The sequence below is a fragment of the Zootoca vivipara genome, chromosome 6, assembly GCF_963506605.1.
Source record: "Zootoca vivipara chromosome 6, rZooViv1.1, whole genome shotgun sequence".
NCBI classification, from domain to species: domain Eukaryota; kingdom Metazoa; phylum Chordata; class Lepidosauria; order Squamata; family Lacertidae; genus Zootoca; species Zootoca vivipara.
This window is the reverse complement of record NC_083281.1, coordinates 72,243,620-72,383,662: the sequence shown is the minus strand read 5'-3', so window position 1 is coordinate 72,383,662 and position 140,043 is coordinate 72,243,620. Positions and strand designations below refer to the sequence as shown.

The 140,043-nt window shown below is 48.0% G+C and overlaps 5 protein-coding genes across 11 annotated transcripts in view; 3 read left to right on the top strand and 2 right to left on the bottom strand.

The window, feature by feature from the left end:
- The window catches only part of DFFB (DNA fragmentation factor subunit beta), an 8,407-nt gene extending 2,001 nt beyond the window's left edge, over positions 1–6,406 (bottom strand). Inside the window, exons 1-7 of the mRNA XM_035119967.2 lie at positions 6,061–6,406; positions 5,343–5,469; positions 4,595–4,783; positions 3,970–4,049; positions 3,400–3,570; positions 832–932; positions 1–500 (exon numbers count right to left, since the gene is read on the bottom strand). The exon at positions 1–500 is cut by the window's left edge and continues 2,001 nt beyond it. Coding sequence (XP_034975858.1) covers positions 281–500; positions 832–932; positions 3,400–3,570; positions 3,970–4,049; positions 4,595–4,783; positions 5,343–5,469; positions 6,061–6,168 — 996 coding nt within the window. The 5' untranslated portion in view covers positions 6,169–6,406 and the 3' untranslated portion in view covers positions 1–280. The remainder of the gene's footprint in view (positions 501–831; positions 933–3,399; positions 3,571–3,969; positions 4,050–4,594; positions 4,784–5,342; positions 5,470–6,060) is intronic.
- A 1,447-nt stretch (positions 6,407–7,853) lies between these two features.
- CEP104 (centrosomal protein 104) lies at positions 7,854–32,223 on the top strand. 2 transcript variants are annotated; one of them, XM_035119801.2, is made up of 22 exons: positions 7,854–7,917; positions 11,328–11,458; positions 11,719–11,892; positions 12,424–12,562; positions 14,031–14,093; positions 14,564–14,640; positions 15,155–15,323; positions 16,091–16,249; positions 16,580–16,813; positions 17,559–17,765; positions 18,519–18,686; positions 18,916–19,089; positions 19,469–19,645; positions 19,999–20,205; positions 20,837–20,953; positions 22,219–22,255; positions 23,128–23,209; positions 24,639–24,747; positions 26,087–26,225; positions 26,388–26,455; positions 27,269–27,365; positions 27,636–32,223. In XM_035119801.2, the coding sequence occupies exons 2-22, from the start codon at positions 11,346–11,348 to the stop codon at positions 27,770–27,772; spliced, it is 2,847 nt and encodes a 948-aa protein (XP_034975692.2). In that variant the 5' UTR covers positions 7,854–7,917; positions 11,328–11,345; the 3' UTR covers positions 27,773–32,223. The 2 variants fall into 2 exon arrangements, with proteins under 2 accessions (XP_034975692.2, XP_034975693.2); XM_035119802.2 differs by having other exon boundaries at positions 7,854–7,921.
- Positions 32,224–34,195: 1,972 nt separating this feature from the next.
- On the top strand, positions 34,196–41,248 carry LRRC47 (leucine rich repeat containing 47). The gene is made up of 7 exons (XM_035118801.2): positions 34,196–34,927; positions 35,565–36,020; positions 36,887–37,003; positions 37,581–37,696; positions 38,546–38,648; positions 39,504–39,593; positions 40,083–41,248. Exons 1-7 carry the CDS (start codon positions 34,229–34,231, stop codon positions 40,317–40,319), a joined length of 1,818 nt encoding a protein of 605 aa, XP_034974692.1. The 5' UTR covers positions 34,196–34,228; the 3' UTR covers positions 40,320–41,248.
- Positions 41,249–53,779: 12,531 nt separating this feature from the next.
- ZNF362 (zinc finger protein 362) lies at positions 53,780–82,130 on the top strand. 5 transcript variants are annotated; one of them, XM_035117455.2, is made up of 9 exons: positions 53,780–54,408; positions 65,973–66,207; positions 73,237–73,300; positions 74,139–74,385; positions 75,448–75,769; positions 76,914–77,138; positions 77,768–77,846; positions 78,894–79,052; positions 79,610–82,130. In XM_035117455.2, the coding sequence occupies exons 3-9, from the start codon at positions 73,238–73,240 to the stop codon at positions 79,724–79,726; spliced, it is 1,212 nt and encodes a 403-aa protein (XP_034973346.1). In that variant the 5' UTR covers positions 53,780–54,408; positions 65,973–66,207; position 73,237; the 3' UTR covers positions 79,727–82,130. The 5 variants fall into 5 exon arrangements, with proteins under 5 accessions (XP_034973346.1, XP_034973348.1, XP_034973347.1 ...); XM_035117456.2 differs by lacking the exon at positions 53,780–54,408 and adding an exon at positions 54,710–54,981; XM_035117457.2 differs by lacking the exon at positions 65,973–66,207.
- Positions 82,131–82,814: 684 nt separating this feature from the next.
- PHC2 (polyhomeotic homolog 2) lies at positions 82,815–139,472 on the bottom strand. Of its 2 annotated transcripts, XM_060276117.1 has the most exons (16): positions 139,382–139,472; positions 122,786–123,008; positions 112,656–112,814; positions 111,078–111,155; positions 110,740–110,904; positions 108,073–108,156; positions 107,473–107,803; positions 105,659–106,080; positions 104,523–104,700; positions 90,245–90,453; positions 89,283–89,438; positions 89,023–89,158; positions 88,297–88,411; positions 87,326–87,467; positions 85,748–86,039; positions 82,815–85,174 (listed from the first exon to the last, which is right to left on the bottom strand). In XM_060276117.1, the coding sequence occupies exons 1-16, from the start codon at positions 139,396–139,398 to the stop codon at positions 85,020–85,022; spliced, it is 2,862 nt and encodes a 953-aa protein (XP_060132100.1). In that variant the 5' UTR covers positions 139,399–139,472; the 3' UTR covers positions 82,815–85,019. The 2 variants fall into 2 exon arrangements, with proteins under 2 accessions (XP_060132100.1, XP_034973343.2); XM_035117452.2 differs by lacking the exon at positions 89,283–89,438.
- Positions 139,473–140,043: the final 571 nt, after the last annotated feature.

Here is a 140,043-nt window from a genome sequence, read left to right as displayed (position 1 = left end):
GGTGACGGCATGGGCCCTGGACAATAGGCACCCACATCAGGGAAATCAATGGAGTCGCCAGCATTAGGGAGTTCAAAAACGTGTGCCCTTCCTCCTGATGGAGACAGGCACGTGGAACTGATGCAGAATGTGGAGGAAGTTCGGAGGTCAAGGGCCAAGAAGGCATTGGGACTCCACAAAATAAAGGCTCGTCAGCCAGACCACCCACCCAAGTGCTCAGGAAAAAGTTACATCAGCCCACAACTTAGAAGTCAGTCCCTTGGCAAATGGGGGGCGGGTGTCACTTCCAGATCTTGAAGGCCCCTTTCCGTTTTCGGTAGATCTTGGTTTTGTCACAGCTGAGGTTGTGGTAGGCTTTCTTGTGGCAGGCAATGTGCACCAGTTTCAGATTATGGACGGTAAACAGCAGCTGGTAGAAGTATTCCCAGTTCACTTCCCTGCTGTCTCGGCCCTTTACAGCTTCTGCTAACGTCGGGAGGACCGTCCGCTTCTTCTCGATTCTGAAATGGAAAGCAAGCCCTAGGGATGTTAATGTCTAGAGCCCTTTTCAGAATTTGGCAACAAGCAAATGTTTCCTGGGGACCCAAGGCAGTGCACATTCTGTGCAAACCCAGGGGAAATGGCAGAATTCTGAGTCCTGAATCTCAGGGCTGTTGCTTTTCAAGTTCGTTTTAAAGTCACATCCATTGCCCCACCCAGCATTGTAATGTGGCCCCCAGAAGGCTGCCTGCTTAGCAACCCAAACTCAGAAGAAATCAGGCTGCCTTCCGGTGCCTTTTGCCTTTCCAAAATGGCAGGAAATGCCCGTTCAGATATTGCACCTGTACCTACACGTGGTCGAGGTTCCAGGTGCTAAAGAGGACTCTGCTCTCTTTGTTCCCATACGGATTGATGGAGTGTTGGCTAGGGCAGTTTTCTGCATCAAAAGGGCCCTACAGAAAGACGACAGCATGAAATTATTATTATTATTATTATTATTATTATTATTATTATTATTATTTATACCCTGCCCATCTGGCTGGGTTTCCCCAGCCATTCTGGGCAGCTTACAGCATATTTTAAAACATCAAACCAAATAAAAACCAAAGCGGGGATACATAAATTTACATAAAAATAAGTAAGTTTAAATAAATCTCTGCAAGGGAACAGGGTGTCATGGAATGAGGATCATCACAGCTCCCTCCTGTGCCCTTGTGAAGCAGGTTTGGCTGAGAGGCAGCAACTCTCAGCAAGCTTTGAGGCCAAGTGGAGGAATCTGAACCCTGGTCTCCCGAGTCCTAAACCCTAAGGGAGTGGTTTTCAATCAGTGTGCCGTGGCACCCTGGGATGCCTTGAATGATGCTCAGGGGTGCCACAGGTTTATATTAAACAATATCTCCTCACCCACATTCCTGAACATTCCCACACAGGTAACACTGGCCTCTGACCCTCCCTCCTGATGCCCTCTCACATCTCTGCCTCCCAAAGGCTTCCATAGCTGCTTGCTGCAGCCCTGGCTGCAAGCTCCACAGGTGAGTGGTGCCTCTGGGGCTGGCCTGGGGCCTTGGAGTAAGCAAGCAAGCAAGCAGGTGAGGGAGCCCAGCCAGCCAATCCGCCATCCTTTGCTGTTGGGAATGGGCAGACAAGTCCCAGGCCCCTGTGGGGCAATGTGAGGAGGTACCTCTCTTTGAGGGGACAGCTAAGAGACCAGGTACAGTGGCAGCAACTGCCCGGAGGACTCTCAAGAAGAGGGGAGAGGAAAGGAGGCTGAGGGGACACTCCACAAGGGAGGGTGTTTGAAAAAGCATGAGAGGCTGCCAGCTCTGCAGGCAAGAGGTGACATAGCCGGGCTTCTGAGCCCTACAGGGGTGCCACACAAAGAATGGAGTTGGTCCATGGAGACGTGAACTCAAAAAAGTTTAAAACCTCTGCCCTAAGGAATGCAACCAAGAACTAAGCCAGTTGGGACGCTGCAAGGGCCTATCCAGCTCTGCCCAGCCCTACAAAGGGAAGCTTGGAGGCCAGGTTTCAGTCAGAGGCTGAAGAGAGAATCCTGCCAAGGGTAGTGCCTGCTCTGTCTCCATCTCTGTCCCACTCACGCTGCTGCCATCGGAGGTTCACCTCTTGCCCGCTGTGGATTCCGTTCCCACTCTTCTGAACTGTTTCAGTTGCTGCTTCTGAAACACAATCCTTGCCTGTCCCTGCGTTGGACCCCAAAGAACTAGGACAGGCATCCCCAAACTTCGGCCCTCCAGATGTTTTGGACTACAATTCCCATCATCCCTGACCACTGGTCCTGTTAGCTAGGGATCATGGGAGTTGTAGGCCAAAACATCTGGAGGGCCACAGTTTGGGGATGCCTGAACTAGGACCTCATTTCCCCCAGACATGGGGGTCTGAAGCCCATCAGAACCTGTTAAAAGGGGTCCTTAAGGGTATGGCTTGAACATGCGGGTGAATCTGCTGACCTCATCTGACTGTTGGTGGCCAGTCTTTTTCTTGGTTGTTTTGGAACTCTATATTGGACTGGAGAACATGTGGCCCTCCAAGCCTCTCCATCTGGCCCCCTGATTTCTGCTCAGACAACACCCCTCTTGAGTCCTGCTCTGCACCCTCCTTGAGCATTTTTGTCTGGCTGAACTGCGTCCTTGAACTATGATAAGGCCTCTTGCTTGCCTGGATGGAGGGGGAAGGGGGAAGTCTGGCCTACTAGTATACGGCCTCCCGAACGTAACTTAGGAGGGAATGTGGCCCTCTGCCTGGAAAATGTTCCCCATCATAGAATCTTAGAGTTGGAAGAGACCACAAGGGCCATCCAGTCCAACCCCCTGCCAAGCAGGAAACACCATCAAAGCATTGCTCCAAAGAAGGAGACTCCACCACACCCCTTGGTAGCAAATTCCACTGCCGAACAGCTCTTACTGTCAGGATGTTCTTCCTAATGTTCTTTCCTGTAGTTTGAATCCATTGCTCCGTGTCTGCTTCTCTGGAGTAGCAGAAAACAACCTTTCTCCCTCCTCTATATGACATCATTTTATATATATGAACAGGCTATAATATCACCCCTTAACCTTCTCCAGGCTAAACATACCCAGCTCCCTAAGCCGTTCCTCATAAGGCATTGTTTCCAGGCCTTGGACCATTTTGGTTGCCCTCTTCTGGACACGTTCCAGCTTGCCAGTATCCTTCTTGAACTGTGGTGCCCAGAACTGGACACAGTACTCCAGGTGAGGTCTGACCAGAGCAGAATACAGTGGCACTATTACTTCCCTTGATCTAGATGCTATACGCCTATTGATGCAGCACAGAATTGCATTGGCTTTTTTAGCTGCTGCCCTATATCTGTTAGAACTCTTTTTCTGAAGACAACCAGGTATGGACACAAAGTTTTGCAACGCCAGAAACTTGTTTGAAACTTACTTGACAAGAGAACCAGCCTTCTGGCGTGCAAAGGCAGACCTTCTTGTCTTCTCTCCTGTCAAAATAACAGCCATTGTACCTCTCTGACTTTAATTTCAACAGCATCTCTTCTGCAATCTCTTTGAATTTGGCTTGGACGGCCGGGTGGAGTGCGGAAGCGTAGTTGCCGACCTTTATTTAAAACGATACAAACAAAGCTGTGGCTTATTCATGTATTTGAGGATTCCTACCCTATGTTTTGGCTCAATGGGTCTTCAAGGTGGCTCACAAATGCATTGGATGGTATTCAACTAAGTTTTACTCAGAGGTGACCCATTGAAATGAATGGGTCCAGTTTAGTCATGTTCATTCACTACACTTGTGGTTTTAAAATTTTGTGTGTGTAATCAGACAGTCCTGTGTCCAGTAGGGTCCCCTACTATGTAACTCCCCAGGAACTTCCCATTTTTAATCATTATAATACTGTTTAAATATGACCTTTAAAACTTATTAGCTGCTTCCATATGGCCCTCACTGTGATAACTGATGCATCTAAAAGGTGTCCTATGGGCTGCATCAAACATGCATTACCTCTTTCATGTAACCTCGGATCCTGCTCTCGCAGCTGTAGCGCATATAACTGGACTTCGTCTTAAAGCGAGATTCAACCCCTAGGAGAGAGGGAGAAAACCCCATTAACCTCCTACAAGCTTGTATAAAATAGGCCCTTCTTCTGAAAGCAGTTCTGAAGCTCTGAAGTCTTTTTAATACCCAAGGTGTGAGGCGAAGAACCCCTATTTGATCTTACTCCTGTACAGGCAGTGTGGTGTAGTGGTTAGAATCTCAGACTATGTATTTCAGGCCTTTGGCTCAAGATCATGTCGCTATCTCAACATGAGCTGAGATTGGGAGATGTGCAGGAATCAATGCTTTGTGTTGGGCTTCCTCTTCCGAGGGGCTTTGGACACACCCAAAGTGGAACAGACTCCCTTCAAGGTAGGGGAATCTCCTTCCTTGGAGGTTTCTAAAGAGGTTGGGTGGCCATCTGTCAGGGATTCTTTAGCTGTAATTCTTGCAATGCAGGGGGTTGAACTAGATGACCCTTCGGGGTGCCGCTCAACTCTGTGATTATATGAAAAGTGTAATGTTTAGCAAAGAATAAGAAGAAAAATACAACCCTCCTTAAGGGGCATGTCAGCACTGAGGCAGATCTCACCTTCGAACCATTTCCAGTCTTCCTCTCTGCTTTCCCCTGAAATATTTTCACTGAGAGTCTGAATGAGGTCAGCCAGCAGCTTCCGTCTCTTGGGGGCTTCCTCGTCAGAGAGCAGCCCCTGAGCTGCGCGAATAACATCGTCCGTTCGGCTGGAAAAAGCATCAAGAAACCGCTGGATCTCGCTCACATCTGCAAGGTTGTTAGAGTGGGGGGAGGGTGCGTGCAAAATTATTCAGGGTTGCCCGTTCTTGCTTTAATCAAGATAATATTTTACATTATTATTAATGGGAGTGAAAATAATCAGTAATGAGTATTAATTTTTAATCAGTATTCACAGCAATAATGAAACACTTAACATTTGCAAGAAGCTCTCAAGCATTCAAAGCATTTCACTTGCAATATCTGACTGTAATCTGCATGCATCAAACCTGGATTTATCTGAGTCAATGCGGTTATATTTGTGTTGCAACCAATTACAGTAATTCATGAAAGGAAGGGAAGAAAGAGAAAAAAATATCCTTCATACAAAAGTCTCTCAGCGAGTTTGACGTGACCCTTAAAAATGTGCATGCTCACCAACAACGGAAATTTCCCAGTTAACAACATTATTTTATAATTTACTTATTTCATAAAACGCATACAATTTTGCGATATCTGTTGACTGGGTTATGTGCGCACATTCAAAATGCATGAGGACGGTAGATGTTTTCAGGCGGCAGAATAGAACAAAACTCCCTGTCCTACTCACAGCCATGCCAGCTCTCTCCTGGGGGTAGCAAGATGAGTTCTGAATGGTCTGGAACATGCTGAAAATAACCTTCCGTCACCTCTGTGCCATCCTCATATAAGCACAGCCGGCAGTCAGTGTAAGGGAGCTGTTGGGAAGGTGACACAAGGCACATGAAGTCAGGGCAGCTGTCACAAAACAGAGGAAGATTCCCCCGCCAGCCCTCTCCGCAGACCAACTTTTATTCTTTTCTTATACTTATGTCTTGCCTTTCTTCCGCCATAGAACCCAAGGTGGTGTGTAAGTTGTCTCCCATCCAGTCCTCAGTCCCCAACCTGCTTAGCTTCGGCAAGGAGGTGGCCTCATCCTAGCCAGAGCACTGGGGTTCTGTTCAGATGCCACCCTAAACCATGGGTAAGAGAGTTCACTTGCTCTAAACTAGTGCTTCCCAAACGTGGGTCCCCAGCTATTTTGGACTACAATTCCAATCATCCCTGACCAGAGGTCCTGCTAGCTAGGGATGGTGGGAGTTGTAGACCAAAAACTGTGGAGACCCAAGTTTGGGGAGCACTACCCCACTTCACTGGATTAAAGCAGGGGGTTGGACTACATGACCCTCGGATTCCCTTCCAACTCCAGTTCTGTGATTCTATTGACAAGCAACTTCGGCACCTGCAGTTCCACTTGATTTCCGCGGCGGTCCTAAAGCCCGCTGTATACCCAACCACCTCAACTGCACCTGCAGGAAGGCGCAGGCCTTGGAGAGCAACTCCTTCAGGCTCCTTGCCGCCACTCCGAATTTCCGATCGCTGCCGAGGCTACGGATTTTGAACGCTTTGGGTGCCATCGCGCCGCAGACGGGGCTCGAACCCACAGGTCCTGCCTTCCGGGTCTCGGCCCCGAAAGGAGCAGGGCTCTGATTAGTCGACAGAAGGGCTTGTCAAGCGTTAGGACCCGCCTCTGTCCTCCTTAAAGGAATAGGACGTTATTTGTATTGGTCAAAATCGATCCGCGACCGGTAAGAAAAGGTTTAAGGAAATTATTCCTTGGCTCCTTTGAAGACAAGGCTTCCTTAGCAACAAATACAGTACTTCTTTACTTAAGCTGGCAAGTCTGTTTTATTCGTTTTCTTTAAGCCGCATGCGCAAAAGGGCGTTTCCCACCTCAATAAAAACGGCCGGGCTTGGCCATTCCCAATGCGCATGTTCACTCCTTTGCCGCAAGCTTTCGCCATGTTAGCTTAGGGAGTGGTGCAGCCCTTCAACGCATGCGTGGAAATGTATTTTGGGCATGATCAAAGGCTCCGCCCCCAGCTGGTCATAGAGATAGAATTGTGGAGTCGTACTGCCAAGTACACTTTCTCGGACCTTTTAAATGCAATGCGCGGGCTGAGTTATGGATGCTCCTTATGAATTGCTTCATCCCAAAGTCAGAAAATATTTATTGTAGGTCCCCCATTATCACTATATATATTTTTTGTTCACACAACAACCCCGTGAGGTAGATCAGCCTGAGAAGTAATGCCTTGACTGTTCAGTGTATGAGTATCATTCATAACTAAGTGGGAATCTTTCCCGTCCCACCATCCCTGGAGGGCAAAGGGGGAGGGAGGCTGGTGTAAAGGTCAAGTGTAAACATAAGATTAGATCTGGCCCCTGTGAGGACAAGTACTGGACAAGAGGGGCCACTGGCCTGATCCACCAGGCTCTTTTTTTCTTTCTATGTTGACAACGAGCACCCATAGCAAAGCGCTGGAGCATATGCTTTGCACTTCAAATGTCCCAAAGAATATCATTGCTTCTGCTTGAGAAACATGTAAAAAATTGAGGTGGTTTAAGAGCAGACAGCTAATAACTCAGATCCCTATTAATTTGATATCGATACGGCAGTTGGTTTCTATTTAAATTTGCTGCCACTGAAAATGTTACTTTCCTTACGTAGTATCTGGGGCTTGATTTCTCCCCGTTCCTTCCCCTCCAGCAAAAGGTGGTGGTGTGGGGAATAATCAGGCGGACTTCTGCTAGATTAGTATTGTTATAAGCAGTATTTATTTATTTTAGCCTGAGTCCGGTGTACATGCCTAAAGCTCTGAAGCAAGGATTGTCTCCAAACTGAAGCCTTTCGTGTATGTGTGAATGTGTGCATGTGTTGATCGTTAGACTGTGTACACCCTTAGAAATTTGACTAAAAAATAAATAAATAGCGGGAAATAAATGGTTCTTAATAAATAAAATGAGTACATTACCATAACTGAATTATTATTATTATTATTATTATTATTATTATTATTATTATTATTTCTATGTTCCCGCAGCACCTTCCTCTACCTAACAGCGCAGGGGTGGAAAGGGTGCGAAGCAGTAGAGAGGCGAAAGGGCAGAGTGCCGCCGCGCGAAAGAGAGCGAGGGGGAGCTTGCTGACGAGCCCAATGGCCGCTTGCCATTGTTTTTCACCGGAACTTCCGTTCGGCGCGTCGGCATCCCCGATAGCCTTGATCTCTTTTTAGTCTCCGCCCTGCCGCGCCGCTCGCGCCTGCGCAGTAGCGTCCAAGTGGTTGCTAGGAGATCAGTGGCCCTAGTGATGGAGCCGGAATAAAGTAGGTAGGAAGAATGGAAGAGAGAGAGAAAGAAAGAGACAAAGCGAAGAGGGGCGGGGAGGGAAGGCCGCGCCTCCTACTCCCCTTAGGAGCCCCTCCCTTTTTGGGAGGGGGAGGAAGGTGTCGGCCCCTCCCTCATCCTTAGGTGGGGGTGGGAGGCGACCATAATAGAGGGTTGGGGGTGAAATGTGGGTGGGCATTTATATACTTATTTCATTGCGTTTATATCCCACATTTTTCCCTCCAAGGAGCTCAAGGTCCCCCCCCCTCCTCATTTAGTCCCCACAACAACCCTGCGATGTAGGCTAGGCTGAGAGGCAGTGGCTAAGTGCCCAGGGCGCTTCATGCACAGCCAATGAATGAGTGGGGATTTGAACCCGGGTTTATGGGTCTGCTTTCCCCCATGCTATCCCCACAACAGCCTTCTGAGGTGGGTTAGGCTGAGAGGCAGCAACTGCCTCCTCCCTCACCAACGTTACCCTGGGAGCTTCATGGCCAAGTGTGGAGATTTGAATCCTGGTCTCTCCCAGGTCCTAGTCCGACACTCTGACCACTACGCCACACTGCCTCATGGTTTATGCCTTCCTGGCATGTTTCAACCTTATTATTTGCCTGCCCAAAATGCACAATGTCTTCTGTCCTGCTCCAATATTATGTTTGCAGTATTCTTATTTACGGGTATATATAGCCCACTTTCCCCCCAGGCTGGGACTCAAGGCAGCATACACAAATTGAAACAACACAGATAAAATACAAACAGCTAAAAACATTTTAAAAAGAGAATCAATTATCATTTATTTATTTGATGCCGTTACATACCTTCTTTTTCTCATAGGAACTCAGAGTGACGTATGTAATTCTTTTCCTCCCCATTTTATCCTCATAGTAACCTAATGAGGTAGGTTAGGGTGAGAGAGGCAATGACTGGCCCAAGGTCACCCAGCGAGCTTCATGGCTGAGCAGAGGGATTTGTAACCTGGTCTCTCAAGGTCCTAGAATTCAGCATTCCTGCCACCAATGCACCACTGGCTCACAGGTGCAACAGCGATTAAGAACTTATGATACTCATATACTGGATGGGCAAGTCATATGTGGCTCCCCAGATGCTGTTGGACTCCCAGCAGTCAACATGACCAAAGTGATGGAACAATATCTGGGGGAGGCCACAGATGTTTATCATCTGTGCCCCATGGCAAGTTTTCCCCAATCAATCTGGAAATCCAGAAGCCACATTTTTTACCCCTGAGGAACTTTTTCTTTTAAAACATATTCAAGTTTTACATTGTTAGCCTATGGAGCCTATGTTAGCCTATGTCTACTCACAAGATCTGGCTTTGAGGGTCAGTTGACTATGGTTTATCCTCTATTAATTTATCTAAACATTCATAAGAATGGAGGATGAACCTTGCCGAGTCAGACCAAAGGCTCATCTAACTCAGCATCCCACTGCCCAAATTGGCTAGCCTGATGCTTCCTGATAGCCTGCAAGCAGAGCTTGAAGACATTAGCCCACTTATGCTGTTTGCAGCTCCTCCCCCAACTGGTCTTGAGTGACATTTAGCCATTATGGCTAAAAACCATTTGTAGACCTTCTCCATGAATTTGTCCAAACATTTTTGAAACCATCAGTAAGCCAGCTGCCATTGTCACCTCTTGTAGCAGCAAATGCCATCCATTAATACATAGGCTGTCAGGCTTTCTCATGCCTTGATGTTTCTCTCTCTTTTTAGCTTTAAGGTAGGGGTCATTTAGTAATTTTATCTTTTATTTGCTATATCCAGTGCTTTTTTTCCCTGGGGGGGACGCAGGGGGATGCATACCCCTAAACATTTTGTGAATCTAAGTTTGACCTCATTGAGGGGCAGTTTTTCAATATGAGTAGGAAAATGAGAGTACCCCTAAAAAAAATTAAGAAAAAGAGCACTGGCTACATCTATATTCCAGTTGTGGTAAATTAGGGTGGCTTTAACAACCATGCAATAAACCTCAACAAAAAGATGATGAGACCTCAAAATCCAGAGAAAGAAGAAGCAGATTTAATTTTTTTTAAAAAAATATCTATATTGATAGCTGGACTTGAAAGAATGATAATTGAATGAAACTTCCACATCCAGCGGCAGTGTATCTTTGAGTATCAGGTGCTGGGGTTAAGTAGCAGGCAAAGACTAAGACTTTAAGTTCTTTCTGAGTTTCTCTGGGGCTCACAATTGATGGACACAGAACACTGCCCTATATGAATCTTGATCATTGTTCTCCTTCTTGTTTAATGGCATAGCAGAGAGAGAACAGAGGGTCTTGTTCTGTCCCAGTGGCTAGAGAGCTGGGCTGGGACTGCGGTGTGAGTATCCTGAGTTTGAACACCTACCTTTTTCAACATTATGTTCTGTGGCCTTCATCAAGTGGCTGCCTCTCAGCTGTAGTTCCCTTGTTTTCAAAATGAATATGGAAACAGAGCAGTGTACTGAAGATGGATCCCCAAACATATGGGGTTGTACTCAACTAATATTTACTAAGAGTAGAACCACTTGAAGCTAATTACAGTGACTAAGGCCCATTAACTTTGGTGGCTCTACTCTGAGTAAAAGTGAGTCAAATACAACCTATGGTGCTGACTCCTGAAAGATATTGGAACGTGACATGTTTGACAGCCCAGCTTGATGAAACTAGTTCATAATGTCTTCTGTGGGTGTACAGTGTTGCAAGATGCAGGTAATTTTAATATTATCAGTTAGATATAATAATTTGCCTTGTGCTGCTGGGATTCTGAGAGGCAACTGGTTGACCAAAGTGCTTGACCATGTGGACCTTTGGTCTCATCTGGCAGTGGTGCTCTTGCATTCTTAACTTGCAGAATATAATCTCAAACTTCAATTGTTAAAAATCCATAATTTTGCATGCCTTACCCTAAAAGAATGTTGAATTGTTTTTAAGAAAATAAGAAGAGCCTGCTGGATCAGGCCAGTGGCACATCTAGTCCAGCATCCTGATCTCACAGAGGCCTGGAAGAAACCTGCAAGCAGGAGCAAGCACAAGAGCACTCTCCTGTGGTTTCTAGCAGCTAGGGTTCAGAGGCATGGTGCCTCTGACAGGGACAGCAAAGCATAGCCCTAATGGCTAGTAGCCATTCATAATCTTTCGTAGACTTATCCTCTGTACGTTTTATCTTATATTTTAAATCCACCCAAGTCGGTTCCTATCTCTGCCTCCTGTGGAAGTGAGTTCCAGAGTTTGTAACTACGCGATGCTTGAATAACGTTTCTTTTATGTGACCTGAATTTTCCAGCATTCAGCTTCATTGGATGCTCATGAGTTCTAGTGTTACGGGAGAAAGGGGGGGGGGTGTCTCTAACCACGTTCTCCATGCCATGCAAAAAAACCTTATAATTATAAAGCATCTTTCTTTTTTCCAGTTAGTTCAAGAGGGCAGGATGCCGCACAAGATTGGGTTTATTGTTGTAAGTTCATCAGGGCACGAGGATGGCTTCAGTGCGAAAGAACTGATGGTCCATGCCCCAACCATCAATGGCTGGAGGTCACCAAGGTACTGTAAGTGACAGAAATTTTAGGAAGCACTTTGCCAGGTTTAGTGTTGTCAGGCTTGTGGGTGGCATGCGGTTTCCCTGGCACCTCTGGGTGGGGTTTTGCTAGAATCCTGAGGCCCTCGCTTTTGATTTTAAGAGCATAGTTTCTGTCCGTCACAGTTGAACTACATGGGGGGAAGGGAATGATTACTTAGGAGCCAGGAACATAAGAACTTTGGCTTGGGGTGCTGAAGCACTTGGGACGTTTCTTTCATTCCAGGCTCTGCCAGTATCCCCAAGAAGTCGTCCTTCAGATGGTGGAGCGATGTAGGATTCGAAAACTGCAGTTGCTGGCTCACCAGTACATGATTTCTAGCAAGATTGAATTCTTCATCAGCGAGAACCTGCCTGAATATTTTGCACCATACAAATCAGAGAGGTTCCGAAGGCTAGGGTAAGTCTCCTCTCGGCAAGATGAGCCAGGGCTCAGTTCCTCATTTGCTTGGGGCAAGCAAGTTGTTTCTTAAGGTAGAGGAGTTGGTGAGCTTCTACTGGGCAGAAGCAGCAGGGACACTGCGTGGATTCTTACAGGGTTTTCTAATAAGCCATATCCATCCAGGGGATCAATGTTTCTGGCACAGCCCAAGTAACCCTGTGGAAGCACACACAAGCTCACACATTAGTTCCATTTTCTTCACTCTTGATTTAGGGTTCTGATCACAGGGCAGGTGTCAGTGGGGACCACCTGGATTCAGGATAAGAAGCCTTTCTAGAAGGGCTGTACCATACGGAGCAAGTTTGTTTTCTGCTGCTGTTAATTTCAGGCACGCCTTTTTTTGGAGAATAAAGTCTTGGACTCGCCGCGTTTTGATTTTGGGACGCACAATGCACATGTCAATACCAGGATGTCTGTCCATGATGCTTTAAATGCGACCACTGTGATCACGTATAATATTGTCTTTTTTTCTCCACCCACCCCTTGCAGTTACGTGTCTCTCTCAAATAATGAGAAAACTGGCTACAAGGCGCGAGAACTGAAATCCGTCTACGTGGATGCCGTCGGCCAATACCTAAAGCTGACGTTCCACAAAAACTATGTCAATAGGTACAACCTGTACAGTCAGGTAAAATGAACCAAAAGGCCGAGGGGGTACTTCATGTTTTACTCGTCTTTCCGAAAAATGAATCTCCACCCAAGGAAGGCACAGCTATTGAAGTAGCTGTGAGGTTTCTATTTCTCTGTATGGGGGACAGTTGCTGTTTTGAAGAAGTGTGCATGCACACGAAAGCTCATACCAATAACAAACTTAGTTGGTCTCTAAGGTGCTACTGGAAGGAATTTTTTTAAGTTCCTGTTTTGCTTGCAGATCCCAGCTTTTCTGCACCGCTCTTGTGGCTAATGCTTGCCCTCATGCAAGTCCTCCACCTAACCTCTTTTCAGCAAGACATGCTTGACCCATTGAGTTTGTCTGACTAAAAGTGCACCGCCTTGCACACTTACCTGGAAGTAAACCCCACTGAATGCAGTGGGGTTTATTTTTGAGTAAACATCCGCAGGATTGCATGGGAAACCCCACCTGCCTGTTGCCCACTCCAGAATCTGTAATGCGGTCTTCAGTGTGGAGGATCTCATGAGGTCACAACACCTGAGATGGCAACTTTTGCAGGACTAGTTTTTAAAATACTGGCAGCCAGACTTTCAAAGGACTCAGGACTTGTATTCAGATTTTAGGAGTTCAGTGTCTTCATTATGAAAAAGCATGATGTTGCTATTTCGCTATTCAAATCCATGGCAATAAATAAAACACACAATAGCACTCAGCCTCCCTTTTGTCTAGATTATCTCTCACCAGCGGGTGTATTCTTTTATTCTATTGTTTTATTCAATTCTATTGTTGACGGCCTTGGATGTAAGTTTTGCAAAAAGATGAGAGAGGAACTGTAATAACATCAAGTCAATACACTGGAGAATGCTTTGGGGGAGAAAGCAACGCCTTTTAGCCAACGGGGAACAAAAATTGAAAATGCTTTAGGAATTCTGATAGTACAAGGAAGAATGAAAGAAGGCATTTCTACCTCTCCAGCACCCTTGCTTCTCAGAATCAAGGGTGCTGGAAATGCAGTGTACTCGATCCAGAGATTCTGAGGTTGCGGCCAGTTAATTATTATCCAGCAACATCTGTCAGGCCACAGGTTCCCCAGCCCTGTCCTAAAGGAATCTTAGGACCCAGGGGTTGGATGAATAAGTTTTCAAGAGGTTTGGGGTGGAGATGGCACTGTAGCTCAGCGGTGGAGCATCTGCTTTCCATGCAGAAGATCCCAGTTTCAATTCACCAATATTTCCAGGTAGGGCTAGCAAAGCCTGTGTAGGTAGAGCTGAACCATATAAACCAGATTGCTATCTTCTAGGGGCAGGGCTCTTTGCCCTATTGCAAAACCAGACAAAAATGTGCAAAATAGGTAAAAATAGCAGGAATAGGCCCAATTTGCATTGATTATTTATGTCGCAGCGCTGAGCTTTCCCTGCTGCAGAATTTCACTTCTTTTAAAAGAAGGAAGCCTGCCCATTTTTCCTTTTCCTTTCTCTTTTAGGTTGCTCTTGTAGCAATAAATATCATTGGAGAGCCTGCAGATGCCAGCAATGACACTAATCATGTAAGTGTATGAAGTAATGAGCTGAGGAAAACCCTGGAACACCTTTACCTCCGTTTAGAGGGGTGGTTCAGTCGTAATTCCAAGCCGGGGTTTGGTTTCCAGTCCTGGTTTTTAGAGGGCGGGTGCAAGCTGCAGTCTGCTGGTTCAGACAAAGAGCAAAACCGTGGCAAACCTCAGATCAGGATTGGTTGCTGGGAATCACAACCTGATAGGTTCCTCCTCTCGTTATTCATGTAATGAAAGCAAAGTCGAGAGAGCCTATGCACAGGATTCAAGGCAGCTTACAGCTGAAGTAGAAACAGCTAAAAACATAGGGAAAAAGCAATAATTTAAAAAGTAAAGATTAATAGAATATATGTATATAGGATCTATTATATCATACATATCATTAGAAGGGTACCACTTGCCATTCCTGGATGTAGGCTTGATCGTGATTTGTGGGGTGCCCCCTGACTTTTATCTTTCTGAAGTCTTCTAGAGAGAAGCTGATCGACCATTACCTTGGGAACAACCCAGATGACTCAGCCTTGGATGGAACATACACCGGGTAAGGATGAGGAAGAGCCACAGCTCAGTAGTACAGCAGGAGGTCCCAAGTTTAAGTTTAAAGCTTTTCTATTCCGCCAGGCCTCTTCAGGCAGAAAAGAGTTCATCATTCCGCAATGGTTTATTGATGCTCGTTGTTTAAAAACTTATTTTTGCTTTTAAGTTGTTCTTAGCTTTTTAAAATGCTTTTATTGTTTGGTTTTAATCTTTTTAATGTTTTAAACCACTTTGATTTTTTAAAATGATTTAACGGTACATAAATACATTTTAAAATATATAAATAATAATTATACAGGTGGGGCTGGAAGAAACTTATTGCCTGAATCCTGGGAGAGCCTCTGTCAGTCAGTGAAGGACCAGTGGTCTGACTCGGAAACATAGGAAGCTGCCTTACACTGTGTCCTAGCTGTCAGCCAGAGTTTCATTTCCCCCATCCCCTTGCGAATAAAAAATTAAAATAAAATCCTGTGTCTTAAACAGCTTCCTTAAGTCCCTGTTATCCCTCTCCTTCCCAGGAAGCCAGATTTGATTTCACCACTGGATGACCTGGCTTTTGACATGTACCAAGATCCAGAGGTGGCGCAGATAATCCGCAAGCTGGATGAGAAAAAGCACGAAGCGGTGCGCCAGGAGCATTACGACCATGCCAAGAAACTCAAGCAAGCTATTGCAGACCTGCAGAAGGTAGGGCCAGAGCACGGTAGGGAAGGGCCACACACAGCCAACTGATTTTATTTGCAGCAGAGGTTTTTGCGGAGTGGTAGCGGTTACTCATAATCACGCACATTTCCCTGCTCGCTGAGGATTGCACACCCTGCGCCTGATGAGGAGCACCAGTGGCCCTACAGATGTTGTTGCGCAACTCCCGTCCTTAACCCTGACCACTGGCCATGCTGACCAGGGCTGATGGCTGTTGGAGCCCAACAACCTCTGGAGGAACCAAAGGTTCCCCACCTCTGCCAAAAAAAATAGATCAGTTGGTTCCACTGGGCTCTTTGCCCTCCTTGTTTAGGCGCAGCACCCATAAACTAATAAATGAACAGCCAAACAAGAGCCCTTTTCCCCTCAAGCCCTCCACATTCATTTCTTCCTCTTTAAAAAAGTTTTTTCCTTCACCTCCGGAAGGATATTCAAGATGGGGACCTTTCCTGCTTTTCTCTCTAAAGATCTAAAATATGAAATCTAGGAGAGAAGGAGATTGTTTCTATTTAGGGAAGGGAGCTGACTCTTTTTTCAAGCCTGGAGGGGCCAAGAAGATGTATCTTAAGGAAACTACAAAAAGAGCCCACCAACTCTCTCTTAACACCAGCATGACAGTAAGAGAAGAAGGTTCTGCAACTTGCTTGTCTCTTCTCCGCTTTGGGATAAGCTGTGTCCACTGCAGAGAATGCACAAGCCCATTGTTCCGTTCCAGGCTCCAGCAGTGACCTCTGAGATCCCCCTTCTTCCAGGTCGGCGAGCGGCTGGGCCGCTACGAAGTGGAGAAGCGCTGCGCCGTTGAGCGGGAGGACTATGACCTTGCCAAGCAGAAGAAGCAGCAGATGGAGGAGTACCGCCTCAAAGTGTACCAGCAGCTGGAGCTGCACAATCTCCTCGACCCAGACCTGTTGGTGAGCAATGTCCCTGGCAGGACGAGACAGGGACGGGATTGACCTTGCCCAGCTCTTCCTGCCATGCAGTTCAAAAGTATTGAGGGAGGTTTGGGATTAGGGTATGGAGGAGCCGTCACTGAAGTCCGCTCCCATTGCAGCAAAGCTTTATTGTATGTTGGGAAGCAGTATAACAGGGATGGCCCCAGATACTGTTGGACTCCCAGCTCCCATGACCAGTGGCCAGGAAGGATGGGGTGAGTTGTCATCCCAGGATATCTGGAAGTGGCTCCCACAATTGCTGCATGGCAAAATCTTGATGCACTTTGCTTCTCCCTCTCGTTCTCTCAGATCCGGCGGCCTCCCGACTTGCCTCTAGAGCCTGTGGCTTATCCCACCACTTCTCCCCAGCAGAAAAGGCCTCTGCTTTCGCCCCGGTGGGACAAAACCGAAGCGGAGAGTCCTGAGCTGCCGCCTCCTGAAAAGCCACCAGAAGCTCCTTCTCCAGAGCCCATTGCAGCTCAGGCCATCTCTCCTCCCGCCGCCCAGGCCCCCATCTCCACCGAGGCTTTTCCAAAGATCAACGTAAGCCTAGTTTTCCATGTCCTGCAGATTAACGCCCTTCTGCACACAGCTGACACTGGATATTTCTGTGGCCTCTTTTTTATCTTCCTGCTTTGTTCTGAGGGCGGAGAGCAATTGTGCCTGCTTTCAGTTCAGCTGGGCTCACTGGTTGCAGTTTCTGTAAACCATCTAAGGCTGGGGATCCCTTTGGGCTGCTGACTGCTTCCCAGCTGAGGTGCAGCGATGCCTTCAGAGTCAGAAAAATAACAAATGAATAGGTCTAGGTGACTTCTCGTCTTGAGAGAACAGGGTGAGGAGGAAGTTGCAAAACAGGAAGCAACCTAAGATGTATGAGTTCAAATAACAAAGCAATAGAGAAGTCAGCATAGAGATGAAGGTACAGGGAAAGTCTTGGAAGCTGGAGGTCCCTCACTCTATCTGTCTCAACCCCATGTGAACCCCTTATTCTGTTTCCTGAATTGGACCAAATTTTCCAACATTTCTTTGCAAGGGGGATGTTGGAGCAGATCACCATTTTTGTACTAGTGCTGTGCTCCCATGGTTAGTGAAGCAAGGGAAGGGCTACAGCTGAGTGACAGAACATCTGCTTTGCATGCAGAAAGCCCCAGGTTCAGTCCTCAATGGCATCAAGTAGGGCTTGGAATGTCCCCTGCCTGAAAGACTGGAGAGCTGCTGCCAGTCGGGGTATACAGTACTGACCTAGTACTTTTTTAAAAAAACAGTGTCTTCTCTCTCTCTCTGCTAGGTTGAATTCTTGCCTTACGATGAGAGGCCCCTCCCGACTATTCGTAAGCAGCAGCAGGAGGAAGGCTTTCCCTACTTGGACCCTGAGATGAACGAGGAGGACCCTGGGGACACCCCGAGAAGTGGTGTCGTCGGGGAGCCGGAGCCACTGACCGAGAAAGCACTGAGGGAGGCCAGCTCAGCCATTGAAGTGTTTGGGGAAGGCCTGGTAAAGACCTTGTAAACGTAGCTTAGTAATGGCAGGGGGAGGCCATTACTTTCATGTACAAAGAGTCCCCTTGCACATTGCAGGATGGAGCCCTGGATGAGTGGTGCAGATTGTACAAAGAAAATTGAATTGAAAATTGTTCCTATTTGAGCCAAAATCAGCTACCTAGGCCTCTTGGTCTGGCCTCTGGGGCTCTTTCCAGCCCCATACAGGTAACCTGGGGGTTGGCACTGAGAGTCAACCCTGCTCCTAGCTGCATAAACTCAGCCTGAGTTTTATTCCTCAGCCATGCCAGCGTGTGATATTTATTTATTTATTTATTTATTTATTTATTTATTTATTTATATGCTGCCTTTCGGCTGAGAAAGACATCCCAAGGGAGCTCACAAGCAATATAAATGCAAATGCAAACCTACCAGTCAAAATATAGTGCAATACCATAGAAAATCAAAGTAAATCGTAACATTTCAGAAGTGTTAACAAGCGTTCATTTTCCTGCCATAAAGGCAACAGAGTAATTAAAAAAAAACATTAGTAGAGAGCAAGAATAAGAACTTAAACAGAGGCTCCTCCTTTAAAGGGTTCTAGGCAGGGGAGTGGGGCAAGGCAGGTGGAATCACTTGCCCCTGGTGGCTCCAGCCATCTCTCCCCTGCAGCAGTACTGGCCAGGCTCTTCCTGATGAAAGAATGACAGGTGTCGGCTTTCGTGCAGATCTGGGCTGTTCCAGCTCCTGAACATTCTCCTTTTGCCAGGTTGCAGGGGCCTATTCCAAGACATGGTCCTACCGCGAAGACTCGTTGCTCGCCATATACAAAAAGATGACGGAAGTATCCACAAACACGCCAAAGGATGACCTGAAGAACCTCCTTCGGGGCGCCATCTTCCTCATAGTGAGAGCCATAAAAGACATAGTCTCCTCGGTGAGCGATATCGGGGGGGTGGGGGGGGAGGGTCTAACAGCCCTGTGAATGCCCTCTTCTATATCTCCTAAATGTGATTGTGTGGGAACTCAGTGACGGGATCCAGTGACTCCCAGTTTCAGATGGTTTTAAAGGTTTCCACACGCAGCAGCCCCGTGCAATTTCGAAATTTTTCTCTCTCTTGACCACAGTTCCTATTTTAACCACCTTGATGGTTTCCTTCTGGTAGGTTTTTCAAGCTTCCTTAAAGCTCCTAAAGATGATCATCACGCAGTACATCCCCAAGCATAAACTTGGAAAGCAAGAGACCACTTACTGCGTGGAAAGGACCTTCCCCAACCTTCTCTCCAGGACGGGGGACTCCTCTGCCCGCCTTCGTGTAGCGGCTGCCAACTTCATCCAGGTCAGTCTAGTCAATACACAAAGACTTGCAGCTGCATGCAAGTGTTTGCCTGAACACATGACGTTCAAGGTTCATGCATTGATCACTTCAGCAATGTGATCTCTGGGGGGCTTCACTTGTGCACGATCTGGAAGCTGCAAGTTAGTGCAGAATGCTGTGGCATGATTGCTGACAAGTATGGAACAACTGCGTGTATCTATGTCACTGCAAAATACTCCTCTTCTTTGTGTAGGTCTGAAGTAAAACCTGTAAGGCTCAAACCACAACTGAATCTTGCAGGGCTTGGGAGGGCAGTTCTCAGTTTTGCTGAGTTGTACCTTTGTGGGCCGCACATGAACCGCTGACCCGAGCGTGCCCTGTCTTCTCCATCTCCCCCCAGGAAATGGCCCTCTGTAATGAAGTGAAGCCTCTTCAGATTATACCTGCTCACCTGGTGCAGCCTGTGAAGCCAAATTCCCCTACACATCTTGCAATGAGCCAGGTGGAATTAGTGGAACGCTTGCTGAAAGAGCTGGGGACGGATAACACCGGTTTTACTGTCGATAACGTCATGCGGGTAGGGAGCTGAGCTTCCAGTGGTTTCTGAATCTGTCTAAGACGGCTTCCTACATTCCTAATGAAGCCGCTTGCTCTAGGTGCAGCTCAAACTGTGCAATTGTGCTTATACATTCATACCCCACTCTCCTTCCTTCTCAGTAAAATCACTTTTAAAAACTTCTTTGAAGGTGGGAGGTATGCTGTTGATGTTGCAGGCATTAGCCACTAGCACCCTGCACAGCCAGCTTTTTTCTAACACACTGGAAACCTGTAGAACCCATTTTCCCCCGTTTGTTTTTCAGGACATTGAATGTACGCTTCAACCACCTCCATGAGACTCACAAAATGATTGCATGTTTTCTTCACCCTTAGTTTGCAACAGGAGCTCTGGAGCATCGAGTATATGAGGTCCGGGAAACAGCCCTCCGGATCATCCTGGATATGTATCGGCAGCACCGAGCCGTCATCCTGGATTACCTTCCTCCTGACGATGCCAACACACGCAAGAACATTCTGTACAAGACACTTTTCGATGGGTTTGCTAAAATAGACGGCAAGCTCACAGAAACTGAAATAAGGGTAAGAAATGCAACTTTTTTCAGGTCTTGTTGTTTTCATAGGGGCTGTGCTGACTGAGGCAGGAAAACCTCTTGCTTGCCAGTTTCCTACAGGTTGGCCCATGTGAGAACAGGATGTTGGACTAGATGGGCCATTGGCCTGATCCAGCAAGCTGTTACGTTCTTCTGTGTGTCAGGCTCAGCCCATCAGGAAGGCGAAGTGACCCTTGCTGGATCAGACCAAAATGCCATCTGGTTCAGCATCCACAGTGACCAACCAGATGTCTCCAGGCCTCCCACTCCCACTGTTTGTCGGCGATGCCAGGTATACTGCCTCTTGGAGCTAAATAACCTGTTCTCCATGAATTTGTCAAATCCCTCTTGGAAAGCAGCCTTGAAGGCAGCAGCTTTCATCTTGTGGCCGTTTCACCATTGGCTTCTGCCTCTGCTCTCTGAGTAAATTCTGCAGGTTGGTAGACAGGTGCATTCAGACATTGTCCCTGTCTTTGCTCAGTGTTCCTCCTTTTCTTTTCTTTTTGATGCTGTGTAAGATGAGAACTCGCAGAATCTTAGTTCCAGAAGACAATCAGGCCAGTGTTGTTGGTGACTCGGGCCCCAAACCCAGCAACCTTCAACTGTGTGTGTTTTGACAGGCACAGAGAAAGACGGCTACTGACGAAGCTGAAAAGCAAAAGAAAGACGAGATCAAAGTGTTGCAAGGTCAGCTGGCAGCTCTGAAGGACATGCAGACGGAAGCTCAGGCTGTAAAGGTATCTGATGGCCACCAAGGGTCTTAAAATGCTCTCCCATTGCTTTATCCTTATAGATAGAAGGAAGTCACAGAACGTTTCTTTCATTCTCTCTCCCTGCCTTTTGAAATAGTATAACTCTTCCACCATTGCAGACTGAATGTGCATGCGCACCACTGTCCCTCCTAGTCAGGCTGTTTTTGTGGTGCCTCAGGTACTACCGGAAGCTGGTTGGTGGCATACAACATATATAAAAACACAACAAAACATCAAACATTTAAATACGGAATATCCTACCACTGCAAATGCAAAAATATAACAACCTCTCTCCTCCAGAATTGTTGCGTCATTGAGAACTTTGGAAGCCTCAAATGAGCAACATCATGCTTCCTTAAACAGAGCCAGACGAGGCCAGCCCAAAACTTTCTTATCCAGTGGTTTCCATTCTTTAACTTTGGGGAAGAACCGAAGCCCAAGTGAATTGCATGCAGAAGGTCATTCCTCAATATGCCCAAGTAGGGCTGGGAAAGACCCCCGTCTCAAACCCTGGAGAGCCATTGTCAGTTGGTATAGACGTGGGGTGGGGAACCTTTTTGACTCCACAGGCCACCATCCTTATCAGGATCAGCCTTGTGGGCAAAAAAAAAAAATGACTCTTGGGCAGGGCCACGCACCTCCCAATCGCCCAACATCCCAAGAAGGTCAAGTGCAAAGTGCTGTGGAAACAAAGGTTTTTCCTCTGTTTTAGCGAAGGGTTCCATGCAAACCCATTCCTGAATCAAACTCTGCCTCACAACAGCAATAGCTCTTTGTGAGATTTGTTATTTAATATCTTTTGTGGCTGGAAAGGGCAGGGACTGAGCCTGTGGCTTTCTGCATTTAGGAACATGTCTTTTACCAGATATGCCAACTGTCAAACATTGGGTTTCTGCTATGGCTTCAGCCACTTCCTTCTCCTTCCTTTTAATTCATTGTTATTAACCCGATTTCTTCTTCAATTCCTCGGTTACTGAACAAAGAAAATGATTTTGGTTGGAGAGAGGGGACTGATTTGTGATGCTCCAGATGTTTCTGGAGTCCAACTCCCATCATGCCTGGCCATGCTGGCTGAGATTGATGGGAGGCGGAGTCCCAACAGCATCGAGGTTCCCTGCTGCATAAGCACTTACCTGGGAGCAAGTCTCCCTGAACTTTAGGCTGGCTTCTGTATAAACAAGTGTAAGAATGTACTGTTTGTGATTCCGTTTACATTTTTCTTTTTAATTTATTCTACTTTTCTTCTTCAGGAGAAAGATAATGATATTCAGAAGTCCAAGGCTCAAGGTAGGCACATTTTTTAAAACCTAGTATCCTCTCATAGTACATGCCTTTTTATAAACTGTATTTGTAAAACTGCATATTCAGTTCATCTTGAGTCTTGGATTGCTGTGGGTCAGAAGAAGTCAGAAAGCTGTGAATTCTGTAAACAGATATTAGTGGGGATACACTTTATTTACATGTTAAGAGTATTTTAAGTGATGGAACAGAATTCCAAGTTACCGTAGCCTGTGCAGTGTATTCTAAGGAAGCAGGTGGGGGCATCCAAATTCCTCACTCAGGTAACTCAGGAGCAGGTGAAATTCCTGCCTTCCATACAAGTAACTTTTATTTTATTCTTACTTTATCCTTTTGCACAGATACTGCCTTGTTTGCCCTCTGTAAACGGGAGAAGGGCATTGCTGCGACATTGGAGGCTCATTTCACTTTCTCCTTTTCCAATGTGGCATATTCTCTCATCTGCCAGCAAGTGCCCTTCTGCCTTCAACAATAATGGGCAAGGCTGATGAAAGTGTTGTATTCTTCCCAGCAATAACATACATTGCACTCTGCAGTGCTTAGAAGATGTGACACACACACACACACACCAGGTGCACTGCTGTGAGGGATGCCTAAGCAAGCCTTTTGCAACCTTGGGTTTCCAGATGTCGCTGGACTCCCATCAGCCTCATCCAGCATGGCCCAGTTTGTCAGGGATGATGGGAATTGTAGTGCAAAAACATCTGGGAACCTTGGGTTGGGAAAGGCTGTCCTAATGCATCCTCCGCTAACCCCTCCCCACAAAGTGTCCTTTTTCACCAGGAAATATAGTTCAACACTGGTTCATTTCATTTCTTTTTTCTTCCCCCCTCCCTTCCCTTTATTTCCTTCTTTTTAAGCCGAGTTCTTGAAAAAAGCCCCACAGCCTCCAAAAGCAGACACTCCAGATGATCACACCTCAGTTGCAAATTACCTCGACAAGTAAGTAAGAAAAATGTCAGTGAGCAGTTAGTTCCAGAACAGATACTGTAAATCAGATTGAATAAGTCAGAACTTTTGGCCAGATTTTTTTAAAAAGTACTTTGTCATTATTTCACCATTTCAGGAGTAAACACTGTTTTTGAATGGCCCTTCAGATCTTTTTGTTTATTATTATTATTATTATTATTATTATTATTATTATTATTATTATTAAAGAATTTATACCACTCTTCAACCAAGAAGAGCTCCCAGAGCACCTTGCAGATCACTACTGTTCCTGCTCTCATAGACTTAAAATCTAAAAGGGTGCAGCATGAGCTTACCTTCCAAGTCCCGGACTGCAGAATCCGGGACCGGCAGCCATGTGACACTGGAAGTTGCCTCAACGCCCCTGGAAACCCCTGTTTTTACTTACCTTTTCCCGGTGGTCCCCCGTATCACTTCATCTCCCGTTTTTCTCCGTTATTTTCTCCTGCCGGTGGCCTTTTTTTTTCTTTCCGATTTGCCCTTCTATGAGCACCAAAAATGGCCGCCGCCAGCTTCGAAAGTCGCTTGTACGCATGTCAGGAAGTGCGCCGACGCAACTTCCGGTGTCGCTCCGCCCATCTATGGGCACCAAAAATGGCCACCGCCGACACCGGAAGTCGCGTCTATGCACTTCCGGACATGCGTAGATGCGACTTTTTAAGCCGGTGGCAGCCATTTTTGGTGCCCATAGAAGGGCAAATCGGAAAGAAAAAAAATGGCCTCCGGCAGGAGAAAATAACGGAGAAAAATGGGAGGTGAAGTGATACGGGGGACCACCGGGAAAAGGTAAGTAAAAACAGGGGGGTTTCCCGGGGGAAACGGGGTACTTGGCAGCTATGAGCATGAGATGAAAATGGGTTGGGAGGGAGAACGGAATAAGCAAACTTGAGTGCAAATTCATAGTCATAAGTCCTCCTAATGAGCAGCTGGGGTGGAAAAGCTCAAGGAGGGGGAGCTGCTGGCCTCTTAGCTGGCTGTCAGCGACATTGCCCTGCTTCCCTCCTCTGCTGCAGCCTAATGGAACGGCCGCTGCCAAGTGATGAGACTGAAGGAGAAGCTTGGCTTTTCAGCAGAACCAATGGTGGCCCTGCATCCTTCTTTATATTCTGCACCCCAAATTCAAATCCTGTGTTCATTGTACATTAGGCAAAAGTCATATGCATTTGTATAGGCCGACTGCCAATGCACTAGCTTGTCCAGTTTGCATTCTTTACCATAAATCGCTCTGCAGGTCCCTCCTTAACACAGCTCAGTGGTAGGAAGAGAGATTGTGACCACAGAGTGGGATATGCAGGACGTAGGTGTGCCCTGAGCCCCCCCATTCTAAAGCAAACCAGGGTGCAGGAGGCCCTGCAATCCCTCTGCCTTGACCTCTGCCCTGGTTGCTCTTCCCCAACTCCAGCCTCTGCATCTTCTGTGGGGAGAGAGATGAATCATTCACGGAGGAAGGCCTGGATCTCCACTACTGGAAACGTTGCCCAATGCTGACAAGGTGCGAGTTCTGCAAACAGGTGAGCCCCTGCCACAAACACGCATTGTGCATTTTTGAGGGGACCTTGGATGTGTGCCACAGCGGGGACTGTGTTGGTGACCCCTGCAGTAGCAGCCCAGAGATCTGAGAAAGGTTGGAGAGAGACATGGCTCCCCTTTGGTTGCAGCATGTTGTGGTCCTGTCTGTCTTTGCTGCCCTAGATGTGGCAGTCATTTTGTGTCATGCCAGGCCCCTGTCCTGCAGCCGTTTTGGGACTGGGGCCTGCACCACATTCTCAAAACTCCAACTTCATCCCATAGAATATAGGTTCACTCCAGCCCATTCTCTCTCTCTCTCTCTCTCTCTCTCTCTCTCTCTCTCTCTCTCTCTCTCTCTCTCTCTTCCTGTACAACAGCAGAAGAGGTGGCATCCAGACCAAAGATGTGATTAGGTGGCGGGGTGAGAAAGGGCTGAGCCCCTGCCTACCCACACTTGCACCCTTAATCCCAGGTGCTGACAATTAGGGCTTTGGCATGGGAAACATTTGGCTTTTTAGGGAATTATAGGGACAGAACTACCCAAACTGTATAGAGACTTATTCATGTATGCTACTACAGCGGCAAGAATGTTACTTGCCCCAAAATGGAAAGAAGTAGAAGTCCCAGCAAAGGAAGAATGGATACAAAAACTTATGGGATATGCAGAAATGGCAAAACTTACTGGAAAAATAAGAAATCAAGATAGCAAACTTTTTATAAAAGAATGGAAATGGTTTATTGAATACAGTTGTACCTTGACTTACAAATGACTCAACAACTGAATTTTTCAACTTACGTACTGGCCGCACGCTTACGAATGTCTCGACATCCCCCCCAAAAACTGTGGTGGTTTTAGATAGGGATTTTTCGACTTACGAATTTTTAGATAGGGTTGCTTCGACTTACAAATTTTTCCATTTCCAATGCATTCCTATGGGAAATCGCGTTTCCAATGGTGTTTTTCGACTTACGAATTTTTCGACTTACGAAGGTGCCTTCAGAACGGATTCAATTTGTAAGTCGAAGCACCACTGTATTTACAGATAAATTGTAAACAGATAAGAACATTGGCAGGATTATTGCAATAACCTGCAATTTCATAAGCATATATATTTAAAATAGATGAATAAATGAACAAATTAAGTTAATTTGGATATGCAGAAGATATTAAAAATACATTTAAGGAACCACAGAAAGAGGGGAAAGGAAGCCAAGTTTTGAAATGTTAAAATGACTGTAAAATTATTGAAATGTATAAATCTGAAAATGATAAATACAATTTTAAAAAGAGAAAGAGAAACGTTTGGCTCTTGCCTCAGACTGAGGACTGTCCCCTTTCAGGTGGTTGAGATTGCCAGCCTGACAGAGCACCTGCTGACGGAGTGCGACAAAAAGGACAACTTTGACAAGTGTCCGCGCTGCTGCGAAGCCCTGCCGAAGGATGAGCTGCCCCGGCATGTCAAGGGAAAGGCCTGCAACCGTAAGGAAGAGCGGGGCTCTGGGTGGGCTGGCAGGGAGCAGGCACAGTGGCCTCCGCCAACCAGGCCCCCTCCAGACATTTTGGACTCCCATCAGCCGAAGCCAGCATGAGATTGGGACATGCAGTCTGCAATGACATCTCTCTGCTTTCTCCTCTTTCCAGCTGCCAAGCCTGAAAAAGTGGCCAATCACTGTCCGTTGTGCCATGAGAATTTCACGCCAGGAGAGGAGGTGAGAGCCATCACCCTTAACTCAGCCAGTTAAAGAGAGGGAAAGGAAGGGTTGGCCTTATAAGAAGGGTTGACCAGATGAAGTCCGGCTCACCCAACTAGAATTGCATACCACCTTGCCTGTCTTCTTGTATTAGCAGCTTGGCACAGCAGCAAGGCAGTGTGAAACAAGTATAGTGAGCAGCTCCGCAGAAGTGCTCTCGATGCAGCTATAGCATCTCTCTGGGATGAATTCATCTTCCTATTTGGCTCCAGCTGCTTGATTTGTGTCCGTTTTATCCTGCCCTTTCCCCATAGGTGGTTCTCTTCCGGCCCCCTTTTATCTTCCAAACCACCCTGCAAGGTACCACTAGAGGTACATGTCACGAGAGCAGCACAGCTGCTGCAGAAAGCAGGTACCCCGACTCTTTCACACAGTGCACAGTTAGACAGTGGTGTTGGCTGCCAGAAGATGCAGAGATGGACCCTAACTGTCCTGGCTTTAAAGGCGGGGTAGACTCATAGAGGAGGCTAAGGCAGGTCAATGACCCCTAGTCATTATGACTGTGCCCTTTGACCAATATTAGACACAATGCAGTCCCAAATACCTGGGTGTGGGGAGGCTATTGCACTTACTCCCTGCCTATCCATTTCCCAGAGACATCTGACTGGGTGCTGGGCTAGATGCCCCTTTGGTCTTATCCAGGAGGGCTTTTTCCAGGTTCTTCACCTTACATGCTGCATCTCTTCCTTACCCCCAGCCTGCTTGATTTCATTATCTGTGTGAAAGACCTGATTCCTTTTTGACCATCTCCCCTCCCTCCTTTCCTCATAGGCCTGGAAGGTGCACCTCATGGGCAAAGACGGCTGCCGCATGAACCTGAGGCGGGCCCAGTCCTTGAACAAGAGCATGCCAATGCAGTCAGTTTCCGGTACGGCCTCCATTGTTGGTTTCACACAGATGACGCTTAGGCAGTGGGGTGGTGTCTATTTGCCTCTCCAAAACAGTGGGAAGCTGAGGCTCTAAAGGATGTATGTATATTTTGTGTGTGAGACACATCTCCACATTCACCTGGGGTTGTACACTCAGCCCCGCGGGGCATGAATGAGAGCACATTGTGAACGAGGCACATCCTGCAACGGCGCCTGCTGTCGTCTCTGTCTAAACTCAAACATTCTTCTCACCCACCCCAAATTTTCAGGCAGGCCTGTCGCAGCACCTCTCAACCGATCCGGGCCGACGGGCATGAAGCTTCGCTCCCCATTGGTTGGCAGCAAGATCCCCACCCCACGAGGAGGCATGAATAAAAGCACTGGCAGAACGTATGCAAAGCGATGACGCGGATCTCTTCTTTCCTTTTGGCTCCACAACCGGCTGCACTTTACGTATCTCGCTCTAAGATTCTGCTTGCAGATAGTGGCGGTACCCTGCCCCACACTCCTCTCCTTCCCCAAGTGGCACAGTTATCAGCCAATTGTGTCTCTGTATGATTGTTTGGCTCCCGTAGGTTGGTCCTCTCTTCCCTGGGGATTGTCCACACAGGTGGAGAAGTTGCACGTGGGTGCTCACCACTTGACTGTGATCTCTTGCACCACAAAAGCAGGGAAAAGAGGAAGCCTTGTCTAAGCCTTCTTACACCCTCTAGTTTCTGGGTCACTTTCTCCTTGCGCTGCAGGCCCAGGCACAAGGAGGTGGGTTCTTATGTTACATGGGTTGTCCGAATTTGGTGGGATTTGCCATGCCAGTCTTTCTCCAAGCCCTACCTAGTTCTCGTAAGAATTTCTCTAGGCAGAGTGAGTTATAGTCTAGGCTCAGCCTGAAGCATTTGCTCATGAAGCATGTTCTACACATTAGGATCTGTTGCGTCTCTTGCTGCTCTTGCAGATTCCCCACTGGATTCTGTGGGGTTTCTGCAGGAGATGTTTCCCCCATAAGTCTGATGTGTCTGTCTCCCACTCTGCTGCTCTTATTGTCTGTCCGTCCCCAAAATAACCTACCACCTGAAGCACCCTAGGAAGGCTGTGCCTGTTCCTTGTTCATAATCAGATACTAAAGAAACGTACAGATTTAAGCCCCACAAACTTGGCAGCCAGGCTGCCAACCATAGGCCTTTCTGCCCTCTTCCTGTCTGTTTGAAAGGTACATTCCTCACCCTATTTTCTAGGAAGTTTTGCTGATCCACCACCACCTCCAAATGTGCATATGAGAGAACTGCGGCAGCCAATAAATATTGGCCTAAGAACCAGTTTGTGCCATTTGGGTGGTCAGGGGGGTACAGCTTTTAGTTGCCTGTTCCATTTCATCTTTCTAGTGGGGGGGGGTAGGAGTGGGAATTGCATGCTTAAATGCTTGCATACATTTTTTTAAAAAAAATAATTTTAAAGTATGCAATGTCAGAGGAAAGGGCTCTCACCTGGCCTTCTCCTTGACATACTAGAGTTTCTGCATACATCATGGATGGACAGCTGATGGCCCTCCAACGGTTGTATCCAACTAAGTTCTACTCAGAGTAGACCCACTGAAAGCAGTGAGTTATGCCAATAAACATCAACGGGACGCACTTTGGTTACAACCCCAGAGGTTGTGGGACTGCAGCTCCCATCAACCCCAGCCCACAACATTTGGAGGTCTACAGGTTCCCCATCCCTGGAATCCTTGGGAAGTTTTCATTTTCAAAGCATTTAATTCCCCTACCTGCCCGCAGTCTAAACTACCAAGGTCCAACCAGAGCTGCCCCATTTGACCTATTTGATCATGTTCTGCTTGAAAAGATGGGGCAGACCAGAATCCCCTTCTCTAGAGCTCAAGAGGCAGTTCTAGTAACCCAGCACATGCGTGGGCACGGCACATTATGTTAAAAAGCAATAGGGGGGAGGGGAGAACCCAGAATCTTCGCTATGTGCAAAGCACTCTGGAAATGAGAACTGACAGGTGGTTGCAGTTCTTGCAGATCTAAATAATATGTAACCCTTGGGTTCCCAAACAGGGATTTTCCAACCTCTCTAGGAGGTTGCCCTCCCTCAGAGAGCATAGCATAACACTTTGGATGATAAAAGGATGCACCCATGCTGGTCATTTTAATGGGAAGGGAGTTCCCATGTAATGGAAAAGTTTGAAAACCACTGGATCAGGTTAATGAAAATCGTTAACAACCTCAGGAATAAAATAAAAAAAATTCCTTCAGTAGCACCTTAAAGACCAACTAAGTTTTTATTTTGGTATGAGCTTTCATGTGCATGCACACTTCGTCAGATACTACGAAGCTCATACCAAAATAAAAACTTAGTTGGTCTTTAAGGTGCTACTGAAGGAATTTTTTTATTTTGTTTCGACTCAGACCAACACGGCTACCTACCTGTAACCTCAGGAATGTTAATCAAGTCAATGAAAGGGTTTAGTTGCCATCCCATCCTTTGCTTTAAAGGATCATCTGAAAGGACAGCATTATAAAACTTGTTCTGCCTCTTCTTATAAGATGTGTAATGGCTGATGTGGGATCTGCAGGCATTTGAATTGTGCAAACTCTTCAGCAAGCAGAAAAAAGGTAGCCAGATACAGAGCGCATAACTAATACTCTGACCCCATATGAACGTTAACCTTTTTTTATTTTTTACGGCCTTGCAAGTGTGTAGACTAGAGGGATTATGGAGGCGAAAGGAGGAGTCTAGAGATCACCAGCTTAGATGGCTTTTTAAAAAATAGATAAATTTGTGGAGGATTGAATGAGATAGTCAGGTGGAAGCTCTGTGCAGAGCCCGCCCAGCCATTAGGCAGGATGAGGCCACTGCATTTGGGAGCAGAAGCCCCCAAAGTAGTGTCCTATCATCTCTGCCAGGAGCAGAGAAGCACTGCCCATTTCAGGCAAGATAACATCTATTGGGGGCAATATCTCGCCCTGAATCAGTGTGATCTTGCCTGAAATCAGTGCCAATGGCAGCGCTGCTTCTCTGTGATCAACAGATGCAGCAGGACACATACTGGTGGCACAGCGAGCAGCGGAAGGACCAGGTATAGTGGCAACAGCAGTGGGGTCAGGCAGCATTTCCCATTTTGCCTCAAGCAGCGAAACAGGATGCACTGCCCCTGGCTCTGCAGGGCCGGCTAAGGCAAGGCTGGGTGGCGCAATGCGCCAGAGTGCCGGGCCGCCGGGGGGCGTTGCGCTGGGAAACGGGGGGGGGCGCCGGAGGGATCTTCGCACCACGGCGCCAGGGCCCCAGATATGCTTAAGACGGCCCTGGCTCTGTGTATCTGCAGATGTAGCATATCCTTTATTAAAAAATAATTTTTAAAGTGCTAGAGGCTGGGCAGTGGGGAAAGCGACTCTCCTCCCCTTCCAGCCCTGCTTATGGGCTCCCAGAAAGCATCTGGTGGGTGCTAAGCTAGATGGACCCCTGGGGCTGATTCAGCGGGGCTTTTCTTTCATTCCTTTCCATTTGCAGAAGACTTGCTTTAGCCTTCCTTTTCTTGTCCTCGCAGGTAGGAGCGGCAGACCTAGCACAGCGGAGGAAAGGCTTTTGATTGGGGTGGGACACTGTTCCAATTTTAGATGGTTGTGCTGTGCTACAAGGAGCATAAGTGGGCATTAAGCACTTGCACGCTTTCTGGCACAAATCAAACATGCCTATGGGCACACACACACACACACACAAAAGCATTCCTTTTCTCACAAGCACGTCAAGTAAGAGTAAGGCACAGGTGGGTGTATTTATCGCTCCCCACCCACCCACTGAGTGAGTTGTGTAGAAAAACTCTCTCCTGCCCACTTAAGTGGGGTCTGGGGGCCACTGTAACAGCTGCAGGGCATGCCCTGCACCCCCTGGCAATTCCACCGCCTTACCCAAGCCTCTCTCAACCCCATTCCCCCCCCCCCGAAGCTACCGTAAGTCAGGCCTTGTACTGGAACCTCTTGAAACCCTCAGCCCTGGCCCATCCCAGGCCACAGATACGATGCTGTGGGTCATGCTGCAGATGAGCTGCTGCTGAAAGGGGCAGATGGAAACACAGAAGGGGGGAGGTGAATGTTTCCCCAAACAAGGGTCTGGTTTGTCCTTTGGCTTGTTTAGGGCAGAACAAGAAGTTACATTGGAAAACACAAGTTCCCAACCCTTTTGTCTGCTGAAGAACAGGGATCCTGGGACAGGAGAGAAGCAGCCGGGGAGACCACTTGTGCATGCACCTAGAACCCCCGTTCACTGCTTTGACCCAAACCAGACCTGTTTTGGATATAACAGGTTAAAAAAAAGCCAGTGGAGGGGTGGGGTTGGGAGAACAGCCAGTGGGATACAGATTAAATACCCCTGCTGTTTTACCCCTGAGATTCATCCCTTTTCCTGCATTAACATGCCTTCCTGTACACCTTCCTGTGTAATCACAGGATCTTGGTGACCTTGGCTAGAAATAACCAAGTTACATCTAGGGGGAGAAACATGTTTGCAGGAGCAAACTTCCAATGCAGGATATCTTTAGGTGCACAAGACGTGCGCTTGCCCTTCAGGTTCCCCAACGTGGGGGCAAAGTTTGTTGCAACTCCCCACCAAGCCAGTCTCCAGTCAGAGGCTCACCTAAAGGGAGCTGGCGCCAACATATCTTCAGTTGGGGTTTTCAAGACTTAAGTTGGATAGCTTGCCATGTTGCAACTTAGCCATGTTGTGTGGTTTTGTAGGAAATGAGCAAATTGCTGGATAGCAGGCCTGACTCCAGAGTTTTGCAAACTTCTTTTGTTACCTTAGATCAGGGGTCCCCAGACTTACCGGCGTTTGGGCCGGTTCCCACCGCGCCGATCGCGCGGCGGGCCGGAGGGTGGGGGAGCGCGCGCCTGTGCGGGCTGGCGGGTGGGGGAGTGCGTGCCCGTGCGCATGCGCACGGGCGCTTACTGGCGCGGCGGCGCGCTTCCAGGGTGGGAAAAGCGCCGAAAATCCGTTGTGCGCATGCGTATGGGCCTCCCCCGACCCGGAAGTGCACCAGAAATGACCTCTTCCGGGTCGGGAGAGGCCCATACGCATGCGCACATAGGATTTTCGGCGCTTTTTTCCCGACCTGGAAGAGCGCTGCGCGCCCTAAGAGCGGGCGGCGGGGGTCTTCGCGGGCCGGATTGGCAGGGCAATTGGGCCGCATCCGGCCCCCGGGCCGTAGTCTGGGGACCCCTGCCTTAGATCAACTTGCACACAGGTTTGTACTGCTCTGATAATAAAGGTCTATATTTCAACAAGGAGTGGCAGTGACTCTTTTTCTCTTTTTGAATATGTCTTTATTTCTGTGTTTATTGTGTTCTATATGTAGTCCACCGTTCCAAAGATTTGACACTGGTTATGCTCTGCCCTGTCCTTGCCACCATAGCCCAATTCAATAATAAAAATAGAAAAGGCACACAAGCTCAGGTTTGGGTGAATCTCCAGAGGAAGGGAATTCCACAGAGAAGAGCAGCTGAGAATTCTGCTTAGCCTCATGGGTCTGATTTGTGCATAGAAGTTAAGCTTTGGGTTTACTTCTATGAGTTTCTCGTCCATTAAAAAGGCAATACTAGTTATTAAAATATGAGTTGGGTGTAAACTTTATAACATGTATGAATGGGCTTTGATGTGTACTACAACAGCAAAAGTTTGCTAAGTGGTCAGATGAAACACCCATCAACTTTCAAAAGACGGACTGGATGGGTGGGGCAAAAGGTTTGGGAACCAGAGATCCTTGCCTGGAGATCCCAGAGAACCTCTGCCAGTCAGAGTAAAAACTATATGCAATTGACAAACTATCTGGCTTGGTATGAGGTTCCTGTGTTTCTGTGGCCTTCCAGAGATTGGACTACAACTCCTATCATCCTTGATCACTGGTATCTCTGTGATCAGGCTGGAGGGAGTTGGAATGGAGTGACATCTGGATGGCCATAGCTGCCTAATCCCTGGCATAGTGGGACTTGGGCCTGAAGGCTTTTTAAAAGATACATCTAGGCTTATTGAGCCGTTGTGTTACATCACCTGCACTTTGAATTGGGCCCTGAATGCATCAGGGAGGCAGTTCAGATAGCCACCATTCGTCAGACACTTCTTCGAGTACGCAGACCACTCGGACCATATCTATATGGACAAACCACCATATAGAGAATCATAAAATGTGCTTTTGGCACTTTTAAATGAATGATTTTTTTCAAATATTTTTATTGAACTTTAATAACAAACAGAGTTAATTTAAATTGATTGTTATGGCAATTGCAAATCAGCTCCTCGGTTAATTCCAATCAAACATAGAAGGAAAAGCGCGAAGCCCGATGTGATTGCCAGCTACCCTTTTAGGCGCACCGTTTCCGTTTAATAGACACAGCCATAGTCTTTAGTTTAGGACGGTTTACAGCAGCACTTCCGGCGACGGGCAACCTATGCTGACAACCATAGAGATTCCATGGAAGTTGGTTATTGGGCTAGAGCGGCCTCTTCATTTTTATTACGGTTCAGCCATGCAGATGAGAAACGGAAGCGGCAACTGGATGTCGCATATCTACATGTCCATATACCCATGCTTTTCATGTAATATTTTTACTTCTAAATTCTACATTTGAAAATGTAACGCGCTGGGGCCTGCTGAAGGGCAGGAAATAAATTTAAAATTACCATCACATTTTTTTAAGGATATCACCCATATTCGCCCCACACACGTCCGCCCACTTTTCTGCGTCCACTTCATAAGACGATAGGACATATCTCCCTTTTCCCCCCCCGCTATTGACGATACAGGAAGCGGAAGCGCGTCTTGGACCAGAAGAGCGGGTGACACCGGAAGCGGCTGTGCCCAGCCGAGAGAAAGATGGCGGCCGCGGCTGTAGCAGTGCCGGGAGGGGAAGAAGAGGACTGGCCGGAGGTGACAGAGTCCGGCCGGCGGGAGCTGAGCCTGGAGTCCGGCGCCGCCCTGGAGCAGCGTGTGCAGGCCGCCGGGGGGCGCTTCCCGCGGGCTCTGGGCTCCCTGGGGGCGGCGCTGCGGTCGCTGGAGGTGCGCGGGGGTGGCTGCGCGGCGCTGCGTGAGCCGGGGCCGGTCCTGGGGCTCCTGACGGGGCTGCAGACGCTGGTGCTTCCCGGCTGCGGGCTGGGCCCGTCGGGGCTGACCCAGGCCGGGCGCCTTTTGCCGGCCACGCTGCGCACCCTCGACCTCTCCGGAAACGGCCTGGAGGAGCTGCCGGCGGAGCTCGGCGGGGCCGGTGAGCCCCAAGTGGTGGTGGCGGCGGGGAAGAAGGGCTTCCCTGCCGCCCTACCTGAGCTGCGCCTCCTCAACCTTCGCCGCAACCGCCTTCGCGAAATGGGGCCCGGCCTGGGTCGCTCCGCCCCGGCTCTCCAGGAGCTGCTCCTGGGCGGGAACCGCCTGCGCTCCCTCCCCGGGGGGCTGCTTCCCACGGACGACGGAGGTGACTCCCGCCGCGCAGCCCCTTTAGCCCTGTTGGGCACCCTGGAGGCGGCGGGCAACGAGCTGGAGGAGCTGAGCCCCAACATCTCCCGCCTGGCCTGCCTCAAGGTAAAAGCCCTCGGTGCTTCCCAGCTTCTGCTTTTGTAATGAGATTATAAAACTATAGGAATAGTGATGGAAAGCAAAAAGAAAAGTGTTACAAACCAAGCAATAGCAATTCTTGAAATGCAGTAATAATTCATAATTCAGCATGCGTGAAAAATGAGGACTGTTCAAGACATCAATGCTTCCTGAGATGTCGATGATGAAAATTGACCATCCCACAGCACTGCTTGTTTTGCTGGTGCCATTCACATATAAAAATCTAGAGGTTGTCAGGAGTGGGTGTGGAGCCCTATTATGAATGCTTGAATAGCGCTGAGGTTGCTGCAATATATGGAATAGCAAATGACCAGAGCAGGAATGGGCTGTAGCTCATTGGCAGATAATCTACTTTGCATGCAAAAGGTCTCAGGTCTTAAACCAGAGAACTGCTGCCAGTCAGTGTAGAGTCGTAGACCATGCTGAGCTCGATGAACCAATGGTCTGATTTGGTATGGCAGCTTCTGTACTCACATTGGCTTGGGAATTTTAATTGATAGGCAAAATGTTTTTCACTGCTGTCCATCAGAGTAGGCAGAACTTGAGATAAGTGTTCCAGTGTCTGAATTAGAAGACAACCGCTAAATATACTTTCCCCCCCTAGACTTTGGATGTTTCCAACAACAAATTATCGGAAATCCCTGTGGAGTTGGCTGACTGCCCCAAGCTGAAGGAAGTCAATTTAAAAGGAAATGCCCTCAAAGACAAACGGCTTGAGAAGATGGTAAATGGTTGCCAAACAAAATCTATCCTGGAATATTTGCGTGTCGGGGGTCGAGGGGGCGGCAAAGGAAAAGGCAAGCAGGATGGTGCTGAGAAGGAGGAGATGAGGAAGAAAAAGAGAGATAAAAACAAGAAAAAAGGCAGTGATGCAGAGGATGAGGTGGAAGAAACCCAGAAGCTGCTGGTGAAAGTTCTCCACATCTCTGAGAATCCAGCTCCATTGGTTGTGAAAGCCAGCCCTGGTGTCAAAGACGTCCGCCCCTATATTGTGTGCTGTGTAGTGAAAGGCATGAACTTCAAGCCTGGCAACGCTTTGAAGAGGTTTCTTTCTGCTCAGGTATGCTTCGAAAGACAATACCACTTGGTTCTGGGCATGGTCCAGCTTCAGAGGCGGGGTGTCCTTTGATTCAATTAGTTGTGGATTAGGTTGGGCTTGTTTCCCCAGATAGAGATAAACCTCCCCCTTGGAATTCGAATGGGGGGCAGCCCTACTTTGGAAGGGAAAGCAAAAGGGGCATCTCCAAGCCCAGGCATGTGGGTGGTAACTTTGCCTCCCTCTAGCACAGGACAGTTGAGGATGTTGGCTCCCCTGATCAGGAGGAAGTAGATCCTGGGGGGTCCTTGTCTGCCCTCAGTGTGTTAGAGGAGAAAGAGCCAGATAGTTATACCCTGTGGAATGCCCTCCAGGTGTCTAGGAGATGAGTAACTATATAACCTCTAGAAGACACCTGAAGGCAGCCCTGTCTAGGGAAGTTTTTTAATGTGTAATGTTTTATTGTTTTTATATATGTGGGAAGCATGCCCAGTCAGATGGGCGGGGTAAAAGTAATACAGTGGTGCCTCACTTAACGAATGCCCTGCTTAACAAAATTTCCGCTTAACGAAAGGTTTTTTTCTAGTGGAGGTTGCCTCGCTAGACGAATTCGTTTTACGAAAAATTCGTCTAGCGAATCGCGGTTTCCCATAGGAATGCATTGAAATTCAATTAATGCGTTCCTATGGGCAAAAAAAAAATCAATGCATTCCTATGGGATTCGCTAGATGAATTTTTCGTTATAAGAAAAGACCCGTGGAACGAATTAAATTTGTCTAGCGAGGCACCACTGTAAAGTAGTAGTTGTTTTTTGCACACTCCTTAAAGTTAAGCCTGTTGTTGTGACTCTTCAGCACAGCCTTATTTTAATGACACATCTTACACTTCAGACCAAACTCCACGAGGACATCTGTGAGAAGCGAACAGCAGCCACCATTGCCACACATGACCTGCAGCTTGTGAAAAGTCCTCTTCTCTACGACGTTCGGCCACCAGATGAATTGAAGGTACACTGACAACACCAAGATTAGAATGCTGTTCAGAATGATACCCCACAAAGGGACAGCAGCAGGCAGCTGGTGCTGTTGTGCATGATGGTTATCAGAAAGACGAACCTGCCCAGCCTCTGAGATCTTCAGGGGAGATCTTCTCTCAGTCCTGCCACCCTCACGAGCATGCTTAGTGGGGCACGGGAGAGGGCCTTCTTGGTGACTGCTCCCAGGGTTTGGAACTCCATCCAAGAGTAGCTAAACTGGCTCCCTCCTTGGCATCCTTCCACCAGCTAGTGAACACTTTCTTATTCCAACCATTTGGGAACTGAGTGTATTTTTTAAGGAAATAGCTTTTAAATAGTGCTGTGCTCTTTTTACTATCTATATTTTAATAGATCTGCTTTTATACAGCTGTAATTCTTTTAGCATTTAATTACTATTTGAGTATATTTATGTTTTTAATCTGTGTTTTTGAATTATTATCTGTAAGGTGCCTTGAGTCCCAGTCTGGGAAAAAGGTGGGATATAAATCATTAATAATAATAACAGCAACTGACTCCAAGACACTTCTGGCCTTGCATTCATGTTGCAGATCATCCCCTTGGGCCGGAAGGAAATCAAGGCCAAGGACCTCCTCCGTCAGCTGCAGTCAGAGGCCGAGGAGCAGCGGAAGCAGAAGAGGAGGCAGAACATATCTGGACTGCACAAGTGAGTCTGCACTTGGAAGCAGAGCACAACCCTCGAAATCTTGCACAGAGGGCAGCCAAGAGCCAGGAGGGGTCCATGGGGAAGGGAAGCAGAAGGCGTCCTCAGAACAATCAGGATGGTTTGGAGTTACCTCCCCCAAGGAGGCTCCCCGTAAAGTCCTTTCTTTTCATACAGGTCTCTATTCTTTATTATATTTAAATAACTGGTGTCCCATGCTATAGCCGAAAGGGCTCCCAAAATCTCATCTGGTCCAGCATCCTGTTCTCACAGCATCCAGCCAAATGCCTTTGAGAAGCCAGTAAGCAGCACTCTCCGTCATTTTGCATTTCTTTGTACAGAAGTATTGATCTGATGTGTAGTGATCTTTCCTATTCTAATTAATTCAAGCTTCTCTGTGTGAAAGAAACAAGCAGAAGGTTTAGACTGCAACTGGATTTCTTACGGACAGTGCCACTCCTGAATGTATTGGATTTGTGACCGTTATGCTCATTTGCCTTCAGTAGCACTAAAGCTCTGCTGGATGAAATATTAATTTCCTCTGGTCTATTTTTTTTAATCCTGCAATGTGTTTTAAGTTTTTACTTTGCTAACTATATGTCAGAGTTCTGCTATGGATCAATATTGAGTAGAATTCCATGACACTCTCCCCACTTGCAATTCCCAGCACCTGATATTCAGAGGTTTCTTGTCTGTGTCTTCACAGAGCTGTGGTTTGTTTGTTTTTGTTTTGTTTGTTTTTAAATATATTGAGTCAGAAGCAATTCTTATTTTTAAACCTCACATGTGTATTTGCACTTCCTCTCCCCGTCCCCTAAGTAGCTTCCATTTTCTTATTCCACCCTTGATCAGGTACCTACATTTACTGGATGGGAAAGAGAATTACCCGTGCCTGATTGACAACGAAGATGCTGTGATTTCTTTCCCGCCAATCACAAACAGCGAGAAGACAAAGGTACAGATGCTGTGACTTGATTGTGGGCCAGGCTGTACATTTTCTAGGAAAAAATCTGTTCTGTGATCTACATAAATTGGGGGGGGGGGTAGTTTGGGTTTCCTTCCCCCCTTTTCATACTTCCCAGTTGAGGTTTCGGGTGGAGTGCTTGTTGTGCCACAGAGGGAAGGAGCAGGGGCTGTTGCAAGTGGAAAAGGGCTAGTCAAGCACTCCCACCTACTGCTGCTCCACTGCCAATCACACCCCTGGAATTTCAAATGCAGATCTGCTTCCAGACACTGTTCCACCCTAAAAAGAATTAGGTACCCATGTTACAGTGGTGTTGTATGCTTTTATGAACCTAAGAAGACACCTACAGAATCAGGCCAATGGTTTATCTAGTCCAGCAGCATCCTTTTCTCACAATGGCCAACCGGATGCCTCTGGGAAGCCCACAAGCAGGACAAGCAATTCCCAGCATCTGGTATTCAGAGGCATCCTGCCTCTTGACAGTGGAAGGAGAGCTTAGTCAGTGTGGCTAGTAGCCAGTGATAGCCTTATCTTCCATAAAATGGCCTTTTCTGTAATTTGGGGATTAACTCAAGCTTACTCTGCAAAAGTTGTTTTATTGCAAAGTATCCCCCCCCCAAGCTGAATTTCAAGAAGGATCTCAATCTACAGCATGCCTTTCCAAAAATCACTTTTACCTACATTTGCTGGGAAGGGGTGCTAGTAACCACAAAAAGAGAGAGAATTGGCGCCTGTAATCATTTTGTCCTTGCGTCTATGAATGTTACTGACCTAAAATGATACTCCATAATGCTGTCCTTAATAGCTCAGTTCCATCTGGCATTTCCCTTTCTTCTTCTTTTTAAGCTTGGGAAAACTACCTCTGATCTGCTTCTGGAAGTGACAAGTGCCATGAGCCTGCAGACGTGCAAGGATGTGATGGACACCCTCATTCTGGTAAAGAGTTATTCTGTTTCTGCCCTCTCCTCCTCATTCTGCATCCACACTTCTCACTTGCAGGGTCCTGATTTGTCTATTAGAGGCACTTACAGGATTCGTGGTTTAAAAGCAAAGCCCAGTGTGTAAAATAAAATCACCTCTTTGTGGTTCTCTTCAGCTGCTGTCCATCAGGTCTGTGGCCTTTGCACATGCAGCTCTTGCACCCAGGACCTGCACCTAGTTGTCCATCATGCAGGACAACCACCCACCTCTCCTTGTGTTTTGAAGCCTGGCTCCTCATATCCCTCCACTTTTCATTTTAGCATCTTCTGCCTGCCTTTACCCTAAAATGCTGCATTCTGGATTCATAGCAGTGTCATGTTGTCGTCTGGGCCTCCAGTCCCATAATAACTGAAAGGAAACCTCATGTTCTCAGCTGGGGAAAACATTGCCATGTCTCTTGAGTAACTTTCTCTATATGTTGCAATCTTCATTCCTTCACCACAGAAAATGGCGGAGCTGAACAGATCCACTTCAGAGAATACAGGCGAAGACCTGGATTCAGATCATGAATCAAACGACACTGCCGGGCATGAGAATTCAAGGCTTGAGGGCGTTTCCAAGAGCCTCCCTCTCGTTTTGGAACAGGTTCGGGTTGTGGACAAGGAAGGGAACTTAAAAGTCGTTTATCCTTCAAAAACTGATTTCAGTACAGTCTCGTCCCTCATGACAGTAATTCATTAAGCGCCTTTGGTTTCCTTTCCCTGTTGTGGGGCACGCTAGACAGCATTTGTGAACAGCCTCCCCTTGCAGGATTTTATCGTCGTTTTTTTTAACTCGTCAGCAAGAAATCCAATGCTGTGCTTTGGAGAGGGCTTGGAGAGGTTGACAGTTAACTGCAGGATTTTTGTGGTCTCAAGAGAGAGACTCTGAGACCTGCTTGGTTCGTAAAATGCAAGCCTTCTACCCAAGCCAGGGATCCACACGGATCTCTTGAATAAAGATGTGGGATCATATTTATTTTAATGAGACACACTAATATCCATGTGGCATAATGGTACTCTATAATCTCTGCATAATTGGGCATCAGGGCCAGGTAGGAAGCTTTGTGGGTGAGAGAGACACGCACCCTCACCTGCCGCCACCACTGTTAATCCGATGTTGTGCTTTCTAGCAATACAGAATGTGGCCTGTTAGACAGAGTTGAGCTATTGCTTCAGACTCTGAAGCCTGCTTTGTAACCTTGACCTGAGTGGTGTAGTTGTTGTTGTTGCTGCTGCTGCTGCTCTCTGGAGTCTTCCTCTCCCCATGACATTCAGGTTCTTGCAGAGTATGTGAGAGGTTGCACTGACACCCAAACTGTTTTTCTCAGTTTATGCCACGCTGGCTTCTCTTCACATCTTGCCTCCCTCGTGCCACATAGAAAACTCGGTTTTTGAAACTGACACTTCTTTCAAAATCAGTGGTTTGCCATTGGAAAGAGCCACGCGCTGCTCTCCACAGGGGCAACAAAAAGTCGGTAACGACACTGGACCACGTACACCAACCCTCTGGTCGTGCCTAAAAGGCCTGTATTGCGGCCCAAGTTTCTAGCCCTCATTGATTGCATGGAAGAACTGGGAAATGTAAGAGCCAGTGATGTGAAAAATGAGTACAAATAAAGGAGAAAATAACAGGTGTGTGAACTTCCATTCATTATTTCAGTTTATGCTGAGCCTTTCCTCCAAAGGGCCTGATCAGATTTCTTTTCGTGTCACACCGTAACAGTTTTCACAGTAATATTGCATACCCAGTCGGTGGCGCTAGTTCTGCTTATGCTGCTGTTCCCAGTTTGTTTATCACGGATCTGTAATCAAGCTGACTGTAGTGGTGCTCCTTTTCGTTGGGGGGGGGGGGCGGGATGCCATCCTCTTATTCAAATTCATAATAAGTGTGGGGATAGAGGCAGCAGTGGATGTTAATTTCGGACCCAGCCCCCTTAAACTTTCCTTCTGGGCTGGCTGCCTTAGATGGAATTGTAGAGTTGGAAGGGACCCCAAGGGTCATCTGGTCCAACCCTCTGCAATGCAGGCATCTCAGCTAAAGAATCCATGTCAGGTGGCCATCCAACCTCTGCTTAAAAACCTCCAAGGAAGGAGAGTCCACAACCTCAGGAGAGTAACCTGAGCTCTGACGGAAGAGAGTGCCTGTCTGTGCTACTTACAGTAATGGGGCCATGAATCTTTCTCACTCTTGAGGGCCATGTTCTTATTCATGCAGCCTTCTGGGGGCCACATTGCTTTTTGCTCTTGAGGGCCACAGTAAAAAGTGGGTGGGGCAACAGGCGTGACTTTGCACAGTAAGCTTGTTTCTACGCCTCTATCCTCCAGGCAAGTAAGAAGCTTTGAGCTAGTGCGGCGTGGTGGCTAGAATGTCAGACTAGGGCCTGGAAGACCCGGGTTCAAATCCCGACTGAGATGTAAAGCTTGCTGGGTGAGCTTGGTTGTGAGGAGAAAATGGGGAGAACTGTGTAATCCGCCTTGAACTCCTTGAAGAAAAAGGTGAGGTGCAAATGATCATCATTAGCAGAATTTAAGGGCGTTTCAGCGAGGCAAAAATGCTCACAGAGGGTGCAAAGCAGAGCCTGTATAGGTGCGTCTCTAGGGAGAGACCCAAGAGCCAGAGGAAAAACGTGTGGAGTTCCACATTAGACCCTGTGTCAAGCTTTCTTACACTGGGTTAAGACAAACTCAGCTCCAAATTAAGCTGAAGGACTGTGCTGTGATCAGAATTTGGTTTAGCAATGGAAGGTACTCCCATATTTTCAAGACTGATGGGAAACCCTTAACTACCATCAACCCCAGTGGGCTTCAGAGAAGTTCAACAAAGTTTTGTGGATGGGCCCAGGCTCCCCATCACTCTCCTAAGGCGCTCGGCTATTCTTAAGGTGTTGATTTCTGCAAAGCTGGTAGTTTGAGGGAGAGCATCAGAATGGCAATTTGATCCATTTAAAAATAAAACCAGGATTTGTGTTGGGGTGGGTGGGTGGGTGGGAGAATGAGAGGTCCATTAAATTAGAGCATTTAACGCGTTCCCAGCTAATGTTTATGTAAGTGAGATTTCCAGAGGACCTTCAAAAGATTTTTTACGGGGCCCTTGAGGGTCAGGGGGGAGAGGAAAGAAATTAGCCTAATATTAACAGAGAACAGTTTCCAGCCTCTCCTGAAGCCGGCCCACCCTGGTGCATGTATATACGGGATCTTGTGTGGTCTCTTTTCCCTCCACTGCTGCCCCCTGCCTCTTGAAAGCCTATGGTCAATAACATTCAAGAGTCAAAGGTTCAGGATCTCCAAATAAGGGCAGACTTAATAGGATTGTTCTGGAGTTTTTGCTTGAGAATATTAGAGATCCCTGAATCAACAACTGTAGGGGTGCAAGGGACCCCAATGGGCATCGAGTCCTACCCCCTGCCATGTGGGAATCACAGCTAAAGAATCCCTGGCAAATGGCCATCCAGCCTCAGCTTAGGAACCTCCAATGAAGGAGAGCACCAGCTGCCAATGTTCCACTGTAGAGCACTTTTTACTGGCAGAAAGTTCTCCCCAAGGTTTCATGGGAATCTTGTCATTTGAACCCATTGGTTTGGGCCATCCCCTCTGGAGCAGCAGGAAACAAGCTACCAGGGGCAGACCTTCAGATATTTGAAGATGGTTTTCACATCACCTCTCAGTCTTTTCTTTTCCGGGCTAAACATTCCTCATAAGGCATGATTTCTAGACACCTTAATTACCTTAGTCACCCACATCTGCACACATTTAGCTTGTCAATATCCTTAAACTGTGGTGCCCAGAACTGGGCACAGGACTCCAGGTGAGGTCTGACCAGGGCAGACTTCCTCATCATTAAAATAAGAATCTGATTGCCCCACCTAATCCAGCAATTTTCTTTGCGCTAGCTTGGTTTGCTGTTTGTTTTTCCCTACTTAAACAGATGATGTACGGCTGCAAATCGGGCAGCCAAATTTGGAGGGTGGCCGTCCTGTACATGTTACCATCCTCACTGCTGGAATACGCAAGTGTGATCTGCTGGCAACGAGGCATTTTCCTCCTCCCTGGAGCGAATGGGGACTTTTGTTACTGAGAAAACCATGCAGCCGATCTCTGCATAATGAAAGACTCAGCCTTGTCCGTTGCCAGTGTCGTTTTTCAGCCATAGACCACACAAGAGTCCTGTAACTCGACGAGGTCCTGTGGAGTGTGAGCATTGCTGGGGAAAGTCCACCTCCTCAGTTTATTAGAGCTTGGGACTTCCAGGGGTTACATCTTCCCACTTGGGGTGATCGGGAGAGAAAAAGAGAAGCCTTAGCTGATCGACGGGAAAGACTGTCCAGCCTATTTGTGCAGCTAGTTCTCTCCCTTTCCAAGGGTGTGTGACAAAAGAAGAGGCGCTGGGAGGTGAATGGCAAAGCCACGAGGAGGAGGAGACCAGCACCTCTCAGCCTCCATCGCAGGGAGGTCTTTGGCCTCCGGGTCGCGCAGGGGCCTGCGTGCCCCCCTTGCCCGCGGGCTGCTGGCACCAAGCCCTTCTCGACAGCTACCGCTGCCCTTCCAGGCCTGGGCAGAGCAAAGAAAAAGCCACACCAGGCCGGCCAGGCCGAGTCCAGGAGCACGGAATGGCTTTGCTGCTCCTTCCCACCACGTGAGAAGAGTCCCCAGAGATGGAGCTCTCTCTCAGAGCCTCCTCTTGCCTCCGTTGCCCAGTGGGCGGCACTCTGCACCCTGTGTGTGGGGAGGGCAGCTGCTCCTGCTTGGGGAAGGCCTTGGGCGCAGAGGAACCAGGCCGCCCCACACGGCACGTGTCCCACAAGAACCTCGGAGAGATCGGGCGTCAGAGGCAGAAGAAGACCCGGACTGTCTCTCTTCTCGGGAGAGGCCTCCTCAGCTCGACCCCGAGACTGAGCAGCGCATCTTGGACTGGCTGGAAGAAGTGAACCACTGTCTCTTCTCAACGGTGAGCTGCAGCGTCAAGCAGGAAGCCGAGGCGGACACCTCCATCAAAATCATCTACCAGGGGGACTGAAGCTGGGGAGAGACACCCTGAGGCTGTTCTCCAACTTGATCCCCCAAACCAGACTTTGCCTCCAAGCAGCAAACTGACTTTGCAGGCATGCTTAAACCTTTTCTCTCGCTCTGTTTACTCCAGAAGTCCTGTTCCGTCACCTCACACCCTCACTGCTTCAAATGCAGCTGAACGAGTTTTGGGGTTGTTGTTGGTTTGTTAGGTTTCTCCTTTTTTTAGCATTGTGTAGGCTGAGATTTGTATGAATAACTCCCTCATTCGAAATTTGCCTCTGCTGGCAACACACGTTCACTTCCTCTCAGCTTCAATTCCCCCACGCTACATGTACAATAGGGGAATAATAATAGTGACCTACCTTTCAGGGTCGTCGTGAGGATTGCAGGAAGTTATGGTGTATGTGAAATGTTTGAAAGCCCTGAATGACAGAATTTACACTGTAACATACTGTAACTCTCCTCTTTCCATTGACTGGCTGTAACTTTTTTTTCCCAAACAACTCTTTGCCCCTGCTGACCATGCTCAGCTGAACAGTGATTGATTATTGATTTGATTGTTGACATCAATTTGTAGAACGAACAGAGGGATTTCTCTTGGAAACAATATCTCAGAGAGAGAGAGAGAAAGAGAAAGAGAGAGAAAGAGGGGGGGGGAGAGAGCTCTTAGCCCTGAATGGGTGGGACTAGCTTTTTAAAAATCTACTATTTAAGGATTTTATAAAACAATATTATAAAATAACCCCAAAACATTAGAAAGAACTGTCTGACAGTAAGAGCAGTTTGACAGTGGAATGGACTGCCTGAGAAGGTGGTGGACTCTCCTTTGTTTGAGGTTTTTAAAGTTTGGATGGCTATCTGTCAGGGATTCTTTAGCTGTGATTTTTGCATTGCAGGGGGTTGGACTGGATGACCCTTGGGGACCCCTTCCAACTAAGATTCTGTGACCAAAGGTGATACACACAGCAACTTACGTTTAAAAGTCAGGATCTGCTGCACCAAGGTGAACCTGAGAACCTATGTCTCTAAAGAGGTGGTTAAAAACAACAACCAGGAAACAGTGAAGTGCAGAAGGACCTAGGTGGAATTTATGGCATCTCCAGTTAAAATAGCATCGGGGACCAGAAAAGGTTTCTAGCCTAAATCTGCCAGGTTGAACACTCCAGGGCCAGATCAGGATAAGGCAACTCCCTGTGTTTTACACCTCTGCCTGCAGAATCCAGTGTGACTCAAAGGTTAGCATCCAGCTTTCGAAAGAGGAGTCGAAAGAAGGCCACCTCTTGCTTTCTGTGCTTTTGGTGGGGGGAGCTCTGTGCTCCCCTCGCAGAGGGCAGGGACCCGCCCTGCCAGCTCCCTGCCCCGACATTCCAGTGGCGCGAAGAAGGATGCTATCTAAACACGCCACTGCAGCTGTGCTGTGGGAGCCCTGTGGCAGGCGCATTCCTGGGCCAGTTTTCAAAGCTTTGCCCAGAGGGCTCCTCTCGCGCTCTGCCCGCGACATCCGAGGCTCGGCAGCTCGGAGGGCCCCTTGCTACTCTTGGACGGCGGCCAAGCTCTCCCCTCCTGTTTATTTTGGCAGGGCTGGGGCCCTCCTATCAGAAACACACAGAATTCGCTCCTCTTTGGAAGCTGGTTGAAGGCAGGAGCATTTACACACACACACACCACCTCTTTCTTTTCCATTCCCAATCCCTCCAGCTGCACCTCTGGAGGAAACAGTCAGGGAGGGAGGAAGAAGCAATGCTTCAGCAGACCCTGGCTAACGTGCCCCAGTTTTTACCTTTTCTGGGGTGCAGCAGCTATTAGTACATACCCTCCTACATTTCTGCAGTGAAAACAGGGACATCATATCCCATACTAATACCAATTTTATTTGTACCCCGCCTACCTGACTGAGTTGCCCCAGCCACTCTGGGCAGCTTCAACTTACATAAAAACATTAAAAAAAATTTTTTTAAAAAATCCTCTACAGGGCTACCTTTGGATGTCTACTAAAGGTTGTATAGTTACTCTCCAGCATTTCTCTGGTGAAAATAGAGACGTCCTAAGGAAAAGCGGGGCATTCCAGGATCAAATTAGAAACCAGGGTGACTTCTGTAAATCCGGGACTGTCCCTGGAAAATTGGGACACTTGGAGGGTCTGTTAAAACTGTGTTGTGGAGAGGAGAGTTGCTCTTGTGCTTAGTAGGTAGCCGTGTTGGTCTGATGTAGTCAAAACAAAATAAAAAAATTCCTTCCAGTAGCACCTTAGAGACCAACTAAGTTTGTCATTGGTATGAGCTTTTGTGTGCATGCACACTTCTTCAGATACCTGATACTTGTGCTTAGGTCCTGCTTAGGCAGGTATTTGGTCTGCCATTGTGAGAAGAGAAGGCTGAGGTAAATGGGTCATCAGTCTGATCCACAGACTTATGTTCTTATAAACTGAATGATAGCGGATGATTCAGGGCAGATAAAAGAATGTAATTTCCCACACAGTGCGCAGTTAAACTGTGGAACTCCCTCCCGCAGGAGGCAAGGTTGGCCACCTCCTTGGATGGCTTTAAAAGAGGATTGGACAAATTCCTAGAGGAGGAAAAGGCTGCCGATGGCTACTAGCAGCCATGCTTCTGAATACTAGTTTCTGCAAACCACAGGAGGGGAGAGGGCTCTTGATTTGGGGTCTGCTTCCCGTTGGGGTATCTGGGTGCCACTGTGAGAGCAGGCTGCTGGATCTGTTGGGCCATTGGTCGGATCCAGCAGAGTTCCTGGAGACTCAGCCACCGGCAGCTTTCCAAGCAGGTACATTTCGGCAGCAGCGAATAGAGGCAGCTTTTTCTCTGGTAACGGAGATCAGCTGGCCATTCTAAGAAACCAACTTTAAGAATTGGTGCCCCCATTTGCTTCGCTTTTTCTCTGCCCTCCTCCTTCCTTCTTTCCTTTTCTGTTGTGTCCTTTAGACTGTGAGCCTGTGGGCAGGGACCGTCTTGTTTTTAATTTATTATATGGGAACTTTTGGGGTTGGGCTAAAGAGAAGGTTTACCACAAAAAACTCCTCTCCAAATAAATAAATATATATATTTGCCCTGCAGCTGAGTTGTATTTTGATGAGATGGTGGGACAATTGTTGTTTGTCGAGTCTCTCTTGAAACCAAAGTGGGGTTGGGGGGGGAGGGGGAGACCCTCTTGGACAGAAGTGGAGAAACTTGGGCACACAGACTGAATGTGGCCCTCCAGACTTCAGGATTCAGGCATTACACCAGGCTTCCTCAAACTCGGCCCTCCAGATGTTTTGAGACTACAGTTCCCATCATCCCTGACCCCTGGTCCTGCTAGCTAGGGATCATGGGAGTTGTAGGCCAAAAGCATCTGGAGGGCCGAGGTTGAGGAAGCCTGCATTACACTTTGGAATTGCCTCCCTAGTGACATCAGCCAGGCCCCTCTGCGGTGTTCCTTTAGGCAAGAGGAAATGTAGAGCTCCCCCATCCCTTGCAGTGTTGGGAGGGGCTTCAAGCCAGCTGAATTTTCCTCCCAAACCTTCAGAAAGATGTGCACATAGGGAACACACACAGAGAGACGCCCACCAACCCACACAAAACAAAGATGTGATCTTACAAATCTATTTACAGACTAATATTCCCCAGCAGATTTATTTTCTTATGCTTTGGCTCCCTCTTGTGGTTTTAAGGTACGCTGCATGTGTGTGCAGAATACAGCTGTCTGTCCACACCTTTCACAACCCTGCACACTGTCCCTATTTTGGGGGCCCTTGTCCTGGCAGATCATGGTCCTCATTTGGGCCTTTTTGTCCATCCCTTGTTAGAATGCTCTCCATAAGAGCTGGTCCCATACTTCAAGGTTCAGTTGCCTCCCTAAAAATTTACATCTCTAAAGAGGGTACATAGTTAAACTATGGAACTCACACCCGCAGGCGGCAACTGTTCAGCCGCTGTGAGAACAGGAGGGTGGACTAGATGGGCCCCTGGCCTGATCCAGCAGGCTCTTCTGGTGGTCTTATGTTCACCCTGTCTCTCGTGCGCAGGTGCCTATTTTCATGAGCAGGAACGAGAAATCCCCTTGCAATGTACTTACTGTCTGCTGCTTTGTACAACGCAGATTGGCGAGGTGTCTTTCTTTTTTATAAATATTAAAATAGTTTTTATTCTTGTGTTTTTCATAATCGTTGCAAAGGTACAAGTGAACAAATGTATGTAGGATTGCTTCCCTAAGCCCCCCCCCTCCATGCGTTCAGATTAGATGTAATATACTGTAGATGTAATATAGTCTACATGTTGGAGTGTTAAATGGTTGCAGAAGATTGTATAAAGACTGTCTCAAATCTAAAAATCCCTGTCCTGGGATTAATTTATCGTGCATTACTAGTCATATGGCACTTTATCAGCACATATAGAGTGTGCTGATGCGTAATTACGGGCAGCACATTTGGCAGAGGAGAAGCACGTGCTGAGTGTCTCTGTCTCAATTGGGAGGGCAAAAAGGCTGAGTTTGCCCCAGAGAGGCTTCTGGGGTGTGCTCTCTTCCACATCTGCATGTAGGGCAAATGAAGCAGCAGTCTTCCTCGGTGAGGTAGCAGCAGCAGCTAAGAACTGAAGTCCTGGGTTCAAAACTCAGCCCATCTCCAAACTGATTAAGGAAGCCTTAAGGCAAGAACCACGGCTAGTCAACCCTGGGGCTGATGTGAGCTGGAGCCCAATGACATCTGCAAGGCACCATGCGCAAGACATTGATCTCTCGTTGACTACAGAGGGATGATAATGCTGGCCTACCTTGCAGGGTTGTTGAGAACGTAGAGCACGAGTTGGGTGCCAGCTCAAGGTGGTGGCATTCTTTGAGCTGTGCGATTATTTGCTTGCTTGCTTATGTCCTGTCTTTCCTGTAAGGAGCTCAACAACCCTGTGCAGTAGGTTAGGCTGACAGGCAGCGATTGTCCCAGGGTCACCCGGTGAGCTTCACTGCTGAGTAGGGATTCGAACCCTCGTCTCCCAGGTCCTAGTCCGACACTCTAACCACTACACCACCACCTAATGATTAAATGGCCAGTCCTCATCGGGTGTTCCCCGCCCCACCCAATTCCACATCTGGACCCAGAGAGGTGAGAGGATCCCACTCATAGAAGCCAGTAACACTCTTGTTGCCATTTTGAAATGACCCATACAAAGCAGGAAGAGGTGAAAGACAGCTGATGGAGATTGTGTATAATCCCAATTTGGTGTCCCCCAGGTCTTGGACTAAATCTCCTATCATCCTTGTCCATGGGCCATGCTGGTTGAGGCTGATGGGAGCTGGAGTTTAGCAAAGGGGCCTTGTTAGTGGTGGCTCCCTCTCTATGGAATGGTCTTCCCAACAGGGGCGTAGCATGGGGGGGGGCAAGAGTTCCAAAATTAAGTCTGGCAATTTTAATCTTAAGTCTCAGCTGACAGCAAAAATGAATTATTTGGGAAGGCTGGGGTTGTTTAAAATTGTTCTTAAGTGTTATACTGTATGTTAATTTATATTTTGTATTTCTGTTTGATTTTTTTTGTAAGGCCAATTAAATATTCTACATTTTTTTAAAATGTGTTTGTGGGACAGGGGTTACTGTTTTGTTGCTTTTGCTTTAACTATTTACTGGTGTTTTTACTTTGTATTTTTAATCCTGTGAAGCACCCTGAGATCTTGTGATTGATATAAGAAAAAAACTGCTCCTGTTCCCTTATGGCAGGGGTGTCAAACTCAAATTCATCGGGGGCCGCATCAGCAGTTTGGTGACCCTCAAAGGGCTGGTTGTATCTGTAGGACTATGTGTCCACTCTTTATTATCATAAATTATTGTCACTGCATTCAATTATTACTGTTTTTTGTAATAATGTAAGTAATAACTCGCTCTGAAAGCAGAAACATAGTCAGAATAATGGCAAGTAGATATTCAAATGTACAATTATTGTACAATTTATTGAAAAATGATTTTTGGTAACTGCACTGGGTGGTGGAGGCTCGCTAGGGTTTCATGCAGGACCTTTGCAGAGCTACTAGTACCTGGAGATGCTGGGGTCCTTCTGCATGCAGGACAGATGTTCTGCCAGTGAGCCACCACCCTTCACCAAAGGGACTGGCTGAGGTTGACTCACTGGAGCTGCTCTCCTGGTTCCAGGGTTTAAGGGCCAGAAGTATAAAGCAGCATCCTATGTTTCTGAGGAGAGGGAGAGGGAGGGGAGGGGAGGGAGGGAGGGAGGAAGGGAGGGAGGAAGAAAAGAGGGAGTGGGAGGGAGAGAGGAAGGAAGGAAAGAGGGGAGAGAAAGAAGAGTAGGAAATAAGGAAGGGAATAAAGAAGAAAAGAAAAAGAAAGAGGGAGAGAAGACGGAAAGGGAGAAAGAAGGAAGGAAGTAGAGGGAAAGAAAGAATAAGAATGAGGGAGAGGAAGAAAGATGGGAAGGAAGGAAGGAAGGAAGGAAGGAAGGAAGGAAGGAAGGAAGGAAGGAAGGGAGGGAGGGAGGGAGGGGGCAGGAGGGAGAGAGGAAGGAAAGAGGTGAGAGAAAGAAGAGTAGGAAAGAAGGAATAAAGGAAAGAAAAAGAAAGAGGGAGAGAAGACAGAGATAAAGAAGGAAGGAAGGAAGGAGAGGGAAAGAAAGAATAAGAACGAGAGAGAGGAAGAAAGAAAGGGAAGGGGGGGGTCGCCGCCTTGATTCAGCGCCAGAAAAGAGCGTGAAGGGACCCAGGGGCAAAAAGCATTTCCCGTGCAGCGTGAGGCAGCAGGTGTCCGTTTTAGGAGAAGTGCGTAAAGCCTCAGAGTTGCACGTTCGTGAGGCTGAGCTGCGGCAGGAGGAGAAGGAGGTGAGGCAAGAGGAGGCGGAGGCGGCGGCTTGCCGGGTCGGTGCCCGGCAGCGCCGTGCAGAGAGTCCCGAGCCTCTGGGATGCAGCAGTGCTCTGTAGCACTTTGAATCCTCCTCCTCCTCCACATGGCACTGCTGGGTGCTTTGTGCTTCAGCAGCAGCAGCAGCAGCCGTTTCCAGGCGCCGAGCCGTGGCAGGGAGGAGGATTCAAAGTGCTACAGAGCACTGCTGCGTCGCAGAGGCTTGGGACTCTCTGTGCGGCGCTGCCGGGCGCTGACCCGGCAAGCTGCCTCCTCCTTCTCCTGCTGTGGCTCGGGGCGCTCCACGCAAGCGCTGCTCTGGCCGCCTTTCTACCCCCCCGGCCCCAGCTGTTTGTCGGCGCTTTGTCGGCGCAGCGCTTCAGCAGCAAGGTCCCGCTGCTGGGTCCTGCTGGCTGGGGCGCTCGGCGCTCGGCGGGCCACATGACGAGGTCTGGCGGGCCGGATTTGGCCCCCGGGCCTTGTGTTTGACACCCATGCCTTATGGGGTACCCAAGAGCCCATATAGAGTCCTTTTGTAGGTTCTCTATCAGTAGAAGAAAATAACAGAGACCAACCAGAGAATATTGAGAAGCAAAGCAGCTAGTAGTCCTGATCTTTATAAACTGTTGCAACAGGGTGCTCCTCCACACGCAGGAGGGAGGAGGAGGACCCAGAACAAAGGTGTTCCCGCCCTTATGTTGTTGTTGTTTAGTCATTTAGTTGTGTCCGACTCTTCGTGACCCCATGGATCAGAGCACGCCAGGCATTCCTGTCTTCCACTGCCTCCCGCAGTTTGGTCAGACTCATGTTGGTAGCTTCGAGAACACTGTCCAACCATCTCGTCCTCTGTCGTCCCCTTCTCCTTGTGCCCTCCATCTTTCCCAACATCAGGGTCTTTTCCAGGGAGTCTTCTCTTCTCATGAGGTGGCCAGAGTATTGGAGCCTCGGCTTCAGGATCTGTCCCAGTCCTTCCAGTGAGCACTCAGGGCTGATTTCCTTCAGAATGGAGAGGTTTGATCTTCTTGCAGTCCATGGGACTCTCAAGACCAGGCACCCCCAAACTGCGGCGCTCCAGATGTTTTGGCCTACAACTCCCATGATCCCTAGCTAACAGGACCAGTGGTCGGGGAAGATGGAAATTGTAGTCCAAAACATCTGGAGGGCCGAAGTTTGGGGATGCTTGCTCAAGACTCTCCTCCAGCACCATAATTCAAAAGCATCAATTCCCGCCCTTACATAGACATCAAGTTACCTGATTGCATTATCTGGGTTTTGGCCACTCTTTTTGTTATTATAACTACAGTACTTAATTCCTGAATCTAGGTCACAGGTCACAGGCTCACACCCTGTTCATATCTTGAATGTGCCCTTAAGACAGGATTTGTGAGGAAAGTGACAATGGGGAAATTTCCCACTTTGACCTGACCTTGCAGAGAAATATTTGAGGTAAATTTGTTCAGGACCTTTTCTATGGGGTTTCAGACATGTGGTTTATATATACAGTTATCAACATTATTATTTTTTTATATGACCTTAAAATACTTATAACATGATCAAAGGAGGTATATAAATCTAGACGACAACGACGACATTCATTGGGGGAGGCACACTTACAGAGCAAAGTGCTCTTTAGGGGCCAGTGGAGCAAGACACCCTGTGGAGCTGCAGATGACACGCATCACATGACTTGGTCCTGAGTTCAGGATTTACCTCCCATCAACAGCAGGTGGGGGGGGGGGACAGCAAATCCAGAGTAGCAGCCTGGCTAGACAAGCAGTAGCCTTTGCACATCATCATCATCATCATCATTATTCTAAGTCACTTTAAAAACAAAAGCAACTCAAAGCTGAGATGCCTGCATTTGCAGGGGGTTGGACTAGATGACCCCTGGACCCTCCTTTCAACTCTGCAGTTCCATGCTTCTGATTTTGCAGTGGTGCTTGCTCCCAGATAAAGAGGGATTCCAGGGCCACGGGCCTTCCTGAATTAACCAGCACACCCTTTATTTTATTTTTCCCCTGCGAGGGAGGTGCCTATGAATTTATACTGGAAATTCAAAGTTGCCTAAGGTAACTTTGGGGCTGGGGATTTTTGTTTGGGGCGGGGGAGGGGAAGAGAGATCAGGAATCTGCTTTTTAAATACTGTAAAATAAAATCAGTGGGTGGACTAGGAAACAGGCTCGTAAGCCAGCCCATCTCTTGTTCTGTGCCTAGCAAGCAATGTCTGGGCACATTCTGCAGCCAGCCAAACCCACAAGACGCCCCCCTCCGCCACCCACCAAACCCCCCTCTGCACCCCACCCCAATGTTTTCTTTTCCAAAACTCCCTCCCCCATTTCCCTCGCCTCTCTTGGATCTGCCCCTTTTGGAAACTCTCTTGCATGAAGTGAATCTTTTCGCACACAACTACCAAGGAAGAAAGAAAGAAAAAATATTGCAGGGGGAAAAGAACATGATCAAAAAGAAAAGGGAGGTTTTCTGTTTTGTTTGTTTTTAAATGCTTTTTTTTAAAGAAAACTTGCTTTATTTTTGGAGGCGGAAGGAAGAATCGGTCGCAAGAGGAAAAGCTGCTCTTTCGGACCTCATAGAAAGCAACCCTCCGGCTGGCTGGCTTGGGTTGCTGCAAAAACCAGAAGTGAACTCCAGGCCGACCCGGAAGATTTGAACTGAGCTTTATAAGCACTCGGCGGGGAGGGTGGGGGAGGGGAAAATAAAACAAAAAACCCAAGCTATAGAGACTGAACTTCCCAAGATCGCCCTGGTAGGGAGTGTTGTTCTTTTTTTTTGAAGGGGGGGTGTTGTTGAAGAAAACACTCCTTTTTGCCCCCCCCCTCCTGATAAGACTTGAGTGGCTCTATTATTACCAGTCTTTATCTCTCGATATCTATACTCTCGCCTCATGTCTATTTGCATTAAAAGCGCCCCACGTTTGCCAAAACCTCTGCAATCGAAGGTGTGTATTCTTCCGATTACTGTATTCTGTTATTATGGAGGAAAGGGCAAAGAGGCGGACGCGCTCTCCCAGGCCAGCTCCAAGCAAGGACTGGCGAGGTTGGAGGCTGGTGGGGTTAAACTTGTGGAGGTGATGGGGGGGGGAGAGAGAAGGGGATAGATTGCAAATGTTGCAACTCAGTAGCAACGCTGCATGCTTTTTTTCTCCTTCCTTGGCTTTCTGCAAAATGCATGTCAGTTCCAGGCTAAGATTGCAAAGGGGGAAAAGAAGTGGTGGGGTTTTTTTTGGGGGGGGGGGAGGTGGTGCGTTTTCAAATTCGATGCGCGCATTTGCAGCATGTCTGCACCGGGGATCGTACGGGGGGGGGCTGTCTTCCCGGTGTGTGCCCCCACTTTCCCCGGTCTCCTCCTCCTTATTCCGCCGACCCCCCCGACGTAACTAAAGGTTGGGCGGGTGGAGATGGAGGAGGAGGAGGAGGCGAGGAAGAGGAAGCGAAACGGGGGTGCCCATTTTCTTCCTTTGCAGACGGATCTCTGGCTTGGGTTGCAATTTGCAAGCGGAGCATGTGTATTGGTATAGGAAGTGTCTTTTTTTTTAAAATAAATAAAAGCCGGGCTATTCAAAAGAGGGAAAGATTATTAAGAATAATACGTTAAAAAAATAAATAAAACAAAACACCCCTTTTGGTGCAAAAAGACCTCCGGCCAACAATGATTTAATGAAAATAAAGGCGAGGGCAAAAAGGAGCTTTTTTTTTTCCTCCCTTTTTCCCCCCCTCCGACTTTCTAGTTTTGCGGCTGCCTGAAATTTTTTTTTTCCTCCTCTCTTTTTCTTCCCCTCTCGGAGTCCAGGCGAAGCTTCCGATTTCTCCCTTTTTTGCAGATCTGCAGAATATGGCGTCCCCGTTTCTGTTTTAAAAATAAGCGAGGCTGCCATTTTTGTTTCCCCTTTTGTCTGCAAATTTTAATAATAATAAAAAAACTGTCTTGAGAGTGTTGGAGAGGCAGCCCAGGGGGGAACCGGGGGCACCTGAAAAGGGGTGTTTTGCTTTGTTCTGCGGTTTTATGCTTTTTGGGGAGGGGAGTTGGCGTTGTTGTAATTTTGCTTTGCTTTTGTGTTTGTGAGTCTGGGATGTTGCACTGTTGTTTTTGCTTCTTGCACTGTGAATTGAGTGTCGATTGCACTTTTATTTAAGGGGAGAGAAAAAAAGAAATGGCTGTTTGTTTATTTTATATTTTTTAGATCTGAAGTTAACTTACGCGAAAGTTGGCTATGAAAATATTGCATAAAAAAGGACACCCCCTCTCTCCCAAGTGACTCTTGAGTTGTACAGTTTTCTTTCCTTTTTCCCCCTTTCGGAATATTTAAGGAGTGGGGGGGGGGTTGTTTCTTTTCTTCATGCCTTTTCTTTTAATGGGGTATTGTGCTCGCTTTCTTAAAACAGCTTTTGCAAATGCCACGTTTGCCGAGGAATAGTTTGGAAATAAGCTGTTTGAATTGGAATGTGGTATTTTCTCCTGGTGTGGAACCTGCAGCTTTTTAAAAAAATATTGGAGATCCTGTCTCTCTCTCTCCCCACCCCCCTACCCCACTTTTGCAGTTCTGTAGAGAAAGGTCTGTACAGTTTCAGAGAAACATAAGGTTTTATATATGTGCACGTATATTTAATGTCTCCATGTGCATTTGTCTCCCCGTATATGTGGTGTTTGGTCTAGACTTAAATTTTAAGATGTTTGGTGGCCGAATCTTGTGTGTGCTAATTTGCCATTGGACTTAGAAAAAAGAAGCAATGTATCCTAAGATAAGCATGGATTTATTTTTGGACGGTAGTGGGGAGGTGGCGACAGTGGTTGGGAAATAAATGTGCTGGGTTTTTAAATTTTATTTATTGCTCCTCCAGTGGAATGGTGCACTGTGTATGGATCTGTCAGGCATAACTCCACGTCCTTTTGTTCAGTTTTGCAAGACAGTATGCCTTTTGGAGACTTTCTGCCCCAAATGCCACAATTTGACCCACCCACCCCAAATGCCGGGTCGGGTTAGGTTGGATTGGGTGCCTGTTCTTGAAGCAGGCCGGCAGGGAGGCCTTAGAAGAGGTGGAGGCGTTCTCAAGAGGCAGCACACAAGTTTTTGGGCCATCCTGGGGCTGGACATTGCTGAGAGAGGGGTTCAGAGAGCCCTGGCGTGTGCATATAGTTGATCTATTTGGCATCTTAAGACATTGGTTGCTTTTGTCGGTGGCAGAGAATAGGAACTTAGCAGGTCAGGTAAGACTCGGTGATAGAGATGATGTGGTTTTGGCTCCTCCTCAAGCAAGGCCAGCTAACGTTGGTGTATGAGTTTGCAAGCTTTCGGGTCACACAGAGCTCTTCTCGATAATACAGGACTCCTTACACCAAGAGGAATTGGCTTGGTATTTCCTGTTCTGTGTTTATTTGGCTGATCATTCATGTTGCTGTTGTATTTTGGGGGATGGGGCTCAATCTCTGAGAACTGGGCCCTCCTTCATGTTTAGGAGCTGTGGTTTCAGACCACGCATTCGTGAACAAATACAGACCTGATCCTTAAGTTACCAGTATGTGATTATGGGGAGAAGCCGAAAGAATACCCCAGTAATTCCCAAAGCATCTACTGCGGGAGAACCAGTAATGTGCTGCTAAGAATGAGAATCTCCAGGGAGGAGGTTGCTCGTTGTGTCTCTGCATTATTTACAACTCAGGCCTTGCTTCCTGGGGACGGGCAACTCTAAAAAGTCTCATAATTTGGTATGATGGGATCATTCCCAGTGTAGACTGCTAACCAAAATCACCAACACTCTAAAGGAGGCTGGCTGTTGCATCTCTGCATTGGTAACCACCTCAGGCTTCCAGTGAGGAGTCGCATCTCAAACAGTGACTCATGCAGAAGCACAGAAGTAGACTCCTGGGTTCGTGATTCTTAGAAAAACTGGTTTGGGGGTGTGGGAAGAATGAGGGTTCTTATGTATCAAACAATGTGTTCGTGAACAAATTGGGCCCACTCCTGGTCGTGGATATATTTGTAGGGGAATGAATGAAGGATCTGATATTCAGTGCACCGGTTAATTTTTCCTCCCTTTACCAGTATAACACTGGTAGAAAAACCAAGAAATGTTTGGTTTGCATGCTGTGTTGCTGTTATTTCTCTTGTTCCCAACTTCACCCAGATTGGCTTCCTCCTGGAGAACATCCCCCCCCCCCGGCCCATCCTCTTTTCCCTCACAAAAATCGTCCACGGGGGTCAAACACACCCACTCCCCTCCACAGAGTGACCAGCAACCAAGGCTTCGATGGAGCCTTTTGTCTTGCCTCTTGCTGGAAGATTCTGTGGGAAAGGGCACTTGGTTCCGCTCCTCCAGCAGAGAGGCCTTGGCAAAGCGACTTATTTTGAGGGAAATGCTCCTCGTGCGTTCTCCTTCCTGGTGGAGATGCTTATATGATAGTTGATGGTGTGAACTAAAGCCGCCAGTCAATGAGGGCAAATGGAGTAAACGGCAGCGCACTGCCGCGCCGAATACAGCCATTAAACCGAACTCATGGGAGACAGGCGGATAGATAAATGGCTTCTTGGAAAGTGCTCCTAGTTGAGGAAACAGCTCCGGCATCATGCTTGTACAGGACGGTTGTTGTTGACCGAGCGCATGTGGGTCAGCCGGAGACGTTTGTTCCTTCCATTTAAACATAAGAACATGAGGAGAGCTCTAGTGGATCAGGCCAGTGGCCCACCTAGTCCAACATCCACTTCAAACAGGTGCAGAAACCCACAAGCAGGTCCCATGCACAAGCGCACTCTCCCCTCCTGTGGCTTCCAGCAACTGGGAGTCAGAAAGCATTACTGCCTCCAGCCCTGAAGGTGCAACATAGCTTTGTGCCTAGCAGCCATTTCACCCTCTGGAGGAGGGGTGGTGGTCATGGTTCAGGGCCCCATCACCCACATCTTGGCTGCCCAGAACCTCGTTGGGAATCTCGGGGTGTGTGTGTGTGCAACCAGTATTCAAAATTAGCCAGGTGCGTTTTGCGTCTGGCGCAGGTCCAGTTGCGACCATGTGGAGATCTCAGGGGGGGCAGGTTGGCGACTGAGGAAAGCAAAAGGTCACTTAGAGAAGGATCTGAAATGTTTTCCTTGAAGCCTGGATTTGTTTTACTCGGCATTGTTTGATCTGGAGGTGTTGCGACCTGCTTTTGAGAGTTGTTCTTTAAAATATAAAGCGATATAGAAATGAAATTAATAATAATAATTATAACAACCGCAAACATCAATGGAGAAAAATGATGCCTGGACATTCTGTTGTGATGACTGTAACCTAGGTTTACGGTGCCTTTTGGCGATTAGAGAATATATCTTGAGTTTCTAAATTTGCATGTGACAGTTGCATGGTTCCCTTGCTGCTCATACAAGGTGGATCAGCAAATGATCTCCCTTTGATCATATATTTAGTGGAGCAGGAATAGCGGGAAGAACTTAGCTCTGGGCTTTTTCTCCCCTCAGAGCGCTGGTGTCTGCTGCCCTCCTGGTTCTGGCAAATGGATGAGATGATAATGAGGCTTTCAAGTTTTACTACCGATTAGTATAGACCAGTCTGTGCCAGCTTTTGAAAAATCTGGGGCCACAGTGCCCATCATCCCTGACCATCTGGCCATGGTGGCAAGAGTTCAACAATATATGGTGGGCAGCAAATTGGAGGAGGCTGGTGTAGAGGGGGTGGAAGAATAAGGAAAATAATGGAGGAGATACTCAAAAGGTAGAGCACCTGCTTTTTATGCAGAAGCCCCTGGGTTCAATCCCCAAATGGCGTCTCTAGGTAGGGCTGTGATTGTTGCCTGCCTCAAATCCTGGAGAGCCACTGGACAGTGTAGACACTGAGCCAAGTGAACCAGTTGTCTGGCTCCGTATATGCCAGTTCCCGTGTTCCTAATTCATGGTAGTAGTTTAAATGGCAAGACCTTGGGAGATGGTTTGCATTTCTGTTTAGAAGTTAAAGGACGCATGTTTAGCCTGGAGAAGAGAAGACTGAGAATTGATATGATGGTCATCTTCAAATCTCTGAAGGGCTGTCACATCAAAGATGGAGCAGTATTGTTTTCTGCCACTCCAGAGGGTAGGAACCAAACCAGGGGATTCAAATGATGAGAAAGGAGATTCTGACTAAACATGAGGAAGAACTTTATGGTGGTTAGAGCTGTTCAACAGCAGAACAGGCTCCCTCGGAAAGTGGTGGACTCACCTTCATTTGAAGTACTTAAGCCAAGGTTGGGTGAGCTTCAGTCAGGAATTCTTCAGTAGGGGGTTGGCCTAGATGACCCTTGTGGTTCCTTCCAGCGATGCAGTTCCAACTTCCAACGGGCTTGTGCTGAAGCTCAAATGTGTCTTCCTACAAGTTAGAGCAACATGGCCAGAAGTGAGCTCCTCTGAGTTCATGGAAAATTCTCAGGTAACTCTTGTGTAGCATTGCAGTTGTGCTGCCTGGTTGATCAAGGTTGTGATCCCAGCTCCGCGTCTGTTCACTCGCCTTGCTGCAGCCAAATTCCAACAGGCTGTCGTCCATCTAATATTCTATGACTCTCGCAGATCCACACAGCCATCTGCATTGATACACTCTCCTTGGGAGCATAGCTATGGGCTGGTTTCAAAACGAACCACTTCGTTGCTTTTCGAGAAGTTTGAAGCTTGAGCCCCACTCCTAGTATATAGAGATAATATTGTGATGATGATGCTTAGCGGGTTTGCAGCATACTGGAGTTTTAGGTACATGAATTGCCCTGTAAGGCTGGCTGGTATTATCCTCTCTGTACTGTATTGCGGTTGGGGCTGAGGCTTAGATGTTGGCTTGCTGTAGGCTGCCTCTTCTGTGGGTCACTGGCCATTGCTGGCTGGGGCTGATTGGAGTTGGGTGTACAGATTCAAAAGCAGCTAATTCGCAGTTGTAGAATTAAGGAGCAGGATTGGGAGCAGTTAAGAAGCTTAAGAACAACCTCTTTCCATATGAACCAAACCAGGTCCTGCAAATGTCATCTGGGCCCCCTCTTTCATGTTCCCCTTCCATGGGAGATCTGGGGAGTGGCAACAGGAGAAGGGGCCTTTTCAGTGGTGGCTCCTCATTCGAGGAATACTCTCCCTGGGGAGGCTCTTGTTACATATCTTTAGGCATCAGGCAAAAACTTTCCTCTTTAGCCAGGCATTCGGTCTTCTATAAGTCTGGCCTTTTGAGTGTGGGAGAATGTTTTAAAATGTATCTTTAATGTATTATTTTAATTTGTTTGTTTCTTTGTTTTGGTTTTAATGTATCTGTGGGGTTTTGTTTGTTTATTTGGTTGGAAGTTGCTTTGAGTTGCCTTTGGCAACTCAATTTAATAAATAATCAACTCAATTCAATTAATAAATAATAAACAAACAATAAATTCAATGAATAATAATAATAATTGTAGGGTCATATTTAATATCTGTAGCCCAGGATCATATTTCCAGCTCAAACGTTTAGTTAGATGCAAGTTATTCCGGCATAAATCATACAAGGAGACAGACCAGGGAAGAATAGTTAAATGTTGCTTGTCTCTAGTACAGTGGAACCTCTACGAATTTAATGCGTTCCAAACGCACATTTGTAAGTCGAAAAAAATTGTAAGTCAAATCCCACAGGAATGCATTGGGAGAAAAAATTCATAAGTCAAAGCAACCCTATCTAAAAATTCGTAAGTAGAAAAAATCCTATCTAACCCACATCCAAGATGTCGGACGGAGCTCCATTCGTAAGTAGAAATATTCGTAAGTAGAGTTATTCATAAGTAGAGGTTCCACTGTATTTGATATTCAGCTGCTCATTTTTTTTTAGAAAAACCTCAAAGCAGTTTACAGAAAAGATGAAAGAATAAAATTATCACTAAAAAAACGGTGGCAATAATTGAAGATATTCAAAAAGTTGAAATAACAAGACTAAAAGAAGATTTAAGACTTGCATCAACTTTCTCAACATCTGAGTTAAGCACCCATCTCCCACTCAGTAAATCTTGCCTAAGGGACCCCTGACCATTAGGTCGAGTCTTGACCGACTCTGGGGTTGCGGCGCTCATCTCGCGTTATTGGCCAAGGGAGCCAGCATACAGCTTCCAGGTCATGTGGCGAACCAGAGCAGTGCACGGAAATGCCATTTACCTTCCCACTTGGAGCGGTACCTATTTGTCTACTTGCAGTTTGACATGCTTTCGAACTGCTAGCTTGGCAGGAGCTGGGACTGAGCAACGGGAGCTCACCCCGTCACGGGGATTTGAACCACCGACCTTCTGATCGGCAAGCCCTAGGCTCTGTGGTTTAACCCACAGTGCCACCCACATCCCTAAATCTTGCCTACCTGTGCTTTAAAATTGGGAGGGGGGGAATAAGTTTGGGAACCCTGTTGTTTCCCTGCTAATGGGTAGTTTCTCTTAAAATGTTGGGTTTGGGGCTACAAGTGGCCCACTGGGCAGTTTCTGGTAGGCTCTGAGGCCTTCCTGAAAAGCATGGGTCCTACTGGGATTTCCCTGGCACGTGCTAAAGAGGCAAGCTGTTTTTCAGGGCTCGTTTCAAGACTTGGAATGAAAAGAAGCTGGCCTCTTCAGCGCTTCATGTGGCAAAGTGACATTTAATTGGAAGGATGAAGAAATGGACGGGGTGACGTGAGGATACCTGGGGTGCCATATAGTAGGAAGAAAAAGAGAGAGGGACTTTCACATCTCTTCTATAACGACCCTAAGTCATTGTTCAAGCGCAGGCCAAATATTTTTAGGGCCCATCTTATTTTTATGGTTGCAAGTTATTTTGTGGTTGTGGTTTAACCATCAGTCCTTCCCAGGGAACTCTGGGAATTGTTCAAAGTGGCATCCTCATGCTTTAAAAGACTGGTGTGGATGTGACCCAAAGTTCCCCAATTGCAGTGGGCCTACCCTGGGTTATGGCATCACTTTGTACTTTGTACCCAGAGCAGATTGAGTTTATTTTGACACCTGGCAGAAAAATCCCAGAAATCCTGTCTCTGGCAGCAATTAATTAATCAAAGGGCTAACTGCTTGACATCCTAGCTGATTTGCCTGAGGCGGCCACCTCAGCGGCCTACACAGAGGTGGGGAGCCTGTGAGGGCTCTCCCAGATGTGGTAGGCCTCCAGCTGCCATCAGCCCCCAAAGCAGGACCAATGGCTGGAGGTGATGGGAGCTGGAGTGGTTGCTTGGCAACCGGCTGGTGGGCTTCCCTATCAAGCCCAAGTCACTGGGACGGTTCAGGGGAGAGCACAGGAAGTCTCTAGGAAACAACCCTTTTGGCATTCCCTTCAAACATACATTTTGCCACCTAGTGCCTCAGCAGCTATTTTTACGCCAGGCTCGCCTATCTGTTCCTCAGGAGTAGCAGCAGGGTAAACTGAGGCGGGTTTGTGGGCCTTTCAGAGTAATGCTGCCTAATTCTGGCGGATCAGATAGACTGCTCCTGATGGAAGCTTACAGTCACCCTGGTCAGTAGCCATCGACAGCTTTTTTTCCCCTCCCTTAATTTCTCCAAAACCTACCTCCACTCCTTTGAAGCTGCCTAAATCAGTGACACAGCTCAGGCAGCAAATGCCATTGTTTAACTACTTGATCCATTCACTGGGAACTGCAAGGTTGGACTTTTGCAATGCCGTCTGCTTGGCTCGGAAGCTGCAGCCGGGGCAAAAACCAGCAGATAGGTTGTTAAGCAGGCCGGCTTGCCAAGGACGTGTCACACCAGTTCTAAAGGAGTTCCACCTGGCTGCCAATATGCCACCAAACTCAAGGTGTGTGCACTAAAATTTAAAGCCCAGTGCAGCTTCGAATGTGGGTGCTTGCTTTATTTATTTGCATTTATTTATTTTAAAATATACGTTCCTTTTCTGGGGGAAGACCACCTAAAGCATCTCATGACAATAAAGACAAGTAAAAAGAAAAATTAGTGTGACTGAAACCAGGAAGGAAACCTAAGAATAAAACAGAAGGAAAACAAGAACAGACACAAATAGCACCACCATATTCCAGCTTTCATCCAGTCTGTGGGACAGAATATCATTCAGGGGAAAGCCAACGAAGGAGCTTCCATAAAACCTGGAGAGTTGCCTCCCTACTGGGAGGGGGTTACAAAGGTGCAGCCTCAGATGGAGTGGAAGCTGTGTGTGGCCTCCCTGGGAAGCCGGTTCCGCAGCTGTGGTGCTACCACCAAGTGAGCTCTGCTTGAACCCCACCTGGTTTTAAATCATGCAAAGCAGGGACACCAGCACATCTCAAGGAATAGGAAGATGCTGATGGATGGAGACATTATTACAGGCAGGTTGGATCTGTGCCAACATCTGGAACTGGAGGCAGCTGTGTAGTTTGAGACCTTTAAAACTACTCTGCCACCTGCCCAGACCTATATATCTCAGTGATTTGTAGCTAGAAGGAAAAGACCTGCTGGCTGGTTGAACATTCCAGATGTTACATTAGGTTCTAGGGAGCTCCTTGTGGATATGGCGCTGGTAAAGTAAAGCTTTGCTTCTGTTGGAAGAGAGGAGATACCTTTCTACCCTTAGAATTTGTTTTACAGGGTTTAAGATTCAGTAGTTTCTATAACCTTGACAAACTGTTCATCAAATTGGTGAAAATTGATTCATGCAACTTCGGATCTCGAATGGTAGATTTTCTTGTTGTTTGTGTTATGCTCATTCTCTCTTTGAGTTGTATATTCAGTATAAGTTTAAGAAGAAAGGAAAGGAGATAGTAGAAAACAGTTTTTGTAAGTTTCCTCTGCATGGAGCCGATTTTTACCAGGCCAGTGGCTATTTGCATGCCTGATGCAGTACAAATGATCCAGAAGCAGAGTCCAGAATCTGGGCTTCACTAGCTCGGGACTGTAGCCCTGTGTGTGTTTTTCCCCCTCCTTGAATGTTCAGGGTTCGTTTTCATTAGTAACAACCCTACTAGTCATAAAGGCTAAGCTGTGGATTCACAGTCGGAGGCAGCGTCCCTCTGAATATCAGTGTGCCTCTGAATACCAGTTTCTAGAAATCACAGATGGACAGAGTGCTGTTTCACTCACCTGATGCTGGACTAGATGGGCCATTGGCCTGATCCAGTAGGTTTACGGAATACAGGAGGGGAGAGCGCTCTTGTGCTTGGCTCCTGCTTGCAGGTTTCCTGTTGGGGCACCTGTTGGCTAGACTTGTGTGCAACTGCAACACCTGTTTGTTGCAGAAAAATCGCGGACATGTTTTGAGGATGCACATTCTCTGTTGTTCTGGCTTTGGCATTATCCAAATTTATGAAGAGCCTGCTGGCTCAGGCCAATCTCTATCCACTCTCTCCATGCTGTGTTTAATTTTATAAATGTGTATCGTGCTGCCTCTCTCTCACTCGACTTTTCTGTAACCTAAAAAGTCCCAAGTGCTGTAGCATTTCTTCATGGGGGAGTTGCTCCATCTCCCTTTGATGCTTTTGGTTACCCTATTCTGACATTGTATGGGGGGGGGGGGCCTCTGAGACCCCATTGGCAGCCTGATGAATGCACACGATATAGCACGCTGGAACATGGGAAAACCAGTGATAGTCCTACTCAGAGTAGACATGCTGAAATGAATGGACATTCCTGCCTTAGGTTCATTGATTTCAGTGGGTGTATTCTAAGTAGGATTTGGTTGGATACAGCCCAGGGCTGCCATCCACAGCTAAGTTTGGCAGCATTTGTAGTTCCAGGCCAAGGCTTAATCTCTAGAGACTGGCTCCCTTTTACAAGAGAGGTGACAGGACAGCTTAATTTGTTATTTAATCCTCCACACCACATTTCCTCTCCAGTTGCTCTCAAATCTTGTGCTTAGTCTTTTAAATTTTTGAGCAATAATTTTTTTCTGATGCCCTGCCATTCCAGGTGCCAGCTCCAAGTTTTATTTATATATTGCGTTTATATCTCACCCTTTCTCTAAGCGGCTTGAAGTGGCATACACAGTTCTCCCTCCCCCACAAAGAAATTTCTTTATCTTTATCCTGTGAGGTAACGTGGGCTGAGAGACAGTGACAGGACCCCAAATTGAGCTTCATGGCTGAGTGGGGGAATTTGAAATCTGCTCTGTCCCAAGTCTTAGTCCAGGTCTTAGTCCGTCACTCAGATCTCTAACCACTACGCCACATTGCCTCTCTAATTGGCACTACCCAACACTCTGGCTCCTCCCCGGTCATTTTTTCCTCATCAGTTCTATACGCACAAGCACTATTTTGAATCGGTCTTTTCCTGCAGTCAAAACACCTCAGTTGTAAAACCAGAGAGAAGTGGTGCAAATAGCCCGTATCGAGTGACCCAGAGGTTGGTCCTGACTGGCATTTCCCTCCACGAGTTGAGAGGTAGACTGCCTCTGGACTTGGAGGTTCTGTTGAGCTATGGGGGGCTTACAGGACCATCCGCAGCTCAAGAGCTCAGCTTGGTTCTCTCTCTCTCTCCAGGGGTTGGGCAGTGTTTGCCAGCGTATCCCTCCCCATCGGCGAACCTGCCATTTCTGCATGGGGGGAAAACAAACATCTTATTTATTTCTCTTTATTTCAGCAAGGCGAGACAGAGGGGGCCTCAAAAGCAGAGCAGTCCCACATGGGGCCCTAGCTTGTTTTAACAACAGTTGGGTAGGAGCTGGCGAAGGCCTGTGAAACCCCCAGGCCAGCCTTGGGCACTGGTGCTCGTACCTGCCTGCACCAGCGGGGGACCGTCTGCCGCCCGCCAGCCTGGAGCACCATCTACACGTCTCCTCGGGCAGCTGCGGCCACCGGGCTTCCGAGGCCAGCCTGTGAGTACGAACCACGGCGCTGCTAATGTCTTCCCTTTTTGCAGGGCTGCGGCGGGGCCCTGCCCTGCCCTGACTGCATGAACCTTGAAACGGAACCCTTTCCCTGGTATAACGGGGCCCCCAAAAGCAGTCCTTCCTCTCGATACAGCCCATGGGCCAAATGTGGCCCTCCACGCCTCTGGATCTGGCCCCCAGGACTCTCCCTCTGCCCTGCTTCATGCCCTTCCGAAGTGCTTTTGCCTGCTAACGGCCTCCGTGCTTGCTTGGATGGAGAGACGGGGCACAAAGAAGCTTGCAGCTTTTTGCATGGCTAAAATGTAGCCGACTGTATGAGGGTAAGCATTGCATATGGTGCCTGCCCTCTGCCCACCCTAGCATGTGGCCCCTGGCCTGGAAGATGGCCCTTGTGGGCCGAAAATAGTCCTGGTAGATATGTTGTTGCATTGCCGGCTGAGACCAGGAGCTCACTTGTCTAGCATTTCCCCTACCCTGCAGATCTTTTGGGTCTGCCGGTCCCATCGTTCCTCACTGGTGGACACACTGACGGGGGCTGATGGGATCTGGAATGCAGGAGGACACCTGAAGGGGAACCGAGATTGGGAATCCACCGGGATTCTGTTTTTTTTAAATTGTGGGTTATTTTCCCAGCTGTTCTCACTGATTGATATTCAACAATACTACCCACCTTGCACAGAAGCACCAAATGTCTGTTGAATTACATTTAACTTTCAGGTCATTTCCATTTTTAAACAAAGGTATCGTTCCACAAGTTGCCGTGTGTCTTCGGAGGCCTGTAACTACGTTTTATCGACATTGCATATAAAATAAAAGCATGCAAGGTTGATTGAAAAGTAGTGGCTTCCCTGCCTGAGCAACTCTTTCAGAGATAGATTGCCAGTTTGTCCCTCAGTGTTAAGCCTTAGAGTTGGGAGGTCAAGATCTCAAAGAGGTCTGCGTTTAGTCTCCCAGTACACGGCAGTAAAAATTTTGGATTAATATAGTAGATCTGGGGTTGCCAATACCAGGGATTGAACCTGGGGGCTTTTGCATTTGTGAAGTCGCTCGGGGAGTTTTGGCGGCTGAAGAGATGGATAGAAATGATTTAACTAAATGATCAGTAATAAAATTGACTTACAGACACTTTACTTTTCATTTTTGTAGTGGGAAACTCCCAAACTCAGTGCTGTATTCCCCTGCCCCCATAAAAATCCCTGCAGCACAAAGTGGGAGAGAGCAATCAGCCCTATGAGAGCAGGAGGGGCATAGTAGCTGCCCAAGGGTAGTAAGGCTTTGGTGCCAGGCCTGGTCATAGTGCCTGAGCTAAAATGGGTTTACATTGCGTCTTTCTTTATGTGCGTATATATCTGCTGACCTGGCTGTGAGGCCCCTTGGCCGTAAGTGTTCTCAAGGCAGGACTTAACCAGATGAAGGCTAGGTCTTGCTTGCATAGTCAGAGGATGCTGTAGATTCCACCCCAGCCCCATCTCACTCCGCTTTCTTTCGCCCTGGGCAATGTGCTGTCGGTCTGCCAGGGCACATGCTTTCTGCCTCCTAAATTAGGTAAAGGTAAAGGGGGTGACCGTTAGGTCCAGTCGCGGACGGCTCTGGGGTTGTGGCGCTCATCTCGCTTTATTGGCCGAGGGAGCCGACGTTTGTCTGTAGACAGTTTTTCCGGGTCATGTGGCCAGCATGACGAAGCCGCTTCTGGGGAACCAGAGCAGTGCATGGAAATGCTGTTTACCTTCCCACCGGAGCAGTAGCTATTTATCTACTTGCACTTTGACGTGCTTTCAAACTGCTAGGTGGGCAGGAGCTGGGACCGAACAACAGGAGCGCACCCTGTCGCAGGGATTTGAACCACCGACCTTCTGATCAGCAAGCCCTAGGCTCTGTGGTTTAGACCACAGCGCCACCTGCCCCCCCCCCCCAAATTAGGCTACTGAAAAATAGTGGATTTGGTGAAGAAGGTGAGACTTTCTTGGAAGGTTTTGAAGTGGAAAAACATTTCCAGAAATGCTTTTTATGTGAATGACAGTAACTTGCATTGGATTATTATTATTATTATTTCCATTATGCTGTGGAGAATTTGGAATTGGAAAGTTTTCCTGTGCAAAGGAGAGTATTTTATTTTATGTTTATTTATTTTGCTTTGGATAGAATACCGGTAGTAGAATCCATAGATAACTTTGCAGCGGAAATGTTTTGATGCCCAGCCTTAGGCAGGGATTGAATTTAGCAGGTTTGGTTTGCTTGTGTTTAGTAAACAAAGCTAAATGTGTTGAAACTGACATGCTTGTCTAATATTATATTTGCAATTGTTCCTAACTGAGCTTAGAAATTGAAATTTTAATGTAAACCACTTAGACGTTTCGATGACCAAGCGGTATATAAATCTGGCTAAATAAACAAACACATAAATGTTGTGTTTGGGGAACTTTTCCACTGCACATCACTTGATGAAAGGACTTGTGAGCTTGGATCACAAATTCCTGCGCTGGGCACATGCTCAGAGGCACCTTTATTACTTACATTTTAGGCTATTTAGGGTTGCCCTGTGCCCTCTTTTTCCGGGACACGTCCTCTTTTTCATGGGCGTGTAAAATTAGAGTTGTCATAGCAATCCATAGTTAAAAGTAGAAGTTGGCAAATGTATCCTCTTTTTTTGCTCTTCAAAATATGGCAGCAGTTTATTATATTTTTCTACCTGGCTCCGGTTGCTAGCCCGCAAGATTCTAGCAAAGAACAAAGCAGTCTGCAAGCCTGTGGTCTGCCCACAACCTCTGTCCTAGAAGAGTTATTTTGCTAGCTATAAAAGGACTAAATTGATGGTCTCTGGGAAGGCAGTTTGCAGGATGTGTGATGGGGTGGCCTGGGTCCCCTGAATCTGCTGCCCTTCCTCCATTTAATTTTTTTAAGCTTTAAAGAAATCTTTGTTTAAAGGGCAGCAGGAGTTTTCTTAGTTTTTTCAAAACAAATTAAAGTCGGGGATCCACAATTCCTGTTTGCACTTTGTAGTAACCCATTACAGCAAGAGACAGAATTTGGGATGTCCCCACCCTCTTTGAAAGTTGGCCTAAATTTGCATCTCTCTCTGTGTGTGTGTATATATATACATTCACATATACATATGTATGTATGCAATGAGCATATGCTACCTTTTCTAAGAATTTATTTTCAGACTGGCATCTGTGGTGCTCTGCAGTTGGCAAGGTTGGACAGGGGCCGTGAAACCCCAGACCCATTGATCGCCTTGCTGGGAGGGATCTTGTCCCAAGTGGTCCCTGCTACCCCATAATTTCTCTTTGAATTGCTTTCCTGCAATGTGGCATCTTCCATTTTGCCTCTCTGGCTATGAACACATCGGAATAAAAGGGTCTCTTGCATTTTCCCAGTCAGCTTCATCCCCTACTACTGTCCTTTGATCAGCTCTGCCCCCTCCCTCAAACCTGTCTTTCTCAGCCTGGTACACACACACACACACACAGATACTTTTGGGGCTGATGGGAGTTGTAGTCAAAAGCATCTAAAGAGCATGGGGCTCGTCTAGATGCTTTCAACCTGGGTTTTAAACATGGATTGGAACAGTAGAGAGGCAGCATTTTACCTTCCAAACAAAATACTGGTGGTGTTTGCGTTAAAGGGGCGTCATTGAAAACTGTACCGTTGAGCAGGGACAAAAATAGATCTTGTTGGCACGGGTGCCTTTTTTTGGAGGGGTGGGACAACCCTATTATTTTAAGTGTTTTGTAAGCTCTCCGCACATTTACAGTGCTTGGCCCCCAGACAAGCAGCATCCTTCAGCCATGGTTACTTAATTTTAAAAGTTTGAGTCTGCCTAGCAACAGGCTTCCATGGTAGATGACGACATAGGCATGCAACAGAGATCTCCAGGCCAGCTTTGGAAGCATATCTGTGTGGTACTAGATTGTCATGTTCACACATTGCAGTGTAATTGTATCCCACTTTAGAGACACCAGATCACTTTGCAGGAGAAAGAGGTGTCTTGTCATCCCCCCCCCCCGGACATACCGTTGTCCCACAAGGTTGGGATTGTGGCAATTGGGTACACAATTCAGCTCCTGGGAGCACTTATTTTATTTATTTGGAAGGTAGACAAATGCTGGGAAATTGGGGTTGTGTTTGCTATTTACAAAGTCCTGAACAACTTGGGTCCAGGGCGCCTAGGGATCGCCTGAACCCTTTTATCCCAACTTGATCACTAAGATCATCTGCAGGAGGATCCTACCGTAGGTCATTCCCTGGGTTTGTTAGGCACATTTGACAGCGGCACAAAACTGAGCCTTTTAGTGTTGTGGTTTAGCATGTGTGGTCTGTTTTAGCCTTTAAACATCTGCTGAAAACTGTTTGGTGCAGCCAGGCTTATGCAAGCAATTTAAGAAAACATCTTTCTGTAATAGGTGGCCGGTATCTCACATTTTAAACTTAGATGTGGTTTCTGTTGCGTATCTTTATGGCTGTTATAAGAATACAGAGGTGAAGTATATGGGATTTCAGTCTGCATTTGCTGACTTTGGAACTTACCAGGAGGGTTAGGGAACCAAGGAGCCATTAGCCAGTATTCCCACCCCATTCCTGAGGACCCCCACAACTCCTGGCCTCACCTTCCTCTCCTAAGTTTACCCCCCCCCCCCAAGCACACTTATCACAATTTGGAAATAGCGGAGCTTAGTTAGAGAATCATCCAACTAAAGCATTTTAAAAAGGTTTAATTCCAGATAATACACTTGTTAAATATGAATGCTGCTTCTTATCAAATCTCAGTGCAGGTGACATTTTTGGGGTTGGGGGAGAGCACCCTCCCCCATTTGAACACACTCAACGGCTTCGATTGGTGGAACTGGGACTGTTACAAGTGTTGCACAACATCTATTTTGCATTTGCAATAACTTGGTCTTTTAGTGTGGCAGCACCTGTACTTTGGAACTCCCTGCCTATTGAGATCAGGCAGGTACCTACTAAAAACATTTTTGTTTAGACAACCCTGTCTAGATGTTTTATAAAGTTCATGTGAGTTTTAATTGGTTTTTTAGTCTATTGTTTAACTCTTCAAAAAAATTAAATTATTGTTGTTCATTTTTTTAGTGATAATTTTATTTTTTTATATTTTTTAAGCCGCTTTGAGGTTTGTGGATTATTATTTTTTTACTATCAAGCTGTGTATATATTTTGTGAAATAAATAGTAAAGAACAATATTTATTGAAGGAACCGCAAGATAATTTTCTTTAGCCAGCTATTTTCTTACATTGAGATCCAACCTTTCTTCCCTCATGAAATCCCAGGTGGGGCACTCATCCAGCCATTAGCCTTAGCAAAGGGGTGGCCCTGTGGGCCTTCAAACAGACTCTGGGACAAAAACAATTAAATAATATATATTTTTTAAGCTGCCAACCATTGTAGAAGCAAAGGCTTCTTTGTCTGTACTTATCAATTCACTATTGTGGGAGCAATTTACAGTCCAGAAGAGTCTCAAAAAAATTGAATAAATAGGCAAGTGTGTCCTTAATTCTTAACCCTGCCGATTTAAAATTGCCCTCCCCGATTAAAATTAATCGTTTCCTACCATTTATTTAACTGGCAGGGCAAGCCTGTACATGTCTACTCAAAAGTAAGCCCCATTGGGACTTACACCTAGGTAAGTGTGAATAGGAATACAGTACAGCCTAAAGCTTCTGTTGATTCAACTTTAGATGTCTGCCCTTCCTTGTCATTTTTTATATGACTCTGGGGACCACCTGGACCACAGACAAGTCTCCAGACCATAGTTTTGTCCTCCCACATAATGTGGGTTTATAAATAGCTTAAAAACAATCCTCTGCCAAGGATGCTTTAGCTGAGATTCCTGCATTGCAGGGGGTTGGACTAGTTGACCCCTGGGTCCCTTCCAAATTTAAGATTCTATTATACTCTGTATTTTTCCTACAGTAAAGGGGTTAATCGTCTGGTACCTCCTCCCATTCTTTTTTTAATATAAGAAAAAAATTGATGGTTACCCTAAAAGGCCACCCAGGTCAAAAGCTGATTAAAAAGAATTTGGGGTGAGGTGGGGGAATTGACTGCACATTCAAGGCATTGGAGGTTGAAATGGCCCCAGCTTTTTTGACTAGAATTATGTTGAAACAATTAAGGCAAAGATACCTTATCCATTAAATCATCAGTTTCTCACATTTTTATCCCATCATGGGCCGAAAGGGAGGATGTGGTCATCCATTTAGGCACTGACCTGACCCAGGCAAGGTAGTCAGCAAGACCATACCCTAGCAGTTTTTGATCTGAAGGGGAAGATGTATGAGGAAGGGATTAGGGGTCTGTGAATGGGACCAAGTCTAAGGTCATTATGGACCCCAAATACCATCCCTGTCTAGTTGTGCTCCATAAACAATCATGCTGAATACAATGTCATTATCTTCCTATATGCATAAAAATGTAAGGCTGTGGTCACGCAGCTACCACTTGCAGATTTGTGGTGCTGCATCACAATCCAGGATTTTCACACCAGAAAAATGGGGTTGGGGAAGTGAAAAGCGAGCTTAATAGCTACATAGGGTAGGAAAGGGAAGCTGGGGAGGGGTTAATGTGAGGGGAATAGTAGCAGAGGCTAGAGCAGTGTTTCTCAACCAGTGTGCCTCCAGATGTTTTGGGACTACAACTCCCATCATCCCTAGCTAGCAAGACCAGTGGTCAGGAATGATGGGAGTTGTAGTCCCAAAACATTTGGAGGCACACTGGTTGAGAAACACTGGGCTAGAGAGCAGGGACTCTGCTCTGTGTGTGTGTGTGTGTGACACAACTGGAGAGTATTTGACCCCCAAATCAAGTTAGTGAAGTGATGAAAGTGTTAAGAATGTCTTTTGCCACCAAGGCCAGTCCTAACCCACCATAACCCTGTCAAGAATGCTTTGATGGTGTTTCCTGCTTGGCAGAGGGTTGGACTGGATGGCCCTTGTGGTCTCTTCCAGCTCTATGATTCTATAACCACCTCTCTCCCTCTTCTTTTGCTTTCCCCGCAGGATGGCGGAGCCGCGCTTTAACAACCCCTACTTCTGGCCACCCCCTCCCACAATGCCCAGCCAGGTAAGGACCTGTTCTCCAAACATGCAAGGTTTTCCAGCCTTACAAATAAGTCATCTAAAGTTTCTAGTCCACACATACCCCCCAAATCTTCAGAGGAGCATAGGAAGCTGCCTGACACTGTGTCAGACCCCTCGGTTGGTCTAGCTCAGTATTGTCTAGGAAGAATAAATGGATTTGTTGGTTTCTGTTTTTTCATTTTTCAGGTCTTAAGTTCAGTTCACATCATTCATGCATCCGTTTGAAAAATTATTTTTAAGAAGTCCTCCTGAAAACCCATCAGCATTTTAATGTGAATTGCTCGTTTTTCAAGCAGTTTTCTCCAATATAATGATTTTGTGTGTGTTCTGTTCACTAATATATACAATCTTTGCACATGTTTTTTGTTGGAGAACTTTATTACAAAATTTAGAGGAATGGGAATTTCAAAGGAGTCCCTGTATTTCAGCCCACATGTTGTTTCAAGAAGTGAAAATTGGGTACACTGGTTCTGTTCCGCTTTTCCTTTCTCTTTTATGTCTCACCATGTTTAGAGCATATATAATTATATAATTTTTGAACTTTCAATAAAGCTGTTTAAAAAGAAGAAGAAGTAGTACAAATTAGGTAGATCTGCATTAAAACCCAAACTGAATTTCTTCCTCATCCCTATTGTTTACACTTACTCCTTGTGGTTTGGAATTGCCAGAGATTGAACATGAGGCCTTTTGCATGCAAAGCAGGTGCTCTAACCACTGAGCTGCAGCCCTTCTCCATACTCACCCTAACCTTTGTCCACAAGAAAAGCGCACACTCCTCCCTTTGCTGGTCCATAACCTTTTTGTTCTTCTTCCCGCTTCAGCTGGACAATCTAGTTCTCATCAACAAGATCAAGGAACAGCTCATGGCAGAGAAGATCCGGCCCCCCCACCTGCCCCCGACTTCCGTGTCTTCCCAGCAGCCTCTGCTGGTGCCCCCCTCACCTGCCGAGGGGAGCCAGTCCATCATGTCTATCCCCAAGCTGCAGCAGGTCCCTGGGTTGCACCCTCAGGCGGTCCCCCAGCCTGACGTGGCCCTGCATGCCCGCCCGGCCACCAGCACCGTCACAGGTAAGCCCTGTGGGCAAGGTGGCAAGCGGGCACCAGGAAGAGGGGGCAGTCCCAAACCGGGGCTATGTCTAGGCCTGTTTGTGCACACACAAGGCACGACCACATCTGATTCCCATTTAACTTGCGCAATTTCAACCATACATGGTTGAAGGCAAGCTGGTTTAAATCCTGCAAGTTAAATGCAAGCAAGGCAGAGAGCTTCAAAGGCAGAGGGCCTTCTTGGTAATGGCGCCCACCCTGTGGAACGCCCTCCCATCAGTTGTCAAGGAAATAAACAACTGATTTTTAAAAGACATCTGAAGGCAGCCCTGTTTAGGGAAGTTTATAATGTTTGATGTTTTATCGTGTTTTTCATATTCTGTTGGGAGCCGCCCAGAGTGGAATGACACTTGTAGTTAAATGTTGGACTATGGTTGTAATGGAGATTTAGTAGAATTGGATTAACAGAGAAGATGCAGGAGGAAAAAAAGTTAACATAAGGACCCACAAAGGGGGGGGGGGAGTCCATGGGAATTTATGGATTTTTGTTTGCTTGCTTGCTTGATGATTGCTTATAAATTTGAATGTTTTGTTTGTTTGAGCTTTAATCTGGGGGCACTGCTTCTGGGAGTGCTAGAGGTTCTCTTTCTCTCTCCCTGCTACCTGCTAGTCATGGGAGGCTGCTCCAATGGTTTGGGTAAGATGCAATCATGCTGTATTCAGAAGCTCAAGCTTGTGCCTTACCCGTGAGAGGAGACAGCTCTTTTCAAAACATGTGGACATCCAGTGAACCTGAATGTTGGAAGACCCAGGGCATAGTTAAACTACGGAACTCCCTCCCACAGGAGGGGGTGATGGCCACTAACCTAGATGGCTTTAAAAGAGAGAAATTCATGGAGAAAATGGCCATGGGTGGCTGCCAATCATGATTGCTATGCTCTGCCTCCACATTCGGTGCTGGCAAATGCTTATGAACCACTGCTGCTCTGAGCTGTTGCCAAAGACCCCCTCCCCAAGGCCTGGTATGTTCTGGTGCTTATCTTAAGCTGTCCTCGCCCTCTGCCCCTGGTTTCTGTCTTCCAGGTTTGGGGCTGGGGTCCCGTGCCACGGCCGTCAGCACCTCGGAATCCAGCGCCGGGACGGGCACCAGCACTCCCTCCACCCCCACCTCCACCACGCAGAGCCGCCTCATTGCCTCTTCGCCCACCCTCATCTCAGGGATCACCAGCCCCCCGCTCTTGGACTCCATCAAGACCATTCAGGGTCACAGCCTGCTGGGGGCGCCCAAGGCGGAGCGTGGCCGCAAGAAGATCAAGGCAGAGAACCCCACGGGGCCCCCCGTCCTGGTGGTGCCCTACCCCATCTTGGCTTCGGGCGACATCGGCAAAGAAGGGAAGACATACAGGTGTGTAGGGGGGAGGAAGGGGGCAACAGTCTGCCGCCAGCGTGGGTGGGGTGGGGAGACCTCAGGCCCCTTAGCCTGCTTGGGGGTTGGACTAGATGGCCCTTTCAACTCTGTGATTCTGTGTACAGAAATAGGGTCAATGATATCTTCAAACTGGATAAAAAGAGGGGTTTCAGTTTTGAAATCTCAAGGTTTCAACAAGATCTGTTAGTAAACAATATAAAATTACTGTTGAAAATGTATAGATTGATGTTGGAATAGCATACAGAGGATGAGCAGGTTAAGACCGGAAGGCTTAGGAACCAAATAGACCAAAACTTTAAGAAGGAATAGGAAAAATTTATCATTTATCTTGGAGGCCATTGTAAACAGATGAAAACATTAGCAGGATTGCAATAACACTTGTAATGTTAACTGGTATTGTGGAGATAATGAAGCTATTTTTTAAAAAATGGAGTACAGAAAAAGATGCAGTAGAAGAGTTTTAATAACAGAATCCCTGGAGGGGAGGGTGGGAAGTCAGAGGTTCGGAGGAATCTCTTAATTGTGGATATGCGTTAGGTTTTGGTTTTTTTTTTTTTACAATTTTATACTTGTAAAATCAAATAAAAATTATGTCAGGAATAGGGTCACTGTTCTTGGACTGTGCCAGTTTAAACTCGAGCTAGGAGAATGGGTACAGCTCAGCAGCAGAGCAGCTGCTTTGTGTGCACAAGGCCCCGGGTTCATTCCCCAACGGCATCTCCGGGGAGGGCTGGGAATGTACCCTGCCTGAAAAAAAGCCTGGAGAGCTGCTTTCAGTCAGAGTAGATAATACTGAGTCCTATGGACCAATCAATCTAAAATTTGGCCGATGCTGACGATGGCCTGACCTGTGCAGCCAGAAAAAGCTTCCCACCCATTGTGTGAAGAAGAAATGCCTCAGAGAAGCCCCAAAACTATACACAAAAGTGACAACTTGTTGGGTGTGCTTGCTAGGGAGCTGCTCCCAGTCAGAGTAGGTTACAGTGAACTAATGAGTCAAGACATTCCTGCACAGACAGACCTTTAAAAACCAAGGAGCATGGTAGTGATTATGTTTTGATGTAGAATTGTGTCTTTGAAACGCTTCCCCCCCCCCACTCTTGTCCTTGATTGTCTCCAGGTGTAAAGTCTGCCCCCTCACTTTCTTCACCAAGTCAGAGATGCAGATCCACTCCAAGTCCCACACAGAGGCCAAGCCCCACAAGTGCCCCCACTGCTCCAAATCCTTCGCCAACGCCTCCTACCTGGCGCAGCATTTGCGCATCCACCTGGGTGTCAAGCCCTATCACTGCTCCTACTGCGAGAAATCCTTCCGCCAACTTTCCCACCTCCAGCAACACACCAGGTAAGGGACCTGCTTATGCTTGCTGGGGATCAGTCGTCTGGGTCGACATTTGGGGCAAGCACGGGAAGAAAAGATGGCCATCTGAAATTCAGAAACTGGAAATCCCCCTTTTAACAAGAACAAGGTTAAGTAAAAAAAAGCAAGCCTCTAGTCCTCATGGCTTGAGTGTGTGTCAAATGGCACACACACACACTTCTTTGACCATCAACGTCAGAATAAATTGATGCACAGCGGTGCACATTTTTCAGGATTTGTTTCCTACTTGATAGATAAAACCAGCAGTTCTCAAACTTGCTTAGGGTGGGATTTTAACATATAAGAAACAGTTCCATGTAGACATGGACTTGTTTTATGTATCCAATACATATTCTGGAAAATTGTCTCTTTGTTATGGACCCTAGGATGGAGGTTCTGTGCATGTTTGGGTACAGTTTGGCACCATTTTGAATCAAGATGGTGGCCCATACCTTTCAAAACCATCCTGATTTGTAACCACTGATTTCACCATTTCCTAACGTGAAATTGCTGTGAGATAATTTGCGGGAGGCGGTTTGTGAACTGAATCGGGTAAGCGAAGCAATGGAGGAGAGGCGGAAAACACCTCTGTGTTCTCTCTTGCTGCCTTTCAGAATTCACACCGGAGACAGACCCTACAAGTGCCCTCACGCCGGATGTGAAAAGGCATTCACACAGCTCTCAAACCTCCAGGTCAGTCGGTTGGGAATTCGGGTGGTATGTGCCAGTGAAGTGAATTGGAAGTCCCAAAGCATTTGAGGGTTAGAGACAATTGGGGTGCATTTATAGGGTGCCCTGTGTGGCAAGACTGGACTGAGGTTTTCCTATGCAGAATATGTATTTATGTATCTCATGCTACAAGCAAAAAAAAAAATTTGTCTTGATGGTCTGCTGATCTAGACTAGTCCTCTGCTTCCAACAACAGCCAGCCAGATACCTTTGGGGGCTCAAAAGCTTAGCCCAGAGAGAGCCGTCCTGCAGCTTCTGAGGTTCAAAGGTATATTGCTTCTAAAGACGGAGGTTCCACTTAACTGCTGAAGATAATAGCAAGTGAACATCAATACCTGCTTTGGGACCTTGGGGTGAAAGGCAGGTAATAGCTTTATGTATGTATGTAGCACAGAGTAAAATAAAATTGGCACCAACATTTTAAAAGTTGCAGTCACGTCACAAAACTCCAGAGGAAAATGACAAAATGCCTGGGGTCAGTTCCTGGTGATTTTTTTGTTCACTGCAGCACAGAGCCGATGTGGTGTAGTGGTTAGAGTGCCGGACCCAGGTTCAAATCCCCCAATCTGCCATGAAACTCACTGGGTGTGACCTTGGGGGCCGGCCGGAGTCTCTCAGCCTAAGCAACTTCGCATGGTTGCTGTGGGGAGGGGGAGAATCATGTACGCTACCTTGAGGCTCCCTCAAGACATGTAAATGCAATCGGTCAGTCAGAACTTGGCCACACTGAGAGCGATAAAGGCATTTTGTTCTGAGCTGGGCAGAAGGGTGCAAGTCTCATCTGACCGCCCTGCTGCAGATTTAGCAAGGAGGGCTTGATAAAAGATTTTGCAGAGATCTCAGTGAAAGGAGTAGTGTAGGAGGACTTGGGTCTTGAGAGTCGCAGGGGGTACCTTGGTTGGTGGTGGTGGCGGGACGGCTTTTTGTTAAGGATCTTCCCCACCCCACCCCCAGGACTTCTGAGGCCTGCCATGTCAATCTCCTGTTCCTTCCTGCCCCTTTCCCACCCAGTCTCACCAACGGCAACACAACAAGGACAAGCCCTACAAGTGTCCGAACTGCTACCGGGCCTACTCGGACTCTGCCTCGCTCCAGATCCACCTCTCGGCACACGCAATCAAGCACGCCAAGGCCTACTGCTGCAGCATGTGTGGGCGGGCCTACACTTCAGTGAGTAGCAGGGGCCGTTGGCTGGGCAGGAAGCAAGGCGGGTAGGGAGTGCGAGAGAAACACGAGTTCAAATCCCCCCACACATTGGGCATGAAGTCCACTGGGGGTGGCCTTTGGGGGGGGGGTCAGTTGCCCGCTCTGGGCCTAACCCAGCTCGCAGAGTTGTTGTGAGGAAGAAAATGCGTCGGAGTAGCCATCAATAGCTTTATGTCCTCCTTGAATTGGTCTAATCCTCTTTGAAAGCCATCCAAGTTCCAGTTGTCAGGACAACACTCGAGTCGGGGTATTGTGGGGTGTGGGCCCACAGCTTAGTTTTCTGATTGGTGATTGCAGGCTGGGGGTGTTTCACGCCCAGTTGCCCTGTGGGAAACTCTAGGCAGGACCCATTCGTAGATCAGGCTGATCCCCAATCTCCCCCAAAGCATGCTGTGGGAGGAGGTCAAGGTGGAGGTGAAGGGAGGTCCAAGATATGCTGAAATGAATATGTCGCCCCTGGTTGGCAAAGGCAGCCTCTTCCTGCTTCCCCGAAACCTGACCTTCCCTTTCTCCCTCTCCAGGAGACCTATTTGATGAAGCACATGTCAAAACACACGGTGGTTGAACATCTAGTGAGTCAACACTCTCCTCAAAGGACGGAGTCTCCCAGTATCCCTGTCCGAATCTCGCTCATCTGAGTCTCGGGGAGCAGCTTCCACCGCCCGGCCTGGCCCCGCTCCCATGCAGCCACCTCCTCTTGAATCCCAGAAGTGGGGAGCAAAAGACAAGTACACTTTGGCATCACGGTCAAACAACCCACGGTCCCTGCTCCGCAGCACCCCTCCTGCCATGGGGGGGGGGGGGAAGAGATTTTTCGTTCCATGTTGTTGGCAGCCAAAGACAATCCCAGAGCACTTTGAACATGTCCACACCTCTCCCTTCCCTGTAACAGAGCCTCTGCCGCTCTGGATCCCCACTTCTCTCCCCTCCAAGATCCCTGTTCCACTTTAATTTCGCACAGGAAAATTGTCACCCAACGGGCCAGGAATTTGCAAAGCAGATAACGGGGAGCCGGCCCCCTTCTGGACTCTTCTCTGGAGCCGCTACAGGACTGCCTTGGCCAAAAATGGGGCAGCGTTAGGTGATTTGTGCTGCTCGCTGCAGGGGGGGGGTGGGCACCCCAGGAGTGGCCTTTGGCTAGGGTGGGCACGGTGGGAGGTGATGAGTCTCAGAGGCTGCAACATCACGCGGTCAGAAGCCATGACCCATTGCGCCAGTGTTGGTGCAACGGATTACATCAATGCTCAGAGGTAATGAGGTTGCCACACCTTCGGCTAGGAGGTGGAAGGGAGTGGGGGGGGGCTGTCCTAGAAATAGATGAGGGGGCACCTTCGGAATATGGTTGGGAGACACCCTGTAGCAGGGGGGAAGTTGGCAAGAGACTGGCAGTGTTATGCGGATTCAGAAGTACACAAAGCTTTGCCCATCACTTTAATCTTGAGGCACCACGCGAAAGCCTGCCCACCTGCAGTGCCATCCTTGTGTATGGGTAGCCTTCAACCCTGCTCTCTCATTGTATGGAAAAGGAGGAGAGGGGGCTGGGTCTTTTCTGCGGGGAGGAAAGATGGGCATTGACCTGGTCCTGGGTAATGCTGCCATTCGGCTCACCCACAGTAAGATGTGCCAGTCCATTTCTCCCATCTCTGCAGAGGGCTGCCAGCTGACAGAAGTGAAGCCCCAAGGGTGTTTTGGGGCAGAAGACAGGTGTGGGGGGGGTGGCTCTTGATCCTGGCTGCCCTACCCTTCGAGACTGCTTGCAGTCTCTCCAGGGATACCTCCAGCACTGGTTAGCAGGGCTGGAAGAACCTAGGGCTCTCCTCCCAGGGCGTGCCCACAGCATTGGTGGGGTGGGTGGGGCACAGGTTCCTCCCTAGCCCCAGAAAAGAAACATAAGCAAGTTGCTCATTCCAATTTCCATTTGAACATGGCGATAGCAGGCACATATTTGCAGAATGGTCATCCTTTCCCAGTTGCTGTCGTTTGAGGGGGGGGGGGGGGTTGATCCCCTTGCACCAAGATCTAGGGGGATTAGAGAGTTTTAAAAAAAAACACCCACACACCAGTATTCCAGAGAATTCTGGGATTCCCAAAGGCTCGTTTGCTTGCAAAGCCACGTTCTGTTGCCTTGAGAGGGGTCAGCTTCCTAGTGACTCCAGAGGACTGAGCACCTCCTAGAATCCCCCCCAAAAAAACCCATCCCCTAAGCAAGTAGTTCCTGGAAGCCCCATTGATTGAGGGGAAGCTTCCAGGCGGTTCAGAAAATCTGCAAACCGCAGCAACACAGAAAGTGTGGTTATGATCCTCTGCCACTCTTTCCTCAAATTCCTGTCAAATGGGAAAAACACCTTTTAAAGCTGTATTGAGACACTAAATTTGCTACCCAAGATTGGAAACAGAGGACAACATTGCAGTTTCCCGGGGGGGGGGGGGGGGGGAGCCTGTCAAATGGCACTTCTTTTTCACTTGCTATGTTTTAGCCATTTCCAGTTTTCCCAGATGCTACATGTGCCCCAGGTCTCCCCCCCCCACTGCCATGGGTCAACGGGTCATCTGTGGCCACCCCTGTGGCTGAGGAAAGGCCATGGCCTCCTGGGTGCTGTAAAGAGGAACAGCTCAAAGCGCCAACATGATGGCACCCTCTCTGGCTCTTAACGTCTTCTGTGGCTCCTTGGATAGCTGTGAAGAGACACTGGCATGATGCCAACTGCTCTTGCCCCAGGAGCCCCTCACCAAAAGAAAAAAGTAGTTTTTCTGAGGTAGTGCTGCACCTCCCTCAAACCAAGGTCTCATGGCAGCTCTCTCAAGGGCACATCGGCTCATTGCCCGGCAGACTGGAAAGTGCAAGGAAAAGGGGCCACAAAACTTCCCCAAACCACAAGACTTAAAAACCGCCTCTATATTATGTACCCTTCAATTGTGTTTTTTTAAAAAATATATATGAACTACTTTTTTTAAGATAAACTTTTTAAGCCTTAAAAATATATAATTTTGTTTTTTATCAGTTGTTTCTTTTACTGTTTGTATTTGATTTGATCTTTTCTTTTTTTTAAAAAAAAACCTTGTTCCCTTTTCAGTCGGTTTTGAATTGTTGTATGATATTCAATATTGTAGCCTCTCTTTTTTTGATCCGCATGTTAATAACTGTGTAAATAGGACTCTTATGCATAATGTTAACTACTTTTTTCTATATAAAAAAGCCCAGGTCACATCTAGCTAGATCCTTAGTTATTATCATTACCTTATAACTGAAAAAGGAATTTTTAAAGTTTTTTTTAATGGTCTCTCCCTCCCACCCCTTCCCTTCAAAGAAAAGTCTTGCATTGTGGAATCCAGGACTAGTGGGAGGAGGCAACTTTTGCCTCGCTGCCAAACGCCATTTGCATTGTTTTGAAATGAAATGGGCAAAGAAGGAAAAATAAATAAAAAATGGCTTTGTATTTCTCTGTTGTGGAAAAAAAAAGATAATAAAAGCGTCTTTGCAACCTTGGGCTGGATTGGAAAGCGTACCAGTCTTCTCACTAAGGGTATTTTAAATAAAAAATGAGATGAGCAGGGATCCTTGGTGAGGATTTGAGACACCAGACATGTAATGTGAAGTACTTCAGTTTTGCTAAAGGTTTATAGAAAGCCCACTTAATCCAGCTCCCTGTGGCCAGCTAGATGCGTTCAGGTCCTCTTGTTTCAGCAGTGGCTAACAACCAGGATGGCTACTTTTCCCACCTTTGGAGGCAGTTCCTGGGAATCAGGAACTGCCTCCGAAGGTGGGAAAAGTAGCCATCCTGGTTGCTAGCCACTGCTGAAACAAGAGTCTTAAATTCCCAGCATTCTGAGGTGACAGAAATTACGCTTGAGCGACTGACGAAAAGCCTCTCTGTACCAGAGGTGGTGGCAGATGGAAGGAAAGTCACTCTGGAGAAGTGAGAGGGCATGGGATGCATTTTGCAAACATCAGAATACCAAGCCCCAAACTTCTGCTCTAGGAAGAACTCATTTCAGCCATGCATCTGCCTGGTAACCAGATTCCTGGCTCTGCCATGAAGCTCACGGGTGACATTGAGCCACTCGCCATCTCTCAGCCTCTTACCTCTTGTGAGGGCAGAAAAAACATGTACATCACCTTGAGCTTCTTGGGAGAGAGAGAAAGGGATGAAAATGTGATAAATACGAAGTTTAGGAACCACCTCATTCCAATTGCATTATAAGCCAATGAGACTCCCCAACCCCGAGGGAGCAGGCGCTGGAGGGCAGAGTTAGGCACAACATCCCCCAGTGCCCCTTAAGAGAGACTGCTGCCCTGAGGAGGAGGAGGATGCTGTCTTGCCAACACAAGGCAAATCCAGCTGGATCAGGCCAGCATCCTCTCAACAGCAGGCAACCACATCCCTGTGGCAAACCTGCAAGCAGGATCTTGAACAGGAGCCCTCTCCCCTTCCCTGGCTTCCAGCAACAGCTATTCAGAAGCACAGCTGCCTCTGAATTTTTTCCAATCCTCTCTTGAAGGCATCCAAGCCGGTGGCCGTCACCGCTTCCTGTGGCAGCGAGTTCCACAGTTTCACTCTGTGCTGCATGAAGACGACCTTTCTTTCACCTTGCGAGTTCTCATCTTGGGAGAGAGTGAGAAAACCTATTTCTCCATGGTTTTGACGTTATGATTCATCTGGAGAGTCCAGCTGAATGTTCTCCGCCCCGGGGAGCGAAATTGTCCCGGGACCTGCCCCCAACCACTCAGCCCCATAGCAACAAAGCCTTGTAAATACATGGCGTCTTTTTTTTTTTAATTCCAAAAGGCGTTTATTAAAAACAGGAGGGAGAGGCCAAAAGTAGAAAGTCCTTTTGCTTGCAGCCCAAGAGGCTGTGGCGAGTGGCCTGCACGAAGGGGGGGGGGCACCACCACACACAAACCGATAAAAAGGGGCAGGGGGGATGCAGCTCAGCTGCAATCCCACTCCCTGCAGTTCCTGATCACCCGAGGAAAAAGCCCGCCCACCCACTCTCGACAATCCTGAGGCCAGCCCCATCTTCCAGGGAGAGAGCCGGCTCTTCCTGCCCTGCCTTGATATTATGGGAGGGGGAGAACGGGTGTGTGTGTGTGTGTGAGGTGCTTGTGGCAGGGGACAAAAGGGCCTTTTATTTAAATTTTTAAGGCAGCTGCAGACCTGGTCCCAAATCAGAATAGAGGCCTCCCCAGTAGTCCTGGACATCAGTCAGCCAGTTCGCACGACTTGCAGTTGGCTACTTACTCCTCCCCTTTTTTTAAAAAAAAGTTTTAAAAAACCAAAGCAAAATAGTGAGAGGGGAGCGATACACCCCCGCGAGACTGGACGGAGATCCCTTCTGCTCCTGAATGATTCCCCCACGGGAACTGGAGATCTATTAGGGCAGCTGCTTCCCCCACTGTGCCTTGGAAGAGATATAGCAGAAGAAAGGGTGCAGGGAGGGAGGAGGAAACAGAGAGGGCACTACCCGGCACCACACACGCACACACACACACACCTACAAAAAAATTTAAGGCAATGGTCCTGTTTGGCTTTGAGGTTTCAAGTAGGTGTGTCCGATCCCGGGGGGGGGGGTCTCTGGGACGCAGGAGAAGCAGCTTCCAGGGCGAGGAAGGGGGTCCTTGCCCCCACCACTAAAAAACAAGGTTGCACGACTCTCTCCATTGCTGCAGGGGGAAAGCTAATGCTACATATTTATGTACAGCCCCGCAACGGCTTTAACCTATGGACACCCCCCCAAAAAAATTGGGGTCTCTCCGCGCCCCTCCCGTCGCCGAGGGAAGCTGGGGGTGTTGCCTCTGTGCTCGAGTTGCATTGTGAAGGATGGGAGGCCGAAGAAAGCGGAGTCCATTTTGTTCCCAGCCCCTCCCAGCCTCCGAGAAAGAAAGCATCCGTCTGCCAGCAGGGCCTACCACCCGCCCCGGCCTAAAGGCCTCTAGGAGTCTTTCAGCATACAGATGCGGGCGTAGATTTTGAGAGCTGGGCCCAGTTTGATGTTCATGGCGCTCATGAGGTGGTCCTCCTTCAGGAGCAGCAGGGCCTGGCCGTCGATCTCTTGTGCCCGGAACTCCTCCGCAATCTCCTGGCAACCTGTGGGAGGGGGGAAGGAAAAGCCCCATTATTGCGAGAAAGTGAGAATACAGGGAACCAGGCAGAGGGCCTTCTCGGCAGTGGCACCCTCCTTGCAGAACGCCCGCCCATCAGGTGTCAAGCACATAAAGAATGACACAACTTTTAGAGGAGTTCTGAAATGCAGCCCTCTGCCGGGAGTTTTCCATGTTCGGTGTTTCATTATGTTTTTAATCACCACCAGAAAACGGTCAGAACTTCGACGGCAAGAGCTGTTCCAACAGTGGGATAGACTCCCTCAGAAGCTGGTGGGCTCTCCTTGGTTGGAGATTTCTAAACCGAGGTTGGGTGGCCATCTGCCAAGGATGCTTTAGCTGCGGTGCCCACAATGCAGGGAAGTTAGGGCTAAATGACCCCTGGGATATTTGCGTAACCCAATCAAACCCATCCATAAACTTAACTCCTCAAAGTAGCAACACTGGAAAATATTGGGCTTCCCACCAGACCAGAGAATTGGGAGGAGGGGGGGCAGGCCCAGCTTGGACCACTCCGGTTCTCTTCCTAAGCAGGCAGGCAGAAGGCCCCGAGCCTTACCAGGCAAGGACCGAATGAACTCGTAGACGTCCTCCACGTTCCACTTGGTGGGCTCGCTGGGCAGGAAGTGGTGCCCAATGGCCACCAGGTCTCGGACGTGCACATCGGGCAGCTCCATGTCGCGCTCGCCCTGGCGCCGGCGGGAGGCGGAGGAGCTGGCTGAGAGGGGCGAGAGGGGCTCTTCGTAGCTGGAGTTGTCCGAGCAGCGGCTGGAGTCCTCCTGCGCGTGAGCCAGCTGCAGAGACCCGGAGACGGAAATGGGCCCCGAGCCAGGGGGCAGCGATACCGGTGCCTGCAATCACAAAGGAGCACCCCACTTTAGGAGGCTGTGCTATTGCCCCATCCAGCCCAGTGCTGCCTCCTCTGGCTGGCAGCTGCTATCTGGAGGCTCAGTCGCAACATCTGTATGTTTACTGCGCTAACTAACTCCCTGGGCTCCTCAATTTCTTTTGAGCCACTGCCCCCTTTGGTTCCACAAGCTCATAGAATTGCAGTCTGTACAGCTTATGAGAGGAAGGTAACCACACAATAAAATATAGGACAATTCATTGTGCGTTTATTCAGAACCCAACTGGAATTATTTACTTAATTCAACAAAACTGAGAAACTTTTCGAAATTACACTACAATATGCCAAAATGCGAATGCAGTAATAATATTAACGAACATCAGCAACATTAGATGAAGAAAAAAGGAGAGGAACCATCGGCTAACTCAACTTTCCCAATATCGTCTCCCTTTTGAAATTTTTTTTGCAGACTGTGCAAAAAGAGCTTCGTTTGTGACGAGACAGCTCAGAAGAAACTGAACTGAGCATTCCTGTTCCCACACATCAGCAAGGAAATCTTTCTCTTGGATCTCAGCATAAATTAAGGGCAGATTAACATGCAGCGAATAATACCTTTCCCCTGAAGTTGACTCTTGAGATCTTTCAATTATACAAATTTAGTTAAGAAATTATCATTATAACTGAATCCGGCACCACCTGAAAGCAAATGTCCACTCTGCAGCTGAGAACACTTCTTCCAAGCATGTGTAGCAACCAATTTGTTATCGTGTTCCAGGGGAGACAGTGTGGTGTAGTGGTTAGGGTGCAGGACTAGGACCTGGGAAAGAACTGGGTTCAAGTCCCCTACTCACTGGTCATGAAGCTCATTGGGTGTGACCTTAGGCCAGTCGCTGCCTCTTAGCCTCACCTCTTAGCCAGTCACTTGCTGTGAGGATAACACGGAGGGAAAGTGGCCCATGAGACCCGGGTTCAAATCCCCACTTGGTCATGGATAAAGCTTCCTGGGTGTGGCCTTGGGCACTTAGCCACTGCCTTCTCTCAGCCTAGCCTACTTCACAGGGTTTTGAGGAGGAGATTAAATGCGGCAGTTCCTCCATGCAGGACCCCAATTGGGCCCATTTTAGAGGTTGGAAACTGAGGACTGGATTGTCCAGGGGAAGAAGAAGAAAGATAAAACCATGCACTATGCTCTCCTTGGGAGGTGCACAAAGAGATACCCGATGCTCCCAAGTTTCTCCTCCACCGTGCGAAAAAGTTCCTTGCCCCTGGATAACTCCAGAAGGCTCTTACCTGTTTCTTGTTCTCTTTGCTGAGAGGGGGAAGGGAGCCCTTGCAGGTCCGACGCCGGCCGTGTGAAGGAGTGTTGGGCTTCTGAAGCTTGCTGCGGTCTGGGTGGAAGAGCCCCACACGCTTTGTGCAACCCACGTTGTACCTGCAAGAGAGAGACAGAGAAGGTCAAAGCCTGTGCACGGCCAACATTCCAACCTTGTATTATTAATTATGATTGTTTTTATTTCTACCCCTTCTTCTCCCACCCCAACTCGCAAATTAAAACAACACCGGGCAAAATACAAAAAGCTTAAAAACATACAATATATTTTATTGGGTTGTTGTTTTTATTTTGATTGTATATTTTGTGGTTTTTTGTTTTTATTTTGTTCTGCGAACCATTCTGAGACCTCCAGGTATAGGGTGATATATAAATCCAATTAATAATAATAATAAATTCTAGAAAGTAATCAGACCCAAACAGCATCACAACACTATAAAAAGCAACCGTGTTAAAATACAGACGATAAAAGCAGTGCAGCCCAGTGTGTGTGTGTAGTGTAATTAGCTCTATAAAAGCTTCTCCGCTGCTACCCAGCACAAAATTTGTGGAACGTGGGAATACGCCTTATAATGGAGTCAAACCCTGGGTTCATGTAGCATAGGCATCCCCAAACTGCAGCCCTCCAGATGTTTTGGCCTACAACTCCCATGATCCCTAGCTAACAGGACCAGTGGTCAGGGATGATGGGAATTGTAGTCCAAAACATCTGGAGGGCCGAAGTTTGGGGACGCCTGATCTAGCACAACACTGCCTACTCTGGCTGGCAGTGGCTGTCTGGGTTTTCAGGCAGGGGAGATTCCCAGCGCTGGCAGCCTGGAGATGCGATCAGGACCTTCCGCAAGCAAGGCAGCTGCTTTGCCCCTGAGCTACGGCCCCCTTTTCCCCACTCAAGGAGAAAGGCAGGCAGACATCTCTGCCAGAGAGGTACCTCTTTGCGCAGGCCATGGAGCAGAACCGCTTGGACCGCTTGAACTTGTAGGCAAAGTCAAGGCGGCCGCAGAGCTCGCACTTCAGCTTCGGGGGTGACCCGTCATCTTTGGATTCTGGGGAAGGAGAGCAGAGTTTTTTAGGACCCCTCACCCCAAAGCAACAAAAGGCAGCAAAGCACCCCAAACCCTGACCCTGCTGGATCAGGTACCTCTTAACCACAGAATGGCAAAACTAGATGGGGACCCCAGGAGTCATCTAGCCCAACCCCCTGCAATCCATTGTTGTCTTTCCAGCCAGGTACCTGCAGAACCTGCGGCCACCAGATGTGGCTCCCATCACAGGAACTGCAGACCCTTTCTCCCTCCAGCTAACTATTGCCTGCACAGACTGGCAACGTTTTAGACAAGGGACTCTCCCAGTCTGGCTTCCCCCTGGGGCATCTGGTTGGCCACTGTGAGAACAGGCTGCTGGGCAATAAGGGCCACTGGCCTCATCCAGCAGCCTCTTCTGGTGATCTTATGAGCCCAGAAATATCCACCTTTGCAGAAGAGGGTTGTGCCAAATATTTGTTCTGCTTTTCTGCATGTTTTGATATGACACCTCTCTGCTGGGAAGCTGCCCCCTCAATCCTTAATGCTCCTTGAGGGAGCAAGTGAAAGGCACTCTGCACATGCTCCAGGTCCCTCTGTCTCTCTGCTTACCTACGGCTTTCCGCTGGGCCTACCTTGTAGATAGGGGTCCTCCATTTCAGAGTCGGTGGTTGTGGTTGTGTTGGTGTCCTGGTGCTGGGGTTTCTCGGCCAGGAGGTCCTGGGCATACTTTTGCTTGAGGCTCCCCACCAGCAGCGAAGAGCGCCCCACCTAGCAAAGGACCACAGTCACGTCGAGTAGGAAGGGGACCCCCCATGTGCCACCTAGTCCAACCCCCTGCCACACACAGGAATTGCCACTGCCAGACGGCCATCCAAACCTCTGTTTTACAAACCTCCAGCGAAGGAGAGATGGGCGAGGGAGGTGCTTCGACAAGGGAGTCGACGAAAGGCAGCTTGGAAGGCAGCCCCCTCCCCCCTCTCTTCTTCCAGGGAGACCCGGGTGGCCTTGGCCCCGCAGGACGAGGGGAGGGCGGACGCTGGACTGACAGCTGCAGCGGGAGAAACACTTGGCTATATGCACCTTGGAAACAAGAGCGCCAGAAATGGGAGCGCAGGGCTTTGGCCTGGCTGGGCAGGAATCTCTGAACAGCACATTCAGAGGACACATTCCATGCATCACATTTAAAGCGCTACTGTGCCACCTTTAATCCCCACCCCCACCCCCCAAAAAAATCCTGGGATGTGCAGTTTGTTAAGAATCGTTCGAAGACCCCGTATTTCCCTCCCAGAGCTACAATTCCTGGAGTGGTTTAAGAATCAATAGCTCTTCCCAGGGAACTGTAGCTGTGAAGGAGGGGGGGTTAAGGGAGTCCCCTCTACAACTTGCAGCACCTGTAACAAACTACGGCTCCTATAATAAATTGGGGAAGCCACGGCTGCTTAAAGTGGCATCACAGCACTTTAAATGCGCTTTGGACTTGGTAAGATTTTAGACTGCGAGGAGGGACTCTGAACACCCTCCTCCCACTTGGGCTCCCTTGCATCACCCCAACCATGTAAACCACCTCCCCGCCCCCCTGCTCTGTGCTCCGACCAGTTTATCTGCCCCCCTCGTCCCACCCTCGTCCCACCGCCTGAAAACAGAAACACCAGGGTGTGGGTGGGTGAAACCCTTTGCCTTCTGCACATGCCCAGGCACAACCCTCAAGTTTTCTTGCAATGGGATTTCAATGCCCACCCTTCCCAAAGCCCCACAACAAAGGCAGCCTGCCAACCCAACACCTACCCATGCGCTGCCCTCGGGCTCCTCGCCCCCTAACTCAACCCCCCCCCCAGCAGTTTGTTGGATACCTACCGGGAACGGCTCGGCCCCCTCCTGGATCACAAACCCCTCGATGACGTGGGTCAGGATCTGTGGCTTCACGATGGCTTGGGGCGGCTTGTTCTCACCGTTCTGGGGGGTGCCGGCGACGGTGGAGGCAGAGCTGCCGTTGTTCCCCGATGTCATGCCGGGGCTGCCGGGGGCGTCCGGAGGCGTGCGGCGGAGGCTGTCCCGGCCGGCCTCTGCATGGGAGAAGGAGGGAGAGGAGGGAAGCCGAGCGTGACAGGCAAGCCAAGACAAAGGCAGAAGCACCGAGGAGGCTGGACCACCGGCCCTGCCCCTCCGCCACCCTCCCCAACCGCCCGCTCTGCCCATTACCATACAGCTGACTTGCTCCTGCTCCAAGCCGCATGGGACGCCTGCCCCCCCCCCAACCTCCTTGTGGAGCACACACAGAGAGGGTTGTGGAAGGAAGGAGGAGCACAGACACAGAGAGAGAGAGAGAGAGAAAGAGTCTGCCAGGCAGTTCAGAGCAGAAGAACTGGCACAGAGGACCCAGCGTGCCCCAGGCAGGGGGACGCCAACTCTGACGCTCTCAGATCCCTGGCTTTAAATTCATGCCCTCCTCTTTCCAATCGGCACAGGAGCCTGGGAAAGACTTGTGTGTGGCATGCGGGAGGTGAGCGGCCGAACTACATACAATCCACTCTCGGCCACGATTCCTATACTTTCCGTCCCAGACTTCTACAAATACTTCCTCTAGGGAGTTCGCCACCTCCAGTCCCTCACGCCAGATTCTGGAGGGGGCCGCACCAGAGAGCTGCTGCGGTTGCAATTTTATGCGCATGGCGCTTTTCTGGGGGGGGGAGCCACACTCAAAGCGGCTCGCGGAGAAAGGAAACAGGGATGCTAAGGGCAAAAGCGATTTCATAACGACGTGACAAAACAGCAACACAACAGAGAATATAACAATATGCCAAAAAAGCCCACATTTCCATAATGCATCCCCTAGCAACCATGATAGAAGAGAAATATGCTACTGCCCTTCTTAAAATTATTCCTCTGCAATTTGCAAAATGATTTGTGGAGTGGGGGTTTGGGGGGTGGATTCACGCTCTCCTCCAATACTCCCAAAACTGCTAACAACTTAGAGCCATGCAGGGGGCAGGCGCTAAGACAAGGACCCTGCCTGGCATAGGTGCCCACTCTGCTTTCCTCATTCTGTCAACAGGTGCCTGTTCGTACAGCCCTTCCCAGACTCTGAAACCACTTCGGAGTCTAAGCACTGGGGGTGGGGAGCCCTGAGAATTGGACATTACAAGTGCACCCCATCAAAATGCAATAATTCTGCGACTGTAGAAAGGATTCAGTGGGTGGGTGGGTGGGGTCTAGCCCAGACTGACTACAATCAGATACTAGGAGGGAAGGACTGTTTTACAATTAATTTATCCATTGCCTTCTAAACCACCATCTCACATAAGATAATTTTTAAAAGTTTTAACACCCGCTTACCCCCCTCCCCCCAAAAATACATTTTAAACAAGTTTTAAAAGCCAGCAAGTAGACACTTGTGGTGAAGACCCTTTTATCCAACTGGGATATTATGCTAGTTTTAATTTGTAGCTAAAAGGTTTTCATTTATGTATCGCACTGCTGGCTTAAATGCTCCCCATCACTCCCCACCCAAGAAAAAAAAGAGCTGCAAAGTTTGAAAGGTGAAAAGTGGTGATTTATTTATTCTAAAATACGAATCCATGGACCTTTGCTGCATTAATTCCAGCAAATTAAGCTTTGCACTGAGAATTTTTGGGGGGAGGGATGTACAAGTCCCTTTGCAACACTGCACCAAATTAAAGATCAACACTCCACCCTCCTCCACTAAGGGAAGGACACACAAAAACTCAGTACTGTAACTACTGAATTGTTGAATTGTATTTTAACTACAGGTAGTTGTTTTAGATTTGGTGTTAGCCTCTCTGAGCCCGGCCTTGGCTGGGGAGAGAGGGGTATAAATAAAAAATTATTTATTATTATTATTATTATTATTATTATTATTATTATTATTATTATACCCTTCAGCAAAGCATTAGGCTGACTGCAAAACTGGACGGGTTTCCAAGAATCCCTTACGACATACACGCGCACACACACACACACACACACACACACACGGTCTGTTGAAGAAATGAAAAACTGATAAGTGATGCTATTACCGACAGCATGATCAAGTTGGAAGGGACCCCAGGAGCCATCAAACCCAACTTCCCGCAACACAGGAATCACAGTTAATCACAATGCCGCCCAGACTAGGCTGATGTCTTGCACAAACTGGGTGTCCACTGATGCCCCAGAATCTTCTTTAACACAGAGAAATTCTTTGGCAGGTAAGTTCTATCTGAGAAGGGCTCCTTGCTGAAGGTACGGAAGAGCCCCCCCCCCACTGAACTCCCAGCCCTCCAGATGCTTTGGACTACAACTCCCATCAGCCTCAGCCAGCACAGGAAGATGGGAGTTGTAGTCCAAAACACGGTGGGTGGGGGGGGGAGAGGAGGCTCGGGAAGGCCGCATTAAAGTTTTGAAGTGGCTGAATGTGGCAGGAAGTGGCTGGATCCCGGGGACTGTGAGGACAAAACGAGCAACCCACAAACTGCTCTAGCCTACGGGCCTGCACAACACATCATTGCAGGGGGCTTGACTAGAAAAACCTTGGAGTCCCTTCCGACTCTACAATCCTACGATTCTATGATCTGCAAACTCCGGCACGATCGCATGCCGCTCTCAAACAACCAACAGGCAACTGGCAAAGAGCAGGGCTACTTTACACACTGGAAGCACATGGAGCCTGGACTCCTGAATGTTTTGAGAATCCTTATGTCAACGCATTGTTGTGCTGAGGGGAAAAAAATGTTTCCCTGTGGTTATTCCCCTCCTGTATCACTTTGCTTCCCCACTCCAATCTTCTCTACATCTCCTTTTTCATGTCCAAATATGCTACCAGAATCCGAACCGCAACCACCCACAGGCCAAGGCTTTTTACGTGAGAAATACAGAAAGTGGAACAATGAACAGAAGCCAGCTCCACCCCTCCAGCACTTAATTCCCCCCCCCTTCTTTTAAAAAGATCCTAACGGCTGCTGGAAACTGTCCCACGTAACTTGCTGCCCCTCCCAAGAGGGGCAAGAGCAGAATACACAAAACCGAGCCATAAAATGAACAAGGAACGCTCAGTTTTATGCTATTTCTCTCTCTCTCTCTCTCTTGAAGCAGAATCTGGGGCCCCTGTTTTTAATCTGCGTGTCAACTTTGATTTCGGGGATGACCAGAGTCGCAGCTTTGCCGGGATGACATCATTTGGAGTGCCAAAGCACTCGGCACACCACAGCCGCCAGCCCCACCCCACCCCCCGCCAGCACCCCCACACAAGAGGGTCCATAATCCTTGGCTGCTGAGGCGCAGCTGAGAGACAAAACCATTTCTTCCCCACCTCCCTCTCCAGACCCCTTTTCAATGCCGCCTCCTCAGAGACCCTGGGATTTGCATCTCTCTCTCTCTCTTTCTCTCTATTTCCTAGTCTGCGGTCCGTTCGCCCAGCCAGCACCACATTAAATATTAACCACCCTGGAGGATGTGCTTCGCACGCGGCGCCAAGGATTCAAAGCAAGGCATGCTGGGAGTTGCCGCACCGAGACCCAACAAAGGGGGAACACAGCCACTTCTGACGGCATACAATCCAGCCGCTGGCAGATAAGCAGGGGTGTCAAATGGTACCACAGTGGCAAAACTCAAACCGGCCTCATTTTAATTGGGGGGTTCTACTTGAGGTCCAGAATGCTTTGTTAGCTTCTGATAAGAGATTTGGTTGGCAGGAGCCAGTGTTCTGACTCGGCACAAGGCATGCTTCCTATGCTCCTGTTTAAATCAGCTATTTGTTCAACACCATGAGGACTAGAACCCTGGATTATGTTGTAAGAAAAGGACCGTAACAAAAGAGCAAAAGAGCAAAAGGTCCCGTGGTCATTCCCCAATGGCAGCATCTCCCAGGTAGCACTGAGACAGAAGCCTGCCTGAAACCCTGGAGAGCTATAGCTGCCAGTCTGTGTAGACCAGGCTTCCCCAAACTAAGGCCCTCGGTGATGCACTAGGAAGTGAAAATTGGGTTGCAGCTGGTAGGCTTCAAAGAACTGGCCTGATGCCCCTTTTAGAAAAGGCTGTGACACCTGTTTTGCCTGTAGATCTTTTGCCTGCAGAAGATGCCAGGGGTGTCTCCAGCTATATCTGGAAGAGACCCTTGCCTGAATGTATGGAGAGCTGCTGCTAACCCATGCAGGCAATACTGATCTATATCAGGGTTTCCCAAACTTGAGTCTCCAGCTTTTTTTTGGACTACAACTCCCATCATCCCTAGCTAGCAGGACCAGTAATCAGAGATGATGAGAATTAACTGTAGTCTCAAAAACCCAAGTTTGGGTAACCCTGATCTAGATGACCAAAGGTGTGACTCAGTAGAAGGCCTCTTCCCACTTAGAACAGTCCTTTATTCAGAAAAATGAGGACTAGAAACTTGCTTTATTTTTAAGGGAAGGGCCTCTGCTCAGTGGTCGAGGAGACATGTTGCATAAAGAAGGTCCCAGGGTCATTCCTTGCAACCTCCGGTTTGGGCCAACAAATTTTTCCCTGCCTGAAATCCTGGAGAGCTGCTGCCAGTCAGTGTCGCAACTACTGAGCTAGATGGACCCCGATGGACTGAGCTTCATATACTGCGGTTTCCGAGTTTAAATCAGCCATTTATTCAGAACTGTCAAAATGTGGCCCTGGCCATTTTTTGGTAGGGGAAGGAGCAGCTGCTTTCTCCAAGTTCCATTCCCAAACGGCATCTGCAAGTACGACTGGGAATCTCCTGAAAACCCAAAGAGCCACTGCCAGTCCAGTCAGTGCACACAATGCCGAGATAAATGGGTCACAACGGTCCTACTCTCACATATGGCAGCTTCCTATGTCCCACAAGTGAACAATGCACAGCACGGAAGAGCGCCGCCTTCTGTCTGTTCCGGAGCTCCTGCCAATCAATCACAAAGCACACGCCACTGATCCTTACAAGGGTTAGAGGGGGGGGGGAAGAGAGGAGCAACAGTCCACTCTCTCTACACACACCAATTTCATAATGGGAACAGGCATGGGAACCACCTGACAGTGTGAAACTGGAGCGCCTCTCCAGAGAGCGCCCAAACGCCTCTTTCCCAGCTGCGCAAGCAGGATCGGGAAAACAGTGCAGAGCAGGCAAATGGCGCATGGGGGCGCATGAACACGCAAGAGAGGCAGGTGGGGAAGACAGCAGCTGCTGGAGGAAGAGGAGAAGCTCAGGAGAGAGAGCAGGCAGGCTCCAGGGCATTGAACAAGGGGCTCAAAGTTGGGTTTCTCCCAACCCCCTAAGCAATGGCATCAGGTCTTCTTGCCGGCTCACTCCCACAGGATCTGCAACAAGGGGGCAGCCAGTAGGATGGGCAGACCTCTGGAAAGCTCTCGTCTCCATGCCAGCCAGCTTGCTGGGAGGCCAGCCAGTCGCTCCAAGAAAGCTGCTCCTCCCTCATAGGGGAGGGGAGGCGCATGGCTGGTGGGGTGGGGGGTGGGGAGATGCATCAGGCACAGCTTCAGGGCTGAGAAGAGCTCTCTTCTTCTGCCACAGGAAACGGGTGGCAAAGAAACCCTGGCTGGAATTTTCCTGCACGGAAGGGAGCTGCCAGCACCATCCAGGCCACCAGAAGGAGAATTCCATTCCACGGGGCTATTTTAAAACCTCCTCACTCAACCCAGGCTTTGGAAACTCAGGCTGTCCTACTCATGTGCCAAATAATCTCCATGCCCCTCCCCTTTCGCCAAAAACAGAAAGCAGCTTACTTTCACATGTCCCTTCTGCGATCTGACATTTGTCTTCCTCTTTCCACTTAGGCGCACCACGAATGCAAACAATTACTGTACAGCTATAATGCAGAAAACTGCACGTAATTTGAGATTTCAGCAAGGACTAGAACAGGGGTCCCCAAACTAAGGCCCGGGGGTCGGATGCGGCCCAATCACCTTCTGAATCTGGCCCGCAGGCGGTCCGGAAATCAGCATATTTTTACATGAGTAGAATGTGTCCTTTTATTTAAAATGCACCTCTGGGTTATTTGTGGGGCATAGGAATTTGTTCATTATTATTATTTTTCAAAATATAGTCTGCCCCCCCCCCACAAGGTCTGAGGGACAGTGGACCGGCCCCCTGCTGAAAAAGTTTGCTGACCCCTGGACTAGAACCTCCGGGCGCTAGAACCCTCTGGACTCATTTCATATAATTTAGCATTCTTTTATTACAGCAGAACCATTGTTTTCAAAACAACCCTTGTCACAAGCCTGGCCAATCTGGAACCACACTTGATAATTAAATAACACTAATATTCCTTACTTGTTATTTTAACCCATGTGCAACTGTACTCATTCTGTGTGCCTCTTTCACAGCTTTTTTTTTCATCTTCTAATTTTCACCTGTTGTTATCAATGTTCTGCTTTATATACACATTATAAAATGAAACTTAAAAATATTTGCCCCCCCCCAATCACTAATATCCTACCACAATGCCTGTAATCCCAAAGATTAAAGCAAAACCCCTATCTTTGTACTGTACTGAAATGCATTCATTTCATGCATCCATAAAACGGCGATGTTCAAATATCCTTTGTACTGGAGATAAAACACGAGGCAGGGGAATAACAGAGACCGGGGTGGGGGTGGGGGGTGGGACCACAACTCAATGATTTGAATGCACAGAGTCCTGGGTTCAATCCCCAGCCTCTCAAAGTAGGGCTAGGAGGGACCCCTCCAGGTTAGAGCACTGCTGCTAGTCACTGTAGACGGCTGTGAGCTGGATGGACCAATGGTCTGACCTGGTACAAGGAAGCTTTTTTTGTTCCTATTTAAACTAGCCCTCAAATCAGAACCATGAGGACTAGAATCGTGGCTTGATTTTAAGGGAAGGGCTGTAGCTCACTGGCAGAGCACCTGCTTTGCACATCGAAGGTCTAAGGTGCAATTCCTGGCGCCTCCATGTAGGTCTGTTGCCCAAAAACCCTGCCAGTCAGCGCTGGTAATACTGAGCTGGGCGAACCAGTGGCCTGACTCATAATAAAAGGCAGCTTCCCAAGTTTCGGTGACAGCAGGTGCAGAAGGTTTTTTTTTTAATCCTTTGCCTGTTCTCAGCCGAGGTTGGCAACTTAGGGTCCCCTTTCAGCCAGGGGGCCTCTGGTTGCTAACCTGCTGCATGAGAAATGAGTCATGCACCAGCCACTCCAGGGAAGTGTCCTTGGAGATGGTACCCAGCTGAAGTGCTGTTATCACAAGCTCTTTTAAGCAGCTGCTTTGTTTAGAAAGCACAGCTCATTTGCCATGGGAGTATGGCAGCGTAGCCAACCCCTTCTGAACAGGAGTGCTCCATTTCTGGGTTCCATCCAGTCATTCCTCCCTGCAGAATCAGTGAATCCCACTCCTGCCTCTCTTTTCCAACATTCTGCAGCTACTGAGCATGCTCGGTCACAGCATTTGCAGAGGAGGAAGCAAGTTTCTTTTCTTTTTGTACTTTATTACTGAGGGGGCATGCCATATCCCCGCCCCTGGTTTCTCTGTGGCCCCATTTTACCCATAGCCCACTTGCATGGCTCAAGGAAGTGAGCCAAGCTGCACCTATGAATACATTATTTAAAAACAAAAAACAAAACAGAGGTGCAAACATCATTAGGCAACCTTGATAGCCAGGTTTCTTCTGCCTAACCTGTGGCCTTCCACCACTCGTTGGCTGAACTACAACTCCCGTCCGGCTTGCCCAGCATGGCAAAAAAGTCAAGGCTCATCATTATTACCATTAATTTATAAATCGCCTTCCAAACCTCCATCTCAAGGAGGTTCATGCATAAAATAACCAGAGAGTTAGGAATATAAAAACAATACAGTGGTGCCTCTACTTACGAATTGAATGCGTTCCGAACGCACATTCGTAAGTCGAAAAAAATTGGAAGTCGAATCCCATAGGAATGCATTGGGAGAAAAAATTCGTAAGCAACCCTATCTAAAAAGTCGTAAGTAAAAAAAAATCCTATCTAAACCGCATCCAAGATGGCGGACGGAGCTCTGTTCGTAAGTATAAACATTCGTAAGTAGAGTTATTCATAAGGAGAGGTATCACTGTACATCTAAAATGAAACTAAAACCCCACAGGCTATAGAGTCAGGGGTGGGCGTGCTAGCTGGAGGCTTAACAAAAACATCCTATGGAGGACTACACATCATTCACTTGTGGGCTAGAGGGACCAGTGATTGGATCAACTTTATTATTAACGGCCTTCTTATTTTTTCAATATGCACTCCAGTTTGAATCCACTCCAGTTTGAATAAGGTGAACTATTGCAAAAGTTTCCGCAAAACACTGGCACAAATGATAACTGGACTTAGGGAACTGAGCCAGACCACCAGTCCATCTAGCTCAGTATTGCAGGCATTGACTAACAGCAGCTCTCTGGGATTTCAGGCATTAAAATCTTTCCCTGTCCTAACTGAAGATATCACCATTGGGGATTGAACCTGGGACCTTCTGCAGGGAGAGCAGGTGCTCTAACCACTGAGCAACTGCACCCTTCCCAATCAGCTTGCTGCCTCGTCAGCAAAAGCGCCTTTTGTTTTCGAAGATTTGCCACCGTCTGCCTTACTTCTGCTTTTTAAAAAACAAACAAACAGCTAACTGGCTGTTAATAAAAGTCAATGGGAAGAGGTATTCAGCCAAATTACATAAATTTACCTAATCAAACATTTCTGGAAAGTGCAATAATTCATTTCATTTTTTTATTTTTATTTTTAAAGTTGCTTGGTTTCACAACAACAGCTAACCAATTTTATGGCTGCAGTGAGGGAAAACATAGCTCGATTGAAATATTTATAAGCAATATTCTTTTTTGCGATCCAACTGTGCTTCAGAGGATGCAACTGTTGTTTGGGAGCATTTAACAAGTCAACTAACCGAAACCTTTCCTGTTTGCAAACTACTTTGAGCTTTTTTTAAACAACAACATCATCATCATCAACAACAACAACAACTATCAGTGAACCACCAAAGGCCCACTTGTACTCCAAAGCAGCTAACATTGCATTAAACATCCAGCCGAACAAGGGGAACCTGACCAGCATGCTCAATAGTCAGGGATGGTGGGGGTTGGGTGTGTGTCCAGCACAGGTACATGCATGTAGCTTAGTGGTAGAACATTGCCTTGTATGCAGAAGGTCCCAATTTAATGGCACCTCCAGGTAGAACTGGGAGAGACTCCTGCCTGAAACCATGAAGACCCATTGCTGCCAATCGGTGCAGACAATATGGAGCTAGATGGACCACGGCAGTTTTCCACAGATCTCCCAGCCCTGCAATGGAGAAGTAAATTTAGGGGATTCAACTCACTCGACACTGGAATCCTGGGAGCAAACTCCACTAAACTCAACAGGACTTGCTTCCAAGAAAACACATGCAGGATTGCATTGTAAATGTCTTGTGGATCGGCAGAGGCAGTGCTAGACTCCACAACTCAGGAGAGCTGAGCTGAGAGCCCACCCCCTGCACATGTTTCTTGGGCAGCTTGCGCCCAGCTTTGGCTCTGCTGCTGCCCTCAGCCTCCAGTCTCCCCAAAATTAGGACCCATCCCCAACTGGCTGAAATCAGCTCCAACCCTCAACCACAAAACAGGAGCTCGTGCATGCTTCGTCTAACTTGACAGGCCAGCCCTAAGTCCCCTTGGGAATCAGTGGGATTAATGTGCAGTTTAAGTACCCCGTGGCTTAGCCATACAGCCAGATCTGATTCAAGAAGTTCAGTGGGGCTTACCCCTGAGTAATCATGATGCAAACTGCAAGCCTGGGGGGGGGGGAGGGCAGGGTGGCAGCAGCGGCTACAAAGATTCCTCAAACCCATGCTTAACCCACTTTTATTTAAAAACAGAGATGCAACACACAGGTTGATGGCGAAGCAATATAGATTGAATTCGTTTTGCATCATTTGAGAGCTGAATTTCAGAAGGGGAGAAAAGATTTGTCCAGACTTACGGGTATTTTCCCAACATGATGGCATCCGGCTTTATTTTCTACCATGCCTTCCTGCCTCCGGATTATTCCAGTGCCCAACCTCAACCCCACTCAAATAGGACTGAGTTCACCTTTCTAACCACACTGGATGATCCTGGAAGTCATCCAAGGCAGCAAGAGAAGAAGGTCACATCCCCACGGGCTGTCAAATAGACTGCCCCTGGATATGGAGGTTCTACTGAGCTGTAATAGTTAATTGCACGATTCTAGACAGCTTTACTAGGAGGCCCATGAGTAGTGTGGGGCAGAGGTCATAGGGTTGTTGTGAGGTTAAAACAAAGAGAAGAAGCACCCTGCATGCCACCTTGAACTCCTTGGAGGAGAAGATCGGGCATAAATGCAATCAACTGATCAATGGCGCTGACCCCCAAGCCTTACACTCCAGAAAAACAATGCTTATGATAAATAAAAATCAAAAATTACCCCCATAATTTTTAGAAGGGAGTTGAGGGAACGCCTCTTTCTTTGCCTCTAAACCCTGCACAGCCAAGCAATTACAAACAACACCCTACTTACCCGTCACTTTGACAACAGCCCCTCTCCACCACCAACCCGGGCACAAAGGTCTATTATCTATTTTTGACACACACAAACACCGATCCAAAAAAGGAAACCCCCAATCGCTCCCGCTGAGTGTTTCCCTTTGGGGACCAGTCCCACTTTTTTGGACTTGGCAACCGTGGATGGGAGAAATATCGTTAATAACAAACAAACAAACAAACAAACAAACAAACAAACAAACAGAGAAGTCTCCACCCCCACCCGCCCGCCGCTAACCTGAGTCTCAAGCGCAACAGCAGCAACTCCAAGTCCCATCGGAGGGTGAAGGAACAAAGGCCCCGCGTCCCCGCCGGAGCCCTTACCGTGGCGAGGGCAGCCGGGCACGGCGGCAGGCCGAGGCAGCCTCCGGGCTCCCGCCACGCAGCATCGGGAGTGGGGTGGGGTGGGGGGAAGAGGCCGGAACAAAGCGGGCAGAGTCGCGCTCTGCCTCGGCTGCGCTGAGCACCTGTTCGTCCCGGGAGAGGGAGGCGCGCGCGGCGGTGCCAAAAGGGTCCCCTGCTTCGTGCGCCCTGGGCGCGTGCCAAAACGCGCGCCGCTGCGCCCGCCGGGCCTTCCTTCCTGACTCGCTGGCTCGGGCCGCGCTCTCGCCGCGCCCGGGCTGGCCGGGGAAGGGGAAGCGCAAACAATGCCGCCCGCCGAGGGTGGAGAGGAGGGAGCGGGGGCAGCAGAGGCAGCAGCTGCCGGCCAGCCTCCGCCTCCTGTTTCCCAGGATTGGCTGCGCCCAGAGCCTCCGCCTCCCCGAGCGCGCCTCGGCGGCAGGGAAGGGCCGAGGCCGCAGCCTCCGGAGGGGGGGGGCGGGGGAAGGAGGGCTGAGCGGCAGCCGCGGGAGGAGCAACCCAGTCTCCAGTTCCCAACAACGGATGGCAAGATGCCCCAGAGAGCGGGAACGGGGGGCTCTCCAGATTTTACATTTTTTCCCATTACATATACAGTATAGCTCACTTTTCCTCCAAGGTGGTGTACCAACTTGCCCTCTTTTGGGGGCGGAAAGATTTCATTTCTCTTCATAATGTATTTGAATACCACTTTGGGCTGTTGTTTTCAAAAAAGCAATCTAGCAATGTATACATTTTATGGGATCACAGGCATTGTGATATTAGTAAAGGGAAAAAATTCATTTTTGAAATTTTCATTTTATAATTTGTATAAAATGGAACCGCTATAACAACAAATGGAAATTAAAAGATGAACAACAAAACTATAACATGGGCACAGAGGAGGAGTACAGCCACACACATGGGTTAAAATAACAAACTCTGAGCAAAGAATATTAGATTAGATATCTGATTATCAGCTCCCTCCCCCTTTTCTCCTCACAACAACCCTGTAAGGTAGGCAAGATTGATATATTGCTTGGCGCAAGGTGACTTAGTAAGCCTTGTGGCGGAGTGGGGATCCAAACCTCTGCTCTCCCTGGTCTTAGAATCCAGCACACTAACCACTACACTTGCTCTCTAGGTATTGGGGGAGGGGGAGTCTTGGCAGCCATGAAAATTCAGCTTCTCATTCAACTAATATCAGGATGCCACTGGCACCTGGGGAATGCGTGCTGGCTCTATCTATCTAGTTTCCACTTTCCATTGTTTTGTCAGCACTGGACAAAAAGAAAAAGGAAGCAGTGAGAGTGATTGAGAGCGAGAATGATTTTTGCATGAGCAGCTGGGGGGAGGGAGAAAAAGCAGGTGTGTGCTTGTGTGGCCCACCCCCCACCCCACAAAGGGTCTGCAGAGGAGAGGGGAGCAGCAGGAGCTGGCCATTGTTCCCTCAAGGGGGGGGATATCCGAGCACCCCCTCCTCTCCCTTGGCCCAAATGCAGATGTGGGGCTCCCCTTCCCCAAAGGAGAAAAGGTTTGCTCCATTTAACTTGATTGAAGGGACTGTGCAGCCAGGTCAAAGATCCAGCTGCAGTGCCTTTTGTCTGTGCAGCAGGCAGGCGGCAAGGGCCTCCCTCCAGCTTCCCAAGAGTGCAAACAAAAAAAGGAGGGGGCAATCGAACCCTCCCCGCCCCATGGAACTGGGACAAAAAGCAGGCAGGGATTGAGTACTACTATGCAAAGATGATGGAGGGAGGCGGGGAGAGAACAAACATTTTCCCTTCTCCAAAACAAGCCCATGCCGAGGGGGACATAAAAGCAGCCCTGCCAGGGTTGGAAGACAATAGCCTTAGAATCTCAGAGTAGGAAGGAATCCCAAAGGGTCATCTAGCGCAACCCCCTGCAATGCAGGAATCACAGCTAAAGAATCCCTGACAGGTGGCCCTTCAGATATTTAAATATGGCTCCATCATGTCACATTTCAAAATTCTCCAGGCTAAATACAATCAACTCCTCATGAGATTGGGTCTCCAGGTCCCCTCGGGAAGCCTAAACCAGTTCTCCTGGGAGAACCAGATGGGGCAAGCTAAGGAAATTTCAATTTTTACGGCTTATTTTTCATGAATGTGCATGTTCGGGTGGGGTGGGGGAATGGAAAACATGTCTCTCAGAACACTAAAAAAAACGGCCCCTGGATCATCAGCTCAGCTCCCCTTTCCACAACAACAACCATCTTCCAATATTGCACAAAATGCCACCCGCACATTTGTGAGCACATTTCCATAGCCAGGGGACTAGAAACTTGCTCTTTCAAAAGGGAAGCTGAATATCAAGATTGTCTGAGAAAAGAGCTCCAGCCATCTCTGTGGAAATCAACCTGTTGCCTTCCTGATGTTTTTGACTACAACTCCCATCATCCACAACTAAAGAAGGCATAGATGTTCTAGGTGGTATCTCCCTAAGGATTCCATACCGTCCATGCACTTCCAGAATTTAGGGCAAGTTTCTAGTCCCTGAGCAACAATAAAACTCTAAAAGGGAAAAAATTCAGTAGCTGGGGGCAAGTAGGGTTTCCAACACTTTCTGGCACGGGAAGAAAATACGAGGGTTTGGGGAGCTCTCTTGCACTGTGCCCCTTTCCCAATCAACCAAATCATAAGAACGACGTTAAGCCAAGCCACGTACAGAATACATATCAATTAATTCAGCTTGTAGAATTCACCTTTCCTTTAAAAAAGATCAGACAAAGAGGGCTTTGTCTCATCCAGGATACCACTTTCTACTGCAGCCAACAAACAGCGTGCTTCCCCCACTGCTTGATTCTCTGCAACTGGTACTCAGAGATAGACTGCTCCTGAACACAGAGGCTCCCTTGGAGCCATCATTGCAAACTGCCCACGATTTGTCATAACCCCACAACAACAGATAGGAACATACAGCGCCACCATAGCTGTCAAGTTCTCCCTTTTTTTAAAAGGGAAATTCCCTTATGCTGAATAGGCTTCCTCGCGAGAAAAGGGAAAACTTGACAGCTATGAGCACCACTCTGCCCCGGAGTGCCTATTCAGAAGTACTCCTTGGGATTCAGAAGCATTGCTGCAGCAGGCAGAGGCAAGTAGAGTTTGACAACCTTCTCCTTCCTCCCGCTGGAGATTGCACTAAAGAAACACAGCTCTCTAGTTCCTTTTAAAGCAACCCTGCAGGAGAGGAAGGGCTGCAAAGATACAGATACACACACACACACACACCAGGCAGCACATTTTCCTTCCCAAAAGAGGACCCCTTACCGTGAGACGGGGTGGTCCCAGTGCCCTCAGAGGCCTGCTGCTCAGGAGGGGCCGCCAGGGGTGGCGTCGTCAAGGCGCCCTGGGGTGGGAGTAGGGGCTGGGCAACCCGTGACTCTGCCGGGGGCTTCTCTGCAGGAAACGGGTCTTTCCTGGAATTCTCCTGGTTGCTGAGTGGCGGCTGCGGAGGAAGGACGAGAGAAACGAGGGAGGAAAACATCAAGAGCAGGGAGGAAAACATCAAGAGCAGGGGGAAATAAGAGGCCCCTGCTTGCCCTGCTGCAGAGGTCTATCTGCAGGCATAACCCAGTCATTTATGAAAGGTGAATTATAACTATAGGAATGATTTAATTGTTTTTATAACTTCCTTTTTTGGGGGGGAGGGTACTGTATTATATTCCTTTGCCACACACTGCTTTCATGGCCTCATTAAGTGGGTTCCTAATATGTAAAAATAAATAAATAAAACCAAGAACAGCCCTACTGGAGCAGGGCCAAAAAGGGCCTACGTCCTGCATTCTGTTTTCACAGTGGCCAACCAGATGCCTAAACGGGGAAGCCCACAGGCTTCCAGTTGTTGTTCCCCCATCATCTGGTATTCAGAGGTAGACTGCCCGTGTATGTGGAGGCTCCACTATCAAAACAAACATCCATGTGGCTTTCTGAAGTCAGGGAGAAAACCCAAAGCTAAAGGAGTCAGGGTTTGCCCAACAAACTGAAAATATTTGCCTTGCTCTGGGACGTTTTTGTGTAATTCGCAATGCGCTGAGGGCAAGGGTGGGGGGAACTTCTAGCCCAGAGGCTTGAACAGCCCCGACAAGAGTTCTGCATTTGGTCCATGGGGCCATTGCCCAAACCACAGTCACCCGTCCTACGTGCAAAGCAGCTCGCCATCACTTCGAAGCCTGTTTGCAAGCAGCTTGTATCAAATCCACTTGCAAGAGGGTCCCCAAAAGACAATCCCCTTTTGAGTCATCACCTGACCTCATAAGGGTGATGGACAGGTGCGTGGCCCTGCCCACCTGCCCAAGGTAGCCTGCCTTGGGAGGAAAGGCCGGGGGGAGGGGGGAAAGGATCCAGTTCCACCCCTCTGCCCCAGTCCTCACCCCAAAATAAATGCCCCCCCAGGCCCAACTCACCGTCCCAACAGCTGGCTGCAGTTGCAGGATGACGGCCGAGGCATGCTGGAACTTGCGCTGGCCAGAATGGTTAGGGCAGCCGGCGGGTCTGGCTGGGGAGCCACTTTCCAGCCTCTGGGCCCCCAGTGCTGGGGGTCCAGGGGGATGTGGGGTGTGCTGCTGCAAGGGCTGACTGGCAGCGGGCTTGTGCTGGCTGGGGGCCTGGCAGGCTGGCAGGCCGGTAGCGGGGGGCTGGTTCTGCAAGGGCCCTTGGGCTTGCAGGCTGGGGGGCGCCCCGAGGCTGGGGGTCGGCGGAGGGGGGACCTGCAGCTGCGGAGGCCTGGGCTGGAGGGGTTGATGCGGATGTTGCTGCTGGATCACAAATTGGTGCTGGATTGGCTTCTGCTGTTGCAACAGCTGGTGGGTCTGTAGCTGGGAATACGCTGGAGGGGAGAAAGGAGCCAGTTAACTAATGCCACTCCATATGCCCTTTAAATCATCATCATCAAAATAAGCCAAAGATAGATAACACAAAGAAATACTGTATCAGCAGGTTGAAAGCAGCATTGGGTTGGACATTCTAACAGAACCTGTCGTTCCAAAACACTACCAAAAGAAAATGCTGATTTCCCCATAAATCCATATTATGTTGTTGTTGTTGTTGTTGTTGTTGTTGTTGTTGTTGTTGTTGTTGTTGTTGTAATAATAATAGGTTAATCGTAGGTTACTGTGGACCCAATTTTCTCAAGCCATCAGTTTTATTTTTACTGGAGTAAATCAAACAAATTGGTATATAAAAAACCCCAGTATCAATCCATTTGATTTGCTTCTGTGAAATAAAAATAAATGAATAAAAATAACAGAATAAGAAAAAGAAAAACAGTGTGATATATCCACTTAATATTAGGTTAGTAAAGTACTTAAGACTGTTTGGAAACCCCGATTTCTCATTGTCCTGTGGAGAGGGGAGTCCTGTGTTTCTGCATTTGTGGTATACAGTACAATATAAAGTCCCACCAAACATCATGCTCTACCGACTGAGCTACCTCACACGGGATTCTGAAAAATATATTAATGTAATCATCAGCCAGTTACTAATAAGTGCAAGAAGTAGTCACCAGGTTCCTTGGAACAGCCTTTGCCAACCTGCACCCCATCCAGGTGTTTTGGGCGACAACTCCCATCCGTTGCCACCCAAAACATCTGGAAGGTATCCAGGCTGGCAAAAGCTGCCTTAAGAGTCGGCTTAAGAAATATTACAGTATTATGAAAAAACTTGGCATGAAATTAAAAGAAAATTTAAAAAAAGAATAAAGAAAAAAGAAATATTACAGTATTGGAAGACAGGAGTGCCTGGCGTGCTATTGTCCATGGGGTCACGAAGAGTCGGACACGACTAAACGACTACACAACAACGATGATGAATTTGCGAGCAGGATTCGAACTATGAGCCACAGTAGGAATTAAGAGTTTATTTTATGGTGGTTATGGCATAACCATGAGAGAATGTAGGATGCAGCAGGGGGGAGAAATTAAAAACACAATGGAAAACAGGAGGGGGAGTCAGGAAAAAACAAAGAAAAATACCGGTATGTTTTGGTATTTATGAAATTGTTGGTGTGTGTGTTGTTGTTTTTTAAAGAGTCAACTCTAGATGATTTCTCACTCACCCCTTGTTCGGGTGTGGTTCTCAAAAAGATCCCCCAGCCGCAGAAGCAGGGCAAGGGGACAGCCAACAACCCCCTTCTGCTACTCCACATCCCCAACTTTGCTCTGCCGCCCCGCCCCCCATGGCCTCGTGGCCCAGTTCAGCGGAGACAGGGCCAGTGCCTCACCTGGGGCAATCAGCGGGTGAGTCGTGGAGGAGGTCACCGTCCGGTTTGTGGAGCCGCCCCGCCCGTCCAGATTCCCAGCTCCCCCGCTGCTGCTGCTGCCACCTCCGCCACCCCCCTCTCCTTTCCTAAGATGCTCCGGGGCGTGTTCGGAGACGCCCGCCTTGCCGCCGGGAGCCTGCCCAGCCGCCTTGCCCTGAGATGCCGGAGAGGAGGTGGAGTGGCTGCTGTTGCTCGGGGTGGGCTTCATGGCCAATGTGGGGAGCTGCTGGCTCAGGGAGGGAGCCAGCCCCTGAGCGGCTGCCTGCTGGGTGCGGAGAGATGAGTTTTGTACCTGCAACAAGATGGGAGAAGAACAGACAGAGGTCAGCCGCAGAAGCCTGGTCCACCCACAGAGCCTACAGTACTGTCTACACCAACCGGCAGCAGCGCCCCAAGGTTTTACACCTGGAGGGGCTCTCTCCCAAAAGCTGGGGGTTGAACCTGAGACCTTGTGCATGCAAATCATGCGCCTTAAAACAGTGAGCTTTGGCTTCCCTGCCCTTCTTTCTTCCTGCTAAAACCGCAGACACACACCCAGACCCTCGTCCTCCCGGTTCTTACCTGAGCTGTGGTGGTGGGTGGCTGGGTGGTGGTGGCCCCCTCAGGCTGCACCGCAGCAACCGTGGCCGTGGGCGTGAAGATGAGCTGCGGGGAGAGAGGGAGAGCACGGCCTAGGCTCCTAGCTACTTGCACAAGGTTACTCTGCTGAGCCTGGAAATCACAGGAAACGGGTCCCCTTATACATCACCCGTTGCCGTCCCAGCAGAGAGATCACAGGGTGGGGGTGGGGTGGGGGGGAGCAGCCCCAGGAAACCACAACCATGCGGGACGGAGGGGAGGGATGCACCAAGGAGCATGCTCAACGACTCCATGCTTTGGGGACTTTGAGGCTGGATTACTGCAATGCAGTCTATGTGGGGCTGCCCTTGGGCTTGGGTTCAGAAGCTCCAGCTGGTGCAGAATGCGGCAGCCAGATTGCTGATGGAGGCATCTTGCCAACAACACATGGCACCGTTGTTGAAGCATCTGCACTGGCTGCCTGTCCGCTTCTGAGCCAGGTTCAAGGTCCTTGTCTTAATTTACAACTTAGGTCCAGGGTACCTCAGGGATCACCCAAAACCTTCTATCCCAGCTAGATCACCGAGATCATCTGCAGGAGCATTGTTGGCCGTTCCCTGATTCCACGAGGCTCGTTTGACAACCATGAGAAACTGAGCCTTTAGTGTCACCAGCCCAGTCCTATGGAACTGCCTGCCACTGGAGATTCAGCAAGCGCCTTCTGCTTCAACTTGTAAACGCCTGCTGAATACTTTTCTATTCCATCAGGTCGATGCAGGCAGTTAAGAATACATCTTTCCATAATAGCTGACTTCCGATTTCAACTTTTTAATATGGCTCTCATTGTATGGTTTTTAGGTACTACTGTTGTAAACTCCTGTGATATTTTTGTGCATAATACTTTCATTTTATGTACCGTATAAATAAAGTGGTTGCTTCTGAACTTTGGAGCATTCTTTCCAAGGTTACGCCAAACGTATCAACAGAAATGAAGAATAGGGATTCAAAACGCATATGCTTTTTTCTTATATTTTCCCAGGAAGGTGATGCAATGGAGCCCATTTAAAATCAGGAACAGATTTTTCACGGACCATCTGAGTTGTGCATTTGGGATGCACAGTGTTTCTTAAGTTTACAAACCAAGATGCCACCTCACCCAGGAAAGGAAGCAAAAACAGCAAAAGACTATTAGCTGCTTCAGTAAGACACAGGAGGGGGGAATTTCTCCTGGAGTAGACTGTAAGGGGAAGAGGAAAGCATATACTGCAACAGTTCGCAAGGTAACACATTTGCAAGGGTAACTAGAAAGGTCATAGTTTTGTCCATTACCAAAGTGTGACCATATTTAAATATATATATATATATATATACCAAAAGTGGAGTGTACTGACTAGGTTTTAAAAAAAACCCTAGTGTGTGCATGTTCCACATCCAAAAATAGAGGCTCACTGTCCAAATTCAAACCACAGTTTATTCAATTTTTAGAGCATTTCCCCAACTGTTAATTTCTGCGTTATATCTGAGCCTCTTCAAGAAATATGGTGGAATATAATGCAAGCTTAGCACTCATTTCTGTGTTACTTGAAAAAAATAATTCCCCGGAAGCAAATTACACTGAACTAAGAGCTAAACTTGCCCTTATGTGAAAACTCACTATGTATCACAGAAATTAACTGCTAGGGGAAATTTGGGGAAATGGAATAAACTGCCATGTGAAGGGAGCCACAGTCTGTGCATGAGAACTTCTGAATGGGCTCCACTGCAAACCATGCTCTCGCGACACTCAGAACCAATTCCGACGCCCTCCACCACCTTCTCCATACCACCACCACATCAAAACTGCGGGAAAACCTGAATTACTGCATTGCACACCATGTGGGCCTTCTCTTGCGCTAGATCTGGAAGCTGCATTTGGTGCAGAATGCTGCAGCACAATTGCTGACAGGAGTGAGGCCTTGTCAGCATATAACAACCCTACTCTGAAATCTACACTGGTTGCCAATTTGCTACCAGGCAAAGTTCAAGGTGTTACTATTAGTATATATAAAGCCCTTAACCTGGGACCAGTTTACCTGCGAGGTTGCCTTACTCCTGCTTCAATCTGCGGTGCTGGCACTGTTACATGTGCCCCATAATACCCACACATTTGTAAGGAAGCCATATTTTAGAGACAAAACCCTACCCCTCTGGAACTCCCTGCCTATTGATGTCAGCCAGGCACCTTCGTTGTACTCTATCCGGCGCCTACTAAAAACAATTTTGTTTCGGCAAGCCTCCCCAGAAATGTGGATGCGAGGTTTAATCTGTTTTTTGTTTATTGTTGCTTTTATCTTTTGAACGTTTTCAAGAACTGTTTCCTACTGATCATTTTCTTTTTCTTTTTTTATTCCCATTGTAAATCGCTTTTGAGGGCATTTCTTTTTTCAACCGACAGGTGGTGTGTAATTCTATTAAATAAATAAAAAATGCTCAGGCTGGTGTAGAATGGGCAGAGGAACCGCCAGGGTGGTACCCAAAAGGGCAAGATTGTCTCAGCACCACCGGGATGCTCTGCCCTGCCCAGAGCCTATACCAGAAGGCACATGCCATCTCTCAATAGGCTGTCAGTCAGCTCCCCTGGAGGTTCCCAGCTGGCACAAACAGGGGATTCAAGGTGCTTTGCCAACTTACCATCTGAGCCCGCAGGTACATCTGGGCCTGGCTGGCGGTCAGGGTGGGGCTGCTGGCGTTGCCCAGGAGTACGGCTTGCTGGGCTATGCCAGAGGCGGCTGCCGAGTTCACGCCCTGGGCCCGGTTGATCAGCTGGGCAGCCGCAGGGGATGTCGCCAGGTTTATCTGGGGTGGTGGGGGGGAGGAGAGGGAAGACAGAAAGTGGTGGAGTGAATCTGGACGACGGCATGGAGCACCAGCAAGAGTGGAGTGCATCAGGCCCCAAGATGCCCCAGCTCCATGGGGCAACGGAAACCCCACAGCAGCCCTGCAGAGAGAGGGGCAGACTCAAGGCTTACCGTGGACTGCTGAGGCGGGGTCTGCGTGGGCCCATTGTTGCTGGACGAGGTATTCTGCCTGTTGGCTGCCAGACTTGCCTGGAAGGGCAGGCGGAGGGGGAATTAAGCAGAAGTCAGACATACTGAATCCATATAGCTGTGATTCCTGCAATGCAGGGGGTTGGACTAGATGACTCTATGATAGGAACATTTGCCCATTTACTTCACCGGTCGGCAGAGGCTCTCCAGGTTTTCTGGTGTGGGGCGTTCCCAGCCCTATACCAAGGCTTGAACCCGGGACATTCCCAGGGTCAGAATGTAAGGAGAGAGCCTGCTGGATCAGACCAAAGGGGGCACATCTAGTCCAGGATCCTGAACCAACAGATGCCCCGATGTGAAATCTACAAGCAGGACCACAAGTGCAAGAGCCCTCTCCCCTCCTGTTTGTGTCGATTTTGGAGACATTATAAAAAGAAATTTTAAAAAATCTTAATGAAAAGAAATGACATGTTGTACCTTATTTTGCCAACGCGCTTTGAGACCTTTTGTTGCACAAAGGAACTGACAAATGAAATTACTATTGTTACTAATAAGAATGGCAATGCGGATGTGTGAACGATCCAGTATAAATGATCCACTCCTCATGTATGGTGGTAACTCTGTTTAAGAACTTAATTCATTCCGGAGGTCCATTCTTAACCTGAAACTGTTCTTAACCTGAGGTACCACTTTAGCTAATGGGGCCTCCCACTGCTGCCACACCACCACCACCGCCACACGATTTCTGTTCTCATCCTGAAGTAAAGTTCTTAACCCGAGGTACTACTTCTGGGTTAGCGGAGTCTGTAACCTGAAGCGTCTGTAACCCGAGGTACCACTGTACTATTCTTGCATTTAAAAAAAGTTATTTGTTTCCATTTCATAAAATGTATATGCTGCTCAATCGTAAGAACCACAAAGTAGTTCAAAGAAAGTATGAAACAATAAAATTATGAACAAAACCAACCTCGAAAACAGATATGTAATAAATTTGAAGAATGGTTAAAATCAAAGATAAACTAAAAAATAGATTAAAGCACATGTCAGCTTCTATATACCTGAACAGGCCTGGCTAAACAAAAATGTTTTTTTGCAGGTGCCTAAAAGAGGATGGCAAAGGCACCTGCCTGAGGTTAATAGGCAGGGAGTTCCAAAGTGTGGGTGCCACCACACTAAGAGATAGATTTCTTACAAATGCGGAACTCTACGTGGCACCTGTAACAGTGCCAGCTGATAAGATAACGATTTTTTAAAATCTCATGAAGATAACAAAAACAAAGGCGACTTCCTGGTGTCCATTACATGCATCAAATACATGCTGAAAGAAAAACAACTCGCCAGTCTGGAGGGACCCTTTGCTATTATGCAATTAATCAAAGAATTGTAGAGTTGGAATTGGACCCCAAGGGTTGTCTAGCCCAGCGCCTGGTTAATTTAATTATTATGCATTTAATAGACCTCCCTTAAAACAACACCACCACCACCTTCCTTGCCCAGAGGACTCCACTTGGGGCAGGAGTCCCTCCCTCCAGCCCTCTCCCCCTGGCCCTAGAGGCCTACCTGCTGGACGGCAGCCAAGCTCTGGAGCTGGGTGCTGCTGAGGTGCTGCTGCTGCAGGGCTGCCGTCTGAAGCATGAGGTGCTGCTGCTGGGCGGCATACATCTGCTGCAGGTATTGTGCGGCTGTGTTGGGCTGGCGGTGCAAAGCCTGCTGGATCACCTGGAGGGAGAAGGACAAGCTGAGGGGCAAAGACCCAAAACAGAGGCAGCTGTGGGGGAGGGGGAGGCAAGGGGCGGAGAGGATTTCTTTATCAAGGCTGCACCTGGGAAGGGAAAGGGTTAACCGCCACCCCCCTGGGTGTGGGTGTGGGGAAACAGGTCACATTCACACCATAAGATTAAAGAACTATGATGACACTTCAAAAGTCATGGTTTCTTCCCCCAGAGGATTCTGGGAGCTGGAGTTTGTTAAGGGTGCTGAGCGTTGTTAGGAGACCCACTTGCAGAGCTACAATTCCCAGAGTTCCCTAGGAAGAAGGGGTTTTTTTTGCTGATTTTGGCCTTATATTTTCACCAAAAAAAAAAGCTTTGCAAATTTTTAACACAGACCTAAATTTATTTTTTATGCATTGACTTCCCGTCCTCCCCTTCCATGGTTTCCTTATCACCCTTGAATGCTACATATTTCACACATGCTATTCCACACATCCATTTTAACCTATTTATCTTAATAATGAATGCCGTCACTCATATTTCAAGTCCTGCTCATGTTTTCATCTCGCTGTAGTAGCTCTTTAAATATTATTTTCTCTTTTTTTGTGGCATGACTTGGATTTTTTTTTAAAAAAAAACTTTATTCAAATTTTTATGATACAAAAAAATTCAATAAACAGAATAATGCATTGATTACAAAATAAACAAAACATTAATAACAATTAATAGTAATAATAATTAACTAAACTAAGCTCTTTAAAGATTCATAAAAGGTCTCCAGCCCTCAAGGAATTTTTCCTCATTTTGGTCTCTATAATCTTTTGCTGTTAATCTCGCTGGTTCTGCATTCTGATCTACAGCCTTTTAAAAATGTGTTTCGGAAGGGGTTCCTGCAGCTGGCCAAAGGCGGGTTCTAAATATCATAATAACCATGGCATATTGAGTCACACCATTGGTCTATCTGAGCATTGTGGCCACCCTGACTGACAGCTGCTCTCTCAGGGGTCCCAGGCGGAGTGACAGACAGAAACTATTCCCAGCCCAGCAACCCAAGATCTTTTCAGAACTGGAAATGACTCCAGGGTGGGAAAAGCGTGCAACTCCACTGAGCTACGGGGACCCTCCCCAAAAGGCTGTGTGTGCACCGGTGGGATGGGGAGTTAAGTGCAAACGCAGCTGTGGGCAAAAACGGTTTCCCACCCCCACAGAAAAAAATAAGGGTCAACAGAGTCTGGGAAATTCAAGCCCCAGGAAAGCATTACCACACCAGGCGTGAAAGCAGCATGTAATCTACATTCAAAGCAATTTGCCACATGGTGGAAGGAGAGGAGAGATGCATCCCATCCTTGTGGCCCTTCTCACTGTCACACATTGCAGGTGGGGGGCACAAATCCCACCCCCTGGCCCTGCAAGCTAAAAGCTGGAGGCACTTTTATGCTCAGAAAGGATTTGTGCAGAGCATGTTTAAGAATTATTATGCGAGCGCACACACACACACACATTCATTCAGTATAAAATTACAAAACAAAGTGTGAAAACAAAATTTGCCCCAGAAAGAGAATTTAGGGCTCATATCGCTGCCCAAGAATATGTGGACTCAGACTACTGCAGAGATAAGAACTCTCAAGTTAAGTGCTTCTAAGAGTGAGGAAAACCTCAGAAATCTCTGCACTGTTTTGTGGAATTGCATTTCTTACGTGCTGAATACAACCAACTTGCAAAATTTGGCTTTCCTGGTGTGTTTTTCTGCTTTTATCTTTCTCCATTATCTGCTCTACCTTTATTTGGAAACGCAACCTCTGTATTGCTCCTTTAAAACGTTTCGTAACATTCATTGGGGTTTTTGTGTGTCTTTTTGCAATTTTGATGTTACATTAATGAGAAAGTAAACACACACACACACCCCACCAAGATCACTGATCCAGGAGGGCATTAGAACATTTAAGGCGAGCTCCAGCCCAAAAATCTGATGGGTTCCAAAACCCTCCAGGTTTTCTGGGCGGGGGTAGGGGGTGGAAGAAGTAGGAGACACCCTGTTTGCACAAGCAGGAAGTTTGCTCCACAAGCAGGATCTCACCCAGAAATGCAAATCATCAAAACATTAAAACTGCAAAACAACAACAACAAAACCCTAAACAAGTTTGAAATTCACATTTAAAGGGTAATCAACAACGATTTGAATGCAACAGAAAACAGCAACCTTCTCACTGACATACATCGCAGAATATAAAAACAAGGATATTCACACTGGAGGGAGACCTATTTACTGAGCTAAGTAAATCGAGACACTTGAAACTACAAAATTTGCAAAGAGACTGGAATCCTCACACTTGCTCTATAAAACACAAAGTGTGGAATATTCCCTCCTGTTAATAAAATTAAGAGTACCACCAACCTAAAGAAAAGTTTGTTACAGCTATGAAAATATGATGCCAATGTACAGCGTGTGTGTTGATATATAAATATCCATATATGAAATGGCCTGAACCTGTATAAGCAAGATTCATATTATTAATAATTATTATTATTTCCTTTTATACTTAACAGTTTATAGTTTATAGTTTGTCATAATAATGCAGATCCAATATCTTTTCATATCTATCTATCTATCTATCAATCTATCTACAGTCATACCTCAGTTTAAGTACGCTTCGGTTTGAGTGCTTTCAGTTTAAGTACTCCACGGACCTGTCTGGAATGGATTAATCCACTTTCCATTACTTTCAATGGGAAAGTTCGCTTCAGGTTAAATACGCTTCAGGTTAAGTACTCTGCGGACCCGTCTGGAATTGTTTAATCTACTTTCCATTACTTTCAATGGGAAATTTCGCTTCAGGTTAAGTACAGACTTCCGGAACCAATTGTGTACTTAAACCGAGGTACCACTGTATCTATCGATAGATCGATCTTGAGAATGACAGAATAAAGGTTTGGATGGGTGTTTAAATACCTCATAGTACTGCCAAGCTTCCACCGAAAGGAGCAGGGTTTTTTCAGGGGAGGGGGGAGGTCAAAGGTTAACTGGCATCAGCAAGGGTCTTGAGAACTTTGACCTTGCAGAGAATTTCCAAGCTGCCTGCAAGGAACTAAATGCTCCAACCATCACTTCTGCCCTCTGCCAGCATTCATGCATACCCCGGGGAGTCTTAAGCAAGCCTTTTGGGCACTCCCCACAGCCCCATCCTTGCTGCGGGGCGGTGGGGGGGGGGGGACAATAGTGCAAAAGCAATAAGAACAAAAAACAGTTCCTCTGAAGCTTCATTTTTTAAAAAGAAATACTGGTGTGCACCCAAAACAAGCACCCCAAAGAGCTCCAGTGGTATGGCAGACAGTTCTGGGGTGCAATGCCCAAAAGGGTGACAATATTTGAAGGTTTTGCCTTTAAAGCCAAGGAAGAAGGGACATGCTAGAGGTGTGTAAAAGGATGCAGGGCACCGAGAAAGTGGAGAGGGAAAAGGTTTTCTCCCTCTCCCATCACACCAGAATTCATGGACATCCAATGAAGCTGAATGTTGGAAGTTTCAGGACAGGTAAAAAGACAGGACTTCTCTATGGGGCACATACTTAAACTAGGGAACTCCCTCCCACTGGCGGCAGTGAGGGTCACCAACTTTAAAAGAGGATGGGATAAATTCATGGAGTAGGTTGTCAGTGGCTCTGCTCTGCCTCCACGGTCAGAGGCAGCGATGCTTTTTGTTAGGGCAAAATTCTGGGTGTGAGAATACTCAGCCACCCAGCTCATCAGGCAAGGGCCTGTGGTCGTTGCGGAGTATAAAAGGAAGGAGTCCAGCCACGATCCGGAGCAAACAGCAAGGTTTATTACTGCACAGCAGGTTCAATGTCAGACTGAACACTGTGAACAGGGCTGCAATAACTTTTAAAAGTTCCCACCACCATCCCATAATGCACATCGAAAGCATCATACATATATCACTTGTGACAGGGTAAAAAAACATCAGAAAAGGGGAAGGTGCAAGGGGCATTAGCATACAGGTAAACAGGAGGTAAAGAGGATTAACATAAGGTAACAATGCAATGTCCCAGGACATTGATAAGCAAGTACCAGTAAGTATCTGGGAGGGGATCCTTGAGTACCTGGAGGGGAAAAACAATGGGTCCAGGTATGTGTATTGCCTCTGGCTTTGAGGGTCAGGAATGGCAGGAGATGGTACCTGAATGCATTATGGATATGCAGAGAAGCACCACCCTGGCTACGTGACCTCTCGCTTAAAGGATTATGGCTGTTCCCTGCATCCCTGAGAGCCCTTGGCCACAGTCGCAAAAGGGGGTTTCATATTAGAAATACAGATACACGGTATTCATTCATAAAGAAATATGGTTTATTACACAGGGCTTGATCTTGAGGGGTTCATGTTGGTGCGATACTAGAGTGGTGTTGTAGGATCAGACGGGGTCCCATTGAGGGCATTTGTGCCAATCTTGATTCCCAAATGAAGCCTCGTTTGGGTGCCCCCCCCCTTATAAAATTCCCTAACACTTTTGAATCCCAGTTGCTGGGAATCACGGGAGGGGGTGGGTGGGTGGGTGCTGTTGTACTCAGGTCCTGCTTGTGGGCTTCCTAATTGGGGCATCTGGTTAGCCACTGTGAGAACAGGATGCTTCTCCATCTATTTACAGAGGCTGCCTGACGCGGCTGATTTGGGGCATCACTATGGGATAGGGGCAGACGCAGAATTGAGCAAATAAAACAGGCTACTTCATCCCATTGCAAACCTCTTTCGGGCTTTTTGCAATTTCACCTCCATATCCGCAGCTGCTGCCTACAAACCAGCCTTTGCAGACATAAAAGATGACAAGAAGCTTTCCTCAAAAATTAAACCACAACAAAAACAAATATGCTCGCTATGATGAATTCTGAGCCAAGCAGCAGTCTCTTTGCTTTTTCAATGCAAAATACATGCACCAAGCGGCAACTTAACTAGAGAGCCGAAGGTGCAAATGGGACATATTTCAACCAAGAAATACAGCCAAAGCTGAGGACACTTTCCCAGCCTCCTCCCACACCCACCCTACCCCAGGGGGTGTGATATATTTCACAAGTGACCCCCACAAAACACAGGCACAAGCAAGCAGCCAAGAAAGCCGTAGCACAGCTACACAAACAACCTGGATCTTTAGCTCTGCAACAATAACAGTAATAAACCTTCCTCCACTGGAAGCATGGCTTGGGGGAACCATAATCTTTTCCCACCCTTATAATCCCCCATCAAGGAAAGAATCACAGGGGGGGGTCGCCCCTTTGGGTCCCTTCCAACTCTACAATGCTACAATTCCCACAAACACAATCTCTCCTGGCAAGATACAACAATGATTCAGTGGGCAGAGTACATGGCTTCTACTGGGCCAAACTGTTGGGTCCATCTAGCTCAGTACTGTCTACACTGGCTGGCAGAGGCTGTCTGGGATTTCAGGTAGGGAATCTTTCCCATCTCTACCAGGAGATGCTGTTGGGGACGGAACCTGGGACCTTCTGCATGCAAAGCAGAGGCTCCATCACTGGGCTCCATCCCTTCCCCATTTGCAAGATACCGTGGAGCTTAAAATAGGAAGGCCAATTCCACACACCCTCTCACTTTTAGGGTGTTACGGAAAATTCTGGGTGCGAGGCTGCTCAGCCACCCAGCTCGTCATGCAAGAGCCCGCGGTCCAAAGGAATGAGTCCAGCCACCAACCAGAGCAAAATAGCAAGGTTTATTGCGCAATAGGTTCAAGTCAAGACTGAACAGCGGGAGCAGGGTTGCAAGAACTTTTAAAACTTCCCACCTAAATCCCAGAATACATTTCCAAAGCATCATTCCTACATCATAGTTACATAGCTAAACGTCAGAAAAGGGGAAGTACATACAATATTAACATACTGGTAAACAAGATTAACATAAGATTAACATGCAGCAGTTGCAAGCCTGGGAAAGCAACAAAAGCAAGGAAAGGGCTGAGGGGAGAAGCTTTTCTCAGCATCTCCACCATCTTGTGGCAGAGAGTTCCATAGGATGGTGTGGCCTGGCATGAAAACACAAACACACACACACACACACACACACAACTTTTGTTCCTAGGACCTGGGAGAGACCAGGGTTCAAATCCCCACTTGTCCATGAAGCTCACTGGACAACCTTGGGCCAATCACTCGCTCTTAGCCTAACCTACCTCACAACATTGTTGTGGGGTTTAAATGAGAATTTGGACCTGAGAGACCAAGGTTCAAATCCCCACTTGGCCATGAAGCTCACTGGGTGTCGCCTTAGGGGCCAGTCAACGCCTCTCTTAGCCAAAACCACCACATATGCCACCTTGAGCTGCTTGAGAAAAACAAATGGCCTATAAATGAAATAAAATAAATAAATAAACTTTCTTGGAGCATGCAGGGAATCACATTTGTGCTTTCAATGCTCTCCACCCCCAAATGCAGGGAGATGCAGGACTCTGGCAGCTTCCAAGCCAAGGGAGGGGACCCCATTCCATCCCCCCCCCCCCCGAATCATGGAGTCTTCTGGGCACAGAAGCTGTCGAAAGCTCTTGCAGAAAATGAGGGTACTTACGTCCCGTGGGGAAGACCCAGGAGAGCTGGGCCTCTTCAAGGGCTCCTGGATGAGAGGCTTCGGATGATGGGTGGCCCAGGAGGGTGAAGAGGCAGGCAGACCCAGCAGCAAGAGCCAAGAGCCTCTTTGCACAAGGAGATCCTAACACACAGCTTTGGGGGACATGGTGCTGCAAGGACGAGGGAGTTCTTCCTGCCCAGCCCCCTTGCTGCCATCCACGCCCCCAATTCCTCTGGCCCCAGATTTCCCCCGCTTTCCAGAGGCTGTCTCCAGGAAATCCCCGCCTCCCTGGGTGAAGACAAAGGTGACCCCTGGCCTTTGGCCTCCGACCCCCACGAGCAAGGGGGGCGGGGAGCTGGAGAGGCAGCCCGGGATAAAGTTTCCATTCAGAATCTCGCAAGGATGCAGGAGAATCTGAAGCGCAGCTCACTTCCCACCCACCTCCAGAAGCAGCGTTGCCCAATCTCAAAGGAAATTCCCATTTTTAGATGAAAGCAAAACGGGGGAGGGGGATTTGAATCAAACGCACACAGCATGGAAACAAAGAAGATCTCTACTCAGGCGCAAAAAAACTGGGACATTTTTAAGGAGAGACTGCAATTTGTTTTCCTTTAACAACAACACAGGTATGTATCTCACAAACTGGAGAAGGATGAAATTGTACACAGTATTTAATCAGATCCTTTACAAACAACCACCAGAGAAATAAATAGTTTGAAATCCTGGCTGGGACAGCTATATAGAAGGGTTTTACGAGAGAGAGAGAGAGAGAGAGAGAGAGAGAGAGAGAGAGAGAGAGAGAGAGAGAGAGAGAGAGAGAGAGAGAGAGAGAAGCTGAGTTCCTACCCTTTTCCAGGTATTTTGTTTAACTGTATTAGGCAAGATGGACCCACCCCGGGTTCTTGGAGGGACCCCCCCCCCTATTATTATGGTTCTACCCAACTCAAACAAAGATGTTGAATCTTACAGGGCAATCTCATTATTAAACATAGATCCAAAGAGATTTTCCCAGCATCCTGGCTGAAAAACAGGCACTGTTTGCTCCCAGTTGCACACAGGAAGACAGAGTTGTTTCATTTGTAAACGAACTATCTCAAACGGATTTTTAATCCAAAACTTCAAAGCTAAGGAAAAAGGAGGCTCTCATTGTGTATTGGAAAATGAAAAAAACAACAACACTATTGTTATTTTAAGAAGGGGTGGAGGACTTAAAAGCCTTGGAATGTGGCCAACTCTACTTCATTGGTCGGCCATCTGTCAGGACTCCTGCATTGCAGGGGGTTGGACTAGATAACCCTTGGGGGGCACCTTCCAAGTCTACGATTCTACTATTTCGTCTTACTGCAAACTGCCTTGGTAGATTTGTGCTGGGAAGCGTTTGACATATTGGCAAATAAAAAGTAAAATAAAAAAAATAAAATCCACAGCTGTTGCCAACCAACCAAAACTTCCAAACAACTAAATTAAAACTGGGAGGACAAAGCAAACAACAGAGAGAGAGAGAAAAACAGGGCAGGTGACCCTCCTTCCAGGGCAGTACGTTTTGGCCCATCGGCTGGCTTTTAGATGGTTCAGCCAGAGACATGGCAGAACCACTTGCCCTCAGAGGAGGCTGCTCATTACACTCCTCAACGAGTCCCTGCTCCAAGGAAGCCACCTCTCAACCAGGAGGCATGCTAAGATCGGCAGATCATGAAGAAGAAAACCACAGCAGGCTCCCTTTAGGGTGGGTTATCACCCAGATGTCCAACATTTGACAGTCATCAAGGCACAAGTCAGTCGCCTTTGGTCATTAATTTTGCATGGAGCATCAGCTGTACTCTCAAGTCAGAGACAAACACACACACACTCTCAAGAGGTTACACGCAACTGCTCTCCGAGACCCACTAGGGGGCGATGCTGCCTCACCGATACCAGATAAAATTGATGTGCGAGGACCAGAGAGAACACACCAACTTGCACAATAATAATAATAAAATCAGTTCAGACTCCATACATTACAGCACAGCCAATTCTGCAGTTCTTGGTGGTCATTCACGGAAAGGCTCGATGGGTTCAAACACGCCTTATTATCCCTTATACACCCAGTACCTCAGTGCAGTCTGTGGGAGAGTTTCTCTTGCAAGTTCCAAAGATCTCCGCAGTCTGCTCTGCAGTAACTCAGAGCAGGGCTTTTAGTGTGGCTGCCCCTGCCCTGTGGAATAGCATCCCTAGGCGCCCACTAGCTGCACTTTCTGGAAACAGCTGAAGCCATTTTTGTTCTGACCGGCTTCCCCAGCTGGAAAAAAGGGGTCTTTACCACCAGTCTTGTTTTAAATCAGGCATCCCCAAACTTCGGCCCTCCAGATGTTATGGACTACAATTCCCATCATCCGTGACCACTGGTCCTGTTAGCTAGGGATCATGGGAGTTGTAGGCCAAAACATCTGGAGGTCCGCAGTTTGGGGGTGCCTGTTTTAAATGGATTATGGTGGTTTTTGTGTTTCTAACTGTTCTTAAATACCTTATAGGTAAATCGCCTTGAGACAGTGGTTTAGAAAATGATTTAAAAATCAGTCGTAATAAATAGAATAATAAGGAGGATGACAACGACAACAGGAGTCAATAATCCAGATTTTCCTTGATATTGTGTGTGTGTGTGTGTGCACGTGCGCTTGGGAAAATAAGTAAGCAATGTACAGGCCTCCCGAATGGGAGTCAGGTTGCCACGCTGCAAGGACTCCATTGGCCTGACCCATCTTGCATTCGAACAGCCCCAAATGGCCCAGGCTGCCTATGCTTGCACATGCTCCCACATCTGCAAGAGGCAGCATGGTGTAGTGGTTAGAGCACTGGGCTAGGACCCAGGAGAGACCAGGTTTCAGAGCCCTTCTCATCCACAAGGTTCGCTGGGGGACCTTGGGTAAGTTACTATCTCTCAGCCTAACCTACCTCATAGCGCTGTTATCAGGATGAAAAGAAATTAACAGGGGGCAGGGCAGGGCAACCAAGTATCTTGCCTTAAGATACATGGGGGGAAGGTGGCATATAAATCTAATATAAGTGAGAGTCAATGTTGTGGCTAGTGAATTGGACCCGGGAGAGCAGGGTTCAAATCCCCACTCATAGGCCGTGAATCTCCCTGGGTGCAACCTCTGGGGCCGGTTGCTGACCTCTCAGGCTAACCTACCTCACAGGGTTGTTGTGAGGATCGAATGAAGAAAGGGAGCGCCTTGTATACCAAGGGCAAAATGGAGAGGGGGGGAGAAAAGGTGGGGTATAAATGTAATAAAATAACAATACAATAGTACAACTCCTCAGCTGGATCAGACACAAAGTCAAGCAGGGAGTGGATTATCCTGGTTCAAGCCTGAGGCACCTTCTCCCCGTCTGCCATGCTCCTCCGAACAGGAGGGCCTTTCCGCCCTCTTCCACTTACCTGGACGGCCTGGCGATCGGGGATCCCTCCATACACAGAGATTTGTGGCCCTGCCTGGCGTCCATTGCTGGTGGCCGTGGCTGCCGTGGCGCTGCTGGTCGGAGGGGGGGCTGGCAGCTGCTCGTTCTCCATGGTAACCATCCAGGGCACCCGAGAGGCGGCAGAGGACGGGCGGAGGCCAAGATGGCGGGGTGCGTGGGTGCGGGTGGCCGGCTGGCTACAGCTGTGAAGAGATGGGAAAGCAGGTTACCAGAGGATTCGCCCTGAGAGCAAAGCTCACCTCATAAGGATGTAAGAAGAGCCTGCTGGATCAGGCCAATGCCCCCCCCAAGTCTAGCATCCTGTTCTCACAGCAGCCAACCACATGCCTGTGAGAACCAGCAAGCAGGATCCAAGGACAAAGGCACTCTCTCCTCCTGTGGTTTCCAGCAACTGGGATTCAGAAGCATGGCGGCCCTCTCCCTCCATGCACTTGCCCAATCCTCTTTCAAAGCCATCCAGGTTGGTGAGTGTCCCTGTGGCAGAGAGTTCCACAGTTTATGCGCTGCGTGCCGGAGTCCTTTCCTACCAATGTTCAGCTTTGTTGGATGTCTGTGAATTTTAGTGTTATGAGTGAGGGAAATAAATGTTCTCCTGTCCGTTTGCTCCATGCCATCTATCATTTTTAAAGCTTCTGCAATGTTGCCGCCTCTTCCTCGCCTTTTCTCTAAACTAAAAAGCCCCAAATGCCACAACCTTTCCTCATAGGGGAGTCTCTCTCCATCCACTTGAAAATTTCGGTGGCCCTCTTCTGAACCTTTTCCAACAATAATTCTGAGATGAGGTAGCCAGAACCGTACACAGTATTATTCCAAATACGGTCTCTCACTGTGGATTTGTGTAATGACGTTGTGATATTGGCACTTGAGTTTTCAATGCCTTTCCTGATAATCCCTAGCATGGAATTTGCCTTTTCCCCAGCGGCCACACACTAGGCCAACATATTTGCTGAGCTATCTACAACCTCAGCGATGGTGTTGAAAGAAGATTTGTGCTCCAAGGCACAGCAGTCAGGGGCCGGCCCTCCAGAGCTCCTGGCTTGCCCCTCAGAGCTCTCCCCAAGCCCCTCCATGGCTGAGCCTTGCACCCTCCTTCAGATGTTTTGCCTGACTGGAATATGTCTTTGCACTTGGACAATGCCTCTTGCTTGCCTGGATGGGACACAGATGTGGGAGTCCTGAGAACTAGCCGGCTACACAAAGGTAAAAATTCACACTTGCTGCTCTGCCTATTTTTGCCTCTGCCCTCCCTTCCCCGGCACGTGGACCCTGGAAGACTGACTAGAAGGTAATCTGGCCCTCGGGCTGCAGAGTTTCCCCGCACTGCGGGACTAAAGAAGGGAGCTTCTGGTCCCAACCATTTACAAAGCTGGTTGAGCAGCTTAGGGCACATAGCCATAAGGGAGGTTCCAGAAGGCCGATGAATAAATTCATAGAATCACAGAGTAGGAAGAGACCCCCAAGGGTCATCCAGTCCAACCCCCTGCAATCCCAGCTAAAGAATTCCTGACAGGTGGCCACCCAGCCTCTGTTTTAATACCTTCAACCACCGCCTTCTGAGGGAGTCCGTTCCACTGTTGAACAGCTCTTACCCTCAGAAAGTTCTTCCGAGTGTTTAATCGGACTCTACACTCTTGTAATTTGAATGGAGTGGTTTGGGTCCTGCCCTTTGGGAGCAGCAGAAAACAAGCTTGCTCCTCCTTCCATGGGGCAGCCCTTCAGATATTTGAAGATGGCTATCATATCACATCTCAGTCCCCTCTTGTTCTTCAACTCCCTCAACCGTTTCTCATAAGGCTTTGGGTTTTGATACGCTTCCAGTGGTAAAATACTTTAGAAAGTGCACAGATGCAACGGCAGTTTGGAAAACAGGTAAGGTGGGGAAATGGTTTGCAATGAGGTAGCCGGTTTTCTTTCCGCAAAAAGACTCTGCTCCAACTGCCAGCTGCCCTAGGGCTGCCAAGCTGAAAGTGAGCACATTCTGGATTCTGCCACCAGCAGGGTGACCTATATAGTCCCTCCTGCCTCCCAGGAAGACCATCATGGCAAATCCATCGGCCAACAAAGAACAGGCTACTCCATAATTCCCTTTTTTCTTTTGCATCATGCATCTTTCCCCATACCCTCTGGTACTCAACTGTGAGCCTGCAGACAGGGGCTGCCTTATTTCCTAATACATGTACAGAGTTTTGAAATTTTTCAAAATATTTAAATAATACAGGTTTTAGCAATCCATATTAGGGCAAAACCTTTGTGAGGCCAAACAAAATGCCGTGAAATAGAGCAGGAAGAATTCTTTATCAGGCTAGGTACCGGTAGTTTCTTTAAAAAGTTGCTCTTGGTGCTAGCTGAGCCATTAGTATATGCATTCAGAAGTGCTTCACAATAATAAATAAAATTTAAAAAATAGACTGGGTCTCTGAAGCCTTCTGCATGCACACACACACACACACACACACACACACACACACACACACACACGGGCCTGGACATATGGCAACACATGTCAGAAGTGTAAATTTTGGTGAATTTTCTTAAAAACAGCTCAAAAACTTCAAATTTTGGGCCAAAAAACTGTCTGGGTTTTCCCTTTTTGAAATATGGCAACCCTAACACATACCATATCTGTTCAATAGTAAGTCTATTTAGGATCGCAGCCTGACACATCTAATATTCTGGGCACAAGTAAAATGTCCCTAAGCAATAAAACAAACTTTTTTTAAAAAAAGCATAAAACCAAAAGAAAAAAGAAAAACACATGACAATTAAAAATAATAACAAAATACCGAAATCCAAAAAACAGACCAAATAAACAGCAAAATGAATCCAGCAGCAAAATGCATCATTCAGAAACTCATCTTAATCTGCCCAATGCTTGTGTTTGCTTTGCTTTTTACTTAGGGTCAAAACATTCCTAAAAGCCTGTTAGTTAGACCTCAAGAGTCACACAAAGCACAGCACAGACCAATGGAATACGACTATGAGGAAGGCAATTGTACAAACAATTGTAGGGAAAAAAGGAAGGAATGAAATGGTATAATCTCACCTGCCCCTTGTGGGGAGGGCTTAGCTATGACCTTTAACACCTGGAAGTTCTTTTGTTTGTTTGTTTTCTTGAAAGTCTTTTATAAGGAAGAAAAAGTGGAGATTAATAAGGTCTTTGCCCGAAACTGGAGTGAAAGAAATAGCGGAGCAGGAAAACTGGCACACCGTAAGACATGATGCACAGGAAGCTGCCTCATCTTCCCTTCAGCCGACCTAGCTGGGCACCTATCTGTTCTAGCCTTCCCCAGCCTAGTGCCCTCCGAAAGCTTTGAGGTAGCATTGCATAGTGGTGAGAGTGTTGGACTAGGACCTGGGAGGCCAGGCTTAAAACCCACACTCAGTGGGTGTCCTTGGGCCAATCATTCACTCTCAGCTTAAACTCCCTTCAATAGGGTTGCTGTATTTCAAAAAGTGAAAATCCGGCCACAAAAGTTGAGCTCTTTTTTTCTTTGCAAAGTTGTTTTGCAAAATCTCAAATAAAGGTTTTGAGCTATTTTTAAGGAAATTTGCCCAAACCTCCAACATGGGTTGCCATATGCCTGGGCACTGTTTCTGATTGCCATATTCTGGCTATGTCTGGGAAATTCTGGACGTATGGAAGCCCTACCTCACAGGGCTGTTGTGAAGATAAAATGGGAGGTGAGGGAGAAGAGCTGAGATCCCTGCAGGCAGAGTCTATCCTTCCCTTTCACAGCTGCCACAGCTACTTCTAGCAGCAGTGAGTTCCACAAGTTCATTACACTTCTGAATTATCTTTCTCCCTCCCCCTGCCTTCACTTCTAAATCTAGTCGTTGCAGATCTTCATCTCCAAGCCTCCTGACTTGCCATCCACAAGCCCCGTTTAAGACCTCCAGCGATCACTTTACTCCATCCCAGATATCCACGTGGGTGGAAATAACACAATCATCTGGCACGTGAAAGCCTAGGAGCCCACTGGAATCCCGCTGCCTGTACACTGCCTGCAAAATTCTACTCTGCGACCTTGAGGTCTAGAAACTTGCACTGTTCAATGAGGAAACCCACCAGGAAGCTAACTGTTTCAGGGCAAGAGCACCAAGTAAGCACAGTTCCTGTCCACAACAGCTTGCTGTCATGCGCACCAAAAAAAGCCTTCAAAGCCAACAGCACAACCTCTTTCCCCAGTTCACAGTCCACCTTCACAGGCTCTCTTCACCTACCTCCAGGCTACCGGGATTTGTGGCGCAAGTCGGAAGGCATGCACAGTCTTCAAGCAGATAGCAGGACCCCTGCCCAGGAGTCCCCAGCCTCAGCTCCACGCTCTACTCCTTCAATCCTCCACATCCCCCGAAACAGACAAGATCATCCTCTCCGCAGACCTGGACCTCCAGATCAGGCTTGGAAAAGGACCGTTTTAGGCACCCTGGTAGTGGGCCACAGCCTGAAGCTAAGAGGCGCGCATCAATGTACAGCTCCTGGTGGCAGGAGAAGCGCCACCCGCTCTGCTGTCAGTGGATGTCATTTTGGGGTACCGTGTTGTGCCCGAGATCTCCTCCTGCCGATCTGCCTTTGTTCCGCTACCTCCCCCCCCCCTTGCACAGCCCAGCAATCGCACAGATACTCCAGGGTTGGGAGGGGGGAAGAGAGAGATATAAAGAAGAGAGCCTAATTTCCTGATGATTATGATGTCGCTTAGCAACCACCAATCAGGGCCTCGTCGTTTTGCCTGCAGTATTTCATGCAAATAGTTTCAGGGGGCTGGTGGCATGCGCACGTTCCTTTTAATCTCAAAGGGTCAGCCAAGCGGCTTAGCATGACTCCCATGGGGCACGTTAAGAGACTGATACGAGCCTGGGGTGTGCGCGGAAAGACACGAGTGCCCACCTCACACCCAGGAGCTTCCCAGCGCAGGGAGGACCGTGGGCCAAGCTCAAGGTAGGCACAACCGCACCGCGGAAAAGTGGAAAGAAAAGGGATGTCCCCGCAGCGGCCGCAATCTATCCCGGTCCAGCTGGCAACAGCACATTTTGGGGCATGGGCACAGAAACCTACTTCTGCCAACAATGAGAGGGGACCGCTCCCAAGTTTCAAGAGCCTCCCCTTAGCAAGAGTCGATTCAGATTACAAGAGAACTTTCTTATAGTATGAGCTGTTCAGCAACAAAACAGACTGTGTTGGAAGGTGGTAGATTCTCCTTCACTGGAGGTTTTTTAAAAAATATTTTTATTAAATATATTCCTTTTTTAAAAAAAAAACATATTGTCAATCAATAGAACCGATTACATCCCCCCCCACCCTTTTATTTTCTCCCATCCCTCCCTCTCCCACCCTCAAAGGACTTCCCTCAGCTCCCCTCTCTGGTTTGTTTATACATATTATTCTCTGCATGTTATAAAATTATACTTATCATTACCTTATCTATCATATGTTCTACTAATAAATTTGTGGATGTTTATTCAAAACCTGCTAAGGAGTCCAGATCCTTCTGTTGTCTTTTTAAATGATTTGTAAAAAAGTTCCCATTCTTCCTTGAAGTCATAGAATCATAGAGTTGGAAGAGACCACAAGGGCCATCCAGTCCAACCCCCTGCCAACAGGAAACGCCATCAAAGCATTCTTGACATATGCCTGTCAAGCCTCTGCTTAAAGACCTCCAAAGAAGGAGACTCCACCACACTCCTTGGTAGCAAATTCCACTGCCGAACAGCTCTTACTGTCAGGAAGTTCTCCCTAATGTTTAGGTGGAATCTTCTTTCTTGTAGTTTGAATCCATGTCCGCACCTTTCTTCCTCCTCTATATGACATCCTTTTATATATTTGAACATGGCTATCATATCACCCCTTAACCTTCTCTTCTCCAGGCTAAACATACCCAGCTCCCTAAGCCGTTCCTCATAAGGCATGGTTGTCCTTCTTCTGACGTAATTCATATGTTAACTTTGCCAGTTCTGCATAATTCATCAGTCTTTCTTGCCACTATTCTTTCGTTGGGATTTCCTCATTCTTCCATCTTTGTGCCAACAAGACTCTTGCCGCTGTTGTAGCATACATAAACAAGTTCTTTGGCAGGCCTTGTCCTAGAATCCCTAACAAAAATGCTTCTGGGTTTTTTTTTACGAATGTCATTTTGAACATTTTTTTCAATTCATTATATATCATCTCCCAAAACTCTTTGACTTCCCTACATTTCCACCACATATGATACAAAGTTTTTAATCAGAGGTTTGATGGCCACCTGTCTGGGATTATTGAGCTGTGATTCCTGCATTGCATTGTAGGTGATCCACTCTACATTCTATGATTCTACAAAATTCTGCAACCAGTATTTGATTTCGCAAAAATAAGCAGCAGCTTGATCGAACTGAACCCCAAACTCCCCGAACACGGGGGGGGGGGGGGAGTCTCATTCAGCAACCTCTTTTGCTTTGGAGTTTTCACTGGCTCTTGAATCCAGACTGCCTTGAGTAGAGCCTTAAGGTCTAGAATCTTGAGTGGCTCTTTTAAAAAAGAAAGTGGAAAAATACTACCTATCAAAAAATTGACTTCTGTGTTTGCCACCATATTTAGTGTTTGTGTGTCCACACTGCAAGCTTAAGAAAGTAAGAAGAGTCTGACGGAATAGGCCATTGGCCCATCTAATCCAGATCGGTCTCACAGTGTCCAACCAGATGCCCCAGGGGGAAAGCTGCAAGCAGGATCCGAACACAAGACCGCTCTCCCCTCCTGTGGTTTCCAACAACTGGTCTTCAGGAGCATGGCTGCCTCTGACCCTGGAGGCAGAGCATAGCTATCAAGGAGCCCTTGGTTGCTCTCACCTCCATGAATTTGTCTGAGCTTCCTCTGAAGCCATCCAAGCCTTGGCTATTGGGGAGGTTTATCCAAACCACACACTTGGTTGTGCCTTCTTGAAACCCTCAGGAGAAAATAAAGGCAATCACCGGGGAGGAGAGGAACCCTCCTACACGAGGGGAGGGGAAGGAGCAATGAACTCATATCACTCAAATATGAGGCACTCAAGCGTTCCCCCTCCAGTGGGCCCATTTATCCTCCCCTAATTGTTCCGTTTTCATTGCTGGCGCCGCCTCGAAAGGACTTCCATTAGCTGGCCCTGGTCAATGGTGCCCGTAGAATCCCCTATTGATCGGCAGGCGCCATCGATTTCCATCAGGCTACTTAGCATATAAATTAGCCATTTCTGGGAGGGCGGGGGTGGGCGAGGAGAAAGTATTCAGCACAAATTAATTTGAGTTTGGTAGCCCTTAAAAAAAACCAAAACTAAACAAAAAATGAAGCCCATCTGCAAAAGCATCAAAAAACACATGGGGGGAGAGGAAGTCAGGGATAATGGGAACTATAGTCCAGGGGCAGAGCAAGCGGGGGCGGTCCGCCCTGGGTACCGCCCTGGAGGGGGTGTCACTCGGGGCCGCGCCCCCGCCCCTGCACCGCAGCCTCGGGGGGGGGGCTGCAGGTGCGCCGGCCGAGCAATTGGGCGCCGCACGGGTGCCTGCTGGGGGGGTGGCACTCGGGGCCGCGCTCCCGCCCCGCAATCAGCGCCTGAGCCTGGACGCTCCGTTTAGAAGTCGCAGGGGGCGCGATCCCCCTCTACGTAGCACGCATGTGCAGCGGGATGCTGCGCATGTGTACAGCGTAGAGGGGATCGCACCCCTCCTGTGACTTCAAAACAGAGCGTCCATGCTCCAGGTAGATAGCCCACTGGTGCGGCGGGTCGGCTATCTACCTGGAGCCTGGACGCTTCGTTTAGGCTCCCTTTAGAATTTGCGGGGGGGTTGCGATCCCCCACTAGGTAGTGACGCATGCGTCATTGCGTAGTGACGCCGGGCCCCCCGGGGGCATGGCAATTTGCCGCCCTGGGTGTCGCGGCGCCTCGCTACGCCCCTGCTATAGTCCAATGGCACCTGGAGGGCTGGAGATTCCCCACCTTTCAGGTTCAGATCCAAGGCCCATCTAGTCCAATATCCGAAGTCCCACTGTGTTTTCAACCAAATGTTCTTGTCCTGAGAAGCTCACAAACACAGCACGTAAGCAAGAGCTCACTGGGCTAGAGCGTGGTGCTGACAACAACAAGGTTGCAGTTTCAATCCCCGTAAGGGCATATTCTTGCCTTGCAACTAGTGTCCCTTCCAACTCTATGATTCTATGAGAACTCTCTGCTCTCCAACGACTGGTACCCCAATTGCAGCACGGTCAGAAATCTGGAAGTTCGGCTTAGCTAGTGCGGGCTGGTAGCCGTGGAAAAGCCCATCTCCTATAAAGTAGCTCAATCCCATTTTCATGTCATCTTTAGAAACCTGACATCACCACGGCTTAGGACGGTGAGTCCCGCAGGTTAATTTCCTGCCATGCAAAGAAGTCTGCCCTGAATCTATTGCTTGCATGGTGTGCTGGAGTTCTGGTTATCAAGAGTGAGGGAGGAAAGGGTCTCACTTCCTGCACTCCCAGGAAAATATACCCGATCAACTCTTAATACAGTAGGTCTTCCTCTGCTTTCTCACTAGTTTAACAAACCAGCCCTTCCATCTTTCCTCACTGAAGTAAAAGGACCACCAAGGTTAAATGATGGACAGGACCTTCAGAAGACCAGGCTAAAGTGGACCCATCTAGCTCAGCATCCTGTTCTCACACTGACCAACCAGACACCCACTGGAAACTGGCAAACGCAAGAGGCCTCTCCCCACCTGCAGCTTCAGAAGCATAACTGCCTCTGGACTGCAAAGGCGGAATCACAGACTTGTAGAGTTGGAAGTGACCAGGGGGGTCATCTAGTCCAACCCCCTGCAATCACCCAACCTGAAACTCGAACCCACGACCTTGAGATTAAGAGTCTCGTGCACTCAGGGCAGAGCATAGCCACCCTGGCTAGTAGCCATCGATAGCGTTATCCTCCACAAATTTGCCTCCGTCCTCTTCTAAAGTCACCCAGGTTGATTGACATCACTATTTCCAGTGGGAGAGAGTTCCACAGTTAAACTACGGTATCTGCATTGTTTTATACACTTCTATCATGGCACCTCTTAGTCATCCAGCTCAGTGCTGAGCTCCTCCTTAGGTCCCAATTCAACCCCTGTGGAAGGTCCCAACTCAACCCCTAGGATTTCTAGGTAGGGCACAGTAACTCCCTCCTGAAACCCTGACTAGTCCTGGCCAGTCAGTGTATACAAAGCTGAGCTGGCTGGAACAATGGTCTGGCTCGCTACAAGGCAACTTCCTCTTCAAAACCAGCTCTTTGATTCAGAACCATGAGGACTAGAACCTTAGCTTAACTTCGGAAGAAGGACCACCGCTCTCCACTTGCTTTGCACTTTGAAGCTCCCAAGTCCACATAGCTGCCAAGTTTTCCCTTTTCTCGCGAGGAAGCCTATTCAGCATAAGGGAATTTCCCTTAAAAAAAGGGAGAACTTGGCAGCTATCAAGTCCAGCCGTCAGCATCTCCAGGTATGGATGGGAAAGACCCCGCCTGAAGCTCTGGTGAGCTGCTGCCAGTCAGTGCGGATGATATTGGGCCAAATGGAGCAGGCGTCTTCCCTTTCGCTTGTCTGCCTCTTTCACTTATTCCTGCCTCCTGAGATGACTTGACCCTCTCCGCCTTCTGAGCTTTTACCAGGCAATGGTGCCCCCATTAACCCTTCCACATTTTTACCTTTGCCTCCATATGGACCGGAAGCTTACTCATTCTCTCTCTCTCTATATATATATATAAATTAAGGAGTCAAATATATATAAGCTTCTATAAAGTGCTATTATGGAGCTTTCCATTAGCCTTTGCAAATGGCCTCTGTCTGCTTACAAGCTCCGTAGCTGTAAATCTTCCGGAAATAGGGCCGGAATCGTGGCAGCCCACTCAGCCCATCCGCAGCCAGGGTCCACCTCCCATTTAGGCATTCCCAGCTGCTGCTGCTGCTGCAACGCTTGCAACTTAATGATGATTAAAAACACGGAAATTTATGGCTGCTCTCTGATCTGAGCTGGCTGCCATTTATTTTATCTTTTACAAAAAGACCTGGCAGGCCAACGGCTGCTCTTGACTTTCCTTGGCTGGCATTATGTCATATGGCACTTTAAACAAGGTGCACAGCTAGCAAGGCCAGCAGAAGTAACTGCCTCTCTTCTTCCCAATTACACTTGCCCTTTACCCTCACAAGAGCAGCAACTCCTTCGCCTCTCTGGAAGCAAAGCCGTGAGGCCATCTGCTGCCAGCAAACGTAATGGTGTCGCAATGCCCTTCAGCGCACATTGCTGTGGTTCAGCTAACCGTAATGCACTCCATTTGGTAGGAAGAGACTGACTGGAAGACACTATTTAAAAACACCAAACAGAGGCTCTGTTTCACATTGAGCATGCTCAGAAAAAGGCTGCAATGTTGGCTCAACTTGCTGATACACTCCCACAGCACACAAGTTGCTTAAAAGTGCAGAAAATCCCCAAAGGTGGAGGCTTCCTGCTGTATCTCTGTATGAATCACTGATCTGACCCTGTCTCCTTTAAGCAGCCTCTGCTGAGCTCAAATACTGCTAAACACTTCCTTCTCATCAAGTACGATTAGATCACTCCTGCTGCAGGTACAAAGTCCTTCTTTGAAGGAAAAAAGGGGCTTCTTTAAGCAACTCATGCAGAGATGCAATTCTGGGCTTGCCTCTTTCCAGTCTGGAAGCACACCCAAAACAGCAATTCAAAACAAAAAATTAAAAACAGGTTGTGTATGGGTTCCTCAGAAGACAGCCGACCCTTACTGTTATAGTCTAGCTAGTTTCTGAGAAATTGCAATTTCTAGGATTCTTTTAGCCACATTTTAGGTGTGCAGAGATCTGCTGCATTCCAGACCATGGGCTGCTCCCAATCCTAGCCCTATTTAGAACTAGACCCATTGAAATAAATTAACCTGTTAGTCATGCCTCAGAACTTCAATGGTTATTGTTGTTTCCTTAGTCCTGCTATATCTGAAAACCATCAAAACATGATAAAAAAAGAAAAAGACAGGCTTGATCAGGGGAAGCTTAATAAGTAGCAGAACAAACAACAGAGTTTTTGAAAGTGATCTGTGATTATGTGTTTTCCAGTTGTAGCAATGGGCATTTTTGTGGACTACAAATAAAGAGATGAGGAGCATTAAAATAATAATAATAGCAAGAACAAAGTGTATGGGTAGAGAAAGAAGAAAAACAGAAATTGGGGCAAGGGTGATGGGGAGAGAAAGGAAATATTACTCCAGATAATGAAGGACTCATCCAGAACTCTTCCAAGGCTTCACAACACACATCCACTGAATATTGATCACTGCTCTGTGTACCCATGAGGGCTAGACCCTTGGCTCTTTGTTTTAATTGAATCCCAAAGAAGCTCAGCTTTCCATTCCTTCAGCTAAACACTCCCCAGACCTTCACAGAATTCCACATGCATGAAAGCCTAAGGGTTCCCCACTCGGCTCCTTGCCTTCCCGCTATCCTCCAACCAGGACTAATTGCCTGGAAGACGCCGTCTGATAAACATGGAGCATTTAAAAATGTATTAGGGTTATGGAAGCATCTATTTCCGGCAGGAAACATGGAGAGTTATGAGAGGGGAGTGCATGGGGGGGGAGGTTTGGATGGGGATGGAGTATTTCCCCTCACACCCAAGGTCAGCCCAGCTCTCCAGTAAAACATCTTTGGAGCAATCCACCGATTGACACCTGCCATCCATCAAACCCACCTGAAGGCCATTGCAGCCGCAAGGCTCTAAGGAGGCAAGGAGAGAAATCAAAAGACGCCACCTCTCGAGGGGGAGGGTCCCTTCTTCCTACCTTCCTTTATTTATTCATAAAATTTATACGCAGCTTGATTGGTCTTTTTTTAAAAAAAAAAACTCCAAGTGGTTTACAAAGAGAATAAAACAATATATATATGTTGTTTTATACTACATACACTATACTATATATATCTAGTAAAAAGCAACTCGTTAAAACATTTGAAAGATAAAATCAATAATAATCCATTTTTATTAATAATCAAAAAATCAATCTTTCAAAAACATTTGAAAGATAAAATCAATAATAAACTAAAAACAAATTGAAACATACACCAAACATTCTACATGTCTGGGTTCGCTTGCCTACACAAAAATGTTTTTGTCAGGCGCTGAAAGGAGTACAGCGAAGGAGCCTGCCTGATATCAATAGGCAGGAAGTTCCACAGATGCCACCATAGTAAAAGATCCATGCCTTACAAATGCAAGGTGGTACCTGTAGCAGGGACAGTTCTGCAGATCAAAGGGGTCAAGTGAGTCCATCTCATAGGTAAGGCGATCTCATAGGTGAACTGGTCCCAAGTTGTAAAGGGCTTTAGATACTAATAGTAACACATTTTACTTGGCCCTGTAGCAGATCAGCGACCGGTGCAGATCTCTGAGCTATAGGAGTTTTATGCTGCCAAAGCCTCACTCCTGTCAGCAAGGGCGGTCCCACATGAAGAGCATTGCAGCAATCCAGTCTTGAAGTAACCTGTGCATGAACTACTGTGGCAAGGCTTTCCTGAGTTCCTTCCACAAGTTCACTGCTGAACGGCTGGTTAGCAACTGCAAGGCTGACACCCCCCTTTTCCGTGGGTTGGAGATGGTGGGACATCCCTCTACGGCAGGGGTAGGGAACTTGGGCCCCGTAGAAATCTGGGGCACCAACACAGTGCCCATGGAGGCCTTAACTGGAGTCCCAGCCAGCACTGAGCTTTCATTAAAAAATTAAATAAAATGCAAGTCTCTAAGTGACTGTTGTGAAGTGAGCCACCCTGGCTGCTCAGTCTTTTTAGCCAGTGGGTGAAGTCAGGGACCGTAGCGAGCTACTCTTTTCCTTCCTTTCCCTCTCTCCATCTCATTTTATTCATAGTCCTTGAAATCTCTCTAGTTTGCTCTTCCTTTTGTTCCTAGCCGCCAGGATGCATCTTTCCTGCGGGACTTTGGTACTCCCGAGAAGTCGTTTTCTGCAATTACTACTTTACAATAAGCGTGCGAGTCCTCCCTGCAAAACGCAAGACTTTGCAAAGAGGCTTAGGAACAGCCTCCTGTTGTTGTGCATGGGCTAAAGACCAGGTGCTTGTCGAGAATGCGCCATAGAGCTACCTAACACTAACACTGCAATGGTATAAGAGTCCACACAGAAGTACAGTGGTACCTCGGTTTAAGAACAGCCCTGTTTATGAACTACCGTATCCTTCGCTCCATAAGACCAGGGCCAGCTCTACGACCAGGCTGAGAGAGCCTGGCGAGAAGGCGAGAGCCAGAGCCAGAGCCGCAGGCAGCGGGAAACCAGCTCTCGGGCTCCTTCCCTGTTGCCCTCCTCTCTCTTTCACCCCTTCCTTCCTTGTCTCTCTTTCTTTCTCTCTCTCACCCCTTCCTTCCCTCCCTCCCTCTTCCAACTTGAATAAAATATGGGGGGCAAGGTAAGCCCTACCTGTGGGTCCCCAGGTGTTGTTGAACTACAACTCCCATCACTTTAGCAAGGCCAGAGCTCAGGGATGATGGGAGCTGTAGTCCAACAACATCTGGGGACCCACAGGTTGAGAACCGCTGCAATTGATCTCAAGACAAAATGCATGCACACTATATGAATGACAATGCCCATCAACATGGGGTGGGGTGGGGTACACGAGTTCCTCAAATATTTAATGGTGGGGGCAAAGGCAAAGGAGTTGGCTGCTATGCCTAGGACAATTCAAGAAAGCAAAAAAATAATAATTCTTGTTTTCCTCCTCTAAAAGCTAGGTGCGTCCTATGGTCAGGTGCATCTTATGGAGCGAAAAATGCGATATTTGGTATACGAACTCTGCAGAACCGGAAGTAGTGTCCCGGTTAGCAAACGTTACCTCGGTCTACAAACGGAAGCCGAACGGTGGAAGAGCACCGGCGGCGGAAGGCTTCCTTAGGGAAAGCGCACCTCGGTTTAAGAACAGCTTTGGTTTAAGAACGGACTTCCGGAACGGATTAAGTTCATAAACCAAGGTACCACTGTAAGTTTCTTTGTGTGCCATGGGGCTTAGTCTCACCTAGTCGGGTATAGGATGGCAGCCCAGGTTTTGGTTTAGGGTGGAACACCAGAGTAAAACAAGGGCACCTTCTGGGCCAACTTTTAAACGCCTGCTGAAAAGTTTCCTATTCCTATTAGAAATACATCTTTCTGCAACATTTAGCCAAATTCTGATTATAACGTTTTAATAGATTTATTGTAGGGGGGGGAAGGTTATTAAAAATATAGAGCAGTATAGAAACGAAATGAATATTAATGATGATCATGATGCTTCTATTGCTGCAAACCACTTTGATAGTGGCATAAACTGCAGCGGTATATAAATGTTTTTTAATAAATGAATAAATAAGGAATGGGAAACCAGGAACCCTATTATGCCACCCTCACAAACCCTGGACTTGGGAGCTACCAGACGCTTCCAGACAAGGAGTCAGAATCCCTTCAGCTCATTGTTTGCCATTAAGGAGCCACAAATTAATCAGCCTGCCATATGGGGGGGGGGAGTGGAGGGAGGGAGGGGGGAGAAAAAGACATCAAGCAAAAATTAAGAATTCAACCTTCCCCCAGCGCTCAACCCCCCCCCCAGCAGCTTACTCATCTCATCTCCATTTCAAGGCAATGCCTCCCACAAGGGACATTGGATCTATTCCGTAATAAGGCCTTTAATAGAGAGAGAGCCCCTCGTTTCTGTTTCAAGGCAGATTACAGCAGACCTTCCTTCTGTTCCCCGCTCAACCCCCACCACAATGTACACACACTGTCTCCTGCCTCCCATCCACACAATTCCATAATTCTGCAAGGTAGAGGGTGGTCGGAGGTAACGAGACGGGCCGTTCTTCTGGAATGCCCAGGAAGCCTTGCAGCCAAGCACAGGGTGTGAACTCAGGTCTCCCTTTAATACCAACACTCTAACCACTCCACGGCACTGTCTCGCTCTCAACGTGTCGCTGCTCCCAGAAAAAAAAAGGCCACCGTGCAAGATTGGAATCAGGGGCTTTCCACTTCTGAGGCGCCATCTTTCAGCGACGATGCCAGGTGGCCTAAATCTTTTTGAAACCGCAACCGATACCCCCCCCCCATGCTCAACACCACGCCAGCTTACGAGGGGCCAAATGCTTGCTGGAACAAGTGTGGCTTGAGGTCCAAGAACGAGGGAAGCCCTTCATTCCCTCATGGGGAACCTTCTTTTGAGGGACACATGCAAGCGGCAGGGGGCTAAAGTGGGTGGCGCCTCTTAATCTCAGAGTCATGGGTTCGAGTCCCACGTCGGGCAAAAGATTCCTGCAATGCTGGGGGTTGGGCTAGATGATCCTGGTGGCGCCTGGAACCCACTCTGCGATTCTATGATTCTGTTATTCATGCGGCACAGTAAGATGTGGCGATAACCATGGCCTTGTCTATTAGATAGCCTTCACGACTAACAGATAAGGGACCCTCCACATTCAGGGTCAATGTACCCCTGAGTAACAGATGTGGCCAGGCAACAGTCTGAAGGGCACCCGGAAGGCATCCATCTGGCCATGTTTGCCACAAAGCACTAGTCAATGTCCTGTCTTCCCAATGTCAGTGGACTCCAATTCCCATCAGCCCCCGTCACAGCAGCCAGTGCTCATGGGGGATAAGTGCTACAGTCCAGTAACATCCGGATAGGGTGTCACTTTGGCTATTTCTGAATCATCTGGCCTGATCCATAAAAGCCACTCCGGTTTCTGAATATTTATTTCTACATGCATGGCACTGCGTAGAGCTCAGTAAAAGCTCCGTTCTCTGCCCTGAGGGCCTTTCAATTTAAAGCAGATACCCCAAAAAGCCCTCTATGATCATTAAGTTAGGACTGTCACCGTGACCTATGCTTGATAAGAGATATTGAAAAAGTCTGAAAACCATTGTCCCCCCCAAGAACCCAGGAGTCCAGCTGAGCAGATCTCCCTTCCCTATGCAGTGTTGCATGGGCTGCAATGGGCTGCAGCTCAAATGGGTAGAGCATCTGCCTTGCATGCAGGTTCAATCCCCAATGGCGTCTCCAGGTAAGGAGAGAGAGACTCCCTTCGGGAACACCGAGAAAAGCTGTTGCCAGTCAGTGTAGACAATACTGGGATGGATGGGCCAATGATTTCAGCACAAGGCAGTTTCCTGTGTGCCGGTTTAATTCAAAACGTCGTTTTGCATTTAGGTGAAAGACAACAGCTCAGAGGAGGAGGAGCTGCCTTGGTCCCAGGTCCAAACCTCAATGGCATCTCCAGGTAGGGGCTGCGAATGTCCCGAATGAGAAACCCTGGAGAGCCGCTGCCGGCCAGTGCGGCCAGTACTGAGCTAGCTGGACCAATGACCTGCCTCGGGAAGAATGCAGCTTCCCATGTTCCTATTGCAACAGAGCATCGCAAATGACACCCTCCCGACCACCACCAAAAAGGAGGAAAAAACACCATTGCAATGCTCAGGCCTTGGAAGAGAAGCAGGAGGAGGAAGAGGGGAGACACCCCCTCCGCACCCAATGTCCCCCACCAGCACCAGCACCCTGACAGCCTGCCCTGCCCCCTTACCTGACCTCCACGTGCATGCGCAGCGACCAGCCAGCCTGCCCCCCTCCGCGCGCGCGCCACGAGCAGCGAATGCCAAAAAAAACCAACCCAGACAGCGCGCGCAAGACGGGAGGGGGGGGACAGGATTCATTAGCATTCCTGCATGCGTCACGTGCGCGCCCCCGCCAATGGCAGCTCCGGGGCTTTTTGTCCCCGCCCCTCCCTGGACTCACACCAAGAAGCCCAGCGAAGCGGGTGGGGAGGTGGGGAGAATGCATGTCCCAGACAGTTGCCATAGCAACTGGGGAGGGGAAACCCCACCCTGTGGATCACGTGGCCTTGGTCCCCCCCCCCCATTTGCGCCTCTTGGCGGAGAGAGTAAATGGGGGGGGAGTGATACAGACAGCCCACCTTCTTCTACCGTATTTAGCCAGTGCAATGTATTTGAAATGCAAATATATTTAAAAAGCACGCATCCAGCAATCACAAGATGTGATTTGGAGGTGGCTAAAGATTTAGGATTGGGTTTAGAATACAGTTGCCCTAACTTTCAAAGCAAGCGAGTGGTCCTAATTATTGGCACATGCCTTGAAATTCCAAGCTATCCATTGTTTTTGTTAATTGCTCCTAGCACACTGAGAATTCAAATCCGCTACCCACATCTTATACTCATTATTACAGTT

Excerpts from the sequence above, each read along its gene's own strand:
- LRRC47 (XM_035118801.2), top strand. The coding sequence starts at position 34,229 with ATGGCGGCCGCGGCTGTAGCAGTGCCGGGAGGGGAAGAAGAGGACTGG. Across the intron at positions 37,004-37,580 it reads GGCCACCAGATGAATTGAAG|ATCATCCCCTTGGGCCGGAA; the intron begins GTACACTGACAA and ends TTCATGTTGCAG. Across the intron at positions 38,649-39,503 it reads CAAACAGCGAGAAGACAAAG|CTTGGGAAAACTACCTCTGA; the intron begins GTACAGATGCTG and ends CTTCTTTTTAAG.
- ZNF362 (XM_035117457.2), top strand. The coding sequence starts at position 73,238 with ATGGCGGAGCCGCGCTTTAACAACCCCTACTTCTGGCCACCCCCTCCC. Across the intron at positions 73,301-74,138 it reads CTCCCACAATGCCCAGCCAG|CTGGACAATCTAGTTCTCAT; the intron begins GTAAGGACCTGT and ends TTCCCGCTTCAG. Across the intron at positions 74,386-75,447 it reads GGCCACCAGCACCGTCACAG|GTTTGGGGCTGGGGTCCCGT; the intron begins GTAAGCCCTGTG and ends TCTGTCTTCCAG.
- CEP104 (XM_035119801.2), top strand. The coding sequence starts at position 11,346 with ATGCCGCACAAGATTGGGTTTATTGTTGTAAGTTCATCAGGGCACGAG. Across the intron at positions 11,893-12,423 it reads GAGAGGTTCCGAAGGCTAGG|TTACGTGTCTCTCTCAAATA; the intron begins GTAAGTCTCCTC and ends CACCCCTTGCAG. Across the intron at positions 22,256-23,127 it reads TCAGAAGTCCAAGGCTCAAG|CCGAGTTCTTGAAAAAAGCC; the intron begins GTAGGCACATTT and ends CTTCTTTTTAAG.
- PHC2 (XM_060276117.1), bottom strand. Across the intron at positions 90,454-104,522 it reads TGGGACCACCCCGTCTCACG|AGGCCGGCCGGGACAGCCTC; the intron begins GTAAGGGGTCCT and ends TCTCCCATGCAG. Across the intron at positions 89,439-90,244 it reads AGGGGGCCGAGCCGTTCCCG|CTGTCAGTCCAGCGTCCGCC; the intron begins GTAGGTATCCAA and ends CTCCCGCTGCAG.